At 40.7% G+C, this 116544-nt stretch overlaps 5 protein-coding genes and 2 pseudogenes across 7 annotated transcripts; 1 reads left to right on the top strand and 6 right to left on the bottom strand.

Annotated features, from left to right (window-relative positions):
- Positions 1-10118: 10118 nt before the first annotated feature.
- On the top strand, positions 10119-19221 carry LOC109029790 (uncharacterized). Its single transcript, XM_072303065.1, has 4 exons — positions 10119-10342; positions 11541-11739; positions 14474-14936; positions 16602-19221. Exons 1-4 carry the CDS (start codon positions 10151-10153, stop codon positions 17794-17796), a joined length of 2049 nt encoding a protein of 682 aa, XP_072159166.1. The 5' UTR covers positions 10119-10150; the 3' UTR covers positions 17797-19221.
- An 8204-nt stretch (positions 19222-27425) lies between these two features.
- On the bottom strand, positions 27426-70171 carry LOC109042387 (uncharacterized). Of its 3 annotated transcripts, XM_072303060.1 has the most exons (5): positions 70055-70171; positions 58374-58501; positions 35154-35281; positions 30880-31099; positions 27426-28812 (listed from the first exon to the last, which is right to left on the bottom strand). In XM_072303060.1, the coding sequence occupies exon 5, from the start codon at positions 28802-28804 to the stop codon at positions 27668-27670; it is 1137 nt and encodes a 378-aa protein (XP_072159161.1). In that variant the 5' UTR covers positions 28805-28812; positions 30880-31099; positions 35154-35281; positions 58374-58501; positions 70055-70171; the 3' UTR covers positions 27426-27667. The 3 variants fall into 3 exon arrangements, with proteins under 3 accessions (XP_072159161.1, XP_072159162.1, XP_072159163.1); XM_072303061.1 differs by lacking the exon at positions 30880-31099; XM_072303062.1 differs by lacking the exons at positions 30880-31099; positions 35154-35281.
- LOC140225286 (uncharacterized) lies at positions 33427-39949 on the bottom strand (annotated as a pseudogene).
- Positions 53732-58367, bottom strand: LOC109042770 (uncharacterized). The gene has a single exon (XM_019059697.2). The coding sequence runs from the start codon at positions 58014-58016 to the stop codon at positions 56187-56189; it is 1830 nt and encodes a 609-aa protein (XP_018915242.2). The 5' UTR covers positions 58017-58367; the 3' UTR covers positions 53732-56186.
- On the bottom strand, positions 67822-69152 carry LOC140225189 (uncharacterized). Its single transcript, XM_072303063.1, has one exon. It carries the CDS (start codon positions 69114-69116, stop codon positions 68292-68294), a length of 825 nt encoding a protein of 274 aa, XP_072159164.1. The 5' UTR covers positions 69117-69152; the 3' UTR covers positions 67822-68291.
- A 5205-nt stretch (positions 70172-75376) lies between the features above and the next one.
- Positions 75377-104833, bottom strand: LOC109038330 (uncharacterized). Its single transcript, XM_072303059.1, has 3 exons — positions 104693-104833; positions 103591-103750; positions 75377-80940 (listed from the first exon to the last, which is right to left on the bottom strand). The coding sequence occupies exon 3, from the start codon at positions 80923-80925 to the stop codon at positions 78742-78744; it is 2184 nt and encodes a 727-aa protein (XP_072159160.1). The 5' UTR covers positions 80926-80940; positions 103591-103750; positions 104693-104833; the 3' UTR covers positions 75377-78741.
- On the bottom strand, positions 93482-94741 carry LOC109038350 (uncharacterized; annotated as a pseudogene).
- Positions 104834-116544: the final 11711 nt, after the last annotated feature.

The raw sequence follows: 116544 nt of genomic DNA, 5'->3' as shown, positions 1-116544 counted from the left end.
TAGAATCAGGGACCGTGGTTTTTTTTGGGTAAAAAGAAAATAAGGAATATAGGACTGAATAAAATATCGCGACGAAATTTCCCGTGATTTTAATTAAAATCGTTCGTAAAATTACAGTTAATTTTTCAGAGAATCTGTGCGTATCTTTCAATAAATAAAGATCGAAATTGACGCATTAAATGCGGTTTGCAACGTTGCAATCGAGGTTAACAAGCTCCAATTCGCGTGGAATGAGCCATCGATATTTGAGTTCGTTTTTACATCCGGTGCCATGTGATGCCGCAGCCGCACAGTGGTCCTGGTCCCGCTGCCGCTCCTACAACATTGTCGAGTTGTCGTACATCGACCATTGAGGCTCTAACCATAGAGTACAATTAGAGTCTCTAAGTACAATGAGTAGAGTCGCAATGTATTGGAGCGACGGTGAAGTCAATCCATGGATGTGTCATTCCGAGCCCCTTGTCTGCCAGAAAGTGGGAATCATCTGGGAGCCGTTCGGCATATTTAACACGGCGGCTTATGGGGAAATCGCGGGCTCTTGGTGGTTTTCGGGATTTATTCATTTCAATCAATCATTATTTCCGCGAATTTTGGCAAATTGAGTTCGCCGAATTCATAACCCTGGTAAAAATGGCAAGTGTTAGGTCAGTGAATTTTCCACTGAGGTCAGTGCAATTTGCTCTGAGGCAGGGTGGCACGAAACGTATGAAAGAAATGAATGATTGGAAATTTCAATGAAATATTTCACGAAATTTCACGGGGCTGTGAAATATTTCATATTTTTCGGGGGCCAGAGTAGGCAACCTGCACTCAAACACACAAGAATAGAGGAAAGTCACAATTTTCACATCTTGCGAAACATGTAAAGGGACCGGTATTTTTCAATATCTTTCATAAATTTCTGAAATTTCATGAAATATTTCACGTGAAATTTCAAGATTTTATTTTTCATGAAATTTTTCCACCCTGCTCTGAGGTCAGTTCAGTTTTCTCTGACGTAAGTGTTAAAGCACTTACCCAAGAAGTCAGCACTGAGGTAAGAGGCACTGACGTCGGGAGAAAGACTTGCCTAAGTGCAGAGATGTCTCTGAGGTAAGCGGGACTGAGGTCAGGACTTGGTTCATCTGACATCAATCTTAATCGAACCGCACTCACTCCCAAAAAGTAGAGATGGCTCCCCCTTCCCCCACCCTATTTCATTTTCGTGGGGGAATATTTCCTCGGGACACGGGGACCACAAACTTTATCTTTCAGAGAGGCATATTTTGTAGAAGGTGGGATTTTCTAAGAGGGAAGGAAAACTAGTTTAAGTAGCCACACTCTTGAATAATTTGTTTTACCCTCTTCGTTTAAGATGGCACTTAAATAATAAAACACAACAAGAAATGAGATCGATAAAAATATTATCACCGCTAAAATATGTATTTAGATATATTTATTTAAGCATTATTATTTTTTTATAAAAAAAAATAGTTTTAAATTTGGTTTTAATTTTTTTCAGTTTTAACTGTTTTTAAAATGTTTCAGTCTCAATTTTTTTAAAAATTTTCCTACTTTATTTTCAATTCTTTTCTAACTTTTTTACTCCTTTACTTTCAATTTTTGTATCTGCTAATTTATATTTTTTGTATAATTTCAACTTTCATTATTTTTTTTTGCATCATTAGCTTTAATTTTGAATTTTAGTGCGATCCATTTTTTTTTTCAAAGAAACGTAACTTACAAAACTTCATTTACATGTTGATTGATTAAAAAAGAATAATAGAAAAATTAAGTATCGGATTCACATTCAAAGACAAAATCATCATTTGCTGGCAAAATTACCCCAATGGGGGCCCTGAAATGGTAAAATTACGCCCCTATCACGTACACGCGCAGGTAGTGTAGTGGTTCAATCGCTAGGACGATCACCGAAGTTAAGTTACGTCGGGCGTAGCTAGTACTTAGATTGGAGACCGCATGGGAACGAGCGATGTCCCCTGAAGATTGTGATACTTGCTTGGGATTGAAAACTCACAGCAGCCCTCCCTGATCGTCAAATAGTGACTTAACGTACCTGGCAGATCGGTAATTAAAGAAATTGTTGCCTGTACAGTATTTCTGGGAGTTTCCACTCCGCTTACGTCTGAGACACTTAGGTCAGTGCCACTTACATCAGAGGCACTTGCCTTTGGAACAGACCTAACACTGAGGTAGCAGATCAGCGCCCGGCAGCACTGACATCAGTGCTTAGGTCTGTTCCAAAGGCAAGTGCTACTGATCTGAGCACTTGCCATTTTTACCAGGGAACATCTCCATTGTGACGAAATGAACATCAAAATTTGCGGTTTTAGTAAAAAAATTTATGTCCGACTTCTCTGATGGACTCAGCCTAGTGTGCGCGACCCCATCCTCGCACCATGACGGGCGAAAAAACTCCCCGCTTGCACCCACAATCCTTGACAAATTTTCACCCCTCAGAAGTTGATGATGCCTAGGCCCGGTTTGAGGGTGAACTTTAGGGCCACGCCGCAATAAATCCCTGGCACCGAATGCTCTTGAAAGATGGTAAGATGGCACCCCCGCCCTGTTTCGTCCCTTTTCCGCGCTTATCTCTCTTCCTTTCTCGCCCCCTGTCTGCGCTAATCATCCCATGTGCCGAGTGGCCCAGGTGATCTCAACCCGCCTCACAGTTGCCCAAACGGAATAAGTACTGATGAAAACGAACGAAGATTCGAAACGAAGATTGCCTTAGTACGTTTTTAAAGTTACTTAACACTTTTATAATTGTTTCTTAATAATGGGTTTGTAAAGATCAAAATCAAACGTATCTTCAGGAGATTCGTCAAGCTCAAGTGACGTGGTCAAACTTGCGTGTGATATATCGCATTAATTAGGTAAAAAATCTCGGCCGGTTTTGATTCTTCAGTCAAACAAAAGACGATAGCCCCTGCGCATGAGCCTAACGAATCATTCTAAACCCAAAAATTGACAAAATTCAAAGAAATGAAAGCAGAATAGTGTCAGGGGAAAAACCTCGCATTCGATACAGAAATCGATAGCTGTATCGAATGCGAGGTTTCTTCCCATCACTATTCTGCTTTCATTTCTCAGAATCTTGACCCATGCGCAGGGGCTGTCGTCCTCTATTTGGTTGAAGATTCAAAATCTGCCGAGATTTTTGACCTAATCGATTCGATATATCGCATGTCAGTCCGACCATGTCACTTGAGCTTGACGAATCACGTTCAGAGACTTTTGATTTTGATCTTTACAAACCCATTTCTAAGAAATAATGATAAATGTGTTAAGTAACTTCAAAAACGTACTTGGGCAATCTTAGTTTCGAATATTCGTTTGTTTTCGTTTGGGAGCTTGACGAATCACCTTAGAACAAACTTATTTTTCGGTGTGCTATTTCTATTGGGGTATGGACCACTAGACAAGGTACGAATTTAAGCATTCTGATACATTTTTCTTAACCAGAATTTTACGTAGAACGCTATTCGCGCAACGAAAATTACTGAAACCAAATCCTAACGGAGAAATCAACATTTTTATTTCACATTAGTTACGAGGAATTTGAACTGCCCGCTCACAAGAAACTCAAAGCTCTACGTGAGTCAAATCGCGCACTACAACGGTTTCAGCAAGCTTCTCAATAGAGCAATGTTCGTTTCCCACCGTGTGTTTTTCAAACTATAAGTAATTTGCTACAGCTGAGCTAAAGCGTCAAGATTGAGGTTGCCAGATTTTTTTTATCGCAGAGACGTTCATGATAACGTTTAGCGCGCGATGTGAATCACATAGAGCATTGAGTTTTCATGAGCGGGTGGTTTGAATTCACGCATTAAGAATCATTAAATATCTTCGTTAGGAGTTAATTTCGGTAATTTTCGTTGTGTGCATCGTGTTTTACGTAAAATTTTGGTTAAGAAACATGTATCAGAATGCTGAAATTCGTACCTTGTCTAGCGGTCCATTCCGCCTCGACACAACGGCAGCACTGTGCGCTTGGTCGCTTCTTACGGATTGAATTAAGAAAAGTAAGGGAGACTTCTCCCAAAGCGAGGGGGTCGTGATTCGTAATCATGCATATCGTCGTCTCTCTAACGTAAGAGCGTATCTCCATTTCACGTGAGCCCTGAAAAGCATGGGGTTATATGGAGAACAAGGCTCACGTGGCAATTGCGATACATCCTTACGTTAGAGGGACGACGATGAAGGACACGGGACGCGGGCGTTCCGTTGAGTAATCGGTTCCCTCCTTACGCTTGTTTTCGCAATGATCAGTTCGCCCCTATCGCGATGTAATGTCCACTGCCTACGTGGCGTGGGGTTCTATTGAGTCGCTGGTCACCCTAAAATTCCCATTCTTCCCTCCCTCATGCCTGCCGTACACTGACAAGTAAACGATCCACTGCGATCCCGGAAGCAGGGTTGCCACGGTCAGGGAATTCCGGGAAATGACAGGGAATTTTAAATGGTCGGGAAAAACTTGGAAATGTTAGGGATAATGGCAAAAGAGTCAGGGGAAATGGCAAAATTTTCAGGTGAAATTGTTCTTATTAACTTTATTTCATCTCTGGAATGGGTTTGACATTTCGAACAACAAATTTTGCCTAAAAACTAATTCTAATTGTGTCTTGTGAACCGCCAGGCATATCCTCAATTGTCAGAGAATTTCACCGAAACGTGTCAGGGAAATCTGGGATTTATCAGGGAATTTATCTTTCTAGATTCGGTGGCAACCGTGAAAAGGAAAGGCTGCCAAGTTTTTGTGTCTTTTTAGTTTTCAGGCAGAGTTTACTACAAGTCGGCACAACTTTTTTGTCAACCATTTACTTTCTGTTATATTGTAAACTAATTTCTGAGAAAAAACAAGAGAACCATCCTTTTTTAGGATTGATGGTCAGTGGTTTATCGTGACGAACTCCTGTTGGTAAGATACCACTGTATAACTGCTGAAGGGAGCTCGTTTTGCCTACTTTGTCGGATTGAAGGCGAATCAGTATAATCACGATGTTCAGCGTGTTTAGCTCGGAATACGAAAAACCTTCACCGACAAGAAGTACTCCTTATAAGGAGAGGGGTGAAGTATTTCTTGCTCGCGTTGGTTTTCAGCCCAAAACATTTTTGGGAGTTCAGAGTTGACTTTTTTCACGGCACGTCGCGAATGAAAATAGTCGAAACGCCCCTCATCGAATCCTAGAGTTCCTCGCTACGTCACTTGCATTTGCCACGCTGATTCATCTCTCTAGCCCCCCCCCCCCCTCCTTTTTCCTACTCCTCCCTATTTTTGAAACAGACTTGGGCGACTGTAATGATCGTCAAGTCCTCCACAAAAATAATTGATCGTTGTTCTTGATTTTTTAATAGTCTGCAGGCATCATTATTTATCATCCCCTTCTACGGAGCCTTCTCCTCTCCGAATAAACGAGTGAAGCCTACACGATTGATCGCAGAGTTGCCAACCTAAGGATAAAATCCACAAACTCCACATTAATTTTCACCTATAAATGTGTCGCTGCATAAGCACAGCCTGGCAGTAATTATGTTGGACAAGTCCTTTTCCAAATCGTTATTGTCTCGAACCTTTGAAACAAATGGCCTAGGCAGCGCTTTTGCGTTTAATTATTTTTATTCAGCCCGGAAAGCGGAAGTGTTTTTTTTTTTTTTTTTCATCTTTGTCATCATTGCTTTTTGCAAAATTCACGTAGCTTTGTTTTTAAATCCGTTCATTAGTGCAACCACGTTCGCCTCTCTCTTTAACATTCGTTTTTTGAGCCGTCTATAGAGCTACTCACAACATTTTTTAATGTTTGTCAAAATAGCGTAGGTGAATGTACGCTGAACTGAGGGAGGGGAGAGGAAATGCACTACCTAATTGATTTAAAGTCGGACGTCCGCTCAAAAATTAAGGGGATTAACAGGATTTACAAGCAGCGCTATTGTGCGTCCGGCGAAACGGAAACCGTAAATATCTACGCTCATTTCTCTACCCAGTTCAATTTATGACAAAAAATTGCTTTCCTTCCCATCCTAACTCCTCATAATCCGGCCAAAGTATCATAAACGCCATGCGACGCTTTAAAATTTTCATTGTCATTTTATTTTTTTACACTGAAATTGTTGGTTGAATCTGTTTGAAAATTTCCCTGAATTTCATCGGCAGCACAAAAAAAAATTCAGTGAAATTTTCGGACAGCTTCGTTGAACAATTTCTCTGCAAGAAAATAAAATGGCGACGGAAATTTTGAAACGCCGCACAGCACTTGTGAATTGTGATATACTTTGGCCGGAAGATAACGAACTGTCGTGAGACCTATTTTTCTGGTTCATTGTCGATGTGGGTGATTGAAAATTGAAGAAAATTTCGGAACTTGGAAAAATATTCATTGCCAGATGTTTATATTCCTTTGAAGTTAATTACTGGTCATATTTTTTGAAGTCTTACCTAAGCTTTCTAAAAAAATTGCATTACTTTCGCTTAGTTTCTGCCGATGAATTTGACAAATGCCTTCAAATCCTAAGCTTTCTAAAAAAAATGCATTACTTTCGCCTAGTTTCTGCCAATGAATTTTATAAATGCCTTCCAATGTAATAGAAATTCATACTTAATTGGTCCCTTTAAACCGTGCAAGCTTTCTACAACTGTTTTTCTTTCACAAGGATACGGAGAACATTTAGACCAGCCGATCAGATTTTGGCTTGATCGAATGAGAATTTGCTTTATCGTATGGACAATCCCTCTCAATTTTCCAATTGGATATCCAATCTCACGATCAGTTGCCTTTGCTCCCCATCTATGGGTTTAACTCTTTCGTTTAGCGTGGGAGTTCCGCTAAAGGAGTGACAGGTGAATTGAACTCCCTTTGTTTGAGTTCCGCGAAAGCCCTGTTATATTAAGGCCGGGAGCACATGCAGCATAATAATAGTGGAACTTGGCTCGGGCCTAGAACAAAGGCAGCGTTTTGCATGGCTCTAGGGTGGATTCTTCGGGTGGGCGGCGCGGTGCGGGGGCGCTATTAATTTCTCTAATTGCCCCCGTGCGAATTTTCAACTTTCGGGATGTTTTGTAAACGCTGACCGGGTATGGCATCTAATTCGAATTCGTACTTCAATAGAACCGCTAATTCCATGTTGATCCCAGATCCGCCGTCCGCACCATTGTCAGGTTCCTGGCAAAATCAAAATCAGGTCAACCTGCGGCGAAAGGTCGGAGAGGCGTCCTCATGATCAACGCGCCTAGCCCACTTGAATGGGTGAGTTGCGCTGGTCACAGCCCTGGTAAACATTGGCAGTAGAATCTGTGTTCCAAATTACCATAGACCTACAGCCGGGTGTAAGATTTCCAATAGCTTCTATAGCCGGCACCACAATTTTTTATAGCCTTTTATAGCCGATAGCGATTAAGCAACAGCCTGGCGATAAAGTGTAAGCTAAACGTTACTAATTACGGATGCTAGGATTTAGTGAGTTTTTGGACTACCGCTCTCTTTTTTGGCCGTAGTATCTTGATTTATTTTGCGAGGAAAGCTCCGTACTTTTGAAGGATGCCTGCCATTCCTAATATGTTGGAGCGCCTTCAATTTCGATGATACTGTGCAATACCTCTGGTGTGAAATAGTTGCTTCAAGCGCCGTGGTACTGCGGCGCGGCGCGGCGGGCGGGCAGCCAGCGCGAAACCGCATTGGCGCCTACAAACCTAACAGGGATACTTCACGCATTGCGCAATGCGTGAAGTATCCCTGTTAGGTTTGTAGGCGCCAGTGCGCCGCTGCTCCGCTTTGTGTTAGGCTCTAATATTTAATCTCGTGGAGTCAGCGGTTTTCAACTCATGACTTTGAAATGTTTGCACACTCTGTATGAATTATTCTCATTTTAATTGATGAAAAAAAATATGTAGTAAAGGAAAATATAATGTGCGTTTTGTAAATATTAAGGTGATTCCGTACAAACTTAAGGATTTACAAAGCACACGAATTTCTACACAATTTCTTACAGCCTTTTATAGCCGATGCCGAAAAAGCAACAGCGTGTGTAGTACACATAAAGTGTAAAGCCCGGCGATAGGAACTATAGTCCGGCTGTATAATTTTTTATCGCTTCGCGTAGCCCGGCCGTATGATTTTCTCCACTTTCTACAGCCAGCTATATGATTTTCTATCGCCTTCTTCAGTCGGCTATAAGAACTCCTATGGTATTTTGAAACGCAGCTCCTATCGCCAATTTTTACCAGGGAGAACTGTATTTTGATGCTTGATTCTTGCAGATCAGCTAAAAAAATAAGATCCGTCCAAACAGCAAGTCTCTACGTTCAATATCCGTCGAGATATCGCTCTTTGAAAAATTCGGTTGATGACGTGATCCACCATGGTAGGTACACCACCCTTCGTTTTTTCCATCTTAGTTTCATCCAAGTTGCACAGTGAGTAACCATGCAAATGTGCGTCTCTCCTTCTGACTGATGAAACAAAGGTGGAAGAAACCAGGGGTGTCAACACTGCGGTGGATGACGTCAAAAACTCGACTTTTCGAAGGGCGATATCTCGGTTAGTATTGAACGTAGAAAGTTGCTGTTGGACAGTTTTTTTTTAGTTTCAGCTCATCTGAAAGAATCAAGCATCGAAACACGATTTTGTGTTTTTGTGAAATCGTGCGAATGAACGTGAAATCTGACCCATTGCGAGTGCATTTATGCGTTGCCATGCGCCTGACCGAGAAATTAGCAAGATTTGGCATTTTAACCTCGTGTAAACCCCCGTTTAAAGTTTAATTTTTCCCCGCTGCAACGCTCTGTCTAAGTCGTTCCAAAAATTACAGCCGCAGAGCCGAAATAAGAAATATTTTAAGACAAATTTCAACCTAAAAACTATAGATAAATTAGAAATAGCTTTATATACTTGATTAGATATGAAAATTAAATAATCTATAATTTTAATATGAGTCCAGTACTTGATTTTAGCTTACATTACTTCGAAGTGTCATGCTCTTTGAAGAGTTATGCTCATATCGACAAGAATGTTTATTCGTAAACTTCACTCCTTGATAGAGCTACATCAGAAAAAGCACTCGCGCTTCACCGTTAAGTCGGTAATTTCCAACGTAAACAAGCCTGAGGTGGACCATGAGAGCACTTTTCGATTTTCGCCTCTCCCTCCACTTGTTCTTATTTTCATTTCTCTCAAAATAAACGGTAGGGAACACACTTTTGTTATTGCATCGGATTCTTTACTCTCTTGATTGTTTTTCTTCGTCTGACCTTATCGTGACCGATTCGATTCCTTCCATTTCAGACTAGAAAGTGTCAAATATCCTCCCTTTAATCAAGTCCTTCTCTTGTTCATTCTTCGTTTGTGAGTCTAGAATGATCATGACACCCGCAACCCCTATTTTATTTTCACTCAAACGTATATGTTACTTATACCTTTCACCCTTAAGCCCCTACTCCGCGGTAAATGAAGGATTTCAGAGTTCAGAGCTATTTTCAAGAGAAAATGAAGTTATTATCTATTGCAGACTTTTAAAAAAAAGTCATAGCTGCTGTTCCAAATGAGTGCAATAAAATGTGTCCATTAAATTTCGCACAACTCATAAAAGAGAATACAAAATTCAAAACTTGATGAAGCCAAAACATATTTGATGATGGATGATAAAAACGCCATGCACGTATTCGAATGTTGCCAAATTTTCTCTCGGAAAGGATTAAATTTAGAAAAAAGTTATGAATATTTTTCATTGAAATGTCCAGACTTTTTAAATCAAATTACGAACAAAATTCTCCGAAAAATCTAAAGAGAAATATTCACAAATTTTCCTGAAAATTCGTGATTTTTCGCGGGAAATTTGGCAACACCTGATGGCTCATACGGCGTTCTTGCTCAGCACGGCAGATATCTCTGTGTATAATAACTGCGATCGAATTTTCTGAAGTTTGACGAAAATGATAGGTGAAAAATAATGTTTGAATCGTAATCTTGTATATACACCCATTTTCCAAATTCTTTGTAAAGACGTTAAAAGCCTGTGACGCTGAATGTCTTTAAATATATTAACTGACTAACTATTTTTGAAGAAATGTCGTTGGTATTCGATCAATACGATGAAAAATGGAGAAGCATTGTTTTAATCTACGTGTATTCTTTTTGTGTTCCAGTGTGAGGAGCAGATGATAAGTGGGGATATGGGGATCTTCGCGTCCCGCGCTGGGCCCAATGCGTGCTGGCACCCGGCGTGTTTTGTGTGTTGCGTCTGTAAGGAGCTCCTCGTCGACCTGATCTACTTCTGGCGAGCCAACAAGCTTTACTGCGGCCGCCACCACGCCGAAACGCTCAAGCCACGCTGTTCCGCTTGCGATGAGGTTAGACAACTGACATATTTTCCTTCATTTTTTCAATTAGAAAAAAATAGAGAAAAAAAATTAAAGAAAAAAATTTCAGTTCAACCGAATGAACGAGTGGATTGAATTTTATTGAACGCTGCTACTCGTTAAGGCTAAAGATTGTACTCATTTGATAGAATACGATTTTTAAAGACTTCCAAGTAAATTAAGTGAGAAGATTAAGAAGTAGGTTTAAAAATTGTGTAATTGCCGTATGAAGTCAGGCAAGTATTTGCCAAATATTTATTTACTCATTTCTGTTTTTAAACTTTTGATTAAACTCGCAAACCGCCCTATCTTTGTTCAACAACGACTTATGAACTCAATGAGTGATACATTTTGTCAAAACAAAATAAAAAATTGAAGACAAATTGAAGGCGCCTCGGCTTCTCAATGCCTAGGTCCGGATACAACTATTCGTGTTCTTAGGATGTCCGCGTTGCATACACGAAAAATTGTAGGCGCTCTGTTTTAAGTACGCACAACGCTTGACCGCGGTTATTAGTGCTTAAGGGTTTTCTACGTTGCCTTAACAATCGTGTTTGCGTGAAACCCTGGAATTCGAATGCGCCGTGTTGTATATCGACAGCGTTGCAAAATTGTGCAGATTAGGAAAATGTTATCAGTATAGTAAGCTGTAGGAATGAAATCTGCGGTACCTTTGTGGACATGTTTTTTGAGAAAAATTTGCACTATCTTACACGCTGCCGTGATGTAACACGGTGCATTCGAATTTCTAAGATTTCATGATGAATACAATTGTAAATGCAACATAGAAACTTCTTGAAAACTAACAACCTCCGCTTCATGTTGCGTTGTGCAAGAGAAAACTGTTAAAACGCCTGCAAATTTTTGCGTATGCAACACGGACATCCTTAGAACTTGAATAGTCGTATCCAGACCTAGGCATAGAAAAAGGCATTTTCAATTTTAATTGAAATAAAATCGGTCGATTTGTAATCATCCAAACGATTTCTAGGAGTCTTTCGGATGATCAGCAGCAATTTGACAAAGAACAGGGGCTTTTCTCAATGAAATTTTCCGGTCAGAGGATTCTGAGCCCGTTTTCTCAAAACTTTATTTTTGCACTTACTGCTCTCTTCACTATTACGGCAGAGGAGGTCCGAACAAAGAGACATGATTTTCGTGTTGTAATATTTATTGGTGGTGATTGCAGATAATCCTGGCGGACGAGTGCACGGAAGCAGAGGGACGGGCCTGGCATATGAAACACTTCGCGTGTCTGGAGTGTGATCGGCAGCTTGGCGGGCAACGCTACATCATGCGCGATGGGAGACCCTACTGCCTCCATTGTTTCGACGCCATGTTCGCCGAGTACTGCGACTCTTGCGGAGAGCCCATCGGAGTTGACCATGGTAAGAATCGAATCCGAACCTACTACTAGAGTACCTGTATAGGAAGACTACCGACGGATCGGTTCATGGAGGGCTTAGGGCCCAAAAGTGCAGCCACCCTTCTAACCAACTTCTAACGCACAAAATTTCACTGCCAGTCTGCAGATTCCAATTCTAACCAAGATGGCCAAGAATGCACAGAAATGAGCGTTCATCCGCGAGATTGAGTGAATTTATGCAAAAACGGAGTCAAACACGTGCTTAATAAAGGACGGTTCGTAACAATAGTATCGGTAAATCGCTCTGGATAATGGAAATTCATAGGTTGGCTGCCCTTTTGGGCCCTAACCTTATTCGCGGAGGCATCGGTGAAGGCCTGATGGACTTTCGGAGTTGCAGATCTGTCGGTACTCTCCCTATACAGGTACTCTACCCACTACTTATCCTTATACTGTAATTGGACTGCATTTTGCAATTTGGACCTGTAAATTCTGGCCCGGATTAAAAACAACGTGTGTGCCATTAGTTTCCCTATGCACTTAAGTGTTTTTTCAGATGAGCCAGAATTTAGAGGTCCAAATTGCAAAATGCAGTCCAATTTGGACCGCGATTAGCAGGAAACAACCGAGGTAAACCAGCTAATGCCAAATTTAATCGGCCAATTCAATTTTTGAAAAGAGAACGTTTGTGCGGATTCCTTTGAAAATTTCAAGGAATTTGCATTGTACTGCGCAGAAAGTTCACTGGAATTTGCACAAAAATCCGCACGACCGTTTTCAGGTAAAAAATTAAATTGCCATTAATTAATTATAAATTTGGCAATAAGTTGCTTGGTTCCTTTCTGCTTAACGCGGTCAATTTTTGCCGGAGACAATTAAAGACCCTGGCAGATCTCGGTTGATTCAGTAGTTTGCGCAGTACTGCCGTGCTACGTAAAAACGCCTCATGAACCATCAGGCATTGCCAACTCCCCTTCGATAAATCATAAATTTTCGGGAAAATTCGTAAACATTTGGAATTCAATTTTTCAGAGAATTTTGTTCGTAATTTGATCCGGAAATTTTGGATATTTCAAGGAAAAATATTCATATCTTTCTTCAAAAATAAATATTTTCTAAGAGAAAAGGTAAAATTTGAATGCTCATACGGCGTTTTTGCTTAGCACGGCAGAACTGACTGCTAACTCAGAGGTCCCGGGTTCAAATCATCGAATGCCGACCAGGATGACAAAATTTCATGGTCCCAGATCTTGTCACTTTGAGGGTGCACGAATGTTTGCTCTCTCTTTCTCTCTCCCCCCCCTCTCTCTCTCTTTTATCCGTCCTTCTTCTTTCCATTTCAATTTTGTCTGGGTCCTTGTCAGCAAAAGAGAACCATCGATTGAAGTTGCAGAAATAGTGGGTGCAATTTCAGGATTGGGGCGCCTTCAATTCGAGTGATACTTCCAGCATATCCGGGAAGTTTGTTTAGTTGCGTGACCTAACTTAACCCAATCTGACTCTGTTGCGATTGATTCCCGAGCTTTGAGACAGCTCAGAACTGTAACACTACCTTGTTTAGACGTTCCGGAATTACTTTTCATGCATTATTTCTTCCCAAAAAACCCATCTTTTTTTTTTGTCGAAGTTTTTAGTGAATTTTTGTCACTTAGTAGGCACCAGACTTAGCGTAGAATGTTCTATTGATCGAAGATGCAAGAATAGTGTGTACAAATTGAGGATTGGGGCGCCTTCAATTCGAGTGATACTTCCAGCATATCCGGGAAGTTTGTTTAGTTGCGTGACCTAACTAAACTCAAACCGACTCTGTTACGATCGGTTCCCAAGCTTTGTAACCAATCAGAACCACAACACTCGGACATATGTAATTACTGCAAAGACAAACATTTGCTCCAACGTTTCAGAATTACTTTCTGAGTATTATTTTTTACAAGGAAACTCATCAAATTTTTTTTCGTGAAGTTTCGGGTGAATTTTTGCCATTTTGTAGCTTTGGTAGGTCAATGCTATCTCGGCTCCTCCAATCGATTTCTGTGTAACTTGGTGTAAGATAATATTTTCGCACGGGAAACTCGAATTTTCAGTCAAGTTTTCAAAATTCCCAAATCCCAGACGACGAACGTGACCTAAATTGCTATATTAGCGGTTTCAACGTCTCTCATGTTTTCCCTTCCCTTTTGCCTCTTCTAATTTGCCATCCTCGTTTTCCATTTTCCTTCACTTCTTCTATTTCCTTCATCTACTACCTCGTCCTACCTCCTTTTCCTACTCCTAATTCATAACTTCTTCTTCACCCTCTTTTCTCTCTTTGCATTCCTGTACCTCTTCTTTTCCTACTTTTTCTTTTTGTCTTCTCCTTCTTCTTCCTCTTCTTCCTTATCTTACTCTTCTTCCTTCTTCTTCCTCTCTCCTTCTTCTTCTTCTTCTTCCTCTGTTCTTCTTCCTCTCTCCTTCTTCTTCTCCTTCTTCTCCTTCTTCTCCTTCTTCTCCTTCTTCTTCTTCTTCTTCTGCCTCTCTTCTTCTTCTTCTTCTTCTTTGGAAATCTTCTTACATTAATGATGAAATTTTCCGTGTCGCAGGTCCTCCTTCTTCTCTTTGTCCTTCTTCTTCCTCTTCTTCCTTATCTTAGTCTTCTTCCTTCTTTTTCCTCTTCTTCTTCCTTTCTTCTTCTTCTTCCTCTCTTCCTCTTCTTCTTCTTCTTCTTCTTCTTCTTGGGAAATCTTCTTACATTAATGACGAAATTTTCCGTGTCGCAGGTCAAATGAGCCACGAAGGACAACACTGGCACGCGACGGAGCAATGCTTCTGCTGTCACACGTGCCGGGCGGCGCTCCTGGGTCGACCGTTCCTCCCGCGGCGAGGCGCCATCTACTGCTCAATCGGGTGCAGCAAAGGGGAGCCACCCACGCCCTCGGACAGCTCCGGCCATCCCCCCGGTCCCCCCGGCCCGGGACTCCCCAACGGGGGCACCCCCAACCACATCCACACTCATACCAACACCCTCACCCACGATCCTCAGGCCGCACCACCCTCCCCCTCCCGCAATCACCTCCACTCCCGGCCCCGCTCCGAGGCCTCCTCCACCCCCTCCACCTCCCCTGCTCGCAATCGCCGCACCCCCACCCTCCCCTCGCCCGCCCCATCTTCAGAGTCGCTTCACTCCACACCACCTGCCCATAGCAATCACCTGCCCAATGGAATCGTTCACACCAAGAACAAGTGAGTAACCTACCGCCTTTAACTTTGAGTCTTGCACTGAAAAAAACACTCCGGCCGTGGAAGCTGTACTTACGGGCAATATAGAGATACCGTCCGTGTTCCGGGCTCAGAGGCCAAAAGTTCCGGGCTGAAAGTTCACTTCGACTGCTCCGTGTGCTACGCTCGGAACTTTCGGCCTCTGAGCCCGGAACACGGACGGTATCTCTATATAGCCCGTAAGTACGGCTTCCACGGCCGGAGTGCTTTTTTCAGTGTGAAAGAAGAAAAAATGCTCTTAATTAAATTTCCAGACATTTTGGACTTTCAAAGAATATTTCAAGAAGAACTCCCAGAGAATATTTGGACCGAGTTAAGCAGAAAGGAACCAACCCACATTTTGGAAAAAATTGAGTTATGAGTGATTTTGAACTCAACCACTGCTCTACTATCTATCGCCAAAAATTCAAAGTTTTTGTTGGAGCAAATTTTGCAGAAATCGAACTTGAAGTTTATCTTTTACATTGAGTCTTATGCAGGAGTCAAACTTTAAACCTCTTTTTCTCGGTTCGATCCCGATGTGGCTTGGTTCCTTTCTGTTTAACTCCGTCCATTTATGAAAGGATACAGATAAATCTGTAGAAATTGTGTGCTTTGATAATAACTGAGCGTTTCTCTTAATCGTGGAGTAGGAAAGACAATTTTCAAAGTCGCTGACAGCGCTGAGCGTCCGTGTAGTTCCACTATCGAGCTGTTCCAAAAACCAATCTTTTCAACAAAAATTTTATGTTCATTGTCCAGATTTTGAAAGAGGGGGGTTAAATTTTTTGTGGGTTAACTGACATTTTTTCAGAGACGGCTAGCAATCCTTGAAAGTTACAAAATCGGTTTTTGTGCTCCAAAGTTGAAAGTCTAGTAGAGTCTGTTAATCTCAAAAATAAGTAATTTTGCCATCTTGAAAAAAGTCACTTTTGGCTGTAAACGTACGGAAAATCTTTAAAGTGCAACTCTCTGTTAGAGGCAACACCCTTTGCCAGCTGCGATCCTGATTTTTAATTTATGAGCTGGAAAATTCGAACTTAATTTACAAAATATTTATAAAAAATATATTTTTTTTAGAATCTGCTCTCATTTTAAAAATGAATTAATCTGAACCTGAATAATAATAAAACTGCCGTGCTATAGATGAACGCCGCGTGAACATTTTGAGAGTTGCCAAATTTCCTTCAATAAAATGTTTATTTTGGAGGAAAGGTATGAATATTTTTCCTCGAAATTTTCTTTAGGTGAAATTGCAAACAACATTGCCTGAAAAATTGGAGGAAAAATATTTACAATTTCACCAGGTAATTCGTGTTTATATATGGAAATTTTGCGACGCCTGAAGGTTCATACACTGGAAAAAAAAGAATCTTAAATTTGCCGCCAAGAAGTATCCCTTCTTAAATCAAGAATTTTTCTGGTTGTTACAAGCTACTTTTTTGCTTAACCCAAGCATTATTTTTCTTGTATCAAGAAAAAGTCAGCTTAAAGCAAGAAAAAAAAATTTCTTGGCGGCAAATTCAAGAATCATCATGCTACTTTTTTTTTTTTCAGTGTACGGTGCTTTTCCTTAGCACGGCAGCATAGAAGTGTGAATATTTTAAATTATATACTGAGCTCTAACGGAGATTTCATTTTCCGTTTCAGACCAAATTCCCTGAAAGCAACCCAAAGCAGTAGCTCCCTTCAAATATCCCAGAATCTACCTCCAGTGCGATCACCAAAGATGGGACGGCGAGCGCTTCAGCGGACCTCATCAGGACCAAGTTCCCCCACTCCGCCATCCCCGAACGTCGTGCGAGGCCTCCCACCGCTACCCAGCACCCCTTCCAAAGGCCTGGACCGAGTCCTCCTCGAGCGGAACCTAGAGAAACTAATCACCGAAAAACCAACCCCTAGCGGCACGAGTAGCCAAGAATCCGGTTCCTGCAACCTGGACATCGACCGGATCCTTCGAGAGTGCGCCGGGAACGTGAGTCTCCAGTCGCAGGTGGAACACCTCCTAGTCAACCGCTCCGACTCCAGCCCCCTAGACAAACTATTCCTCGACAACGGCATTTCGTTACGACTGCAAGCAGAGCTGGAGAAGCTCATCGCGGAGAGCGGAGCCAACTCCGTGCGTAGCGAGCTGCAACGACTGCTGTTCCAACAGAGCACCCACAGCATGCAGTCCGAGCTCATCGCTCGACTGATAACCGGGAGCAACGCTCCACTCGGTAAAGACCTACAACTGGCCGATCTGAGTCTGAGCTTGGACTCGTGGAAACCTCAACTGACGGACTCCAAGCCGGCGAACAAACTCGCTTTCTCGATGCCGGATCTGGCCGCTCAGTCGGGGAATTCTCCGCAGAAGAAGAATAAAGGGAACTTGAGCGTGAGGTTTCAAGGTGCCAAGAGCGACGACTCCATCGATCAGATTCCGAGCAGACGATCTCGTCATCGGGACGAGCGGGATTTCGACCCTGATAGACGGTCTCGTCATCGGGAAGAACGGGATTTCGACCCTGATAGACGGTCTCGTCATCGGGAAGAGCGAGATTTCGACCCTGATAGACGGTCTCGTCATCGGGAAGAACGGGATTTCGACCCTGATAGACGGTCTCGTCATCGGGAAGAGCGGGAATACGATTCGGATAGCTACTGTTCGACTTGTTCCTCTAGTTCGAGTAGTGATGACCTGACGGTTTACCAGCTGCCCCAGCGACGTGCCTATGGAGGAGTGCGGATTTCCTACGTGCCCAACGACACTCTGGCCTGCGCCAAGAGGCAGCAGTCCATGGCGAATTCGCCCATCTCCCCGCTCAAGAAGAAGCAGGATGACAAAAGTTGCATCATTTCCTGATACTTCTTCCAGTACTTTAGTTGAGAGCTCAGGGCTTTGCTCAAGAAACCGTGCAGTAAGTAAGATTGCTGGGCTTGTCTTTCCTCGTTATTTGGGCCGCGTTAAACAGGAAGGAGCCAAGCTACATCAGCTATTGCCGAATTTAATTGGGCAATTGAATTTTTTACATGAAAACAGTTGTGCGGATTTTCGTGCACATTTCAGTGGATTTTCTCCGTAGTACGAAGCAAATTCCTCAAAATATTCAAAAGAATCCATACACACGTTCTCTCGTAAAAGCTTAAATTGCCCAATTAAATTTGGCAAAAGCTGATGTGGCTTGGCTCCTTTCTGTTAAACGCGGTCCATTTTGTCTTATCACATGTATAAGCCCATACTTGAGGAGATTATTTTCATGAGATAGATAGGTGTGTTAAAGTCAAATTACCTACACATACTCAACTTTTTTCATGAGGAAATTTTAAAGGCCGATGTATTGTTATTGAAATAGGTGCATACCGCCTAAATACTGGGCCGTAAAATTTTCTGGATATTCACTCAAACCTGCAATTGGAAATTGATTTTTTTCCTTTGCGTATGTGGTTCAGCAAGAGTGAATAATATCGTGCAATTTTTCCATAATTTTTCGTGAAAAAGTGTCCATTCTCGTTAAGGCGATTTCTAAGGGTTCCTATCAAATAATTTTCTGAAAATTCTGAATTTTACTAGAACGCGTTTTAACTGTCCCTTTTTTGATGTAAATGGTCAAAATATTTTTTTTCTTTCTTGTTACACTTTTTTTATCCTCTTATAAAAATTCAACTTATCATTTGTTGTGGTTGAGTATTTTGTTCTAAGGTTCAGTTGATGATTGGACCCTATCTTGAGACGGCGGAATCTCACAAGCTTTTGAATTTTCTCAGAGGAAATGCCAATCTCAGAGACTTTTTCTATATCTTTACACCAGTCTACCATTTTAAATTTTCCTATGTATTCATTAATCTACTCTAGGTAATTTATTTTTCATATCATCATAGTCATTTGAGTGTTTTTGTAAATAAACAGTATTGTAAAGATTACAGATACTTTTTTATGTTGTACCTTGTTCGATCACGAATTATTTTTGGTAATGTGTTTGTTCTATGCAATTTTTTACTCTGTTAAGTTTATTGTAAAAAAATACGAATTTTGAATAATAAGAAATCGTTATTCAAAAACGTTGTTGTTTCTTTGTAATTATGATGCGAAGGGCGTGGAATAGTCCGTGCACCCCCTCTCACCTTGCCAATTCCATTAGAATCGTCTAATTTTCAAAATCTAAGGATTTTTATGAACCTCAGGGTATACGTGACAAGTCTCCGCAGACAGCAGTTTCATCGAAAAAAAAGGTGCTGTGGTAACACCACAGATGTTAAAACAATTTGTTAAAACTCTTGGATGTTGCCGTAACACCGTGTTAACATCCTAGGATGTTACTTTTACATCCTAGGATGTTACTTTAACACCAGAGTGTTAATAACAACATCCGAGAGTTGTCACAGACCTATTTGTTTGACTTCTTTTTTTTTCGGTGTTGATTTACTTATACGTATTTACCTATGCCTGAATGCGGGGCTCTTGCGTCTTTTTGCACACACTAGATCTCCCGCCAAAAATTAGCAATATTTTCATACACAAAAAAAAATCGATTGAATGAGTCCAACGTTCTGTGTTCCATACCGGGATTCGGCAAACTGCCACCCGTTTCCTAGAATTACGGATAACTGCCACCCGTCATGAAAACTGCCACCCTTGCAAATATGACAACTACCACTGGACTGACGCGTCTCGCGGCCGCGCGGTTCGGGATTGCACACTTAAACGGGCTGAGGACTGTCTGTTGAAAAGCTTACTAGATAAAAATCATTTTCAGAAAATCAAATAAGAAATGAGCGATCATTTTCAAACGGGCGTTTTGGTTTGAGTAAAACCTCGTCAAAGTTTAAAATTTTAAAATCGTAAAGAAACATAATCTCCCCTTTTTTATTTAAAGTTTTTGAAATTAAAAACAAGCAATTTTTTACATGTCACTGTCAGTTTTCCTAGAATTAGTTTTACGTTTGGAAGTTTTTTTTACCTTTAGAAGTTTTTTTCTTTGTTTTATTTTTTGTTACTCTCATCAATTTTTCTATTTTTTACTGAATTTGAAAGAAATTCTTTTTATGAAATCGTAAAGATTCATAATTTGCTGCGGCCGAAATTCATGCCGGTGGCACTTGTCCGCACGGGAGGCATTTGTCAAATTTACACGGGTGGCAGTTTTCATGGCATTTTCCCTAAATTTCTGACCCGGGTGGCAGTTTGCCATCACCCTCCATACCAATCGAACTAGTCCATTTTTCGAGGTAAGATTTCAATACACAAAATCGGACGTATGATCGAACTTTTTGATCGAACCAAACTGACAGAGAAAGTTCGATTAAAGCAATCAAGTTTTCGCTCCTCTGAATTGAAATTTTCGCTTCGATGAATCAATCAGATACTTCGATCGATATGGAAAACCAAATGTTCCGTAACGTACAACCTTACTTACCCACACTCTTTATTTTTAGAAATTGAGGTCAATAAGTCAGAATTCCTTAACCCCTCTGATACGAAGATGAAACATTCACAAAAAAAATCGTAACCAAGGATAAAAATATGTATTTGTATGTTAGTCTTTGTTCCGTATTTTTTGTGCAATCCTTACTCTCCTAAATTCTGAACTTACTAATAACAAGCATCCCTGTAATTGTTCCATCTGTTTCAACCGACGATAGTTATGCCTGAATTTCAACTCGATCAGAATGATAAACATTATCTCCGTCGTATTATTTTGCCCCAATAAAAGAAGTGTGTTAAGAACAGAACATATCGGGCAGCAATCTCACAACTTGTAGCTAACTGGCTGATCAATGGGAGATTAGAGTCAGATCCTATGTAGTTGAAGGCATTCGAAATTTTTTCCTAAATCCCGATGCTCGGCGAAACTTCCTGAGCCTAGAAACAGTCAAAAACTCACCGAAGACAAGTGTTTTTGACCAATTTCTGCCAGGCGTTTACTGCGAATAGCGCCAAGCAGCGAACTCGTGAAGCTTTTTGACTGGAAAATCGCATGTAGCGGGTCATTTTCAAGCGGGTTTGCTTGGTTTCGGCCCGATTGGCGAACTTTTGATTTTGACCCTAAAGATAATCCATGTTGATTTGTCTCGATTTTGGTCGTGGAAAGAAATTTCGAGATTACAATCGGATCCTATGTAGTTGAAGTCGCTAGATCAATTGAACATGGTCTGGAGGCTCAACGAATCTTCTTGAGCCAAGGAAACTTCAAAAAATCACAGAAAACGGGTGTTTTTTTACAGTTTCTGCGCCCAATATTAACAGGTATATTGTATTTTGCAAGATGCAGTATATGATGTTATAATCCACCGCCTTGAGGCATACGATAATTGCATTTACGTCGTGGCCGTATTGCTCAGTCGGTAGTGAATGAAATGCGCACTGGTTGCTTCACGTGCGTAAGATGGATAGGACCAAAGTGGGAGGGAAAATTATATTCACAACCGAGATGGGTGACACAATAAATCGTGTCTTTCAATAGTCCTGAGCTCAGGTTCATTTATTGGTGGTATCCAATTACCTGTAATCATATCAGATTAAATGACCTCCAGGCAGATAAAATAATGGACCAGTAGATAAGGTACGAATTTCAGCATTCCGATACATGTTTCTTAACCAAAATTTTACGTAAAACACGATGCACACAACGAAAATTACCGAAATTAACTCCTTACGAAGATATTTAATGATTCTTAATGCGTGAATTCAAACCACCCGCTCATGAAAACACAATGCTCTACGTGATTCACATCGCGCGCTAAACGTTATCATGACAGTCTCTGCGATATAAAAATCTGGCAACCTTAATCTTGACGCTTTGGCTCAGTTATAGCAAATTACTAATAGTATGAACAACACATGATGGGAAATGAACATTGCTCGATTGAGAAGCTTGCTGAAACCGTTGTAGTGGGCGATTTGACTCACGTAGAGTTTTGAGTTTCTTGTGAGCGGGCAGTTCAAATTCCTCGTAACCAATGTGAAATAAAAACGTTAATATCTTCGTTAGGAGTTGGTTTCCGTAGTTTTCGTTGTGTGATCGTTTTCCACGTGAAATTCTGGTTAAGAAACATGTATCAGATCGCTTAAATTCGTACCTTGTCTAGTGGTCCATTGTATGATACGGTGTGGTGTCTCAGCGCAACATTATCGTAATGCACAAGTGAGCGAACTCAGTTATCCTTCAATTCAGAAGTTATGCAATTTGCGTCACCGAGGAGTTGATTTAGTCGTATTTAGATCTTTTTACCACACGACATGCGATCGTCATCCGAGAAATATAAATACAAAATGGACCACCAGACAAGGTGCGAATTTAAGCAATCTGATACATGTTTCTTAACCAGAATTTCACGTAGAACACGATTTTTACAACGAAAATTACTGAAACCAACTCCTAACGAAGAGATTAACGTTTATATTTCACATTGGTTACGAGTAATTTGAACTGCCCGCTCACAAGAAACTCAAAGCTCTACGCGAGTCAAATCGCGCACTACAACAGATTCAGCAAGCTTCTCAATCGAGCAATGTTCATTTCCCGCCATGTGTTGTTCAAACCATGAGCAATCGCTATAGCTGAGCTAAAGCGTCAAGATTGAGGTTGCCAGATTTTTATATCGCAGAGACTGCCATGATAACGTTTAGCGCGCGATGTGAATTACGTAGAGCATTGAGTTTTCACGAGCGGGTGGTTTCATCAAGCAATTCACGCATCAAGAATCTTTAAATATCTTCGTAAGGAGTTAATTTCAGTTATTTCTGTTGTGCTCATCGTGTTCAACGTGAAATTTTAGTTACGAGACATGTATCGGAATGCTGAAATTCGTACCTTGTCTAGTGGTCCATTGAAGGCATTTCACAAGTACTGACAAGAAGAAAAAGTGTGAGATAATAATGTTATACCTCAACAGCGGAGTCCACTAAAGTCGGTTTTTTGTCAGGTCTTCAATACTTTAAGATCTCTAACAACTTGAATGCCGGTTATGGGACATTTCGTCAACGATTTTTTGTCCGCGCACCTGTTTTTTTCCAGTAATTTACGTCCACGCGTTTTTTTCGGCACGAGAGTTTTGATCCACGTGCCAGTTGAGACCCAAGTTAATTGGCCCAGATGTAAATACAAACGACCATTGCTCACGACGTGTTTGGATAGAAATGTATAATGTCTTGGAAGAATGAGGGTATGCTTGTTTTTTGTTTTGTCTGTTCGGTCCAACGGAGAATAATATACAGGGTGTACCAAAAGTCTGTCCCACCCCTGCTAACTTTTGAACGAATTGAGCTAGGGTAATGAAACTTTGGGAATGTTCCTATCTCAAAGGGGACCATCTTTTGGGGGGGTCAAAATTTTGGTTCCCCCTCAGGGGGGCGCGGGGGGCCCCCAACTTTTTTTTTTTCAAATGGCAACCCCTATCTTGTGATACCTCATTCGAAAGAGCATTAAAAACTAAGAATTTTGGCGCAAACCGCAGATCAATATCTTAATTTTTGACCGAGTTATGATAGGTCAAAGGTCAAATTTGACCTATTTTCAAAAAATCATAGGTCCGGTTCAAATTATCGTAAAGAAAAAAAGAAAACGGAAAAATTTACCAAATTGTGTCCGCTTTTGAGTAAAAATTGCAGAAATCACTTCGATTTAATTTTGAGGGGGGGCTCGGACCCCCAAATACGTCAATTCAAAGATCATTCAATTTTCCCGCGAAATAAGCCAATTTCCCCTAGATTTGCCTCCACATTATCTCAGTAAGGTCAAAATCAGTTCAATATTACCTTGGCAAGTCCCCAAATTTCGGGAAAAGTTAAAAAAAAACGAAATTTAAGGTGATTAAATTTGACCGTTTAAATTTCGTTTTTTTTTAACTTTTCCCGAAATTTGGGGACTTGCCAACGTAATGTTGAACTAATTTTGACTTTACTGAGATAATGTGGAGGCAAATCTAGGGGAAATTGCCTTTTTTCGCGGGAAAATTGAATGACCTTTGAATTGACGTATTTGGGGGTCCGAGCCCCCCCTTAAAATTACAGCGAAGTGATTTCTGCAATTTTTACTTAAAAGCGGACACAATTTGGTAAATTTTCCCGTTTTATTTTTTTCTCTACGATAATTTGAACCGGAGTTATGATTTTTTGAAAATAGGTCGAATTTGACCTTTGACCTATCATAACTCGGTCAAAAATTAAGATATTGATCTGCGGTTTGCGCCAAAATTCTTAGTTTTTAATGCTCTTTCGAATGAGGTATCACAAGATAGGGGTTGCCATTTGAAAAAAAAAGTTGGGGGCCCCCCGCGCCCCCCTGAGGGGGAACCAAAATTTTGACCCCCCCAAAAGATGGTCCCCTTTGAGATAGGAACATTCCCAAAGTTTCATTACCCTAGCTCAATTCGTTCAAAAGTTAGCAGGGGTGGGACGGACTTTTGGTACACCCTGTATGGTTGAGAGTTTTGGTAAAAATGGGGGAGCGTCAATTCCATGAGACAAAATTCACTAAAACTCTCTACACCTCTTTGGTGTAACAGGACTTAATTATCTTTCAAGAAATTCCCACCTTGTTATACCTGAACCGGATAAACCTCTTTATTTGCCTCACCTAAAGGCTCTTAGATTTTTCCTGTGTACGATAAGTATCTTGATTTATTTTGCGAGGAAAGATCTGTACTTTTAAAGGATACCTGTCATTCTTAATACGTTCAATTTCGTATAATAATGTGCAGCACCTCTGTTGTGAAATAGTTGCTTCAGGCGCCGCCGCACGGCGGGCGGGCGGCCAGCGCGAAACGCGCATTGGCGCCTACAAACCTAAGTGGATACTTCAAGCATTGTGCAATGCGTGAAGTATCCACTTAGGTTTGTAGGCGCCAGAATTCAAAATAGCGGCGCCCTGAGCGCCAGCCAATTTTCCTGACGTTATTACGGGCAATTTCGGACTTTTACATCACCTAGGAATCGAAAAAAATTGGTTTGGTTCGCAGGACAGAACCCATGTTGAGCGGTGTAATTAACTTTCAATCGCAGAGGCAAAGGAGTAAAAGCAAGAACTGCAGGTGATGTTTTTCTCTTGATGAACGTTTGCATTCGATGGTGAAGTTGTGAAAACGCTTATCTCGGGGTTGGAGTTTATTTCAAAAGCTAGTTACCCTTTATTTCATTTTTTAAAAGGAGACCGAACCAAAATCATGGCTTAAAATTTTCTCAGAATAATCTTTACAAGGTGAAGTAAAATCTCCCAACGTTTCAAGAAATGATGTTTAGTGGTTTTCCACGTGATGAATAAAATAAGACAGGAGGGAATCAAGAACGCTGCAAACCGATAAACGCATTCCTTCAGTATTACCACCCATATGCTTTGAACAATAATTTCATTAGGAAAAGAAGCAGAGGAATGACTGCAGGTGAACGGATTTCTGCCATTATGCGTTCTTTTAAATAACCATAGACGAGGAGAGGGGCTTGGGGAAAAAGGTGCATAAATATGCGGTTTTTGCTATTTCAGGAAATACGTGTTTAAAGTTTCAAAATTATATGAAGCCTATCGTCAGAAAAGGAGTTTGAACTCACTTTTTGATGCTTTAAAGTGGGATCTTAGTGGTGCATTCTTCAAAGAATATAGTTTCAAACTAGTTTTAGTTGTGGTCATGAAAATCTCAATTTTTTTCTAAAAATGCATGATGTGACGAAATTAACATAATTTGAGGAGCTTGGAGGACAAGGAACATACAGAAAATTATGGCTTTTTCGAAAAATACAGGGTATTTCAAAAGGCATACCCCCCTCTCTATTTTTTGCATGGTTCAAAAGTCAGATTGAGTGCTGCTTAAATGAAGAGTGCTTTCCAAAAAATCGAGCCAAAGTGAAATGACGGTTAAGTCCCTCCTGGACCTGGAAATTGCAGAAGCTTCAATAGGACTTGATGATGATCCTCTCAAGTTCTGGCGCGAAAGTAAGTCTAAGTACCCCCTACTTAGACCAGTTGCAAACAAATATTTGGGATTCCTACGTCGCAAGTTGCTTGCGCACTTACGTCAACATTCTGCTGGAACTAATAATGTTGTTCCTGAAAAAAGAAGACGATTGACACCCTTACACGTGGAACAATTAGTTTTCTTGCAAGAAACTTTGTAAGATAGGAGCTTATGATGTTTTAAAATTGGTGAGTTGCACTTGTCCATGTAGAGTTTTAGTGATTGATTCTTGTCTGATTAGGAGTTACTGCGTTTGATGTTAGAGGAGATATGGCTATGGCCACTATGTGATGCCACTTAGTAACTGAAGAAATTCAAATAATTTACCTCCAGAAAGAATCTTTTTTCAAAAAACCAAAGGATGCATTTTTAAACCCACAAAATTTAATGATTATTAATCATGATTAATGAAGCTACCCCATAAATGAATTTAGTACTGTAAATAGTTAAATTAGAATGCAAATTGTAAACGTTAACTACTTAATCGAAACAATTTCCGTTGCCTATTTTGAATCCGCTGTGCTTCCAAAACAGGGTTGTGATTTTGAAAATTGATTCTCATTTGTTTTTGTTATTTTGATTTTTGAATAGTATGTAACTCCAATTTTTTCACAATTTGTTTTGTTTTCTTTCTGATTATCTTCTTCTACATGGTTTAAACTTTTCCTTTTCTTTATTTTCATTTAAAAATCTGATACCTTTTATGGTCTTTCGGGTTGTTCCTGAAATCTTCCTCCGATCAGCCACCCGTTTTGGCATCAAACTTTTTCACACTTTGTTATTTACGACTTATTCTGAGTCCTTAATGTGTTCGTATTCTTTAGAACAAAAATATGTAAATTAAGCATACGGGTACGATCAGTCAAAAAAAGTCCCTTACTGGCTAGCGGCAGATGTGAGTCATTCTGTCAATACAGTGTGTAGTGCAACTGGTGGCCAAGTTTGTTAAGCATCCAGGGACTTACCTTTACCTGGTTGTACTTCGTTACTTGTCGAAGTTATTGTTACTAACTATGCCGAATTCCGTACTTGGGTGGTTTTTTCTTACTTGATATTTCGTTTACAAGTTTGTTTTTCTTAAAGGAAATTTTTCTTCGTTCCTTCCGGAAGTTTTTTCCTGCTGTTTTTAATTTTTTAAGTTTTATTAGCACATTTGTCTTATTCGCTTTAATACATTGTAGAATTATTTTCTGTCCTCTCAGACGTTCTGCGTTCTTTTACATAAGACTGCGTTCCTACCGTATCATTTAGTTGCTCAAGCTGTATGAACATTTGTAACCAATGTTCATCAACATTTGTAACCAATGTTCATCAACATTTGTAACCAATGTTCATCAACATTTGTAACCAATGTTCATCAACATTTGTAACAAATGTTCATCTAAATGGATCTTATGAGACTTTGTTACTGTGTGTTCTTGAATAAAAATAATAACAATTTTTGGCAAGTTTAAATCCACGGTTTTCAAATTTTATTTACCACAATTTTGAAGGTATTGTTATGTTTTCAATTAAAATAGATAGAAAAAAAAATTAAAAAGAATATAAAAACTAAATACAGTCTTTATTTTCATCATTCCGTGATAATTAAATCAATTAAACCTATGACAAATTTGAAAAAAAATCTTAGATCTGCTGGCATCGATAAAAATATGTTGTAATGTGAGCAACTACATGGTTCCTCACCAGTATGTGTGCTGTTTTAAATGTCCTTTTAGAGCGAAACAGGCAGAGCAGTGACTGCATTTGAACGGTTTTTCAGCGGTATGTGATCGCATGTGTCGTATTTAATTTCCTTTTAAAGCAAAGGCAGCCAAGCAATGGCTGCATCTGAGTGGTTTCTCATCGGTATGTGTTCGCATGTGCCGTTTTAAAGTTCCTTTCTGGGCGAAACAAGCCGAGCAATGGCTGCATCTGAATGGTTTCTCACCAGTATGTGTTCGCATGTGTTGTTTTAAATCACCTTTTCCAGCGAAAGAAGCCGAGCAATGGCTGCAAGTGAATGGTTTCTCACCGGTATGTGTTCGCATGTGCCGTTTTAAAGTTCCTTTTCCAGCGAAACAAGCCGAGCAATGGCTGCAAGTGAATGGTTTTTCACCGGTATGTGTTCGCATGTGGCGTTTTAAATGTTGTTTGTGAGAAAAACGGGCCGAGCACTGGCTGCAAGCAAATGGTTTCTCACCGGTATGTGTTTGCATGTGTTGTATTAAATTTCCTTTTTTAGCGAAACAAGCCGAGCAATGGCTGCAAGCAAATGGTTTCTCACCGGTATGTGTTGGCATGTGTTGTATTAAACTTTCTTTTCGAGTGAAGCAGACCGAGCAATGGCTGCAAGTAAATGGTTTCTCACCGGTATGCGTTCGCATGTGCCGTTTTAAAGTTCCTTTTCCAGCGAAACAAGCCGAGCACTGGCTGCAAGTAAATGGTTTACTTGTCGTGGTTGGAATATGATTTTGAATCTCATTTTTAAAATCTTGTTCGCTATCTTGCTCTACGTATGTGCATTCAAAGTTGTCAGTCTGAAGAGGGTCTTCGGTTTTAATCTCAATACTGGTATGTAACTCGTCGTTCCAATTTCCATTTTCATTTTCTCCTTCCGATTTTATCCTGATGGAAAGACCGATGAGAGAATTGGAGGAACTCGAAGCTCTGTTGAGGTGTTCAACAGACTGTTTTTCTTCACTTGGTGAAGTTTCAATTTCATTTTTCACATGGCAAGGTGTATGAGAGGCAAATGCCGTGTCAAATACAGATTCTGCTTCCGGTTCAGTTAACTCACACTTTTTGAATATAGTGTTACCAACCTCTGGGATAATGTCCTGTGGATCCTTCACGTTAGTTCCGCCTGCAGAAACCTCTGAGATTCTGTCTTCAGGAGCGCTAAGTCCTCCTTCGGATGTGCATTTGAATTCGGATGTATCCATGTAGAATCCTGAACAGAAGAAGTTTCGAATGTTGTGAGCAAACTTTGGGAAATATTTAGGGGTACCACATGGTGTGGAAGAAAAATAAAAAATTCAGGCCGGCTAGGTTGGCAGCGCGGTCAGCAAGTCTGACTGTAGGTCAATAGGTCCCGGGTTCGAATCCTGGTGGGTGGCGACAAACTTTCATAGAACTAACGGGTGGATCTGCAAAAACGGATTCCACTCGACCTTAATCTCTGAAAATTTGAAGGCCGGGAGCAAGATGTCTACAAACCCCAATCCGACGCTCATTCAAAGTTGCAGAATCCTCATATAGATAAAAAACCCCAAATAACTTTGAAAAAAATAAAAATAATATTAATAAAAAAAAAGGGTAACTCTAGAAATCTGAGTATCCTGAGCGCTTGATTGCAGAATGGACCACTAAACAAGGCACGAATTCAAGCATTATGATGCAGGTTTCTTCACCAGAATTTCAAGTAGAACACGATTTGCACAACGAAAATTACTGAAACCAACTCCTAACGAAGATATTAACCTTTTCATTTCAAATTGGTTACGCGGATTTTGAACTGCCCGCTCACAAGAAACTCAAAGCTCTACGTGAGTCAAATCGCGCACTACAACGGTTTCAGCAAGCCTCTCAATCGAGCGATGTTCATTTCCTACCATGAGTTGTTCAAACTATAAGCAATTTGCTATAGCTGAACCAAAGCGTCAAGATTAAGGTTCCCAGATTTTTATATCGCAGAGACTGCCATGATAACGTTTAGCGCGCGATGTGAATCACGTAGAGAATTGAGTTTCTATGAGCGGGTGGTTTGATTTCACAGATCAAGAATCAATAACTATCTACGGAAGGAGTTGATTTCGGTAATTTGCGTTGTGCGAATCGTGTTTCACGTGAAATTTTGGTTAAGAAACATGTATCAGAATTCTGAAATTCGTACCTTGTCTAGTGGTTCATTGGGGCATGAAACTTCAAGAGTAGTTGCACACATCCCCCCCCCCCTCCCGTACAGTTTACAGTACAGTAGTGCATAGGTGCATGTTCTTTTATGTCTCCGTGACAGGGTCCCAAAATGTACCGAAGAAATCCAGGCTGGAATTCGTTCTGGAAAATATGTGTTCCGTTTTTAAAATCCTGAAAAGAATAAATTTCCAATGTCGTTGGCGAGGATAGTAACGAGTTAATGAGTTCTCAAGTATATCATACTCTGTAAGATAAAATCATTGGAGTAACGGGGAATAAACAACGTCGAGGAGCGAAGTGCTTCGAGGCGTCGAACCGCATAGCGATCAGGGGGCATAGCCCCATTGCTCTATTGGACTAGCAAGAGGAGACATACAGAATGTCACGGAATCGGATATCTAGCAATGCATCGAGTGATATAATTGAGGTAAGAAGCTTCAGAAAAAGGCTTCGTCATTATTCAGATTGAAGCAGCGGTACCGCAAGGAGAAACGCCGTTTGCGCCCTTAAAAATTGCCAAATTTCCTTCGATAAAATACAAATTTTCAAGGAAATCCGTACATACTACTCTTGGAATTTTTCAGGGAATTTTATGCGCGATTCAGATCAAAAATCGCCGTACCTCGATTTTAAATTGTATAGGTATTTTTCTCTCACGCAAACAGCGCTATTACATGAAAACCCAATTACCACAAGTCTTCATTTTTCATTTTGTGCTCCTGATAATACGCCGGAGTCGAGCCGAAAATAAAGGATGAAGATTCGTTGGTTTTCTTGTAAAGCGTTACTTTCCAGCAAAAATTGAAAAAGTTTTAAACAGAGATACGGCGTTATTACTTTCGACGTGGAAAACCTAGGGGTCTGCCTCCTCAAATGTAAACATTGACCGGTGCCCGGAGTGCCATTGTTTACAAGTTCCCAGCGACTAACGAACCAGGGCAATGGACCACTAGACAAGGTACGAATTTAAGCGATCTGATACATGTTTCTTAACCAGAATTTCATGTAGAACACGATTCACACAACAAAAATTACTGAAACCAACTCCTAACGAAGATATTAACGTTTTTATTTCACATTGGTTACGAGGAATTTGAATAACCTAGAAGTTAGGTGATGCTGCCTTAACTTCAGATGTCATCTTGTGATCTCGTAGTGGTGAGGTGACATGAACTATTACACGCCTGGTCAGTATAGTTTGCTGGTGAAAGTTAATTTCACAAGCACGCCCAATCTAATGCAATTTTCTCGAAATTCCTCAATTATCCCGCTTCTTATGTCCTGAGTTGGGAACATGTTACTTGCTAGGTGCATAGGAATGACTAGAAAAATGATCGTATAATTATTAGAGGAAATATTACAACTAAAAGAGGCGACGCTGAGTAGTAGGCAACTACTGCCTGAAGAGCCCGTCTTAAAGAGGAAGAAGTGGTTCCAAAAAGTTGCTTTGAGCGGGAACATGTCATACATTGTAACAATCAATTTCTTTAAACACTTTATTAGTAGTGTACGTGCTTGACAAATATTTTTACAGGAAATTAAAAAGCATACAGAAATGATAGCAAAGAGAAAATGTCAAAAAGAGGAACAGCTAAAGCGTTATTCGAATGTCCAGAGCTTTGCAAGAATTATCCAAACGACAGAGTCTAAAAAATTCAAGGGGAAAAATTTCGGATCAATTATAATCTTTTTCCTGAATTTAATTCGTTAAAGTAGGCTCTAAGCGATTAGGATTCGAGAGGACGCTTATTAATAACACACTAAGGCCTCGTTATTGACAAATATCAAAGAAATGATTATCAATTAACACTCTTTGAAACTAAAGGGTTGGTTGTTGAAATTCATAGACAAAAGGATAGTAGACAAAGAAGACGAAGCATCGCGCCAGTTTTTCTTTATCTATCGCTTTGTCCATTGATCTCAAGAAACAGACCGCTGTGTTTCTCCGAGGAAATTCGACGTTCAAATTATTTCGAGACGAAGACGTTGAAATTTAGCCGCAGCCACCGATCCTCTTTTCTGTGAAGCAAAGATCTTATTACGGTGGGATGAATTTCATAACTAGCATAAAGTCCAGTCTTTTAGATTCACTGTTCAAACGGTACTAGCCGAGGAGGGTATGGATTCGATCGACATGAATCGATCGAAAAATGAAAACGTGAATCGATCGACACTCATTCGATCGACAAATTATTAAAAGAACGGTGTCGATTCGATCGACATGAATAAATCGAAAAAGGAAAACGTGAATGGATCGCCGTGAATGGATCGACACCGATTCGATCAACTCACGAGTTTGTCGATCGACTTAATGGTTTGTCGATCGACTCATGGATTTGTCGATCCACATACGGGTTTGTTGATCCATTCACGGGTTTGTCGATTGATTCAAGGTTGTCGATCGAATCGGTGTCGATCGATTCATGTCGATCGATTCACGTTTTCATTTTTCGATCGATTCATGTCGATGAAATCGACACCGGTTTTTTTACAATTTGTCGATCGAATCGGTGTCGATCGACTCATGTCAATCGATTCATTTCGATCGAATTGACAACGGTTTTTTAACAAGTTGTCGATCGAATCGGTGTCGATCGACTCATGTCAATCGATTCATGTCGATCGAATTGACAACGGTTTTTTAACAAGTTGTCGATCGATTCATGTCGACCGATTCACGTTTTCATTTTTCGATCGAATCCATACCTTCCCTAGCGGAGATCAAGCAGGAAACCAACTGTGGACGCTCTTCAAGAGTCCACAGGGGAAAAACAACTTTGTCTCCACCTTGAATAGAGAATGAGGATGAACCATGATGTCCTTCCGGCAATCGAGTTCTTGCATTTGTCAAAGATTTGCGATTCAAGCACTTCTTCATACGACCAATTTCTCTGGAAACATGATGGTGCCACTAATTTTCTCTCAAGCTCGAAAAATGCTGTCAAAGATCCGACCGTGATGGAGGGGATATCCTACGCTACTTAGAGAGTCCACATACAGTCGGAGGGTAGCTACTTTGTTTGAGGACTTCGAAGTTGAAAACAGGGGCACCCAGCTAATGATTTTCTCCCGATCTGTGCATGACGAGTTTGACTATGAGATATAAAGGTGGACTCTCAAAGTATAGCGTAGGATATGTCCTCTATGACCGCCGGAACTAAGAAAGCATTTTTCGAGATCAAGCTCATTTTCCTCTCAGAAAATTAGTGGCACCATCGTGTTTCTAGCGAAATTTTGTAGTAAACTGCGTACATTAACCGCATATTCCTGACAAATGCAAGAACTCCAGTCTCATTCATTTGCAGGAGACTCAATTTTTGAAGAGTGTAACTACCAAATAAGGTAGGAGTGGATTCATTTTTACCCCCCCCCCCCCTTCCAGAGTAAGTACTAACATATTCAGCACAGCGCTGCCTTCCGATGAAGTCCTCATCGAGGGTGTCTAATTTACAATAGAAACAGGAAAAAATTACCACGAAATGTTTTCCAGCCCGTATGAGTTTACAAGTGAATCATTAAATGCCTTTTGTGAGGGCGGACGACTTGTAATGACCTTGAGTGAGGGATTTGTCCCTAAAAAGCGTTTTCACATCTTACTTCAGATGAGTTTTATACAGAAAAGGTGCATGGAATTAACAACAGCCACACGGTCGCTCGACAATAAGTGTTTTAATCATATGTTAAGTCAAAGACCAGTTACAATAAAGGGAACGAATCAAAGACTGCAGCAGAAAAGTTTCTCACCGCTATGCGTTCAGACAGGATACTTTAAACGACTCGTGTGATAAAAATAGGCAGAAAAATACGTACACCTGTTCAGTTTCAGAATCACATGTGTTCACATGTATTATATAAAATTACCTTTTTGAGCAAAGAAAGCCGAGCAACGGCTGTAACTAAAAAAAATTGTTACTCGTACTTGTTCGTATGTGTTAAATTAAATTTCCTATTTCAGCGAAACACACTGAGCAATGGCTGCAACAAAATGATTTCTAACCAGAACGTGCTCACATGCCGAATTATATATTATTTTTGAGCAAAACCGGCCGAGCAATCAATGCAAGTAAATGGTCTCTCTCCGGAGTTTGTTCACATGTGTCGTTTTAAACTACCTCACTCAGCAAAACGTGCAGGGCGATAGCTACAAGTAATTAATGGTTCCTCAACAGTATGTGTTCGCAGGTGTCGTATTAAACTTCCTTTTCGAGTGAAGCAGACCGAGCAATGGCTGCAAGTAAATGGTTTCTCACCGGTATGTGTTCGCATGTGTGGTATTAAATTTCCTTTTAGAGCGAAACAAGCCGAGCAATGGCTGCAAATAAATGGTTTGCCACCAGTATGTGTTCGCATGTGTCGTTATTAAATTTCCTTTTAGAGCGAAAGAAGCCGAGCAATGGCTGCAAGTAAATGGTTTCTCACCGGTATGTGTTCGCATGTGCCGTTTTAAAGTTCCTTTTCAGTGAAGCAGACCGAGCAATGGCTGCATCTGAATGGTTTCTCACCGGTATGTGTTCGCATGTGATTTAATAACGTTCCTTTTTGAGCGAAACAGACCGAGCATTGGCTGCATCTGAATGGTTTCTCACCGGTATGTGTTCGCATGTGCCGTATTAAATTTGCGTTTAGAGCGAAACAGCCGAGCAATGGCTGCAAGTGAATGGTTTCTCACCGTATGTGTTCGCATGTGTCGTTTTAAATCTCCTTTTCTAGCGAAACAGAGCCGAGCAATGGCTGCAAGTGAATGGTTTCTCACCGTATGTGTTCGCATGTGCGTTTTAAATGTCCTTTTTGAGCGAAACAGAGCCGGAGCAATGGCTGCAAGTGAATGGTTTCTCACCGGTATGTGTTCGCATGTGTTGTATTAAATTTCCTTTTATAGCGAAACAAGCCGAGCAATTTCTGCAAGCAAATGGTTTCTCACCGGTATGTGTTCGCATGTGTGTTTTTAAAGTACCTTTCTATCGCAAAACCGGCCGAGCAACGATTGCAACTGAGCGGTTTGCATGTCGTGGTTGGCATATGATTTTGAATCTCATTTTCAAAATCGTGTTCTCTATCTTCCTTTACGTAAGTGCATTCATAGCTGTCAGTCTTAAGAGGGTCTTCGTTTTTAATCTCAATACTGGTATGTAACTGGTCGATCCAATTTTCATTTTCATTGTCTCCTTCCGATTTTATCCTGATGGAATGACCGATGAGAGAATTGGAGGAACACGAGGCGCTATTGAAGTGTTCAACAGACTTTTTTTCTTCACTTGGAGAAGTTCCAATTTCAGTTTTCACATGCCAAGGTGTATGAGAGGCAAATTCCGTGTCAAATGCAGATTCTGCTTCCGGTTCAGTTAACTCACACTTTATGAATATAGTGTTACCAACCTCCGGGATAATGTCCTGTGGATCCTTCACACTTATTCTGCCTATAGAAATCTCTGGGATCCTGTCTTCAGGAGCGCTAAGTCCTCCTTCGGATGTGCATTTGAATTCGGATTGATCCATGTAGAATCCTGAACAGAAAAAATTTCGAATATTGTGAGCAAAATTTGCGAACGAGCGAAATATTTAGGGGTACCGTATGGTATGGAGAAAATAAGAAATTCCGACCGGCCAGGTTAGCCTCGTGGTCAGCGCGTCTGACTGTGGTTGAATAGGTCCCGGATTCGAATCCCGGCGGTGGCGACAAATGTTCTTGCAACTGACGAGTGGATCTGCAGAGACGGATTCCACTCGGCCTTAATCTCTAAAAAGCGAAATGTAAACGGTTGAATTGAATATCTTAAATTTTGATTCTCGAATTTTACCCGAAATTTAGGGACTTGAAAACGCAATGTTGAACTAATTTTGAACTTACCAAGATAAGGTTGAGGCAAAGTAAGGTGAAATTGGCTCAAATCGCGGGAAAATCGTAAGACCTTTAAACTGGCGAATTTTGGGGTCAGAAACCCCCCCTAAAATTAGTTTGAAGTCATTTCTGTGATTCTTGCACAAAAGTGCTTACAATTTGGTAAATTTTCCTGCTTTGTTTCTTTCTCTACGATCAAATATGTTTGGGTCGGGTCGCTCGCGAGGAACAATGGATACTGCCTCGGTCTCCGGACTGAGGTGTGGTGTACGAGGAAGAGAAGGGTAAAATGATTTCTGTATGTGCAAAAGGATTTCTGTATGAGCCACGGTTAGCACATGGTCTAATAAGTCTCACGGCTCATCAGAGATTGCACAAACGGGTCCCTCGCTTCTTTATCAGGGGCTCCAACGGGGCCAAAATGTAGCCAAGGGCTAGGGATCTTCGGAATTAGCTTTTTAAAAAAACGGAGGAGTGAAATTCACATTCGAGGATTGCTTAACTGTTCAGCCATCCTCCAATCAGTTCATTTACTTTTCTTATATATGCATGTTTTAAATAAGCGGGGCACGGTATTAAAAGTATTTAAAAAAGCTAAAGAAAGGAGCACGTCAGCTCTGGGATATAATAGGAAAATACAGACGATGAAGGAAATCAGTCGACCTTAGAGATTGATGCATTAGTAACCTTTTTACAAGATCGCAAGAATTCTGAGCGAGCCCGCCCGTCATGCAGATTATTAAAAAATATTGACTCAAATTCAAGAATTAAGTGTGGTTCGCAACGTTGCAATCGAGGTAAATCAGCTCTTTTTCCCGTGAAACCATCGATATTTGAGTTCGTTTTCGGCAGGCGTGACAAAAAACTATTTGACCACGGTTGTAAGAGAGTTGCAGCTTCGCTGGATTGAAGACGCGTCAAATTATAGTAAATTTCTCAGAGAACCTGAGCGTATCTTTCAAAAAATATTGATAGAAATTAAAGCATTAACTGTGGTTCGCAACGTTGTAATCGAGGTAAGTAAGCTCATTTTCGCGTGGAACCATCGATACTTGAGTTCGTTTACGGTAGGCGTGACATACATCTATTTGACCACGCTGTAAGCAAGTCACAGCTTCGCCAGATTGAAGGCACGTCACACTGCGAAGATGCCTTGACCGCCCTGCGGACCCTGGCGGGTGGGACGAACGGTAATATCGCTGCGACACTTAGACGATCATCATTATTTATGACTCCCATCTAATTTTCACCGTATGAAACAAAAATAACTATCCAAATGCTAAAATTCAGAATCAGGGACCGTGGTTTTTTTTCGGTAAAAAAAGGAAAATATGCCTAAATTTGATATTGCTACGAAATTTCCTGTTATTTCATTTAAAATCATTCGTAAAATTATTGTAAATTTTTCAGAGAATCTGAGTGTATCCTTTAAAAAAAATTCATTCAAATTGAAGCATTAAGTGTCGTTCGCAACGTTGCAATCCTCCTTTCCTCGCTCCTTTTATCGTGGAACCATCGATACTTGAGTTCGTTTACGGCAGGCGTGACATACAACTATTTGACCACGGCTGTAAGCATGTTGCAGTTTCGCCGGATTGAAGGCGCATCAAACTGCGAAGATGTCTTGACCGTCCTGCCAACTCTGGCGGGTGGGACGAAAGCTCAAATCGCTGCGACACTTAGAGAATGCGTCATTATTTATGACTCCCATCTAATTTTCACCTTTAGAAAAAAAAGTAACTGTGCCAATTGCTATGATTTAGAATCAGGAACCATGGTTTTATTTTCGGTAAAAAAAAAAAGAAAAAAAAAGGAAAAAAAGAAAAAAAAAATTAAAATAGAACTGAATATAATTTCGCGACGAAATTTCCCGTACTTTCAGTTCAAATCTTTCCTAAAATAATAGTACATTTTTCAGAGAATCTGAGCGTATCTTTTAAAAAATATTGATTCATATTGAACCATTAAATGTGGTTTGCAACGTTGCAATCGAGAGAAATAAGCTACTTGTCGCGTGGAACCACCTACGTTTGAGTTCGTTTACGGCAGGCCTGACATACAAGTATTTGACCACGGCTGTAAGCAAGTTGCAGCTTCTCCGGATTGAAGGCGCGACAAACTGCGAAGATGTCTTGACCGCCCTGCCAACTCTGGCGGGTGGGACGAACGCTACAACGTCGCAAATGGAGAAACGTCGTCTCTCATTTTGCCCCAAAATATGTATGTATAAAATTGAAGGCATTATGACTGGCCTCTCTCGACTTATATTCGTCTGTAACGATAAACAATGGGACGCGATTGCTACGGCGCCTTGATACAACTATACAACCTCGACGGATGTCCGTATTGCGTTCAAAAAATTGAAGGCGTTTTGAATTCCTACGCATAATACCTGTAGTTGATTCGATCGACAAACGCGTTGTTCGGCGGTGACGGAGACTTGACGCAACTATTTAAGCTTGTTGGATGTCCGTATCGGTCCGACTGAAGTGCGAAACCACGTATCTCCATTGCGGTGTTTCAAAATTTCCGTTCTTAATTCATCTCTTCCACGAGAAACAATCCAAATTTACGACTTTAAATTTTGAACCAAATCTTCTGATATCGAATACGAAAAATCATGGAGAATTTAAGTTTTATGTTGACCAGTTTCTCGAACGAAAAATAAAATTTCTAAGGAAGTCTGCAACGTCGCAAATGGAGAAACGTCGTCTCTCATTTTGCCCCAAAATATGTATGTATAAAATTGAGGGCATTATGACTGGCCTCTCTAACTAACTCTCTTAAATTATATTCGTCTGTAACGATAAATAATGGGACGCGATTGCTACGGCGCTTTGATACAACTATAGAACCTCGACGGATGTCCGTATTGCGTTCAAAAAATTGAAGGCGTTTTGACTTCCTAGGCATAATACCTGTAGTTGATTCGATCGACAAACGCGTTGGTCGGCGGTGACGGGGACTTGACGCAACTATTTAAGCTTGCAAAGGCGGTATACTGCGTATACTGTAGTGGTATCGGGTAAAGACCTGCGAGGTCTTTACCGATCCACTTGGAGGAAGTTGGTTTGGGGACATGGCAAGTCGTGAGATATCGCGGATTTCCATGCCAGTGACAGGGTCAGGTGTGTTAGATGCGAGTTTTTGAGACGCGATTGTTTATGTCCGCGCGCGGAGCTTGCGGCAAGAGTGACCCCGGCTTTCGGCGATTCGGAAGTCGGAGTTGGGCACGGAAGCTTCGGGCGTTGGCATAAAAGCTCGCGGAAGCCGCTCGTGCGGGGTTAGTCGGTGTGAGGTTTCAAGACCCGAGACATAACCCGGTCAGCCCCTGTAAGAGTAGCAAGTGCGTTCCCGCGCGAATCGGGTCTTTTTGTGTAGAAAATAGAGGTTATTCCACACCGAAAGTGGTCTAGTTGTTTAGTGTCCCTAGTTTTAGTTTCCCTTCCCCCGCACTTCATAGTGTAGGCGCCGGGCTTTGAGCACGTCATCAAAAAAGTCGATTCCGGTACCTCCCATCTGTTTTTTTATATTATTTTTCTCGAAAGTGTTTTGTTTTAAGTGTGTTAAACCAAGCTATTCGGTGTTAAGTCAAACGGGTCTCCGCAAGCAGAAAGGTGAGTCATAACATCATTACATTACTAGTTATATTGGTACTAAAAGGCATACTAGTCCTTTTCTTCACATGATCCCATGTATGTAAAATTCAAGTCATCCGAAGGCCGGGTGTTTTATGTACACCACACAAAATTAATAGAAACCCTAAGAGTAGCTTTCCCTAAAAAATTTCCGAAAGGGGAACCCGTTTCTGAGCAACTAGTAGCGCATTACGCAAAGCAGCTAACCTAGGAGGAAGTACGATCTACAACCGTCAGCACCCAGGTCATCGAGTTTTCAGGGCGCCTGCGCCTCATGATGTAGTTTTCACGTCGCTACGACTACGAGCACTGACGGCTTGCCCCGACCATCTGGCACCGTGCACCCTGACATAAAGTTACCTTGCGGACGGCTCATCACGGCTCGCACAACATCACGCTATGTCGCGCAACTTGTAGCAGTCTGGCGCCATCTACTGATCAACGCGTCTGCCTATGGGAATCTAACTTTTGGCACCGCTGGGGCAGGGGAGCGTAGCTCGAATGGATCGCTACTCGCTTGGCACCACCAGCGGAACTCATGGCAAAACGTCTGGCTGCAGGGTACCACGCACTTGGTTCTTGGCTCTTCGCATGGCACCACCAGCGGAACTCATGGCAAAACGTCTGGCTGCAGGGTACCACGCACTTGGGTCCTCGCATTCGCGTGGCACCACCAGGGTTCCTTTGCAGGACATCGCTACGGGATGGCTCGAGGAAGGCATCACCACTTTGGGCACTGTGGACGGAGATCGGTACAACTTCTGGAGGGACTCTCGGACGATGCAAGTAGGCGGCTACGCGAGGAGGGACGACTGGATGATTATTCCCGAGGAACAGGAATCGTTCATGGCAGCATATTAAAAGTTTTTTTTAGGATTGTTTTTGTAAATTTGATTTTTTTTTTTTTGTAATTTGTTACAAAATTGTACTATAGTGTGATTAATACGGATAGCACCGTGCGAGTGGCCTTCGAGGAAACTTTGGCTGATGTGTCTGTCCCTGTGGCTCAAGCTAGCTTCCCCGAGTTTATGGTTTCGTGTAGTTGAGAGGAGAGATTTTTTTTTTTCTTTCTTCTTCTTTTTTTTTCCGTACCGTGGAGGGATGTAGTGGTATCGGGTAAAGACCTGCGAGGTCTTTACCGATCCACTTGGAGGAAGTTGGTTTGGGGACATGGCAAGTCGTGAGATATCGCGGATTTCCATGCCAGTGACAGGGTCAGGTGTGTTAGATGCGAGTTTTTGAGACGCGATTGTTTATGTCCGCGCGCGGAGCTTGCGGCAAGAGTGACCCCGGCTTTCGGCGATTCGGAAGTCGGAGTTGGGCACGGAAGCTTCGGGCGTTGGCATAAAAGCTCGCGGAAGCCGCTCGTGCGGGGTTAGTCGGTGTGAGGTTTCAAGACCCGAGACATAACCCGGTCAGCCCCTGTAAGAGTAGCAAGTGCGTTCCCGCGCGAATCGGGTCTTTTTGTGTAGAAAATAGAGGTTATTCCACACCGAAAGTGGTCTAGTTGTTTAGTGTCCCTAGTTTTAGTTTCCCTTCCCCCGCACTTCAATACGCGCCAAAAGAGAACTTCGAGTAGTCCAGAAATCTGAGTTTTCTGAGCGTTTGATTGTTAAATTGTAATAGAATGAGGCCATATCACTTACGTTTTAGGGCCACATTCCATTATGCTTTCTAGCTCATTCGGGCCGAAAGCCATCGCATCGATTTCGCAAGTGCAGGCTCAGGCGGGCATTTGGATGTTTAGAGTATCCATCTCGGAGCGCCGATTTATCTCGCAATCACGTCTTTGACGTCATCGCTCGATCGGCTGCTGCGAGATGTATGCTCTCGAGATTCGTGGCGGATTCATTCGTATCTTCGAGGCAGCGAGTATGGGTAGCACCTAGCCCGTGCATCTAGTGTATACCGTTGTATTTTGTATCGAGATGTGGATCAGCTCTACCATTTGACTACGAGCGTTGGATTATTTCATCCCCCCCATTACAAAATTAGGGCAAGAAACTTCAAAAGTAGTTGTACCCCCCCCCCTTCCCGTGCAGTTTACAGTACAGTAGTGCACAGCTGCATGTACTTTTATGTCTCCGTGACAGGGTCCGAATATGTACCTGGAAAATCCAGGTTGGGATTCGTTCCGGAAAATATGTGTTCCGTTTTTAGAATCCTGAAAAGAATAAATTTCCAATTTCGTTGGCGAGAGTATTGACGAGTTAAAAAGTTATGAAGTACTCTATAAGCTAAAATCATTGGAGTAACGAGGAATGCACCACGCCGAAGAGCGAAGCGCTTCGAGGCGTCGAACCGCAAAGTGGTCAGTGGACGTAGCCCAGCAGCTCTATTGGATTGGCAAGAAGACATATGTCACGGAATCGGATGTCTAACACTGCATCGGGTAATATCATTCAGGTAAGAAGCTTCAGAAAAAGGTTCCGTCTTCATTCACAGTGGAACCGCGTTACCGTAAGGAGAGACGCCGTTTGCGTCCTTAAAAATTGCCAAATTTCCTTCGATGAAATACAAATTGTCAAGGAAGTCTGTAGATGCTACTCTTAGAATTTTTCAGGGAATTTTATGCGCGATTCAGATCCGAAAGCGCCGTGACTCGATTTTAAATTTTATATTTTCTTCCACACAAATAGCGCTATTACAAGAAGATCCAATGACCACACGGATTCATTTTTTCATTGTGTGGTTCCATATACAGGGTTATCCAGAAGTCCGGGACCCCCCTTATAACTTTTGAACAAAAAATGCTATAGATTTGAAATTTGGGGAATGTTCCTAGGTCAAAGGAAACTTCTTTTTGGCGTACCCAAAATTTTGAAGGGGGCCCCCCTGAGGGGGGGGCGGACCCTAACTTTTTTTTTTCAAATGGGAACCCCTATCTTGTGATACATCATTCGAAAGGGCTTAAAAAAAGAAAACTTTTGGCGCAAACCGATTGTCGATACCTCAATTTTTAACAAAATGGCGGCTCATTCAAAAGTCTGGGCCTCCGCTCATAACTCATGAACAAAAAATGCTAGGGATTCGAAATTTTGGGAATATTCCTAGGTGAAAGGGAACTACTTTTTGGCGTAACCAAAATTTTGGGGGGTGGCCCCCCTGAGGGGGGGCGGACCCTAACCCTTTTTTTTCAAATAGGAACCCCTAATTCATGGCATACAGGTTTCAACCTAACGATAGCAAATTAACGCTGTAAAGTTTTAAGTATCGTTTTAAGTCAAAACAGTATCTCAAGAAAATTTTAAACAGGAGCCCATGGCAAATTACAAAAAACTATTACCAAACTATGTAGTTAGGTTGTAGTAGTTTGTAGGTCGAGACGTCTGCTTTGATTCTCGTAAGTTGCATTTTTCTCATCGACATGTAGTTGGAAATATTATCATCATAATAATTATTTTCGCTTGTAGCTCTATTTTTTATACATCGCGATTATGTTTACAAACGGAAAAATGTAGTGCCAACAGATTTCGTGACGTTACAAGGATCAATGACGCCAAGATCCTTTCACTTTCACTTGCAATGGGATTGCATTTTGCAAAAAGGAACCACTAGCATTGCAATGTTGCTAAGATTGTGCAACTTCTTTTGTCTTGGAGGAAAAACCCGATTATCCATTAATAGTTTCTATTTTACTCGCTAAAAACTGTAAATTTAAGACAAAAATTACCATCTAAATTTCATAGTTTTCCACGATTTTCGCATTTTTATTGCAAAAGATGAAGTTGCACAATCTTAGCATCATGGCAATGCTATTGGTTCCTTTTTGCAAAATGCAATCCAATTGTTTAAATACATTCCGGTCGTACATCCGCCATTATACATGAGATGAAAAAACAAGCGGGAAAGTTCTAATACTGTCGTATTAGAAAAGCGCTCAGGTTTTAGTCTATGTATTTAGTGAAGAAAGGAAGTATAAACTCCGTCGACTTGGCTGGGAAATGGAAATAAAACATCAGCTGATAGCAAACAGAGGTTACCAAGGAAACCAAGGAATGGAACTTTCACAGAGGAAGTCACAGATGAAGAGAGACACTAACTGGCAATGAGTTGTGTCAACGTAAATTAATCTTCAGATTTGATATACCGCTGAAAACCAATGAGAGTGACACTGACGCAAGGTGCTTGTGATACTACACACCGTACACAACGAAAACCAATGAGAGTGACACTGACACAAGGTGCTTGTGATACTACACGCCGTACACACCCGAACTTGGGAACAATATTCAACATTAGTAAAGTAATGAAAGGAGCGCAATATTGTCTATGTAAACGCGTTTTTTCGTTTCACGAAAATGCAAGCCACCGTTGAGCTCATCAGGCGAGTTTTATCAGGCGTGTCTCAACTTCAACGATCAATTTCGATAAGAATTACTCTACCTCTAAGGAATTTTCTTATAGACAAACGATCGAAACTACCCGCGCAATACGTTAAAAGCAGAAAATACGGTTATCACAGCTTTATTTTTTTAAAACTGGACCCCCTCCCCCCCCAAGCCTACACATCGATGAGCTGGTGCGACATTTAAACGAATTAGCACTAGTATACTAGTCCTCTAGAGGCAAGTCGAAATCAAAAAGCGTTGCCTATCGGCTGAGCACTTAAAAGGTGGTTACAGGTGGTTGAAAAAATTTTTCCATACGTATTTTGACCTCATAAGGAGAAAGCCAATGAGAAACGTTAATCTTATCACCACAACTGTTAGATCTTTTTTGTCAATCAAAGAGGCTGTTTCGAGCTATTTTAAGCTCAGAAGCGCGTTCCTCGCTAAAAGTTACGTGCGTAGGTAACGCTTTTAATTGAGTAATTCCAGGATCATACATAAGCCTCATTCATGAGGTAGCATTCGTAGCTGACATCAAATCATCATTCGCGGGATTTGTTCGATTTGTTCGGTCAATATTGAGCTATAATCCCTGTTGAAACTGATAACCTAGAATTTAGGTGATGCTGCCTTAACTTCAGATGTCATCTTGTGTTCTCATAGTCGTGAGGGGACATGAATTATTACGCGCCTGGTCAGTATAGTTTGCTGGTGAAAGTTAATTTCACAAGCACGCCCAATTTAATGCAATTTTCTCGAAATTCCTCAATTATCCCGCTTCTTATGTCCTGAGTTGGGAACATGTTACTTGCTAGGTGCATAGGAATGACTAGAAAAATAATCGTATAATTATTAGAGGAAATATTACAACTAAAGAGGCGACGCTGAGCAGTAGGCAACTACTGCCTGAAGAGCCCGTCTTAAAGGGGAAGAAGTGGTTCCAAAAAGTTGCTTTGAGCGGGAACATGTCATACATTGTAACAATCAATTTCTTTCAACACTTTATTAGTAGTGTACGTGCTTGACAAATATTTTTACAGGAAATTAAAAAGCATACAGAAATGATAGCAAAGAGAAAATGTCAAAAAGAGGAACAGCTAAAGCGTTATTCGAATGTCCAGAGCTTTGCAAGAATTATCCAAACAACAGAGTCTAAATAATTCAAAGGGAAAAATTTCGGATCAATTATAATCTTTTTCCTGAATTTAATTCGTTAAAGTAGGCTCTAAGCGATTAGGATTCGAGAGGACGCTTATTAATAACACACTAAGGCCTTCCTATTGACAAATATCAAAGAGATGATTATCAATTTACACTCTTTGGAACTAAAGGGTTGGTTGTTGAAATTCATAGACAAAAGGATAGTAGACAAAGAAGACGAAGCATCGCGCCAGTTTTTCTTTATCTATCGCTTTGTCCATTGATCTCAAGAAACGGACCGCAGTGTTTCTCCGAGGAAATTCGACGTTCAAATTATTTCGAGAAGAAGACGCTGACATTTAGCCGCAGCCACCGATCCTCTTTTCTGTGAAGCAAAGATCTTATTACGGTGGGATGAATTTCATAACAACCATAAAGTCTAGTCTTTTAGATTCGCTGTTCAAACGGTACTAGCCGAGATCAAGCAGGAAACCAACTGAGGACGCTCTTCAAGAGTCCACAGGGGAAAAAGAACTTTGTCTCCACCTTGAATAGAGAATGAGGATGAACCATGATTTCCTTCCGGCAATCGAGTTCTTGCATTTGTCAAAGATTTGCGATTCAAGCACTTCTTCATACGGCCAATTTCTCTGGAAACACGATGGTGCCACTAATTTTCTTTCAAGCTCGAAAAATGCTGTCAAAGATCCGACCGTGATGGAGGGGATATCCTACGCTACTTAGAGAGTCCACATACAGTCGGAGGGTAGCTACTTTGTTTGAGGACTTCGAAGTTGAAAACAGGGGCACCCAGCTGATGATTTTCTCCCGATCTGTGCATGACGAGTTTGACTATGAGATATAAAGGTGGACTCTCAAAGTATAGCGTAGGATATGTCCTCTATGACCGCCGGAACTAAGAAAGCATTTTTCGAGATCAAGCTCATTTTCCTCTCAGAATATTAGTGGCACCATCGTGTTTTTGGCGAAATTTTGTAGTAAACTGCGTACATTAACCGCATATTCCTGACAAATGCAAGAACTCCAGTCTCATTCATTTGCAGGAGACTCAATTTTTGAAGAGTGTAATTACCAAATAAGGTGGGAGTGGATTCATTTTTACCCCCCCCCCCCCCCCCTAGGGTGTATCTTATTTTTGAGTTTTGCGAAAATCAAGTTGGTCAACCCCTAAAAAGTTTCTATGTAGTCTCTAAATGAACCCCCTAAAAGGAAAAAATTTTTCGTCCGTTTTGCCGTATCTTGAAGCGTAAGGTCACAAACGGCCCAATGACGACGTGAGGCTATGGGCTGGCGGGGCGCGCGCGGCAGGGTTGCGCATCGCCGCTTTACACCGGCGTAGAGGAACGAACGGTGGGGCGGGAGGGGGATATCCGGTGGAAAAGCATCCACATTTTCTATCCATAATGAAAATGCATTATACTTTTTCAATATAGATGAGGAAATATGAGGCATACAAGGAAGTGATGAAAAGAGTGACAAATACATATATAGTTTGTACGGTTAGGAGTGTAAGTGGGGAAAATTTGCCGTAACTACAGAACAGCCCTGAAAATCTCCGGGAAATAAAAGCTGCTATTGATGAGAGGTTTGCATGAGAGGTTTAATTAAGGACTAATTAAAAAGATAGGTGCGATGTTGTCGAATCGTAAGCCCTTTACGCGATCAAAAGCGATTAGTGTAAATTTAATTGGAAAAGTTTAAGAAAAATTTGATGAAAGAAAATTGCCCCAAATTCGGGAAGTGCTTAAAGTGTTTTTCTATTATGTGAAGTTTTCGCACATTAATGTCAAGGGCGGTGCGTCGAAAACCTTTTTTTTTTTTTTTTTTTTTTTTAAAAAGAAATTTTATTTAAATATATCTTAACTACTACAAGTGTTTCTTGTATCTATCTACGTGGCTTAAAACTAAAACTTAACAAACTGCATTAATTTTATATGTTAACGTTAGATAATACTATGATTATCTAAAAGAACAGGAATTGTAAATTCTCTGCCCTCTTTCTTAAATGTATTATAACATAAAGGTTTTTAGTTTAATGGTTTTGCATTCTTCCTTTCACCCTCATTCACACTCCATTCACACTCTCACTCATACCTTACAGACTACTTAAATCTTGATGGGAGTTCAAAGGTCTCCCACCTTTTTAACCTTTTCACAGGTATTGTACTATCTAAAAGGTTTAAAGCCTCTACATTGATATGCTTTTCAATACGATATTCATATCTCTTCGTTGTCTCAGCAATTACTTGTCTAACCGTGGGTACCTCTAATTCTCTCCTTATGTCTTCGTTCCTTACGAACCATGGTACTCCAATAATTTCTCGTAGAACCTTCGACTGGAATCTTTCTACCTTATTTATATTAGATTTGCTTGCACAACCCCATAGTTGTGAAGCATACTGCCATATAGGTTTTAATATTTGATTATACAGCAAAATTTTGTTTTTCTTTGACAATTTTGATATTTTGCCTAACAACCAATACATTTTTTTATACTTTTTATTTAATTCTTTCACCTTGATTCTGATGTGATCTTTAAAAGTAAGTCTAGAGTCTAAATAAACTCCTAAATATCTAGCGCTTGTAACGTAAGGAACTTGTTCATCTTCTATGAGAACTGGTAATTGTGGTATTTTCCTATTTGTAAAAACAGTATGAGCAGATTTACATGCGTTGAGCGTGGCGCCATTGTCAGAAACCCACTCAACCATTTCATCGATAGCTTTTTGTAATCTATGATTAGAGATAAATATGTCTTTGTCTCTTTCTGCTAAGGCAGTATCATCTGCAAAAGTGCCGATAAAGCCCCTCTTCGGTTTTGGGATGTCGCTAGTGAAGATATTGTATAAATATGGGCCCAGGCATGATCCTTGCGGTACTCCTGCCTTTATTCTTCTATATGTTGAATAACAATTATTAAATCTAACTCTAAATTTTCTGTTCTCCAGGTAAGATTTGATTAGCTTATAATGATTAAATGGTAAAAAAATTCGTATTTTGAAGAGAAGACCCAGATGCCAGACTTTATCAAAAGCTGCTGAAATATCTAAAAAAATCATCGAACACACTTCTTTATTTTCCAATGTTCTCTCTATAAGACTCACAACTCTGTGCACTTGTTCTATGGTAGAATGTGACGCCCTGAAACCGAATTGGTGATTTGGTATTATCTTTCTTTCTTCTAAAATTGGCAATAGTCTTTTTAAGTAAGCCCTTTCAAATAGTTTACTTACCACTGACAATAATGAAATCGGCCTGTAGGAATCTACCTTTTCCATGGGTTTATTTGGTTTCGGGATAACAATTACTTCCGCAGTCTTCCAGGATTCTGGCACATATCCTATTGTAATAATTGCATTAAATATTTCGGCTAGTTTGACAATCACTCTCATTGGGAGCTGTTTTAGAATCTCACCAGTGATCCCATCAGCGCCCGGGGCTTTTTTTAATTTAACTTTATATTTAATTAGATCAAATAATTCCGTTTTTGTAATTTTAGGAACTTCCAAATTGTCTCGCTCTTCTATTTCTAGCAATTTGTCAGCAAGATCGCATTCGTCCTTAAGACTTTTCCTAGGAGTGAATATACTTTCCAAATGATCAGCGAAAACTTTAGCTTTCCCTTCATCGTCTTTTACTTTAACATTATGTTTATCTAATATGGGCGGTGAATAAAAAATCTGATTTTTAAGGTACTTTGTCGCCTTCCAGAGGGAATAATCAGTAGGGGCCGTAGGTGTTAAGTGCGAAAACCTCTGATCTTGTAATTCCAATATGGAATGAAAAATGTAGAATCCCTGTGATACATAGTGTCCATGTTTTTAAGAATGTTTACATTTTTATGAGGAGTGGAGGCGCGTATCAAAAAATGCTAGCCGTCGATCGCTGGTTCAAGAGAATTTGGAGACTGATTTTACGGCAAAAATCGACGTGTTATTCGACATTGCTTTATGCAATACTCTAGATATCATGGGAAATGAAGAGGATAAAGCATTTTTAATTCTTCAGCAAAAAAAAAAAAACCTGAATGAGAATGCATAATATCCACAGTGAAGGATACTATCCTTGCAGCAGAGGTGAGGAGAGCAGACAAGAAGAAGGCTCGCGCCCAGGAGAGAGTTTCTCGACAGGAAAAATTCACGCTCGCTTATGAGTCCCGCCAAACGGAAGAAAATAAGTTTTTTTCATTTCATATGAAATCACTGAAGGTTTGATACATCAATAAGACTTTGTTTACCCTCCTTTTCATTGGTGTATTTGACGCGGCATCAATTAGAAAGTTTCCTCCTGGGTTCCTCCTGGGAGAAGACGCAGAGGGCGCCCAATGAAAGGTTGGAGGGAAGGGATTGAAGCGGAAATGTTAAGGTGCTCAATCCCCCAAGGTTTGTGGTTTGAAAGAGAGCAGTAGAGGTTAGGGGTCGTAGAGCGCGAGGGAGTGCTGTAAAGCGACCTATATGTATGTATGTATCAATTAGAAAGTTTTATTCAATCGGTTCAATCTAGCTTCGCCAACTTACAGCTGATGTTGATTACCTGGCCTCACCCACGGGGCTAAATGATACATCAGCCTCATTTACTCAAATCTTCCCCAGTAGCCGAGTGGTCAAGGGCATTGCCCACGGTTATAAAGAGTGGGGTTCAAACCCCAAATTAAATCGTATTATTTCGAGAAACTAATATTACATTTTTGATTATAGCAAGTAACTGTGGCGGGGGGGGGGGGGGGGGGTTCAGTACCAGAAAATGTAAGTGGATAAGCCATATTGAACCTCTCGAATTAAACTTTCTAATTGATGTCACGTTAAATGCACTAATGAAAAGGAGGGTAAACATAGACAATATGTATCACAGGGATTCTACATTTTTCATTCCATATTGGAATTACTGCCATTGACATTCATGTTCGAACACTTCACATGATAGAAAAACACTTTAAGCACTTCCCGAATTTGGGGCAATTTTCTTTCATCAAATTTTTCTTAAACTTTTCCAATTAAATTTACACTAATCGCTTTTGATCGCGTAAAGGGCTTACGATTCGACAACATCGCACCTATCTTTTTAATTAGTCCTTAATTAAACCTCTCATGCAAACCTCTCATCAATAGCAGCTTTTATTTCCCGGAGATTTTCAGGGCTGTTCTGTAGTTACGGCAAATTTTCCCCACTTACACTCCTAACCGTACAAACTATATATGTATTTGTCACTCTTTTCATCACTTCCTTGTATGCCTCATATTTCCTCATCTATATTGAAAAAGTATAATGCATTTTCATTATGGATAGAAAATGTGGATGCTTTTCCACCGGATATCCCCCTCCCGCCCCACCGTTCGTTCCTCTACGCCGGTGTAAAGCGGCGATGCGCAACCCTGCCGCGCGCGCCCCGCCAGCCCATAGCCTCACGTCGTCATTGGGCCGTTTGTGAACTTACGCTTCAAGATACGGCAAAACGGACGAAATTTCTGGCCGAAAAGGGCCGTAACTTGCCATTTTCCTTCAGAGTTGATGTGTCGCTTGCCAAAATTTTTGAATTTTGGGTTTAGGCCCTTTAGGCCCTTTGAGGCACGGGTTAAAATTTTTTTAAAATTTTTTCCTTTTAGGGGGTTCATTTAGAGACTACATAGAAACTTTTTAGGGGTTGACCAACTTGATTTTCGCAAAACTCAAAAATAAGATACACCCTACTCCCCCCCCCCCCCATACCAGAGTAAGTACTAACATATTCAGCACAGCGCTGCCTTCCGATGAAGTCCTCATCGAGGGTGTCTAATTTACAATAGAAACAGGAAAAAATTACCACGAAATGTTTTCCAGCCCGTATGAGTTTACAAGTGAATCGTTAAATGGCTTTTGTGAGGGCGGACATAGGCGGTTCTAGACCTTCATTCTTGGGGGTGCCAAGAGGTGGAAAATGTCGGAGACCGGCTCCAAAGGGGACGGTCGCTCAGGGGAGGTCTAAGTTTCGGCCCTCAAGTTTTATCCCTTCCCTATCCTCCTTTCTCTTTTTCTCTCCTTCCTCTCCACTTAAATACCTGTTTATTCCATTTAGAAAATTTTTAGCAAAACTTTCCATCAAAACTACAATCTTACCATATAAAAAAACAGTGGGATCTTTGTAAAAAACTGCTATCAATTTTAATTCTGTTTAAAACATTTTCAATTAATCGCTGGGATTTTGTCTTCGTAGTTTAGGGGCGCTAAAGCCAGGATTGTATTTCGCAAATGGATAATTTTTGCAGAATAATTATATTTAAGAAGCAGGAGAAATATAACTAAATAATAAAAGGAACTCAAATCAACAATATAATGTAATAAAAATTTGGAAAAAAAAAAAATTTGGAAAAAAAATCTCGTCATGTAACACAGAAGATTCGAAAACGCCTTCAATTGAAACGTTATACCTCATGCGTTCCGGAGAGTTCAAATAGTTGTATCCCTGCGCCTTAGCAAGGCGATGTAGGCTTATTATTGAAGTAGCGTCCCCGCTTGGTTTTTCGGTTTTCCTGTGCCGCTACTGCAGTTTCGACCGTCAAGGCTGTAGTTTAAGGGCACTAAAGCCAGGATTGCATTTCGCAAATGGATAATTTTTGCAGAATAATTAACAAGTAAGAAGCAGGAGTAATTTTTCTAAATAATAAGAGGAACTCAAAACAACAATATAATGCAAAACGATTTGGAAAATCTCGTCATTTAACACAAAAAGGTTCGGAAACGCCTTCAATTGAGGCGTGATACCTCACGCGTTCCGGAGAGTTCAAATAGTTGTATCCCTGCGCCTTAGCAAGGCGAAGGAAGCTTTGTATCGAAGTAGCGTCCCCCCTTGGTTTTTCGGTTTTCCCGAGCCGTTACTGCAGTTTCGACCGTTAGGACCGTAGTTTAAGGGTGCTAAAGTCAGGATTGTATTTCGCAAATGGATAATTATAGCAGAATAATTAAAAAGTATGAATCAGGAGTAATTTAACTAAATAATAAAAGGAACTCAAATCAACAATATAATGCAAAACAATTTGGAAAATCTCGGCATGTAACACAGAAGATTCGAAAACGCCTTCAATTGAGGCGTGAACCCTCACGCGTTCCGGAGAGTTCAAATAGTTGAATCCCTGCGCCTTAGCAAGGAGATGGAAGCTCAATATCATAGGCAGTTCTGGACCTTCATTCTTGGGGGTGCCCAGGGGTGGAAAATGTCGGAGACGCGCTCCAAAGGGGACGGTCGCTCAGGGGAGGCCCAAGTATTGGCCCTCAAGTTATATCCCTTCCCTACCTTCCTTTTTCTTTTTTTCTCCTTCCTCTCCACTTAAATACCTGTATATTCAATTTAGAAAATTTTAGGAAAATTTTTCATCAAAACTACAATCATACCATATGAAAAAACAGTGGAATCTTTGTAAAACACGGCTATCAATTTTAATTCTGTTTAAAACATTTTCAATTAATTGCTGGGATTTTTTCTCAGTGTGAGCGAATAAAGAATCTTTAAAAGCAGTAATTTTACGGTTCCGATAACCGTACTTAATTTTTGCTTAGGGGTGCCCGGCACCCACTGGCACCCCCGTAGAACCGCCTACGAGGGCGGACGACTTGTAATGACTGTAAGTGTGGGATTTGTCCCTAAAAAGCGATTTCACATCTTACTTCAGATGGGTTTTTTCGGGAAAAGGTGCATGGAATTAACAACAGCCACAAGGTCGCTCGACAATAAGTGTTTTTATTCATATGTTTAGTCAAAGACCAGTTACAATAAAGGAAACGAATCAAAGACTGCAGCAGAAAAGTTTCTCACCGCTATGCGTTCAGACAGGATACTATCAACGACTCGTGTGATAAAAATAGGCAGAGCAATACGTACACCTGTTCAGTTTCAGAATCACATGTGTTCACATGTATTATATAAAATTACCTTTTTGAGCAAAGAAAGCCGAGCAACGGCTGTAACTAAAACAAGTTGGATTTTGCAATCGCTAGCGATAGCAATATTCGTCATGGGAACGTTAGCTTCTGGGATATGAAAATGTTAAGGTACAGTTCGTTTGTAGTATCTTCTGAATTGAAGGGGCTATGTAATTTTGTGTTGACATCTCTTTTTTAACATTTTTAATTATTTTCTTTGCATACAAGAAAGCTGTTATGTACCAATTATTTATTTTCGTTGGATTATATATGGTTTTCGGAAGTTAACGCATTTAAGTTTCAGGTTCGCTTTTTCGGCGTAAAGTATACATAAGGTGTCCCAAAAGCACCGGGACTTGTTCTGTAACTTCGAAAGTAAGATAGATACAGACATGATCTTGATCTCATTTTAAAGATCAACTCAATACCTATCGATTAAAACCAAGATCAACTCAATCGGATAAAAATTGACCGAGTAATGGCAATTTGAAATCAGTGAGGAAAGTTTACCCCTACGGTTTTTAAGGAAGATTCTTCATCGCCGTGAATCGAAAAATCGGCCTGTAAAGTGATGCTTATTGTGTTTTTTGATTTTCGAGGTGTCATTTATCAACATTTTTTCAGTCTGGGAGGGGGGGGGAATTGGGAGTTTATGCCGATGATACGCTCGTGCTAGCAGCGTCGAAAAGTTACAGGGAGGCTCGTTTTAATGCTCAATCCCACCTAAATAGGATTAATAAATGGACTAACAAAGATAAAACAAAACTAAATGCGTCTAAGTCGGTAGAAAATGTGTTCACCAACAGACCTTTTGTTCACATTCCTCTTCATTTAGGAAATTCTGAAATTCCTCGCGACACAGTCGCCCGTTATTTAGGCCTCCATCTGGATTCCAGGCTCAAATGGGGTGCACACATAAAGAAAAAAGTCGAACAATTAAGACTTAAATTTCATGATATGCAGTGGCTGATAGGCCGCAAATCCAAGTTACCCTTAGAAACCAAAGTGCTCCTCTACAAGTCAATGTTGAGACCGGTTTGGAGTTATGGATGCCAGTTGTGGGGCTGCGCATCCAAATCTAACATTAAAAAGATAGAAATCATCCAAATGAAAATTTTACGAAGCATTTCAAAAGCCAGATGGTATGAGAGAAACGTGGATATTCGCGCTGATCTCAACATTGACTCTGTAGAGGACTACATAACAAAAATGTATAACTCTTATGAAAATAGATTGCATTGGCACCCCAATCCTGAAGCGCTCGCACTTCTCGAAAAAGACCGATGCATCCGAAGATTAAAACGTCGTAAACCTCACGAGCTTGGAATCCAGGGGTTCTCAAAATTTTCCATCTTTTAAATCAATGAGCCTCCTTGCGCTTTTCGAACGCAATCAGGGGTTCTTGGGTCTTTGACCGATCTCGGTCTCCCACCGTCCAAGTTAAATCAAAAAGACATTTTTACTCTGAAGCAACATTGTTTTTATTTTTCTCCTCACTACAAAGAGGGTGTATATCATATATTAATTTGTTTTAATATATTCCTAGTCACTTAGCTAAAACAAATATTCGTAACATAGTATAAGTTTATCTTATAAGTTAAATTTAAGTTTTTTACAGATGTATCAACATCTAAAAACCATCCGGTACATATTATATTTTGTGCAAATAAAAAAAAAAAAAAATCAACATTTTGTACCATCAAACACAACAGTTGACAGTGCGTATTATTGCAAAGTACTAAAGGAGTTGAGAATGCACATTTCCTGGAAACGGTCGGACTTGAAAGCTTCGTGGATACTCCATCAAGACAATGCGCGGCCTCACACATCGAGCTTAACACGTGAATTTATAAGTAAAAATGGAGTTGAAACAATCCCTCATCCCCCTTATAGCCCTGACTTGGCTCCATGTGATTTTTGGATGTTTCCTACGCTTAAAAAGAAACTTCGCGGACGAAGATTCGTATCGAAGACCGAAATCCAGAATGCAATTCAAAACTTCTTCAAGTCCATCCCAGAGGAAGAATTCAGGAAAACAATGTTGGATAAGTGGCAAGAGCGCATGAAAAAGTGCATCCGGTTTGATGAACGGTACTTTGAAAAGCAAAAGGAAGTTATGGAAGATTCGGAGGAAAGTGGATACGAATATTAACTTTTTGAATTCTGGTACGGGAAAAATCTTCCTAAAAACCGTAGGGGTAAACTTTCCTCACTGATTTCAAATTGCCATAACTCGGTAAATTTTTATCCGATTGAGCTGATCTTGGTTTCAATCGATAGGCATTGAGTTGATCTTTAAAATGAAACCAAAATCATGTCTGTATCTATCATACTTTTGAAGTTACAGAACCAGTCCCGGTACTTTTGGGACACCCTACGTATGATATGTTTACTCTACACATATGCCCGAATACGCATCATAAGGGACCTATGTGCTTCCTAAGTTGCCAAGTATTAATTATTGTTAGATGATTGGTCTAAAACATTCAATACAACCAGTAAAAATTAAGTGTCCCCTACGAGATTCGAACCCCCGCTCGCACAAAAGAAAACTATACTACCCGCTTGAGGATGGTGCCGTAGTCATCTGAGCCATCTCGTCGCACGGAGAAACGGGGAAAAAAGAAAACAGTTAAGTGATCTCAGACGCTGAGCGGGGCTTCACAAAAGAAGTCCTTGAGACTTTGTCCACTGATGTTATATGTCAGGACGGAGTAAGCGCCTTTCTCTGTGAGACATTGTTTGCCTCTGCCCCCATGTGTCTCAAGGTTCATCTCAACATGCATTTGCTATCGCGGCAGTAAACTGAGGCAATATTTCTGTATTCATGGATTAAATCCATCAATCGAGTTCTGATTTTGGCTCATATATCCGTAACGGGTCCTCCAGAGCAATTTTCCACCTTGTACGATGGTTATTATTTCTTTATATCTATGTTTAAAATTTGAGGTGGGATAATGGCGGCTTCTCAAGAGCAACGAGGTAGGCGATCTTTTGAACCAACGAACAGAAAACTGATGGCGAAAAATAACCAATCGGAACCTCCCAAAAAAAAGAATTTGCCTAAAAACGAAACTTCGTGGTTCTGCGCAGATTTACCAGTCAGACACGACATCTCAAGGTGGAAAAAAACTCGCTGAAAGCGAATTTTAGAAATCAACACAACTTGACGTAGAGACATGATTGGCTAAAAAATACAACGGTTTTTGATACATCGGAAAATCAACCAAAAATCGGAGACTGGGCGAAACGCTCAAGGTCGCAGAGGTATGGGGAATCCCATAGCGAAAGCAACGGAACGATTGTAATATCATGGGGAACTCCGTTCCCATGACAAAAATTGTTACTCGTACTTGTTTGTATGTGTTAAATTAAATTTCCTATTTCAGCGAAACACACTGAGCAATGGCTGCAACAAAATGATTTCTAACCAGAACGTGCTCACATGCCGAATTATATATTATTTTTGAGAAAAACCGGCCGAGCAATCAATACAAGTAAATGGTCTCTCACCGGAGTTTGTTCACATGAGTCGTTTCAAACTACCTCACTCAGCAAAACGTGCAGGGCGATAGCTACAAGTAATTGATGGTTCCTCAACAGTATGTGTTCGCATGTGTCGTATAAAACTTCCTTTTCGAGTGAAGCAGACCGAGCAATGGCTGCAAGTAAATGGTTTCTGTCCGGTATGTGTCTGCATGTGTTCTATTAAATTTCCTTTTAGAGCGAAACAAGCCGAGCAATGGCTGCAAATAAATGGTTTGCCACCAGTATGTGTTCGCATGTGTTGTATTAAAGCTCCTTTTTTGGTGAAGCAGTCCGAGCAATGGCTGCAAGTAAATGGTTTCTCACCGGTATGTGTTCGCATGTGCCGTTTTAAAGTTCCTTTTTCAGTGAAGCAGACCGAGCAATGGCTGCATCTGAATGGTTTCTCACCGGTATGTCTTCGCATGTGATTTAATAACGTTCCTTTTTGAGCGAAACAGACCGAGCATTGGCTGCATCTGAATGGTTTCTCACTGGTATGTGTTCGCATGTGCCGTATTAAAGTTGCGTTTAGAGCGAAGCAGTCCGAGCAATGGCTGCAAGTAAATGGTTTTTCCCCGGTATGTGTTCGCAAGTGTTGTTTTAAATCTCCTTTTCTAGCGAAACAAGCCGAGCAATAGCTGCAAGTGAATGGTTTCTCACCGGTATGTGTTCGCATGTGGAATTTTAAATGTTGTGTCTGAGCAAAACGGGCCGAGCAATGACTGCAAGTAAATGGTTTCTCACCGGTATGTGTTCGCATGTGCCGTTTTAAATCTCCTTTTCCAGCGAAACAAGCCGAGCACTGGCTGCAAGTGAATGGTTTCTCACCGGTATGTGTTCGCATGTGCCGTTTTAAAGTTCCTTTTTCAGAGAAGCAGACCGAGCAATGGCTGCATCTGAATGGTTTCTCACCGGTATGTGTTCGCATGTGATTTAATAACGTTCCTTTTTGAGCAAAACAGACCGAGCATTGGCTGCAAGTGAATGGTTTTTCACAGGTATGTCTTCGCATGTGCCGTTTTAAATCTCCTTTTCCAGCGAAACAAGCCGAGCACTGGCTGCAAGTGAATGGTTTTTCACCGGTATGTGTTCGCATGTGCCGTATTAAACTTCCTTTTTCTATGAAGCAGACCGAGCAATGGCTGCATCTGAATGGTTTCTCACCGGTATGTGTTCGCATGTGATTTAATAACGGTCCTTTTTGAGCGAAAGAGACCGAGCATTGGCTGCAAGTGAATGGTTTTTCACTGGTATGTGTTCGCATGTGTTGTTTTAAATCTCCTTTTCCAGCGAAACAAGCCGAGCACTGGCTGCAAGTGAATGGTTTTTCACCGGTATGTTTTCGCATGTGTTTTTTTAAATTTCTTTTTCTAGCGAAAGAAGCCGAGCAATGGCTGCAAGTGAATGGTTTTTCACCGGTATGTTTTCGCATGTGTTGTTTTAAATTTCCTTTTGTAGCGAAACAAGCCGAGCAATGGCTGCAAGTGAATGGTTTTTCACCGGTATGTGTTCGCATGTGGCGTTGTAAATGTTGTTTCTGAGCAAAACGGGCCGAGCACTGGCTGCAAGTAAATGGTTTCTCACCGGTATGTGTTCGCATGTGGCGTTTTAAATGTTGTTTCTGAGCAAAAGGGGCCGAGCACTGGCTGCAAGTAAATGGTTTCTCACCGGTATGTGTTCGCACGTGTTGTATTAAATTTCCTTTTCTAGCGAAACAAGCCGGGCAATGGCTGCAAGCAAATGGTTTCTCACCGGTATGTGTTCGCATGTTCGTTTTTAAAGTACCTTTTATCGCAAAACCGGCCGAGCAACGATTGCAACTGAGCGGTTTGCATGTCGTGGTTGGCATATGATTTTGAATCTCATTTTCAAAATCGTGTTCTCTATCTTCCGTTACGTAAGTGCATTCATAGCTGTCAGTCTTAAGAGGGTCTTCGTTTTTAATCTCAATACTGGTATGTAACTGGTCGCTCCAATTTTCATTTTCATTGTCTCCTTCCGATTTTATCGTGATGGAATGACCAATGAGAGAATTGGAGGAACACGAGGCGCTATTGAAGTGTTCAACTGACTTTTTTTCTTCACTTGGAGAAGTTCCAATTTCAGTTTTCACATGGCAAGGTGTATGAGAGGCAAATTCCGTGTCATATGCAGATTCTGCTTCCGGTTCAGTTAACTCACACTTTATGAATATAGTGTTACCAACCTCCGGGATAATGTCCTGTGAATCCTTCACACTTATTCTGCCTGTAGAAATCTCTGGGATCCTGTCTTCAGGAGCGCTAAGTCCTCCTTCGGATGTGCATTTGAATTCGGATTGATCCATGTAGAATCCTGAACAGAAAAAATTTCGAATATTGTGAGCAAAATTTGCGAACGAGCGAAATATTCAGGGGTACCGTATGGTATGGAGAGAATAAGAAATTCCGGCCGGCCAGGTTAGCCTCGTGGTCAGCGCGTCTGACTGTGGTTGAATAGGTCCCGGATTCGAATCCCGGCGGTGGCGACAAATGTTCTTGCAACTGACGAGTGGATCTGCCTGCAGAGACGGATTCCACTCGGCCTTAATCTCTAAAAAGCGAAATGTAAACGGTTGAATTGAATATCTTAAATTTTGATTCTCGAATTTTACCCGAAATTTAGGGATTTGAAAACGCAATGTTGAACTAATTTTGAACTTACCAAGATAAGGTTGAGGCAAAGTAAGGTGAAATTGGCTCAAATCGCGGGAATATCGTATGACCTTTAAACTGTCCAATTGGGGGGTCCGAAACCCCCCCCCCCCCTTAAAATTAGTTTGAAGTCATTTCTGTGATTCTTGCACAAAAGTGCTTACAATTTGGTAAATTTTCCTGCTTTGTTTCTTTCTCTACGATCAAATATGTTTGGGTTCGGGTCGCTCGCGAGGAACAATGGATACTGCCTCGGTCTCCGGACAGAGGTGTGGTGTACGGGGGAGAGAAGGGTAAAATGGTTTCTGTATGTGCAAAAGGATTTCTGTATGAGCCACGGTTAGCACATGGTCTAATAAGTCTCACGGCTCATCAGAGATTGCACATACGGGTCCCTCGCTTTTTTATCAGGGGCTCCAACGGGGCCAAAATGTAGCCAAGGGCTAGGGATCTTTGGGATTAGCTTTTTAAAAAAACGGAGGAGTGAAAGTCACATTCGAGGATTGCTTAACTGTTCAGCCATCCTCCAATCAGTTCATTTACTTTTCTTATAAATGCATGTTTTAAATAAGCGGGGCACGGTATTAAAAGTATTTAAAAAAGCTAAAGAAAGGAGCACGTCAGCTCTGGGATATAATAGGAAAATACAGACGATGAAGGAAATCAATCGACCTTAGAGATTGATGCATTAGTAACCTTTTTACAAGATCGCAAGAATTCTGAGCGAGCCCGCCCGTCATGCAGATTATTAAAAAATATTGACTCAAATTCAAGAATTAAGTGTGGTTCGCAACGTTGCAATCGAGGTAAATCAGCTCTTTTTCCCGTGAAACCATCGATATTTGAGTTCGTTTTCGGCAGGCATGACAAACAACTATTTGACCACGGCTGTAAGAGAGTTGCAGCTTCGCCGGATTGAAGACGCGTCAAATTATAGTAAATTTCTCGGAGAACCTGAGCGTATCTTTCAAAAAATATTGATAGAAATTAAAGCATTAACTGTGGTTCGCAACGTTGTAATCGAGGTAAGTAAGCTCATTTTCGCGTGGAACCATCGATACTTGAGTTCGTTTACGGTAGGCGTGACATACATCTATTTGACCACGCTGTAAGCAAGTCACAGCTTCGCCAGATTGAAGGCGCGTCACACTGCGAAGATGTCTTGACCGCCCTGCGGATCCTGGCGGGTGGGACGAACGCTAATATCGCTGCGACACTTAGACGATCATCATTTTATGACTCCCATCTAATTTTCACCGTATGAAACAAAAATAACTATCCAAATGCTAAAATTCAGAATCAGGGACCGTGGTTTTTTTTCGGTAAAAAAAGGAAAATAGGACTAAATTTGATATCGCTACGAAATTTCCAGTTATTTCATTTAAAATCGTTCGTAAAATTATTGTAAATTTTTCAGAGAATCTGAGCGTATCCTTTAAAAAAAATTCATTCAAATTGAAGCAGTAAGTGTCGTTCGCAACGTTGCAATCCTCCTTTCCTCGCTCCTTTTATCGTGGAACCATCGATACTTGAGTTCGTTTACGGCAGGCGTGACATACAACTATTTGACCACGGCTATAAGCATGTTGCAGTTTCGCCGTATTGAAGGCGCGTCAAACTGCGAAGATGTCTTGACCGCCCTGCGGACCCTGGCGGGTGGGACGAACGCTAATATCGCTGTGACACTTAGAGGATGCGTCATTATTTATGACTCCCATCTAATTTTCACCGTAGGAAAAAAAAAATAATTATCCTAATGCTAAGATTCAGAATCAGGGACCATGGCTTTTAATCGGTAAAAAAAAAGGAGTATAGGACTAAATATAATTTCGCAACGAATTTTCCCGTGATTTCAATTGAAATCGTTCGTAAAATTATTGTAAATAATTCAGAGAATCCGTGCGCCCATTTTAAAAAAAATATTGAATCAAATTGAAGCATTAAGTGTCGTTCGCAACGTTGCAATCGAGGCAAATAAGCTCCTTTTCTCGTGGAACCATCGATACTTGAGTTCGTTTACTGCAGGCGTGACATACAACTATTTGACCACGGCTGTAAGCATGTTGCAGTTTCGCCGGATTGAAGGCGCGTCAAACTGCGAAGATGTCTTGACCGTCCTGCCAACTCTGGCGGGTGGGACGAAAGCTCAAATCGCTGCGACACTTAGAGGATGCGTCATTATTTATGACTCCCATCTAATTTTCACGCGTAGAAAAAAAAAGTAACTGTGCGAATAGCTATGATTTAGAATCAGGGACCATGGTTTTATTTTCGGTAAAAAAAAAAGGAAAATAGGACTGAATATAATTTCGCGACGAACTTTCCCGTACTTTCAGTTCAAATCTTTCATAAAATAATAGTACATTTTTCAGAGAATCTGAGCGTATCTTTTAAAAAATATTGATTCAAATTGAACCATTAACTGTGGTTTGCAACGTTGCAATCGAGGGAAATAAGCTACTTGTCGCGTGGAACCATCTATATTTGAGTTCGTTCACGGCAGGCCTGACTTACAACTATTTGACCACGGCTGTAGGCAAGTTGCAGCTTCTGCGGATTGAAGGCGCGACAAACTGCGAAGATGTCTTGACCGCCCTGCCAACTCTGGCGGGTGGGACGAACGCTACAACGTCGCAAATGGAGAAACGTCGTCTCTCATTTTGCCCCAAAATATGTATGTATAAAATTGAAGGCATTATGACTGGCCTCTCTCGACTTATATTCGTCTGTAACGATATACAATGGGACGCGATTGCTACGGCGCCTTGATACAACTATACAACCTCGACGGATGTCCGAATTGCGTTCAAAAAATTGAAGGCGTTTTGACTTCCTACGCATAATACCTGTAGTTGATTCGATCGACAAACGCGTTGTTCGGCGGTGACGGGGACTTGACGCAACTATTTAAGCTTGTTGGATGTCCGTATCGGTCCGACTGAAGTGCGAAACCACGTATCTCCTTTGCGGTCTTTCAAAAATTCCGTTCTTAATTCATCTCTTCCACGAGAAACAATCCAAATTTACGACTTTAAATTTTGAACCAAATCTTCTGATATCGAATACGAAAAATCATTGAGAATTTAAGTTTTAATGTTGACCAGTTTCTCGAACGAAAAATAAAATTCCTAAGGAAGTCTGCAACGTCGCAAATGGAGAAACGTCGTCTCTCATTTTGCCCAAAAATATGTATGTATAAAATTGAGTGCATTATGACTGGCCTCTCTAACTAACTCTCTTGACTTATATTCGTCTGTAACGATAAATAATGGGACGCGATTGCTACGGCGCTTTGATACAACTATACAACCTCGACGGATGTCCGTATTGCGTTCAAAAAATTGAAGGCGTTTTGACTTCCTACGCATAATACCTGTAGTTGATTGGATCGAAAAACGCGTTGGTCGGCGGTGACGGGGACTTGACGCAACTATTTAAGCTTGCAATGGCGGTATACTGCGTATACGCGCCAAAAGAGAACTTCGAGTAGTCCAGAAATCTGAGTTTTCTGAGCGTTTGATTGTTAAATTGTAATAGAATGAGGCCATATCACTTACGTTTAAGGGCCACATTCCATTATGCTTTCTAGCTCATTCGGGCCGAAAGCCATCGCATCGATTTCGCAAGTGCAGGCTCAGGCGGGCATTTGGATGTTTAGAGTATCCATCTCGGAGCGCCGATTTATCTCGCAATCACGTCTTTGACGTCATCGCTCGATCGGCTGCTGCGAGATGTATGCTCTCGAGATTCGCGGCGGATTCATTCGTATCTTCGAGGCAGCGAGTATGGGTAGCACCTAGCCCCTGCATCTAGTACCGTTGTATTTTGTATCGAGATATGGATCAGCTCTACCATTTGACTACGAGCGTTGGATTATTTCATCCCCCCCCCCCCCATTACAAAATTAGGGCAAGAAACTTCAAAAGTAGTTGTACCCCCCCCCCCTTCCCGTGCAGTTTACAGTAGAGTAGTGCACAGCTGCATGTACTTTTATGTCTCCGTGACAGGGTCTGCATATGTACCTGGAAAATCCAGGTTGGGATTCGTTCCGGAAAATATGTGTTCCGTTTTTAGAATCCTGAAAAGAATAAATTTCCAATGTCGTTGGCTACGGAAGAAACCAATGAAAATTAATTAGATCTCAAGTTCCCCCCCCCCCCTACATTATAAATGACAGTAATCCATTAAAAGCTTGCACAATTTAATGTTAGGAACATGCTGAAAAACACTGACTTACAATTAGCGAGTTCAACTAATAGCGCCAAACCGTGCGGTCGGAGCGAAACGCACATTAGCGCCTACAAGACTGTAGATATATACTTCAAGCACAGGTCCATTGGCGGATCCAGCAAATTGGCAACATTGCCTTTTCTCAATTTAAACCTATGGAAATGTATCGATACTTGGAGGGGTCATGTGCTCCAACAAGAATCGATTAATTAGCATAGGTTTAAATGGAGGAAATCCCGTGTTGCCAAATTGCTGGATCCGCCTCTGCACACGTCGTCACTGCGGTGCGCGCTTTAGTCATTGAAAATGCGTAATTTCTTCGTGCCGGACCTACTGAGGTGTATGAACACCTTTTCCGACGTGTGCACACCGAGAGCCTGGAATCGTAGGATCGAGGGATATTAGAGATTTTGCAGCCTTGAACGATACGTTCGCCTATTGAGTCATCGTATTGATATCACAGTTGGACTGCATTTTGCAATTTGGAACTATAAAGTCTGTCTCTTCTGGAAAAACATTTATGTGCATAGGGAAATTAATGGCACAGACGTTGTTTTTGAACCGGGCTGGAATCTATAGAATTCCAAATTGCAAAATGCAGTCCAGTTCGTCCGTTTGCTTTTAATCGTCTATCAGAATGATGAGCACCTTTCAAAGGCGAGGGAATCGGCCGGTCCTGCACTGAAAAAATTATTTCATTGACTGAAAGTGCCTCGTCTGGTTCGCAAAGATTTTTTATCATTTTAATTTTATTTATTTTTTTTTTTGTCAAATCCGTGCGGATTGAATTTAATGTCAGTTTTTTAAGTTAAAGAAACGTTGTTGTGTGATTGTTTTTTTTTCAATTTAACCCTCTATGATATAGCGTTACGAATTCGTAGCAACATTTTTTGGGGGTTTTTCGAAGTTGAATCTCATCTCTGTGGCATGATTTTTCAAATTTTCATTAGCTTTATTTTTGGAATAAGTAATTCCCAGAAATGTAAAACCTTGAAAAATATTCGGTACTCATAGATTTTTTTGGAAGCTACAATATAGATTAGTATCCCCCAGAATCTGAGATTCAAAATTAATTCATGGCATACAGGTTTCAACCTAACGATAGCAAATTAACGCTGTAAAGTTTTAAGTATCGTTTTAAGTCAAAACAGTATCTCAAGAAAATTTTAAACAGGAGCCCATGGCAAATTACAAAAAACTATTACCAAACTATGTAGTTAGGTTGTAGTAGTTTGTAGGTCGAGACGTCTGCTTTGATTCTCGTAAGTTGCATTTTTCTCATCGACATGTAGTTGGAAATATTATCATCATAATAATTATTTTCGCTTGTAGCTCTATTTTTTATACATCGCGATTATGTTTACAAACGGAAAAATGTAGTGCCAACAGATTTCGTGACGTTACAAGGATCAATGACGCCAAGATCCTTTCACTTTCACTTGCAATGGGATTGCATTTTGCAAAAAGGAACCACTAGCATTGCAATGTTGCTAAGATTGTGCAACTTCTTTTGTCTTGGAGGAAAAACCCGATTATCCATTAATAGTTTCTATTTTACTCGCTAAAAACTGTAAATTTAAGACAAAAATTACCATCTAAATTTCATAGTTTTCCACGATTTTCGCATTTTTATTGCAAAAGATGAAGTTGCACAATCTTAGCATCATGGCAATGCTATTGGTTCCTTTTTGCAAAATGCAATCCAATTGTTCAAATACATTCCGGTCGTACATCCGCCATTATACATTAGATGAAAAAACAAGCGGGAAAGTTCTAATACTGTCGTATTAGAAAAGCGCTCAGGTTTTGGTCAATGTATTTAGTGAAGAAAGGAAGTATAAAATCCGTCGACTTGGCCGGGAAATGGAAATAAAACATCGGCTGATAGCAAACAGAGGTTACCAAGGAAACCAAGGAATGGAACTTTCACAGAGGAACTCACAGATGAAGAGAGACACTAACTGGCAATGCGTTGTGTCAACGTAAATTAATCTTCAGATTTGATATACCGCTGAAAACCAATGAGAGTGACACTGACACAAGGTGCTTGTGATACTACACGCCGTACACACCCGAACTTGGGAACAATATTCAACATTAGTACAGTAATGAAAGGAGCGCAATATTGTCTATGTAAACGCGTTTTTTCGTTTCACGAAAATGCAAGCCACCGTTGAGCTCATCAGGCGAGTTTTATCAGGCGTGTCTCAACTTCAACGATCAATTTCGATAAGAATTACTCTACCTCTAAGGAATTTTCTTATAGACAAACGATCGAAACTACCCGCGCAATACGTGAAAAGCAGAAAATACGGTTATCACAGCTTTATTTTTTTAAAACTGGACCCCCTCCCCCCCCCCAAAAAAAAAGCCTACACATCGATGAGCTGGTGCGCCATTTAAACGAATTAGCACTAGTATACTAGTCCTCTAGAGGCAAGTCGAAATCAAAAAGCGTTGCCTATCGGCTGAGCGCTTAAAAGGTGGTTACAGGTGGTTGAAAAAATTTTTCCATACGTATTTTGACCTCATAAGGAGAAAGCCAATGAGAAACGTTAATCTTATCACCACAACTGTTAGATCTTTTTTTTCAATCAAAGAGGCTGTTTCGAGCTATTTTAAGCTCAGAAGCGCGTTCCTCCCTAAAGGATACGTGCGTAGGTAACGCTTTTAATTGAGCAATTCCAGGATCATACATAAGCCCCATTCATGAGGTAGCATTCGTAGCTGACATCAAATCATCATTCGCGGGAATTGTTCGATTTGTTCGGTCAATATTGAGCTATAATCCCTGTTGAAACTGATAACCTAGAATTTAGGTGATGCTGCCTTAACTTCAGATGTCATCTTGTGTTCTCATAGTCGTGAGGGGACATGAATTATTACGCGCCTGGTCAGTATAGTTTGCTGGTGAAAGTTAATTTCACAAGCACGCCCAATTTAATGCAATTTTCTCGAAATTCCTCAATTTTCCCGCTTCTTATGTCTTGGGTTGAGAGCATGTTACTTGCTAGGTGCATAGGAATGTCTGGAAAAATGATCGTATAATTATTAGAGGAAATATTACAACTAAAAGAGGCGATGCTGAGCAGTAGGCAACTACTGCCTGAAGAGCCCGTCTTAAAGAGGAAGAAGTGGTTCCAAAAAGTTGCTTTGAGCGGGAACATATCATACATTGTAACAATCAATTTCTTTCAACACTTTATTAGTAGTGTACGTGCTTGACAAATATTTTTACAGGAAATTAAAAAGCATACAGAAATGATAGCAAAGAGAAAATGTCAAAAAGAGGAACAGCTAAAGCGTTATTCGAATGTCCAGAGCTTTGCAAGAATTATCCAAACGACAGAGTCTAAATAATTCAAGGGGAAAAATTTCGGATCAATTATAATCTTTTTCCTGAATTTAATTCGTTAAAGTAGGCTCTAAGCGATTAGGATTCGAGAGGACGCTTATTAATAACACACTAAGGCCTTCTTATTGACAAATATCAAAGAAATGATTATCAATTTACACTCTTTGGAAATAAAGGGTTGGTTGTTGAAATTCATAGACAACAGGATAGTAAACAAAGAAGACGAAGCATCGCGCCAGTTTTTCTTTATCTATCGCTTTGTCCATTGATCTCAAGAAACGGACCGCAGTGTTTCTCCGAGGAAATTCGACGTTCAAATTATTTCGAGAAGAAGACGCTGACATTTAGCCGCAGCTACCGATCCTCTTTTCTGTGAAGCAAAGATCTTATTACGGTGGGATGAATTTCATAACAAGCATAAAGTCTAGTCTTTTAGATTCGCTGTTCAAACGGTACTAGCCGAGATCAAGCAGGAAACCAACTGTGGACGCTCTTCAAGAGTCCATAGGGGAAAAACAACTTTGTCTCCACCTTGAATAGAGAATGAGGATGAACCATGATGTCCTTCCGGCAATCGAGGTCTTGCATTTGTCAAAGATTTGCGATTCAAGCACTTCTTCATACGGCCAATTTCTCTGGAAACACGATGGTGCCACTAATTTTCTTTCAAGCTCGAAAAATGCTGTCAAAGATCCGACCGTGATGGAGGGGATATCCTACGCTACTTAGAGAGTCCACATACAGTCGGAGGGTAGCTACTTTGTTTGAGGACTTCGAAGTTGAAAACAGGGGCACCCAGCTAATGATTTTCTCCCGATCTGTGCATGACGAGTTTGACTATGAGATATAAAGGTGGACTCTCAAAGTATAGCGTAGGATATGTCCTCTATGACCGCCGGAACTAAGTAAGCATTTTTCGAGATCAAGCTCATTTTCCTCTCAGAATATTAGTGGCACCATCGTGTTTTTGGCGAAATTTTGTAGTAAACTGCGTACATTAACCGCATATTCCTGACAAATGCAAGAACTCCAGTCTCATTCATTTGCAGGAGACTCAATTTTTGAAGAGTGTAACTACCAAATAAGGTAGGAGTGGATTCATTTTTACCCCCCCCCCCCCCCCTTCCAGAGTAAGTACTAACATATTCAGCACAGCGCTGCCTTCCGATGAAGTCCTCATCGAGGGTGTCTAATTTACAATAGAAACAGGAAAAAATTACCACGAAATGTTTTCCAGCCCGTATGAGTTTACAAGTGAATCATTAAATGACTTTTGTGAGGGCGGACGACTTGTAATGACCTTGAGTGAGGGATTTGTCCCTAAAAAGCGTTTTCACATCTTACTTCAGATGAGTTTTATAAAGAAAAGGTGCATGGAATTAACAACAGCCACAAGGTCGCTCGACAATAAGTGTTCTTATTCATATGTTTAGTCAAAGACCAGTTACAATAAAGGGAACGAATCAAAGACTGCAGCAGAAAAGTTTCTCACCGCTATGCGTTCAGACAGGAAACTTTAAACGACTCCTGTGATAAAAATAGGCAGAAAAATACGTACACCTGTTCAGTTTCAGAATCACATGTGTTCATATGTATTATATAAAATTACCTTTTTGAGCAAAGAAAGCCGAGCAACGGCTGTAACTAAAAAATAAAAAAATTGTTACTCGTACTTGTTTGTATGTGTTAAATTAAATTTCCTATTTCAGCGAAACACACTGAGCAATGGCTGCAACAAAATGATTTCTAACCAGAACGTGCTCACATGCTGAATTATATATTATTTTTGAGCAAAACCGGCCGAGCAATCAATGCAAGTAAATGGGCTCTCTCCAGAGTTTGTTCACATGTGTCGTTTTAAACTACCTCACTCAGCAAAACGTGCAGGGCGATAGCTACAAGTAATTAATGGTTCCTCAACAGTATGTGTTCGCAGGTGTCGTATTAAATTTCCTTTTCGAGTGAAGCAGACCGAGCAATGGCTGCAAGTAAATGGTTTCTCACCGGTATGTGTTCGCATGTGTGGTATTAAATTTTCTTTTAGAGCGAAACAAGCCGAGCAATGGCTGCAAATAAATGGTTTGCCACCAGTATGTGTTCGCATGTGTTTTATTAAATTTCCTTTTAGAGCGAAAGAAGCCGAGCAATGGCTGCAAGTAAATGGCTTCTCACCGGTATGTGTTCGCATGTGCCGTTTTAAAGTTCCTTTTTCAGTGAAGCAGACCGAGCAATGGCTGCATCTGAATGGTTTCTCACCGGTATGTGTTCGCATGTGATTTAATAACGTTACTTTTCGAGGGAAACAGACCGAGCATTGGCTGCATCTGAATGGTTTCTCACTGGTATGTGTTCGCATGTGCCGTATTAAATTTGCGTTTAGAGCGAAGCAGTCCGAGCAATGGCTGCAAGTGAATGGTTTCTCACCAGTATGTGTTCGCAAGTGTTGTTTTAAATCTCCTTTTCTAGCGAAACAAGCCGAGCAATGGCTGCAAGTGAATGGTTTCTCACCAGTATGTGTTCGCATGTGTTGTTTTAAATCTCCTTTTCTAGCGAAACAAGCCGAGCACTGGCTGCAAGAGAATGGCTTCTCACCGGTATGGGTTCGCACGTGCCGTTGTAAAGTTCTTTTTAGAGGGAAACAAGCAGAGCAATGGCTGCAAGTGAATGGTTTTTCACCGGTATGTGTTCGCATGTGTTGTTTTAAATCTCCTTTTCTAGCGAAACAAGCCGAGCATGGCTGCAAGAGAATGGTTCTCACCGGTATGGGTTCGCAGTGCGTTGTAAAGTTCTTTTTAGAGGGAAACAAGCAGAGCAATGGCTGCAAGTGAATGGTTTTTCACCGGTATGTGTTCGCAAGTGTTGTTTTAAATCTCCTTTTCTAGCGAAACAAGCCGAGCAATGGCTGCAAGTGAATGGTTTCTCACCAGTATGTGTTCGCATGTGTTGTTTTAAATCTCCTTTTCTAGCGAAACAAGCCGAGCACTGGCTGCAAGAGAATGGCTTCTCACCGGTATGGGTTCGCACGTGCCGTTGTAAAGTTCTTTTTAGAGGGAAACAAGCAGAGCAATGGCTGCAAGTAAATGGTTTTTCACCGGTATGTGTTCGCATGTGGTGTATTAAATTTTCTTTTAGAGCGAAACAAGCCGAGCACTGGCTGCAAGTAAATGGTTTCTCACCGGTATGTGTTCGCATGTGTGTTTTTAAAGTACCTTTTATAGCAAAACGGGCCGAGCAACGACTGCAACCGAACGGTTTGCATGTTGTGGTTGGCATATGATTTTGAATCTCATTTTCAAAATCTTGTTCTCTATCTTCCTTTACGTAAGTGCATTCATAGCTGTCAGTCTTAAGAGGGTCTTCGTTTTTAATCTCAATACTGGTATATAACTGGTCGATCCAATTTTCATTTTCATTGTCTCCTTCCGATTTTATCCTGATGGAATGACCGATGAGAGAATTGGAGGAACACGAGGCGCTATTGAAGTATTCAACGGACTTTTTTTCTTCACTTGGAGAAGTTCCAATTTCAGTTTTCACATGGCAAGGTGTATGAGAGGCAAATTCCGTGTCAAATGCAGATTCTGCTTCCGGTTCAGTTAACTCACACTTTATGAATATAGTGTTACCAACCTCCGGGATAATGTCCTGTGGATCCTTCACACTTATTCTGCCTATAGAAATCTCTGGGATCCTGTCTTCAGGAGCGCTAAGTCCTCCTTCGGATGTGCATTTGAATTCGGATTGATCCATGTAGAATCCTGAACAGAAAAAATTTCGAATATTGTGAGCAAAATTTGCGAACGAGCGAAATATTTAGGGGTACCATATAGGGTGGAGAAAATATGAAATTCCGGCCGGCAAGGTTGGCCTCGTGGTCAGCGCGTCTGACTGTGGTTGAATAGGTCCCGGATTCGAATCCCGGCGGTGGCGACAAATGTTCATGCAACTGACGAGTGGATCTGCAGAGACAGATTTCACTCGGCCTTAATCTCTAAAAAGCGAAATGTAAACTGTTGAACTGAATGATCTTAAATTTTGTTTCTCGAATTTTACCCGAAATTTGGGGACTTAAAAACGCAATTTTGAACTAATTTTGCACATACCCAGATAATGTTGAGGCAAAGTAAGGTGAAATTGGCTCAAATCGCGGGAAAATCGTATGACCTTTAAACTGGCAAATTTGGGGGTCCGAAACCCCCCTTAAAATTAGTTTGAAGTCATTTCTGTGATTCTTGCACAAAAGTGCTTACAATTTGGTAAATTTTCCTGCTTTGTTTCTTTCTCTACGATAAAATACGTTTGGGGTCGGGTCGCTCGCGAGGAACAATGGATACTGCCTCGGTCTCCGGACTGAGGTGTGGTGTACGAGGGAGAGAAGGGTAAAATGATTTCTGTATGTGCAAAAGGATTTCCGTATGAGCCACGGTTAGCACATGGTCTAATAAGTCTCACGGCTCATCAGAGATTGCACATAAGGGTCCCTCGCTTCTTTATCAGGGGCTCCAACGGGGCCAAAATGTAGCCAAGGGCTAGGGATCTTCGGAATTAGCTTTTTAAAAAAACGGAAGAGTGAAATTCACATTTGAGGATTGCTTAACTGTTCAGCCATCCTCCAATCAGTTCATTTACTTTTCTTATATATGCATGTTTTAAATAAGCGGGGCACTGTATTAAAAGTATTTAAAAAAGCTAAAGAAAGGAGCACGTCAGCTCTGGGATATAATAGGAAAATACAGACGATGAAGGAAATCAATCGACCTTAGAGATTGATGCATTAGTAACCTTTTTACAAGATCGCAAGAATTCTGAGCGAGCCCGCCCGTCATGCCGTTTATTAAAAAATATTGACTCAAATTCAAGCATTAACTGTAGTTCGCAGCGTTGCAATCGAGGTAAAAAAGCTCCTTTTCACGTGGAACCATCGATATTTGAGTTCGTTTACGGCAGGCGTGACCAACAACTATTTGACCACGGCTGTAGGAGAGTTGCAGCTTCGCGCGTGAAGGCGCGTCAAACTGCGAAGATGTCTTGACCGCCCTGCCGACCCTGGCGGGTGGGACGAACGCTAAAATCGCTGCGACAAATAGAGGATGCGTCATTATTTAAGACTCTCGTCTAATTTTTACCATTAGAAACCAAAATACCTATCCTACAGCTAAGATATAGCATCAGGGACCATGGTTGTTTTTTGGTAAAAAAAAAAAAAGGAAAATAGGACTAAATATAATTTCGCGACGAATTTTCCCGTGATTTCTTTTAAAATCGATCATAAAATTATAGTAAATTTTTCAGAAAATCTGAGCGTATCTTTTAAAAAAAAATTGATTCAAATTGAACCATTAACTGTGGTTAGCAACGTTGCAATCGAGGGAAATAAGTCCCTTGTCGCGTGGAACCGTGTCGTATATTTGAGTTCGTTTACGGCAGGCGTGACATACAACTATTTGACCACGGCTGTAAGCATGTTGCATCTTCGCCGGATTGAAGGCGCGTCAAACTGCGAAGATGTCTTGACTCTGGCGGGTGGGAAGAACGCTATAATCGCTGCGACACTTAGACGATGCGTCATTATTTATGACTCCCATCGAATTTTCACCACAGGAAACAAAAAAAAACTATGCGAATAGCTAAGATGTAGAATAAGGGACCATGGCTTTTTTTCGGTGAAAAGAAAAAAGGAAAATAGGACTAAATTTGATATCGCGACGAAATTTTCCGTGATTTCATTTAAAATCGTTCGTAAATGTATTGTAAATTTTTCAGAGAATCTGAGCGCCGCACGGTTAACGAAACATAGGATTGCCCGGTCATGGACTTCCTCCGCAACTTCTTTCCGCTACATGCTTCGATCTTTATGGAATTTCAGGTCAAAACTTAATGTTCTCAAAGCATTTTCATAGCAGAATCTGATTTTGACCCTAATTTGGCCGATGTTCACACGGAAACGCATGTTTTAGGGTGTTGTTATAAGTTTCAGGCATCAAAATTTACATGTAATAACGTCACAACAAAATACAAGGGTCGAAAAGATTTTGACAAAGTGCAACAATTTTAGGAACAGCGGAATCTGCCACGTTTGAGGAGCTCTGGGAAAAAATTGGAGGAAAAAAATTGAAAATACATGCTAGATTCGTATAGTATGAACCCTTAGGAACACTTCATGCCCACTTCGGATCCAAAATTAGCGACACCTCCATGTCCGACCTTTTGCCCATTTCGTTACAGTGTGCGTCACTTTCCGGTGAGTAACTCAGGCACTCGATACGTTGTATCGAGTACGGGGTCGAAACGATCGCAAAGGCGGTATACTGCGTTTACGCGCCAAAAGAGATCTTCGAGTACTCCAGAAATCTGAGTTTCCTGAGCGTTTGATTGTAAAATTAGGGCAAGAAACTTCAAAAGTAGTTGCACACCCCGCCCCCCCCCCTTCCCGTGCAGTATACAGTAGAGTAGTGCATAGGTGCATGTGCTTTTATGTCTCCGTGACAGGGTCCGAATATGTACCTGGAAAATCCAGGTTGGGATTCGGTCCGGAAAATATGTGTTCCGTTTTTAGAATCCTGAAAAGAATAAATTTCCAATGTCGTTGGCTACAGTATTGACGAGTTAAAGAGTTAAGAAGTACTCTATAAGCTAAAATCATTGGAATAACGAGGAATGCACCACGCCGAAGAGCGAAGCGCTTCGAGGCGTCGAACCGCAAAGTGGTCAGTGGACGTAGCCCAGCAGCTCTATTGGATTGGCAAGAAGACATATGTCACGGAATCGGATGTCTAACAATGCATCGGGTAATATCATTCAGGTAAGAAGCTTCAGAAAAAGGTTCCGCCTTCATTCACAGTGAAACAGCGTTACCGTAAGGAGAGACGCCGTTTGCGTCCTTAAAAATTGCCAACTTTCCTTCGATAAAATACAAATTGTCAAGGAAATCTGTAGATGCTACTCTTAGAATTTTTCAGGAAATTTTATGCGCGATTCAGATCCGAAAGCGCCGTGACTCGATTTTAAATTTTATATTTTCTTCCACACAAATAGCGCTATTACAAGAAGATCCAATGACCACACGGCTTCATTTTTTCATTATGTGCTTCTGATGGTACGCCGGAATTGAGTATAAAAATAAAGGATGAAGATTTGTTGGTTTTCTTGTAAAACGTTACTTTCCAGTAAAAATTGAAAACGTTTTAAACAGAGATACGGCGTTATTACTTTCGACGTGCAAAACCTGGAGGTCTGCCTCCTCAAATGTAAACAATGACCAGTGCCGTTGTTTCCAAGTTTCCAGCGACTAACAAACCATGGCAATTTGGAAAGAGACGGAGGCACTGTGTTCGGTGTTAACCGCTTGTGAAGAAACCAATGAAAATTAATTAGATCTCATGTTTTTTTTGTCCCCCCCCCCCCCATTTTAAATGACAGTAATCCATTAAAAGCTTGCACAACTTAATGGTATTAACATGCTGAAAAACACTGACTTAGAGTTCAACGAATAGCGCCAAACAGTGCGGTCGGTGCGAAACGCACATAAGCGCCTACTAGACGGTAGGAATACTTCAAGCACTTGTCGTTCTCTATGGTGCGCGCTTTAGTTGTTGAAAATGCGTAATTTCTTCGTGCCGGACCTAGTAAGGTTTATGAACACCACTTCCGAGGTGTGTACATTGAGAGCCTGGAATCCTAGGATCGAGGGATATCAGAGATTTTGCAGACTTGAGTGGTACCTTTGCATATTGCATCACTGTATTGACGTCAGAGTTCGTCCGTCTGCTTCTAAGCTGAATCCAGAATCTGAGATCCAAAATTAATTAATGGCATAGAGGGTTTAACTAAACAATAGCAAATCGACGCAGTTTAAGTCGGAAAAACTGATGTTGCGTCAATCCGCGCGGATTTACCAGAAGAAACCATATTTTGTCGACATAACACTGACAAAATATTCAAACACCACTTTAAAAGAAAATGGTATAATTAAGATGGTTGGTGATGTTCAGCAATTATTGGTTGAAGGATACGTCTTGCGGGGGATGAATATTCGTTCCAAAAATTTGCACCGGGTACTGACTCGGCCCTCTTAACTGAGAACCAGTAAAAAATTAAGTCGCTGTAAGCGTGGGTGGACGCATGTCATGTATAACAACAACAAACAATTTTCCCCAAAATTTTATTAGAAGTATGTAATTGCGAAATATTTGAACAGAAGATGTAAAAAATATAGGAGTGACAGCGAAGTCTTGCAGCCGGACGCATTACAACAAACATTTTCCCCCTTACTTTTTCTAAACTATACAAATATTACAAGTGCGTGGCTGAGAAATGTTTATACAGAAGCTGTGAAAAGTTCAGACATAACAGTAACGTGAAGGCTTCTGACCGTGAATTCAGTGCGAAATTGTAATCAGAAATAGGGCTCCCGCAAAGACTGACAGTTTTATACAGAAAATTATATCGAAATAGGTTAACGATATCGCCATCGGGTATGGTGGCGTGGCGTGCTTAGCGATACATCGATTGGTCTGCCATTTAAACCCAAGGAAAAATGGACTGCATTTTGCAATTTGGAACTATAAATTCTGGCTCTTCGGGAAAAACGCTTACGGACATAGGAAAACTAATGGCACATACGTCGTTTTTTAACCGGGCTAGAATTTATAGTTCCAAATTGCAAAATGTGGTCCAAATATCGATGAAGAGGATGATCGCAACGAAAACTTCATTAATCGATTCTTTACCATAGCTTCAAATGGGGAAAAATCGAAACTCGATCGTTCGCTCCTCGCCGCTTATTGGGCTATCAGGATACGGGACCATAGAGGCTCCCGCTCCTTCTCGACTCGGCTCTGGTGCTTGCACTAGAGCTGCTATTCCGGACGGTCCCAGCTGGGGAGTATCAATGCAGCATGTTACATTGTAGAGACCGCGCGTTGGTTGATGGGAATCGGCGCCATTTTCGGCTAGTTCCTTGTCATGACTTTATTTTATTGCATACTGTTTTATTGTTAGTCAATGCTATGTTGTGTATTGTATTTTTGGAATCATGGTGATACAGTCAACAATTCAAAACTTGTTTGTGCTTTTATCTCGTGATGGAAAAAATGTACTTTACGTTCAAAATTTGAAAATTTGAATTTTAAAGTTTTCGCGGTTAAGGAAGCTTTAACCACTGGGTTGGAGCTTCCTAGTCATTTACTCGATATCAGCTGATAGCAAACAAAGGTTACCAGGGAAACCGTAAACGTCTAACAACTATCGTGGCCATTGGGGCGATTATTGAAATGATATCGACTGTATGTCGCCGCTTACGACAGGACATAGCCCTATCTTAACTGTGTAATATATCGCAATTCGATATTGTTTTGATTTTGACTACAACTACTGCCCCCAGAGCCGCTCTCCGACGCCAATGCGTTGGAGCTTCCTGCTTGTTTTTGTTTTAAAACCACTCAATACATGTTCAGTATTAAAATTTACAGAATAAATCTCCTTCAATATTAATAATCTTTTGGCGAGAAGCCAACACTATTTGGTTTTCTGGGAGATTTCTTAGATAAATACGAAGCAGCAACATTTTTACGACACTGTAATCGCGCTGATTCCTTTTCGCTAAATGCGAGCCAATTTACCTCCTTTAGCTGGGCAGTAAATAGGATTGGACGCTTCTGGCTATTTCTAACAGAGTACTCTCAAAATGAGTCAGTTGCGCTGGTCAAAGAATCGTGTTTTCGCGCTTGATTTTTCTAGATTAGCTGAAAATAATAATATCGGCCCGAACAGCAACTTTCTACGTTTAACACGAACCGAGATATCGCCCATTGAAACGTCGGGTTTCTGGCGCCATCCACCCCGATAGTGACGCTCTTGGTTTCTTCCACCTTGCTTTGCAGATTTGGACGTATTTCTACCAAACAGACCTATGTGGAGGTGAGAAATATGGGGTGTGCTCGTCGAAGCTGCATAAGAAGCAATGTAAAAGTGGGCGTGATTCCTTTTGAAGAATTGGAAAAGCGGGATTTTACATTCTATCAAACAGACCTATGTGCCAACTGAATGCGGAACTCATGAGCCGCGGGCATGGCAAGAGAGCGTTGTGGACAGGGCTCATGAGTTACAGCGCCCCGACGACGATCTCCCCCTCTCGCGGGAGCTCGATCATTGCCGCTGACGTCACTGGCGCTTTATTATTCTCATTCACTCTTACGGCCAAAGAACTAACGAGCACACCCCATATTTCTCACCTCCACATAGGTCTGTTTGGTAGAAATACATCAATTTGTGTCTCTTTGACTGATGAAAGCAGGACGGGGGAAACCAAGGGTGTCACTACCGCGGTGGATGACGTCCAAGCCCCGAATTTTCAAAAGACGATATCTCGGTTCATATTGAACGTAGAAAGTTGCTGTTTTGACAAATCGTAATACTTTTAGCTAATCTGCAAGAATCAAGCATCAAAACACAATGATGTGACCAGTGAAACAAACTATGACCCATTGGGTTATTTAAATCAAAAGGAATTTTATATCAATTCTCAAATAAGCCCTGAGATCCACAAGAATACATGCATGATAGGGCTCATTTCATGAACGATGCATTCACTGGTGAGGCGTGAATGATCGATTATCGATATTTTCCCATTTGAAGCTGTGGTAAAGAATCGGTTATTAAGATTTTCGTTGCGAACACCCTGTTTATCGATCCTTTAACATAGCTTTAGTATCAATCGATACATCGCTAGGCACGCCACGCCACTGGATGTATTTTCTTTTGATTTAGACGCACCGGTAAATGTCAAGAAAAACAAAAATTGTTGTGTGCATATGCCTTTGGGTCCTGTGTTCCTGTAACATTACCTAGCCTTACAATAATTTCGAACCGAGAAAATACTGATATTTAGCAATAGTCACCGCTACTTTTTCCTTAAAGTACAATCCCTTATGCCAGTGGGAAAAAATTTCACAAAAGGCGTTACAGAGAATCGCTCTTTTAGTGAAACTACATAGCCCTTCGAATGTTAGAATTCAATGTTAAAGTGCCTTACGCCTCCCTCAGCTACAATCGAAACTAAATGAGGTTCACATTAGCAACAGAGATGATGTAGAGCGACTAAAAATGACAGCACATCATTGTGATAAATAATCACAACGAACCGAACAATAATTATAATGTTTTGAGTAATAATAATAAAAGATTTTTTTAAAAACATGTAACACTCATATTTTTCTCTTTATTAATAACTACAGTCCAGTTAAATGAGCCACCGTCATGCAATTATGTTGAACTATATTTCAGGATCTATGAGGCATTTTTCGCACTCTGCATTCCGAAACTATCTTGAATGGACTAAATTTCGCTTTTCAGAACTACAATTTTTTGCTCCTCAGTAGAAACACTTGTGTGCGAAGGACAAAATTCGAGAAAAAATATTCATACATTTTCTTGAAAATTCATTTGTCATCACAGGCGATTTGGCAACTTCTAGAGGCTCATACGCCATTCTTTCTTAGGACATTTGGACTACATTTTGCTATTAAGAACTAAAATTTCTGGCTCAGTTTAGAAACAAATGGACCGCGTCAAACAGAAAGGAACCAAGCCACATCACCTATTGCCTTTAATTGGGCAATTTAATTTTTTACATGAAAACGGTTGTGCGGATTTCCGTGCAAATTTCAGTGAAAATTCTCCATAGTGCGAAGCAAAGTCCTTAAAATTTTCAAAGAAATCCGAACAACCGTTCTCTCGTAAAAAATTTAATTGCCCAGTTAAACTCGGCAATAGCTGGTGTGGCTTGGTTCCTTTCTGTTAAACTCGGTCCAATTTATGTGCCATTGGTTTCCCTATGCACGTCAGTGTTAACACGGATGAGCCAAACGTTGTAATTTCTGATTGCAAAATGCATTACAAATATAAGACATTGCCTTACCAATTACGATAGGGAAATCTCATGCTCATTACCAAACTATTTTAACAAAAATAATACGAATTTCGGATTTTCTTCAATATTCCGGAGTTTCAGAGCGAAGATTAATTATAAAGTTGATCAAATAACGGGAGATTTAACAGCGCTCATATGGAAATATTCGAACATTCAAATGGAAATATCTGCAATAGGTATATTCACTTACAAATTATGATGAAGAGAAAATAACGTCGGAAATTGCTCCATTATCATTATCCATGTACCTTATAGAATTGTTGAATCCCCGAAGGTAACAGCTTCCACCTGTCGCCAAGAGGTCAGAGGAGGGTCTCTTGTCTCTGATCGCAGTATGCTCCGTTAAATGCCTTTGTAGCCGAAAAAGAGATGAGCGGTGACTAAAACTCTAGGGTTTTTCGCCAGAATGCATTCGCAAATGTCTCTTGAAAGTTATTTTTTTAGAGAAGTAAGCCGAACAATGACTGCAACTGAATGGTTTCTCGCCAGTGTGCGTTCGCATGTGTACCATGCAATTATCGTTCCTGCTGAAAGAGGAGGAACAATGACTGCAACTGAATGGTTTCTCACCAGTGTGCGTTCGCATGTGCATCTTTAAATACTCTTTTCTGCTGAAAGAAGAGGAGCAATGATTGCAACTGAATGGTTTCTCACCAGTATGCGTGCGAACATGTTCCGTTAAAGTTTGTTTTTGAGCAAAGCATGCCGTGCAGTGACTGCAACTGAATGGTTTCTCACCAGTATGCGTCCGGATGTGCTTTGATAAATTACTTGTATTAGAAAAGCATGCTGTGCAATGACTGCAACTGAATGGTTTCTCACCAGTGTGCGTTCGCATGTGCATCTTTAAATAATCTTTTCTGCTGAAAGAAGAGGAGCAATGATTGCAACTGAATGGTTTCTCACCAGTATGTGTGCGAACATGTGCCGTTAAAGTATGTTTTTGAGCAAAGCATGCCGTGCAATGACTGCAACTGAATGGTTTCTCACCAGTATGCGTTCGCATGTGCCTCTTTAAATGAATTTTCGAACGGAAAGAGGAGGAGCAATGATTGCAACTGAATGGTTTCTCACCAGTATGCGTGCGAACATGTTCCGTTAAAGTTTGTTTTTGAGCAAAGCATGCCGTGCAGTGATTGCAACTGAATGGTTTCTCACCAGTATGCGTTCGCATGTGCATCTTTAAATGAATTTTCATAAGGAAAGAGGAGGAGCAATAACTGCAACTGAATGGTTTCTCACCAGTGTGCGTTCGCATGTGCATCTTTAAATAGTCTTTTCTGCTGAAAGAAGAGGAGCAATGATTGCAACTGAATGGTTTCTCACCAGTATGTGTGCGAACATGTGCCGTTAAAGTATGTTTTTGAGCAAAGCATGCCGTGCAATGACTGCAACTGAATGGTTTCTCACCAGTATGTGTGCGAACATGTGCCGTTAATGACTTTTTGTGAGAAAAGCATGCCGTGCAATGACTGCAACTGAATGGTTCCTCACCAGTGTGCGTGCGAACATGTTCCGTTAAAGTATGTTTTTGAGCAAAGCATGCCGTGCAATGACTGCAACTGAATGGTTTCTCACCAGTATGTGTGCGAACATGTGCCGTTAAAGACTTTTTGTGAGAAAAGCATGCCGTGCAATGACTGCAACTGAATGGCTTCTCACCAGTGTGCGTTCGCATGTGCATCTTTAAATCGTCTTTACTACTGAAAGAGGAGGAGCAATGATTGCAACTAAGTAGCTTCTCATTACCAGTTTGCGTTCGCATGTGTTTCTTTAAATTATCTTCAATACTGGATGAGGAGGAGCAATGACTGTAATTGAATGGTATCTCGCCATCGTGCGTTTGCATGTGTGTTGTTAAAGCGCTTTCAGAAGAAAAAAGGCTCGAACACTCGCCGCAAGTGAATGGGTTCTCACTAGCGTGCGTTCGAATATGTTCGACGAACTCGGATTCCGACGCGTTTGTTTGGGTAGGGGGTTCACTCTTGATTTCGATATTCGTATCTGACAGGTCAATCCAACTTTCATGAGAATGGTCGGGAAGTGGAGAGCTCATGTCCTCTCTTTTCACTCGCGCTGTCATCGGGACAAAATCACGACCATCATTCTCCAAATCGTGTTCTTCTCCTCCTCGTCCCAACCTGAGTTCTGACTCATCCGTCTGGGGAGTGGGTTCACTCTTAATTTCAATGCTTGTGTGCAGCTGGTTAGTCCAACTTTCATAATCTTTTTCATCCTCGCATTCAATTTTGGGGGGAAGAGCGGAGGGCGAATCCAAGATGGACGAGGGCGAGGTGTCTTGGGTCTCTTCTACTGATGCAAGTCGGGTATTGTTGGAATCTTGAGGGTGACTTCCTCCGGACGGGTAAGATGGGTTGCCAGGCATAACGCTCGACTCCGGGCTGGTGCACGCTTCAGGTGGGGCCTGCATTGAAGGGCTCGTGCAATCAATCCTCGAGACGTCTCCCAGGGGGTCCTTCGCACTTTTATCGTTCGGTGGAATCACTGGATTGTAGTCCTCAGGTGTGCTGAGTGCAGAGTGCTCTTCCACTTGGATTTTTAGCTTCGGCATTCTCCATTGAAAATCCTGAACAGAATAAATTTCAAGACTTGTAAGCAATGCTTTGGACGACCGGTTACGATTGGAGGCAAACCATAGAGGGATTGAAAGACGGAGAGATACCATTTGCGATACGTCGATTGATCTGCCACTTATGGAAAAGGATCCGTGTACAGGGTGTTCGCAACAAACACCTTCATAGTAGATTTTTCACCGTAGCTTCGGATAGGAAAATACTGATAATCGATCATTCACGCCACGCCATTGGATACGGGTACTCGCGGGGTCGAAGTTTGCAATGTATCGGATAACGATATTCGTTAGCAACATTAATGATGTTCATTCTTTCTTTCTGGATAAATTGAGGCTTAGATTGCCACGAGCAAAAAGGAGCATAAAATATGCGACGTAGATTGAGATAAAGCAGTTAACCGGTTGACACGCCTTAGTTGGTGGCGCAATTCACTCGAGTTCGGTTCCAACTCAAGAATACAAATACTTCGACTTTGGCGTGTTGCACAGTATCGCACGCAATTGAAGGCGTTTTATGTTGGTCCGACCGCTACCTGCGGAGAGTGGAGTCTTGATGTGTTGACTTTGAGTGCTGTTTAGCTGCGCATACGTTGAATGCAAAATCATGGCCAATTCTCACATATTAGTGTTATGAGTAGCTGATGACTTCCCGGATTGAAATCGAGTATTCAGCTTTATTTTGGACGAATGATAAAAGTCTCAATTTTTTATACCCAGAAGTTCCTTTACCGTGCTAAATATAGTTCGCGTCAAAAAGAGCTCTCTGATACAGAGTTTCGTAAAAATCGATCGCTCAACGGAGCTCAGCGCCAGTACCTGCTGTGCGAACCCGTCCTGCCGCACAGTGGATCGAGTCAATAGGAGAGGTCGGGCAAAATTTGGATACTTTATACGCTTATAATTCCGTTTACACAAAACTTAAAAGTTCTAAAAGTGGTTCTATTGGTTTTCTCGTGAAATATTCTACAAGAGACACCTCTTAAAGTTTGAAATGTGGCAAAATGAACATAAAAATTTGCAGTTTTAGTCAAAAATTTCAGGTCCGACCTCTCGAATTGACTCGATCCACTGTGCGCCGTGACAACTCTCAAATTTTCGAAATCGAGTTTCTTTCAAAATTTGTCTAATTTAATTAGGACGAAAAGACCGATGCTGCTAAGACAGCACAGTCCGTTCTTTCCGTGTAAAAACGAGACGTAAGACAAAACCCTAAGCAAAAATTGACATTCTTTCGGTTGAAAAGGCCGTAAAGGGCATAATTCCGCCAGAGAGCCAATGGCAGCAGTACTTTTAAGTACAATGACGCCTTTTCCTGCCAGTTTCTGACCTTAATAGATAGTTTTTGCGAGTCCAAAACGCATTTTAGTTTGTGTTAATTCCTTCTTTCTGGATCAGCTGAGGCTTAAATTGATAGCTTTGCCTATCAATTTCAATAATCAGCCTGCACGGGGGAAAAAAAACACATTGGATCTAGAGGCCAGACTCTTCAAAACATTGACAAGAAAAAGGACTCTTGATCCAATCAGATTTAGGCTTAAATCAAAAGGAAATCCGCTCAAATTAAGAGGCTTGGTTCTTGATTTCAGCTTAAATCTTCTTGAATCAAGAGTATTTTTTCTTGTCGATGTTTTATAGAGTCTGGACTCTTTATGAGATTTAATGTATTTTTTTCCCAGTGTGGTGACTTTCCCGGTCGCTAGATACCGGATACCCTGAGGACGTTGTTGTAGTACCTACATCGAATTAGCGAAACGAAAACAAACTACGAGAACCATAAACCTCACCGGTGCAATCACCTCCAGCAGTGATTCATGCAAATTGGCAACATTCTCTTCTCTTTAAAATGATGACTGGTCATATTAATCCGGATCAATCGGTTCTTAGAAAGGCAGTGGACTCATCATTGAAATTGATAGACAAAGAGGACAACCTATTCCGAAGTTATGTTAACCGAGACACAGTTTCAATGCAGAGCATTTCAAAATTCACTCGGAGCCCGTATTATTTTTGACAGCAGTGTAAAATCTACGTTTCGTGGCGAATCTGAGCGTATCTCAGTTTCGGCAGCCCACACTGAAAAAAAATTCTCGGCGTTTTTACCAAGGTCCGTTGGTACCTTTACCATCTCGCTTTTTTTACCATTATTGGTAATTTTACCATGACAGACTAGTAAACTTACCTAAAAACCGGAATTTTTACTGTTTTTTTCAGGTAAGAATACTACTTTTATTGGTAATCAATTCCCGGTAACTTTGCCATTTTATCTCGGTAATTATACCATAGTCGATAAAAAATATTGGCGTTCTTACCAAGGTCCAGTAAAATTACCGAGAAAGTTCAATAATTTTACCGAGATTTCTCGGTAAAATTACCAATTCCATAAATGGTAATTTTACCAAGAAAAAACTGGGATCAAATAGAACCCTGAATTCTTGGTAATTTTACCCTTTTCTTAGTGAATACACCATGGTTTTTTTTCCAGTGCAAGGAACGTACACAATGTTGGTTATTTTTACTATCACTTTATACCTCGAGCATTAAAATTAAATTTTAAAAAAAGGGGAAAAAACAACTTAATCAAGATACCTACTAAGGTATCTGTCATACTTTCTCGGTAGGGTTGTAAGCATGTTGAAGATAAATACCACAAAACTTCTCGAATATTATGACGAGCCAAAGCCTCATAGAGAAACTTCATTTACACGTTCACGTTGAATTCACCGATCACATTTAAGAGTTACATTCTTTTTCAGTGCATTCCCAACTTTGATAAAATGAATCTGACATTGACCATGACCATTATGAACGGACATGATTAAATGTTCATCATCCACCGATCTCAAAAATTGAAACGTATGCCCAGGTGGGTTGTGGTATCGCTTTCGCCACACTCTAAGCAATTTTATTGTCACAGTATAATAAGACGCGCCTTCAAATTCAGATAGCGGCAATGTGGGCATCATCTGTGGTCGAATAGTTATCTCAGAAACGCCTTCCGTAAATGAAGTCAAATATGAATGGCTACACGAAAAAAATTGCTTATAAATCTAAGACTGCCACGTTGGACACTTTCACTCATTTGGGATTATAAATATGCACATCTTTTAAAAACAGGAGCAATGATTTTTCTTAAGATTTGCTGCGAATTTCCCTGAAGCATACTTACAAAGTTAGAAACTTTTAAGGTGACATTCCTATTGTTTCTTTATTTATTTTATTTTATTTTTTTTTTCACCTGAAATGAAACTTAACTTTTTCCAAAAACTCACATATTCTCACCCCAAAAACTCACCAAAAACTCACAACTCGGGTGTACTAGTTTGTTGAACCATGATGATCCAGAATTCCTCGATATTACCATCTTGAAAATGGAAATTGGCAACGCTGTACAGCCTAAACGAGGTTTCACTTCAAGTTGAAACTTTGCATGGAAGTTTGCCTTACCATCAGCTTTCGTTTGAGCCTTGTCCTATTGACCAACTCGGGTGTACTAGCCTGTTGAACCATGGTGATCCAGAATTCCTCAATTTTTTCACATAAAAATGGAAAATTGGCAACGCTGTACAGTCTAAATGAGGTTTCACTTCAAGTTGAAACTTTTCCCGGAAGTTTACCTTACCAAAAGCTTTCATTTGAGCCTTGTCTCGTTTTCCCACTCGCGTGTACAAGTCTGTTGAACTATGGTGATCCGGAATTCCTCCATTTTTGCACATAAAAATGGGAAATTGGCAACGCTCTACAGCCTAAACGAGGTTTCACTTCAAGTTGAAACTTTTCCTGGAAATTTTCCTTACCATAAGTTTTCGTTTGAGCCTGTTGACCAACTCGGGTGTACTAGCGTGTTGAACCATGATGATCCAGTATTCCTTGAGTATAGCGCATAAAAATAGATAATTGGCAACGCTGTACAGCCTAAACGAGGGGTCACTTCAAGTTGATACTTTACATGGAAGTTTGCCTTACCATACGCTTTCATTTGAGCCTTGTCCCGTTGACCAACTCGGGTATACAAAGAAAGGGGCTAAACTTGGCGAGGCTCTTTCCGCCGACTGAAGAAAATCCGCGGAAATTGTTTAGAAAAACTGTATTTGCGTTTCGTAACAAGAATGATTAAATATAAGACATTATTTGAGGTCTGCAACGTTGCAGTCGGAGCTAAATACGCTTCCTTACGCGTGTAGGAAAGGATATTTGAACTCATTCACGGCAGGCGCAGTGATACAACTATTCGACCACGGGTGTAAGCATGTTGCTGCCAGCCGGATTGAAGGCGCGCCACCCTCCAGCAATTACTCGGATCCCGTCCCGTGCGATCTTCCTGGCTGGCGCGCCGCTAAAATCACCGCAAAGGGAGGACTGCACGCCATTATCCTTGACCTGGAAAATGCTTAAAAGTGGCGCCACCTCACCCACTTACATTACGACTCTATGTACTCTATGTGTGTTACCACCTATCAGGAAAGTCATAGGAAACCAAATTTAGACGCAAAATGGGCTAGTTATCACCAAAATCCGGTTTCTTAACTAACAGACCTCGTACATTTTCAGGGGGAAAACTCTGCTATGTTAGGAAGAATTTTGTTGAGGAGAGTTCGATTGAGCGCATCTGCTGCATGACAGGCCTGATTTCTTTGCATCCTCACTTCGTCGCTCCCTTGCAGGCCGATTATTGGAATTGATAGACTAAGCCATAGACACAGAAGACAAAAAGGATTTGGAGGGATCCTATTGGTAGAAGCGGGTGGCTGCAATGGACAAAGGAGGTAGGTAATAGACTAACTAACGGCAACCCACGAGAGACCCGACAGTTAGTCTATCATTTTCCCCCTTAGTCTATGAGAACCACTCATTTCAACCAATAGGATTGCTTTATACCTCCTATGTCTTCTTTGTCCATAGCTTTGTCTATCAATTTCAATAATCAGTCCGCTGACGTGAGGGCGTATCTCAATTTCTACGTGAGCCGTGCTGCCCGTAAAACTCTATGCTATTCGCGGCTCAAATGGAAGTAGAGATACGCCCTTACGTCAGAGGAACGACGACTTGCGCGGACTCTCCTCAACGGCAATTGGACGTATTTCTGTCAAATGGAACTATGCGCCTTAAGACATGAGCCTTCAGACCCATAAGAATACATGCATGACAGGGCTCACGTCATGATGCACATAGTTCCGTTTGACAGAAATACGTCCAATTCTCGTTAGCAAAGCAATATTTCGCTCCCAAAAATATAGAATGGGACGGAAAAAGTGAAAGTAATGGTCCAACGTTAAAAATTGCATATTTTTGAGTTTTACGCTTCAAAAAGCATACTGCCACAAGGACATACGAAGTTTCGCGAATGAGTCACCTCGGTTTCGCAACTTCGCACAAAATAAAAAAAACTGCCATCAGGAGTCGCAGTTGTTTCTGAATTAAAAACAAACAACAAAACCAACCCCGTTCATCTGCCATCTTTTTTGGCCTACTTCTCCAGTATCGGATGAATGAGTATAGAAGTACGTGAGTTGGTTGTTTTATTCAAAGCACTGAGCCAGATAACGGCGGCCATTTAGGTTTTTTTGTAAAGTTGTAAAACTGGGTTGGCTCCTGACTCAACTGATTCAAACCACGCATTTACAAAAGTATTACTTGAAATATTGATTTAAAATTTTTTGAGATATTAAGCACGGAGGTTCATAACAGATCATATACATTTACAATTCATTCAAGACTGTCATGGACATATCTCTCAATTTGTGAAAGTAAATATTAATTTTATAATGGCATGCTTCAAATATTCAAGAAAATATTTATCGAAAAAGGTAATCTCTAAAAAACTTTAAAAAAATCACACAGAACTTAGCAGAGTAAAACTGACTTTAGAAAGGATAACCATATTGTCATATCATCGGGTACTGACTCGACCCTCTTAACTGAGAACCAGTAAAAAATTAAGTCGCTGTAAGCGTGGGTTGACGCATGTCATGTATAACAACAACAAACAATTTTCCCCAAAATTTTATTAGAAGTATGTAATTGCGAAATATTTGAACAGAAGATGTAAAAAATATAGGAGTGACAGCGAAGTCTTGTAGCCGGACGCATTGCAACAAACATTTTCCCCCTTACTTTTTCTAAATTGTACAAATATTACAAGTGCGTGGCTGAGAATAATTATACAGAAGATGTGAAAAGTTCAGACATTACAGCAACGTAAAGGTTTCTGACCGTGAATTCAGTGCGAAATTGTAATCAGAAATAGGGCTCCCGAAAAGACTGACAGTTTCATACAGAAAATCATATCGAAATAGGTTAACGACATCGCCATCGGGTATAGTGGCGTGGCGTGCTTAGCGATACGTCGATTGATCTGCCATTTAAACCCAAGGAAAAATATCGATGAAGAGGATGATCGCAACGAAAACTTTAACGATTAATCGATTCTTTACCATAGCTTCAAATGGGGAAAAATCGAAAATCGATCGTTCGCTCCTCGCCGCTTATTGGGCTATCAGGATACGGGACCATAGAGGCTCCCGCTCCTTCTCGACTAGGATGAATGAGTGTAAAATCTAAACAAGCAGTTCCAACGCCCAAGCGTTGAAGGGCGCTTCTTTGACAAATCATATTATTACCGATTTATGTACCCGAAGACTGACGAAGATGGAATGTAAGGTGGGATTCCTTAACCGCGAAACCCTTCAAAACTACAGATCGACCGCGAAGATCTGAAACTATCCACAAGCACTTTGTGACGAATGAAAGTTGGTGATGAATGGAAACATAAAGGATGCACTGTAAATCAGACGACGGGAAAGAGCGGCGGAACCTCTAAAGCTGGTGCGTCAACGCGATCTAGCGGACAGCGGCGTCGCGACGCCGCGAGGTAGGGCGCGCAGGTCGCGGGGGAGCGGGGCCGCGTGAAGAGGAGTTCAGCAGTGGGGAGGGGAAGCGCGGGTCGCGGGGAAGAGAGGGACCGGCCGGCCGGCGATGACATCGGCGCTGGCTGGACCCATATTCACGGCGTGAACATAGGCAGCGCTGATGTCTCCGCTAACTGGAGTTGGGGGGTTGGTTGGGGTCCTCATTCATTCTCTTGGTCCATGACATAACCTTAAACCTTCCGCTCAATGCCGCAAACCAGCCGCAAACAGCTGACGTGTCGATGCTGCGCCAAGAAAATGAACCAATCACAAAGTAGCACAGTAATACGTCACTAAAATGAAGAGATCACGTGACTGTTCGTAATATTTTCAAATCGATCTGAAAGTACTGCCTCGGATATAAGTATTTAAAGCATAAGGAGGCCCTAAAATACTTTAACCAGGTAATACGTCCGTGCGAGATTGTTATGCTTAAAAGCAAAACATTTCACGAAAACTTTTACGAATACCAATGCAGAAAAAAATCCAATTTTCCCGGGTGTACCAGAATGGCGTCATTACCCATAAGGCAAAAGGGCATGTAGTATAGTACATGTTACATCGGGGGATCGAACGGTTGGAAAGGGCGCATCTGGTACCCAGAAGCGCCCAATTGCTGTATTGCCGGAGACCAGTGGCGTGGCGTGAATTGCGATAAATCGATTGTTATGCCATTTAAACCTATGGTAAAGAATCGATTATTGGTGTTCGCTGTGAACACCCTGTTTATCGATCCTTTTCCATAGGTTTAAATGGCATAACGATCGATATATCGCAATTCACGCCACGCCGCTGCCGGAGACATGTCATAAATTGTAACGAACTTTTTTATCCACAACTTTATTAGAGGTACATAATTAACACGCGTTCGTACAGAAAGATGTGAAAATACAGGAACGAAAGGAAAGCAATGGGTTTTCACCAGAGTTCTGGCAAATAATGGGTACATTTATATTATTCTTCTCGCATTAGAGACAAAAGATCTGTTACGAAGCTACTTCTTAAACGACCCAGAAAATTGCGTGATTTATTCAAAAGACGGAGTCTAAAAATTTGCAGGGAGAAGAGCCAAACAATTTTGACAAAACTTACCCTGACTTCATACATGAGATTTAGGCCCTTTCGTGAAATGGATCGCATTTGGCAAAAAGGAACCAGCGCGATTAAAACCGTGCAACTTTTATTTTTGTTTTAAAACCACTCAATACATGTTCAGTATTAAAATTTACACAATAAATCTCCTTCAATATTAATAATCTCTTGGTGAGAAGCCAACACTATGTGGTTTTCTGGGAGATTTCTTAGATAAATACGAAGCAGCAACATTTTTACGACACTGTAATCGCGCTGATTCCTTTTCGCTAAATGCGAGCCAATTTACCTCCTTTAGCTGGGCAGTAAATAGGATTGGACGCTTCTGGCTATTTCTAAGGGAGCAGTCTCAAATGAGTCAGTTGCGCTGGTCAAAGAATCGTGTTTTCGCGCTTGATTTTTCTAGATTAGCTGAAAATAATAATATCGGCCCGAACAGCAACTTTCTACGTTTAACACGAACCGAGATATCGCCTATTGAAACGTCGAGTTTCTGGCGCCATCCACCCTGATAGTGACGTCCTTGGTTTCTTCCACCTTGCTTTGCAAATTTGGACTGCATTTTGCAATTTGGACCTATAAATTCTGCCTCATCTGAAAAAACACTTATGTGCATAGGGAAACTAATGGCACATACGTTGTTTTTAAACCGGGCCGGAATTTATAGGTCCAAATTGCAAAATGCAGTCCATTTATGTCTCTTTAACTGATGAAAGCAGGACGGGGGAAACCAAGGGTGTCACTACCGCGGTGGATGACGTCCAAAACCCGAATTTTCAAAAGGCGATATCTCGGTTCATATTGAACGTAGAAAGTTGCTGTTTTGACAAATCGTAATACTTTTAGCTAATCTGCAAGAATCAAGCATCAAAACACAATGCTGTGACCAGTGAAACAAACTATAACCCATTGGGTTATTTAAATCAAAAGGAATTTTATATCAATTCTCAAATAAGCCCTGAGATCCACAAGAATACATGCATGATAGGGCTCATTTCATGAACGATGCATTCACTGGTGAGGCGTAAATGATCGATTGTCGATATTTTCCCATTTGAAGCTGTGGTAAAGAATCGATTATTAAGATTTTCGTTGCGAACACCCTGCTCATCGATCCTTTTACATAGGTTTAAGTGGCAGATCAATCGATACATCGCTAGGCACGCCACGCCACTGGATGTATTTTCTATTGATTTAGACGCACCGGTAAATGTCAAGAAAAATAAAAATTGTTGTGTACATATGCCTTTGGGTCCTGTGTTCCTGTATCATTACCTAGCCTTACAATAATTTCGAACCGAGAAAATACTGATATTTAGCAATAGTCACCGCTACTTTTTCCTTATAGTACAATCTCTTATCCCAGTGGGAAGATATTCCACAAAAGGCATAACAGAGAATCGCTCTTTTAATGAAACTACATAGCCCCTCGAATGTTAGAATTCAATGTTAAAGTGCCTTACGCCTCCCTCAGCTACAATCGAAACTAAATGAGGTTCACATTGGGAACACAGATGATGTAGAGCGACTAAAAATAACAGCACATAATTGTGATAAATAATCACAACGAACCGAACAATAATTATAATGTTTTGAGTAATAATAATAAAAGATCTTTTTAAAAACATGTAACACTCATATTTTCCTCTTTATTAATAACTATAGTCCGGTTAAATGAGCCACCATCATGCAATTATGTTGAACTATATTTCAGGATCTTTGAGGCATTTTTCGCACTCTGCATTCCGAAACTATCTTAAATGGACTAAATTTCGCTTTTCAAAACTACGATTTTTTGCTCCTCAGTAGAAACACTTGTGTGCGAAGGACAAAATTCGAGAAAAAACATTCATAAATTTTCTTGAAAATTCATTTGTCATCAAAGGCGATTTGGCAACTTCTAGAGGCTCATACGTCATTCTTTCCTAGGACATTTGGACTACATTTTGCAATTAAGAACTAAAATGTCTGGCTCAGTTTAGAAACAAATGGACCGCGTCAAACAGAAAGGAACCAAGCCACATCACCTATTGCCTTTAATTGGGCAATTTAATTTTTTACATGAAAACGGTTGTGCGGATTTCCGTGCAAATTTCAGTGAAAATTCTCCATGGTGCGAAGCAAAGTCCTTAAAATTTTCAAAGAAATCCGAACAACCGTTCTCTCGTAAAAAATTTAATTGCCCAGTTAAACTCGGCAATAGCTGGTGTGGCTTGGTTCCATTCTGTTAAACTCGGTCCAATTTATGTGCCATTGGTTTCCCTATGCACGTCAGTGTTATCACGGATGAGCCAAACGTTGTAATTCCTGATTGCAAAATGCATTACAAATATAAGACATTGCCTTTCCAATAATTACGATAGGGAAATCTCATGCTCATTACCAAACTATTTTAACAAAAATAATACGAATTTCGGATTTTCTTCAATATTCCGGAGTTTCAGAGCGAAGATTAATTATAAAGTTGATGAAATATAACGGGAGATTTTACAGCGCTCATATAGAAATATTTGAACATTCAAATGGAAATACCTGCAATAGGTATATTCTCTTACAAATTATGATGAAGAGAAAATAACGTCGGAAAAAAGCAAAAGTAGAAACAAGCTCTCATAATCAATAAGTCTTGGGCCTCTAGCTGAGACAGGAATCAGAGCACAGCGCTACAAGTTTTCTCTATATTTGACGAGAAAGTCGGAATCACACGACGATTGGTAACGGTGGAAATGAACTCCATGACAAATAAAGGTGCTTACGATTAACATTGCTTGAAAGGAAAAAATAAAAATAACGTCATCTGTATAGTCTCAACTTCTAGTTTGATAATCAAAATTACGGGGTTTCTCCAGAGTGCGATCGAATATGTACCCATGGAGAACTTTTTTCAGAAAACGAAGCCAAGCGATGCCTGCAACTGAAAGGTCCTCGATCGATGTGTGTCGTATGCGTTCATTTAAACGACTTTTTCTGGACAAAAATGCAGAGCACTGGGAATGTATGGTTTACCGCAATCAGAGACGAGAGACCCTCCACTAGTATCTTGGTCATGGTGTAGACTTTTACTTTCGAGACTTCCGTATATTCTAATGTTGGCTATTACCTACATGGTTAATGTTGAACAACGTGTTGGCATTTCCGTTTTGCAAACAAGCCTAAAATGGCCGAAGTTTGGGAAACGTCTTTGCCTCATGACGTCACCAGAGGCTTATCATGCATGTACTCAGTATACTGATGAACTCTGATTTGTTTATTTTCACCGATAAAGCACAAAAACATAGCCCGATTATACGAAAAAAGAAGGAGAATTAATTAAAATACGGGTAAACAAGGCTAAGAATTATTGAAACACTTAAAGGCAGGACGTTTCGAGCTGCTACCAGCTCATTTTCAGCTGCAAAAACAAATAAAAACAAGTAAAAAATTGAGTGGCGACCTGACCCCAGCCGTTATTATGAGTGGTTACGTGATAACGGCTGAGGTCAGATCGCCACTCAATTTTTTACTTGTTTTTTTGTGTTTTTGCAGCTGAAAATGAGCTGGAAGCAGCTCGAAACGTCTTACCTTTTAGTGTTTCAATAATTTTTAGCTTTGTTTACTCGTATTTTAATTAATTCTCCTTCTTTATTTATTTCCACCTTAATTATTTAATCTGGAAATATTGAACCACATAAATTCTACTGAGAAACTAATTCTTGAATTCTTCGGAACGTTTCATCCCACAAAAATCTGAAAAAGAAGTATTCTCCCGCCGAAAATCTGCTGAAAATAGCCAAAATTTCAGTTTTGGTTCCTAGTTTTAAATGCCCATGGATTTTCCCGCCAATGGCGCTCACAAAGCTACTCACGCTCTTCCGCCGATGTTAGCGATCTGGACTGATCTGTGCTTTCGAAACTTCCGTATTCTAATGTTGGCTATTACCTACATGGTTAATGTTGAACAACGTGTTGGCATTTCCGTTTTGCAAACAAGCCTAAAATGGCCGAAGTTTGGGAAACGTCTTTGCCTCATGACGTCACCAGAGGCTTATCATCCATGTCGGCAAATTAACAGCCGATATTAGGGTGATGACTGTTGCTCCATTATCATTATCCATGTACCTTATAGAATTGTTGAATCCCCGAAGGTAACAGCTTCCACCTGTCGCCAAGAGGTCAGAGGAGGGTCTCTTGTCTCTGATCGCAGTATGCTCCGTTAAATGCCTTTGTAGCCGAAAAGGAGATGAGCAGTGACTAAAACTCTAGGGTTTTTCGCCTGAATGCATTCGCAAATGTCTCTTGAAAGTGATTTTTTTAGAGAAGTAAGCCGAACAATGACTGCAACTGAATGGTTTCTCGCCAGTGTGCGTTCGCATGTGTACCATGCAATTATCGTTCCTACTGAAAGAGGAGGAGCAATGACTGCAACTGAATGGTTTCTCATCAGTATGCGTGCGAACATGTGCCGTTAAAGAATTTTTGTGAGCAAAGCATGCCGCGCAATGACTGCAACTAAATGGTTTCTCACCAGTGTGCGTTCGCATGTGCATCTTTAAATTGTCCTAACTACTGAAAGAGGAGGAGCAATGATTGTAAATTAATGATTTCTCACCAGTATGCGTCCGGATGTGCTTTGATAAATTACTTGTATTAGAAAAGCATGCCTTGCAATGACTGCAACTGAATGGTTTCTCACCGGTGTGCGTTCGCATGTGCACCTTTAAAGTGCCTTTCCTACTAAAAGAAGCGGAGCAATGACTGCAACTGAATGGTTTCTCACCAGTATGCGTGCGAACATGTTCCGTTAAAGACTTTTTGTGAGAAAAGCATGCCGTGCAATAACTGCAACTGAATGGTTTCTCACCAGTGTGCGTTCGCATGTGCATCTTTAAATAGTCTTTACTACTGAAAGAAGTGGAGCAATGATTGCAACTGAATGGTTTCTCACCAGTGTGCGTTCGCATGTGCATCTTTAAATTGTCTTAACTACTGAAAGAGGAGGAGCAATGATTGTAAATGAATGGTTTCTCACCAGTATGCGTCCGGATGTGCTTTGATAAATTACTTGTAGTAGAAAAGCATGCCTTGCAATGACTGCAACTGAATGGTTTCTCGCCAGTGTGCGTTCGCATGTGTACCATGCAATTATCATTCCTACTGAAAGAGGAGGAGCAATGACTGCAACTGAATGGTTTCTCATCAGTATGCGTGCGAACATGTGCTGTTAAAGAATTTTTGTGAGCAAAGCATGCCGCGCAATGACTGCAACTGAATGGTTTCTCACCAGTGTGCGTTCGCATGTGCATCTTTAAATTGTCCTAACTACTGAAAGAGGAGGAGCAATGATTGTAAATGAATGGTTTCTCACCAGTATGCGTCCGGATGTGCTTTGATAAATTACTTGTATTAGAAAAGCATGCCTTGCAATGACTGCAACTGAATGGTTTCTCACCAGTGTGCGTTCGCATGTGCATCTTTAAATTGTCTTAACTACTGAAAGAGGAGGAACAATGATTGTAAATGAATGGTTTCTCACCAGTATGCGTCGCGATGTGCTTTGATAAATTACTTGTATTAGAAAAGCATGCCTTGCAATGACTGCAACTGAATGGTTTCTCACCAGTGTGCGTTCGCATGTGCATCTTTAAATTGTCTTAACTACTGAAAGAGGAGGAACAATGATTGTAAATGAATGGTTTCTCACCAGTATGCGTCCGGATGTGCTTTGATAAATTACTTTATTAGAAAAGCATGCCTTGCAATGACTGCAACTGAATGGTTTCTCACCAGTGTGCGTTCGCATGTGCACCTTTAAAGTGCCTTTCCTACTAAAAGAAGCGGAGCAATGACTGCAACTGAATGGTTTCTCACCAGTATGCGTGCGAACATGTCCGTTAAAGTATTTCTTGAGCAAAGCATGCCGTGCAATGACTGCAACTGAATGGTTTCTCACCAGTATGCGTGCGAACATGTGCCGTTAAAGACTTTTTGTGAGAAAAGCATGCCGTGCAATGATTGCAACTGAATGGTTTCTCACCAGTATGCGTGCGAACATGTGCCGTTAAAGACTTTTTGTGAGAAAAGTATGCCGTGCAATGATTGCAACTAAAATGGTTTCTCACCAGTATGTGTGCGGACATGTGCCGTTAAAGACTTTTTGTGAGAAAAGCATGCCGTGCAATGACTGCAACTGAATGGTTTCTCACCAGTATGCGTGCGAACATGTGCCGTTAAAGACTTTTTGTGAGAAAAGCATGCCATGCAATGACTGCAACTGAATGGTTTCTCACCAGTATGCGTGCGAACATGTGCCGTTAAAGACTTTTTGTGAGAAAAGCATGCCGTGCAATGACTGCAACTGAATGGTTTCTCACCAGTATGCGTGCGAACATGTGTCCGTTAAAGACTATGTTTTGTGAGAAAAGCATGCGATGCAATGACTGCAACTGAATGGTTTCTCACCAGTGTGCGTTCGCATGTGCATCTTTAAATAGTCTTTACTACTGAAAGAAGAGGAGCAATGATTGCAACTGAATGGTTTCTCACCAGTATGCGTGCGAACATGTTCCGTTAAAGACTTTTTGTGAGAAAAGCATGCCGTGCAATGACTGCAACTGAATGGCTTTCTCACCAGTAGTGCGTTCGCATATGTGCTCGTTAAAATATGTTTTTGACTGAAAAGGAGGCCATGCAATGACTGCAACTGAATGGTTTCTCACCAGTGTGCGTTCGCATGTGCATCTCTAAATAGTCTTTTCTACTGAAAGAAGAGGAGCAATGACTGCAACTGAATGGTTTCTCACCAGTATGCGTGCGAACATGTGCCGTTAAAGACTTTTTGTGAGAAAAGCATGCCGTGCAATGACTGCAACTGAATGGCTTCTCACCAGTGTGCGTTCGCATGTGCATCTTTAAATCGTCTTTACTACTGAAAGAGGAGGAGCAATGATTGCAACTAAGTAGCTTCTCATTACCAGTATGCGTTCGCATGTGTTTCTTTAAATTATCTTCAATACTGGATGAGGAGGAGCAATGACTGTAATTGAATGGTATCTCGCCATCGTGCGTTTGCATGTGTGTTGTTAAAGCGCTTTCAGAAGAAAAAAAGCTCGAACACTCGCCGCAAGTGAATGGGTTCTCACTAGCGTGCGTTCGAATATGTTCGACTAACTTGGATATCGACGCGTTTGTTTGGGTAGGGGGTTCGCTCTTGATTTCGATATTCGTTTCTGACAGGTCAATCCAACTTTCACAACATTGGTCGGGAAGTGGAGAGCTCATGTCCTCTCTTTTCACTCGCGCTGTTATCGGGACAAAATTACGAATATCATTCTCCAAATCGTGTTCTCCTCCTTTTCCCAACCTGAGTTCTGACTCATTCGTCTGGGGAGTGGGTTCACTCTTAATTTCAATGCTTGTGTGCAGCTGGTTGGTCCAACTTGCATAATCTTTTTCATCCTCGCATTCAATTTTGGGGGGAAGAGCGGAGGGCGAATCCAAGATGGACGAGGGCGAGGTGTCTTGGGTCTCTTCTACTGATGCAAGTCGGGTATTGTTGGAATCTTGAGGGTGACTTCCTCCGGACGGGGAAGACGGGTTGCCAGGCATAACGCTCGACTCCGGGCTGGTGCACGCTTCAGGTGGGGCCTGCATTGAAGGGCTCGTGCAATCAATCCTCGAGACGTCTCCCAGGGGTCCTTCGCACTTTTATCGTTCGGTGGAATCACTGGATTGTAGTCCTCGGGTGTGCTGAGTGCAGAGTGCTCTTCCAGTTGGATTTTTAGCTTCGGCATTCTCCATTCAAAATCCTGAACAGAATAAATTTCAAGACTTGTAAGCAATGCTTTGGACGACCGGTTACGATTGGAGGTAAACCATAGAGGCATTGAAAGACGGAGAGATACTATTTGCGATACGTCGATTGATCTGCCACTTATGGAAAAGGATCTATGTACAGGGTGTTCGCGAAGAACACCTTCATAGTAGATTTTTCACCATAGCTTCGTATAGGAAAACATTGATACTCGATCATTCACGCCAAGCCATTGGATACGGGTACCCGCGGGGTGGAAGTTTGCAATGTATCGGATAACGATATTCGTTAGCAACATTAATGATGTTCATTCTTTCTTTCTGGATAAATTGAGGCTTAGATTGCCACGAGCAAAAAGGAGCATAAAGCATGTGACGTAGATTGAGATAAAGCAGTTAACCGGTTGACACGCCTTAGTTGGTGGCGCAATTCACTCGAGTTCGGTTCCAACTCAAGAATACAAATACTTCGACTTTGGCGTGTTGCACAGTGTCGCACGCAATTGAAGGCGTTTTATGTTGGTCCGACCGCTACCTGCGGAGAGTGGAGTCTTGATGTGTTGACTTTGAGTGCTGTTTAGCTGCGCATACGTTGAATGCAAGATCATGGCCAATTCTCACATATTAGTGTTATGAGTAGCTGTTGACTTTCCGGATTGAAATCAAGTATTCAGCTTTATTTTAGACGAATGATAAAAGTCTCAATTTTTTATACAGAGAAGTTCCTTTACCGTGCTAAATATAGTTCGCGTCAAAAAGTTCCCTCCGATACCGAGTTTCGTAAAAATCGATCGCTCAACGGAGCTCAGCGCCAATACCTGCTGTGCGAACCCGTCCTGCCGCACAGTGGATCGAGTCGATAGGAGAGGTCGGACAAAATTTGGATACTTTATACGCTTATAATTCCGTTCACACAAAACTTAAAAGTTCTAAAAAGGGTTCTATTGGTTTTCTCGTGAAATATTCTACAAGAAACACCTCTTAAAGTTTGAAATGTGGCGAAATGAACATAAAAATTTGCAGTTTTAGTCAAAAATTTCAGGTCCGACCTCTCGAATTGACTCGATCCACTGTGCGCCGTGACAACTCTCAAATTTTCGAAATCGAGTTTCTTTCAAAATTTGTCTAATTTAATTAGGACGAAAAGACCGATGCTGCTAAGACAGCACAGTCCGTTCTTTCCGTGTAAAAACGAGACGTAAGACAAAACCCTAAGCAAAAATTGACATTCTTTCGGTTGAAAAGGCCGTAAAGGGCATAATTCCGCCAGAGAACCAATGGCAGCAGTACTTTTAAGTACAATGACGCCTTTTCCTGCCAGTTTCTGACCTTAATAGTTAGTTTTTGCGAGTCCAAAACGCATTTTAGTTTGTGTTAATTCCTTCTTTCTGGATCAGCTGAGGCTTAAATTGATAGCTTTGCCTATCAATTTCAATAATCAGCCTGCACGGGGGAAAAAAAAAACACATTGGATCTAGAGGCCAGACTCTTCAAAACATTGACAAGAAAAAGGACTCTTGATCCAATCAGATTTAGGCTTAAATCAAAAGGAAATCCGCTCAAATTAAGAGGCTTGGTTCTTGATTTAAGCTTAAATCTTCTTGAATCAAGAGTATTTTTTCTTGTCGATGTTTTATAGAGTCTGGACTCTTTATGAGATTTAATGTATTTTTTTCCCAGTGTGGTGACTTTCCCGGTCGCTAGATACCGGATACCCTGAGGACGTTGTTCTAGTACCTATATCGAATTAGCGAAACGAAAACAAACTACGAAAACCATAAACCTCACCGGTGCAATCACTTCCAGCAGTGATTCATGCAAATTGGCAACATTCTATTCCCATTTAAATGATGACTGGTCATATTAATCCGGATCAATCGGTTCTTAGAAAGGCAGTGGATTGATCATTGAAATTGATAGACAAAGAGGACAACCTATTCCGAAGTTATGTTAACCGAGACACAGTTTCAATACAGAGCATTTCAAAATTCACTCGGAGCTCATATTATTTTTGACAGCAGTCTAAAATCTACGTTCCATGGCGAATCTGAGCGTATCTCAGTTTCGGCAGCCCAAGGAACGTAAACAATGTTGGTTATTTTTACTATCACTTTATACCTCGAGCATTAAAATTAAATTTTAAAAAAAGGGGAAAAAACAACTTAATCAAGATACCTACTGAGGTATCTGTCATACTTTCTCGGTAGGGTTGTAAGCATGTTGAAGATAAATACCACAAAACTTCTCGAATATTATGACGAGCCAAAGCCTCATACAGAAACTTCATTTACACGTTCACGTTGAATTCACCGATCACATTTAAGAGTTACATTCTTTTTCAGTGCACTAAAAAAAAATCTCGGTGTATTTACTCAGAAAAGGGTAAAATTACCAAGAATTCAGGGTTCTATTTGATCCCAGTTTTTTCTCGGTAAAATTACCATTTATGGATTTGGTAATTTTACCGAGAAATCTCGGTAAAATTATTGACTTACTCGGTAACTTTACTGGACCCCGGTAAAAACGCCAATATTTTTTATCGACTTTGGTAGAATTACCGGGATAAAATGGCAAAGTTACCGGGAATTGATTACCAATATGCGCGGTATTCTTACCTGAAAAAAGCAGTAAAAATACCGGTTTTTAGGTAAGCTTACCAGTCTGTCTTTGTAAAATTACGAATAATTGGTAAACAAATTGAGATGGTAAAGGTACCAACGGACCTTGGTATAAACGCCGAGAATTTTTTTTCAGTGTGCATTCCCAACTTAGGTAAAATGATTCTGACATAGACCGTGACCATTATGAATGGACATGATTAAATGTTCATCATCCACCGATCTCAAAAATTGAAACACGTATGCCCAGGTGGGTTGTGGTTTCGCTTTCGCCACACTCTAAGCAATTTTATTGTCACAGTATAATAAGACGCGCCTTCAAATTCAGCTGGCGGCAATGTGGGCATCATCTGTGGTCGAATAGTTATCTCAGAAACACCTCCCGTAAATGAAGTCGAATATGAATGGCTACACGCAAAAATTGCTTATAAATCCAAGACTGCCACGTTGGACACTTTCGCACTCATTTGGGATTATAAATATGCACATCTTTTAAAAACAGGAGCAATGATTTCTCTTAAGATTTGCTGAGAATTTCCCTAAAGCATACTTACAAAGTTAGAAACTTTTAAGGTGACATTCCTATTGTTTCTTTACTTCTTTTATTTTATTTATTTTTTTTTAACTGAAATGAAACTTAACTTTTTCCAAAAACTCACATATTCTCACCCCAAAAACTCACAACTCGGGTGTACTAGTTTGTTGAACCATGGTGATCCAGAATTCCGCGATATTACCATCTTGAAAATGGAAATTGGCAACGATGTACAGCCTAAACGAGGTTTCACTTCAAGTTGAAACTTTGCATGGAAGTTTGCCTTACCATCACCTTTCGTTTGAGCCTTGTCCTCTTGACCAACTCGGGTGTACTAGCCTGTTGAACCATGGTGATCCTGAATTCCTCAATTTTTGCACATAAAAATGGAAAATTGGCAACACTGTACAGCCTAAACGAGGTTTCACTTCAAGTTGATACTTTACATGGAAGTTTGCCTTACAATAAGCTTTCATTTGAGCCTTGTCCCGTTGACCAACTCGGGTATACAAAGAAAGGGCCTAAACTTGGCGAGGCTCTTTCCGCCGACTGGAAAAATTCCGCGGAAATTGTTTAGAAAAACTGTATTTGCCTTTCGTAACAAGAATGATTAAAAATAAGACATTATTTGAGGTCTGCAACGTTGCAGTCGGAGCTAAATACGCTTCCTTACGCGTGTAGGAAAGGATATTTGAACTCATTCACGGCAGGTGCAGTGATACAACTATTCGACCACGGGTGTAAGCATGTTGCTGCCAGCCGGATTGAAGGCGCGCCACACTCCAGCAATTACTCGGGTCCCGTCCCGTGCGATCTCCCTGGCTGGCGCGCCGCTAAAATCGCCGCAAAGGAATGACTGCACGTCATTATCCTTGACTCTCTGTCCCGTTTTTACCAAAGTTAGAGTGAAAGTGTATCCCTGAATTGTAACGATTCAGAATCTCGGATTGGGTTTATTAAGTTCATTTTTTTAAAATGAGGTATGAAACGAGCGAAAATATTGCGTCAAAATTTCCGGCGACTGAATAAAATCCACGGAAATTATTTAGAAAAACTATATTTGCCTTTCGTAACAAGAATGATTGACTCTCTGTCCCGTTTTTACCACAATTTGATTGAAAGTGTATCCCTGAATTATAACGATTCAGAATCTCGGATTGGGTTTATTAAATTCATTTTTTTTAAAATGAGGTATGAAACGAGCGAAAATATTGCGTCAAAATTTCCGGAGACTGATGAAAATCCGCGGAAATTGCTTAGAAAAACTGTATTTGCCTTTCGTAACATGAAAGATTAAAAATAAGACATCAGTTGAGGTCTGCAACGTTGCAGTCGGAGCTAAATACGCTTCCTTACGCGTGTAGGAAAGGATATTTGAACTCATTCACGGCAGGCGCAGTGATACAACTATTCGACCACGGGTGTAAGCATGTTGCTGCCAGCCGGATTGAAGGCGCGCCACACTCCAGCAATTACTCGGGTCCCGTCCCGTGCGATCTCCCTGGCTGGCGCGCCGCTAAAATCACCGCAAAGGGAGGACTGCACGTCATTATCCTTGACTCTCTGTCCCGTTTTTACCACAATTAGAGTGAAAGTGTATCCCTGAATTGTAACGATTCAGAATCTCGGATTGGGTTTATTAAATTCATTTTTTTAAAATGAGGTATGAAACGAGCGAAAATATTGCGTCAAAAGAGCCTCGCCAAGTTTAGCCCCTTTTTTTGTAAACCCGAGTTGGTCAACGGGAGAGGGCTTAAATGAAAGCTTATGGTAAGGCAAACTACCATGTAAAGTATCAACTTGAAGTGACCCCTTGTTTAGGCTGTACAGCGTTGCCAATTTTCCATTTTTATGCGCTATACTCAATGAATACTGAATCATCATGGTTCAACAGGCTAGTTGACCCGAGTTGGTCAAGAGGACAAGGCTTAAACGAAAGCTTATGGTGAGGCAATCTTCCATGCAAAGTTTCAACTTGAAGTGAAACCTCGTTTAGGCTGTACAGCGTTGCCAATTTCCATTTTCAAGATGGTAATATCGAGGAATTCTGGATTATCATGGTTCAACAAACTAGTACACCCGAATTGGTCAACGGGACAAGGCTCAAATGAAAGCGTATGATAGGGCAAACTTCCAGGAAAAGTTTCAACTTGAAATGAAACCTCGTTTAGGCTGTACAGCGTTGCCAATTTTCTATTTTTATGTGCTATACTCAAGGAATACTGAATCATCATCGTTCAACAGGCTAGTACACCCGAGTTGGTCAACAGGACAAGGCTTAAACGAAAGCTTATGGTGAGGCAATCTTCCATGCAAAGTTTCAACTTGAAGTGAAACCTCGTTTAGGCTGTACAGCGTTGCCAATTTTCCATTTTTATTTGCAAAAATTGAGGAATTCTGGATCACCATAGTTCAATAGACTAGTACACCCGAGTTGGTTAACGAGACAAGGCTCAAATGAAAGCTAATGATAAGGCAAACTTCCAGGAAAAGTTTCAACTTGAAGTGAAACCTCGTTTAGGCTGTACAGCGTTGCCAATTTTCCATTTTTATGTGCTAAAATCAAGGAATTCGGGACTAGTAGTCCAGTGCATCATTATTAAACAGACTAGAGTCCATACTCATCAAAGCTATAGCCCATGAAGGTACGTTTTCCGCGAAAAATCTCGAAAATACCCTAATTTTATGTTTAAAAAATTTAATAATAAATTAGCAACACTGCTCCGAAACGTTCAGGATGGCCTTTGGTTGCGCTTCTATTCGATCTCAGGGTCGTATTTAGCTCGTGGACCGATGCACTAGTCTGTTTAATTATGATGCCATGGACTATTAGTCCCGAATTCCTTGATTTTAGCACATAAAAATGGAAAATTGGCAATGTTGTACAGCCTAAACGAGGTTTCACTTCAAGTTGAAACTTTTCCCGGAAGTTTGCCTTATCATAAGCTTTCATTTGAGCCTTGTCTCGTTGACCAACTCGGGTGTACTAGTCTGTTGAAGTATGGTGATCCAGAATTCCTCAATTTTTGCACATAAAAATGGAAAATTGGCAACGCTCTACAGCCTAAACGAGGTTTCACTTCAAGTTGAAACTTTTCCTGGAAGTTTTCCTTACCATAAGCTTTCGTTTGAGCCTTGTCCTGTTGACCAACTCGGGTGTACTAGCCTGTTGAACCATGATGATCCAGTATTCCTTGAGTATAGCGCATAAAAATAGATAATTGGCAACGCTGTACAGCCTAAACGAGGGGTCACTTCAAGTTGATACTTCACATGGAAGTTTGCATTACCATAAGCTTTCATTTGAGCCTTGTCCCGATGACCCACGCGGGTATACAAAAAGGGGCTAAAAAACACCACTTTTGGGCGAGGCTCTTTCTCCGCGGACTCCAAGGGGAAGAAATTCAGCAGAAAAGAACAAGATACAAGGTAGTGCCCAAAGAAAAGAATCAACCTAATAGTTATTTGTAAATGGAAAAATGCAGAACTAATGTTTCTGAAATAAGCTGACAAGAATTGGTCCCTCTTTTCCAAACTCGATCCGAAGGTTGTGTTTGGAAAGGTACATATTTGTATAGGAAAATAAATGGCAGATATTTGTTTCTGAAATAAAGCAATAAAGTTGGTTTCTTTTTTGCCGAACTTGCTCCTAATGAAATCTAAGAGGAAGACATGGAGATCTAGACACTGAAATTAAGTAACTTACCAATTTGGTGATTTGAGATCTTGGAAGCTGCTACAATCCTGATACAGAAATAGGGGTTTTCAGTATTCAACAGATTATGACTTCATAAAATGCATTTTCCGAAGTAAAATTTTTTCTTCTTACAAAAAGGTTCTTATGAATTCTGCAACCACATCAACCCCTGAAAAGATACCGACACAAATGGATTACACATCATGCGTACTCCCATAAGAACACATGTTAAATCACAGCCGAGTTTCATCCACTATTGTAATGTCACAGAAACGTAGTTTCACCCTCTTCATTCTCATAAGCAACACTTTGGGTTCTCGGAGCTTTCGCTCCTTGTGGCAAACTCCAGTGTATGAAACTCACAGTTGGCGGAGCATGGGATCAGCCCAACTGTAGTTTTTACAATGCTTCCCTCCATAGGACATTAGGCTAGTTCAGGTTGAGATGCTTGGTAAGCAGCAGCCTGATTGTAGAAATTTTGTGTTTGTCGGGTAGACATAGATAATGTGGGTTAAAAGACAGAGTGTGATTGGTCAGCTATGACAAAGCGGCGGCTATGTCGTGCCTAGGTAAGATAGAATGGACGACATACTGTCGGAAACTTAAGAGGTGCTTTTGGCTTCTTGTGAGTTCCACCGGACATAGGCACAACATAGCAACGATAAGACATAGACAAACAATCTTGCTCCGCCTTTTAACCTATGTCATATGCTCAAAAAAAGGTTGGAATCGATCAAAAAAACAAACACAGCCCTCATTCACTTCTACATCTACCCCACACGTATTTAAGCATGACACACTTCGACTGTGTAAGTCGGCAATCACATAACTCGGTTTGCGAAGTCGCAGACTTCTTATCATACCTTATTTTTGTAACGGAAAACTACTCAACGGCAATTCTTTAACACTGCCGTGATTTTTCTTCCCTGTGCGAAGAAAATTCTGCAAAAACTTCAAGGAATGATGTCAATTTGTTCTCTCCTAAAAATATAACTTAGAAGCGGAGATTTTCAGACACCGCGAACGAGTTATGTGATTGCCGACTTACATTGTCGACTTGAAATTTAACACTTGCATGCTGTGAAAATGGATATTTCTTCATAGTACTTACAGGAATGAGAATGTGCGTGGATGGCTGCAATCGAACTGATCAACGAGCACTGATTATCTCATATGAATTAGCCGACACTTTTTCAAGGAACAGAGGCACAACGCTTGAAAAACACGAACTTGTAACAGAACGGACTGGCTTAGAACGACTTAAACTTTGAATTTCGAACTCGTTATTCAACTAACAAACGACCAGAAGCAAAACTTGTGACTGTGACGGAACCGAATACATTCTGATTTCTGATTCCGAAGCCTTTTCTTTGTTTACCGACCGCTTGTCTAAACACTTGAACAGTAATTATTGAGGTTATGTTAGGCTTAGGCTTGGTCGATGTTTACTTTTTGCAGGCAAAGACCCCCTACGATGTGCAGGCAAGATGGCTGCGTCGCGCGACGGGAACTCAGGGCAGTTCGAGCTTCGAGCACTCTCTTCCCAATACCTACTCTAACCCATCCTATCGTCCGCCGCCTCCCTACCCCACCCAGCTCTCCCATCCATTTCCGTTTCCTGCGCATCTACCACTTTTTGGATTGTTATGTACTTTTGAAGGTTTAAGTTATCAAAAGTAGAAATGTGCACAGATATTGTTTTAGCAAATTTTTCAAGAAATGTGCTAAGTGCCTCGTATTTACCTATTAACAGGAAGTTTCCAGAAGTTGTACCATTGTGCCACAAAAAGAAATTGATAAATTTGTGCGAATGTTTAGTTAAAGTTTTAGCTTGATGGTTCATCTTTACATGGAAATATTTTTGGTACAATTATAATTTCCACAATGAAAGTCTGGCAACACAGCTAACTTAGCAAAATCCCTCATATTTCTTAGGAATTAAGTCAGATGTGAGGGTAAGATTTATCCCCCCCCCCCTCCTCCTCTCAACTAGTTCCCCCAATGCGCACAGAATGTACTAATAAGCAGCATAAAGCAGAGGGAAAGATACAGGTATAATTAATAGATAGGTATTCACAACATGGATGATTTCAAAATTTGACATCTGAAGCATGTTTGAGATAATATTAAGCACCGATAGTATTCTCCGGAGTAGAGTCCCTTTATACCCAGAGTTAAGACAACTCACTTTTGGTTCGGCTGAAAGTGGCCTAAAAAAAAATCCAATTCTGATTGGTTCTCGCTCATGGAGGCCGAAACGAGTGCACCAAGATGGCAGTACCTCGAATGGGAACAAGAATAATGAAAATATCACCTAATTGTGGTTTATCAAGAGTAAATTGTCATTTCCATCGGTCCAAAATGAAAAGAGAATAAGAAATTATTCACAAACCAATCTCATTTTCTTTTTAATTGATCAATTTGTTGATGTTGTTGTTTTTGTATGACAGACATCGCAGGATTCCTGATCCTTATCCCTCAATATCGTTCGTTTGGGTGCACTCGTTTCGGCCTCCATGGCCAGCTATGGAACGCCGTTAGTGTCAAAACCCTTTTCTTGCGCGCGCGGAATTTTTTCTGGCGCGCGGAATTTTTTTTCGGCGCGCGGAAAGAAAAAACCCGTTTTCGATGAAAATCTCTGAATTTCCGGATTCCGCGCCGGTATTCGATATATTTGCGCCGTTTGTGTCAAAACTATTTTTTCCGGCGCGGCGCTCCAAATCTGTTCCGCGCGCGGACTTTTCGATATATCGATTCCTGCTCGCCGCCGGCGCGGCGCTCCGAAATCTGTTCCGCGCGCAGAATTTTCGATATATCGATTCCTGCTCGCCGACTGTTTTTTCCGGCGCTGCACCAGAAAATAATTCCGCGCGCCACTTTTTCGATATATCGATTTTTCTGCGCGCGGAGAATATTATCTCTCTTTTGAACGATTTCCATTATCGATCCTCTGCGTGCCCCTGCCGTATGTGGGTCGTGTAAACAAACGCAGATTGATAACACAAATGATCCAAACAACTCGAAATCTCTTAATTTTAATTAATTTAAATCCATTTTCGACTTCAACCAAGCATTTGGCAATAATATTCATCGTATTTTACAACCTGGAGCCACGGCCTATCGGCTCATTTTAAGGTGCATTCTGAAAATCAGTTTTACAAGTCCAATGTCCAAACCCAGACTTTCTTCTTTCCCTTTTTTTTAACCATTCTCTTTTCACTTTCGCCTCAAATCAAATGTTTTGCAGTTTTTTTGTCTTAAGTAAGTGGTCCTGAATTCATTCAAGAGTTAGAAGTTAACGATTTATTTAGTATGATAGCCTTTTGACCTCTTAAGCTTTATCGATATGATCTCATGTAGTTCGAGGTTTCTTTGGCCCAAACCAAGTGATTACTTACACATCTGATGTGAGTCTTATGGCTCTTCAAATTCGCAGTGTAGAATTAAATCAGAGACTACAGTTACTTAATCCAGTTCTGCTCTCTTGTTCAATGTTTGTCATACGTGTTTGTTCGGTGACCACTGTAGTGCATATACACAGTTATGCTATCGGTACAGGTATTATTTCTTGTTTTCTACAGTCAGGACTTTCTCTTAAGCGCAATAATTTACCAAAGAAATTCACCTAGTTGCGTAAATAATTTGGTGTATAGATATTCTGTTAATGTCTCCTTGCGGTGATGCAAAGTTTCTGAGATCTGTCATAAGTGGATTTTGCATTTGGACGGTCACTCTTGCCTGATAAAATTACTGCTCTAGCAACTTCAAATTTATACTTTGATCTCTGATTCATCACTAAATGACACTCGTGCGGGGTCATTTATCTTTAATCAGTTCAAAGCTATTTCGACAATGAATCATCAAAGGTCCGATTGAAGAAGGAATTTTCTGGTGAGTGCTGCGGCTGAACCGACATCACAACTCTACTATCGAAAGCATCAACCAAGACATGATCATTCGTCTAGAAGTGGAAATATTTTGCAACTCATCAGCAGGCCGATTATTGAAGGCTTAGAGCAACCCGACAAGACAACAAATTCCGATATATTACATGGAGAAGATAGGGCTATGTCTTTTCATATCGGGCTGACATAGTTTCAATAATCAGGTAGCTGGTAGTTTAACAGGTAAGATTGGTAAAGTCACTTAGGTATCACAAGTTACATTCGTATCTCTTGTGGAACAGTGTTTGTAGGTATGCTTACCTTTATGGAGATTAATTGATAACAAAACGAGCATATCGATGTCATAGCCTAACTAGAAAACCATGTACGTAGATTTACAAATTTTCAGACTTTCTGTTTCTCTTCGATTATAAAATCATGCAACGAAATGTTACAAATGTCATCCCCAGATAACCTTAACCATGTTCCTGACTTATTCTTATGGGAGGATGTAATTCTATGTCTTTTCAAAATCCTTCCATCCGTCTGTACCTGAGAAATTCAGTAAATCAGCCGACTTTCGGACTTTTAACCAGAATCGTCGGCATCTTTACAATTGAAATGATTCTTATGTGTTTTTGAACAAAGGCATTTTATTAAAATTTTTGTTGGACAGGTTTGATTCACCCTGAATTCTTAAATAGAGAGAAAAAAAAATATTTTCTTCACTCTAGAAAGACATGAAACTGACCAAGCTGTAGGTAAGTAAGTAGTTTTTGATTACTTCATTCCATGAAATGTGATGAGCCTTGTTGCTGCAGGAAACACAACATACTAGCAGGAATCCTCAAATAAATTTTCTATCTTCTACAATATCTGTTGATACTTAAGTATTTGATGATACCTGCGAAGTACAAAATTTCTGAAAAGACACTGGGAATACCAGCAGAGTCATCTCAAAATTTTCTCTCAGGAACAAAACTAAAAATTGTGGAAGTTTCCTAAGAATGCTCGGAAGACATATTTACGTATTATTAATAGATGAAGTGTAGCCTGCTACATATCATGTCGTATTCCTCTTCAAATATACATGCAGGTGAGTAGATTTTGAAATTTTGAGCGCACAATTTGCTTAAGAAAGAAGCGAGCACTACCATGATTTCCACTTACCATTACCACTTCCTCATAAATTTTTATAAGTTGATGCTTTTGAAAGTTGAGTTGTGATGTCGGTTCAGCCGCAGCACTCACCAGAAAATTCCTTCTTCAATCGGACCTTTGATGATTCATTGTCGAAATAGCTTTGAACTGATTAAAGATAAATGACCCCGCACGAGTGTCATTTAGTGATGAATCAGAGATCAAAGTATAAATTTGAAGTTGCTAGAGCAGTAATTTTATCAGGCAAGAGTGACCGTCCAAATGCAAAATCCACTTATGACAGATCTCAGAAACTTTGCATCACCGCAAGGAGACATTAACAGAATATCTATACACCAAATTATTTACGCAACTAGGTGAATTTCTTTGGTAAATTATTGCGCTTAAGAGAAAGTCCTGACTGTAGAAAACAAGAAATAATACCTGTACCGATAGCATAACTGTGTATATGCACTACAGTGGTCACCGAACAAACACGTATGACAAACATTGAACAAGAGAGCAGAACTGGATTAAGTAACTGTAGTCTCTGATTTAATTCTACACTGCGAATTTGAAGAGCCATAAGACTCACATCAGATGTGTAAGTAATCACTTGGTTTGGGCCAAAGAAACCTCGAACTACATGAGATCATATCGATAAAGCTTAAGAGGTCAAAAGGCTATCATACTAAATAAATCGTTAACTTCTAACTCTTGAATGAATTCAGGACCACTTACTTAAGACAAAAAAACTGCAAAACATTTGATTTGAGGCGAAAGTGAAAAGAGAATGGTTAAAAAAAAGGGAAAGAAGAAAGTCTGGGTTTGGACATTGGACTTGTAAAACTGATTTTCAGAATGCACCTTAAAATGAGCCGATAGGCCGTGGCTCCAGGTTGTAAAATACGATGAATATTATTGCCAAATGCTTGGTTGAAGTCGAAAATGGATTTAAATTAATTAAAATTAAGAGATTTCGAGTTGTTTGGATCATTTGTGTTATCAATCTGCGTTTGTTTACACGACCCACATACGGCAGGGGCACGCAGAGGATCGATAATGGAAATCGTTCAAAAGAGAGATAATATTCTCCGCGCGCAGAAAAATCGATATATCGAAAAAGTGGCGCGCGGAATTATTTTCTGGTGCAGCGCCGGAAAAAACAGTCGGCGAGCAGGAATCGATATATCGAAAATTCTGCGCGCGGAACAGATTTCGGAGCGCCGCGCCGGCGGCGAGCAGGAATCGATATATCGAAAAGTCCGCGCGCGGAACAGATTTGGAGCGCCGCGCCGGAAAAAATAGTTTTGACACAAACGGCGCAAATATATCGAATACCGGCGCGGAATCCGGAAATTCAGAGATTTTCATCGAAAACGGGTTTTTTCTTTCCGCGCGCCGAAAAAAAATTCCGCGCGCCAGAAAAAATTCCGCGCGCGCAAGAAAAGGGTTTTGACACTAACGGCGTTCCATAGTTTTGACACTAACGGCGTTCCATAGGCCAGCTAAGGCCGGCTGCCAGTCAGCTGATAATCGAGTTGTCTTAACTCTGGGTATAAAGGGACTCTACTCCGGAGGAGGCTGCAGTGGGTGCTGCATGCATGTACACAGCCTGGCAAATACGTAAGTACAACTCTGCGTCTTTACCGACCAACTACACATCTTTTTTACCTAAAATTTAACTCTAAGTAACTTGTGTGTTTCTCCCACACGTAGATAGCCTCCTTTTATTTTTTAAATTTTTCCTGAGATCTACGCCTGATTCCAATAAGGAAGGAAGGATGCTATCTTAGTTTTTAGCTGCCATAGCTTTATCCTGAAAACATTTATACCTTGTGCGCATACAATCCTCAAACTCATCCCTTATCATCTGGCATCCTCTGCCTATTTAGCAATAAGTAAATCCTCTAATCAAACATACATGGCTTAGATATAAATTAAAGCCCCCCTCCCCCCCGTATTTTCCACCAAAATTCAAAATGTAAATAGGTACGTTTAAGATTAATTTCAATGCCTCAGAACGCTGGGGCCCCCACACAAGCTTGTGATTTCTCCATAAATTCTAAAGATTCTCCATCCTCAATCCTTAAATAAATTATATCATAATAATTATGTCAATAATTCTATTATATCCTTAAATTATATCAGAAAAATATCTTGCCAAAGTATTTTGAGAATTACCCTGGTTGACTTGGGTTGGACTCGTTTAGAAATTTAATCTCAATCAAAAATGCCAATTCCCTGAGCAGTTTAATTTTTCTCCGCGAGTGAAATTTGTGCTTGGCGCCATTAGGAGCAAAGAGTAGGGGAGAGGAGAGAGCAACAGAGCAGAATCATGGAGTCCGAGCTAGTCCGAGCGAGCTGCACGCACGCTCCACCAGCTACTCCCGCTCTGTGATCGCCTGCACATCGTAGGGGGTCTTTGCCTGCAAAAACGCTCAATCAGGCTTGGTCGGGGCTTGGTGATGCCGTGCCAATCAAAATCAAAGACATAAAGACGGAGCGCTCGTATCTAAAAGCACGGGGAAAAAGTGAAGCTAGGTTCGGCGCTGCGCGCTTGTGTGAGTGTGTAAATAAGCGCGGGAATCCATGGCAGCAAACGGAAATTTGATTTGAACTTGTCCTCTTGATTTTTGCACATTTCTTCTTTGAAACGTATTTTAAATTCCTAAAACGAATATACTAAGAAAGTTAGGTCTGCGTCCTAATATAATACACCTACTTTTGCTCGGTAACAGGCAGCAAGACAATTTGAATCCATTTCTGATTGGTTCCCGTATTTTAGGCCTTCAGTTCATAGTGTCACAAACGGGAATAAAGATTACATTTTCACCGATTGCAAAGATTATAATCTGGAATGGACCAGGAAATTACGGGTTCGGCAAGGAACAAACGGAATGAGAGGAGGAACGGAGAAAGGCATTTGAGAATGGGCCGATCAAAGATTACAAAAAACGTTCAATTTCTGTAATCTTTATTCCCGTTTGTGACATCCATGAGCCGAATTGTCTTGACTCTCAGTATAAAGGGACTCTAACAGGCAGTAATCTCACATAAAGTTAGTTTTTCTTCTGCTCATGGTGGTTCTGCAGGTTCAAACAGGCCGTTACAATTCTAGATCAACGTTACTCCCAAATGAAATTAATCGGTCAACGACGGACTGAAACTAACCTAAAGTTAAAAAAATATGAGTCTGTACCTGAATTTGGGCAAAAATCAACCTAAAATACTTTGTTTCCGCAATTTTATTTATTAGTTCCCGCCCTACATTTGAATTCAAAGTTGTCACGATTCCGCCGCCAATCCTCTAGCCAATAGTAGAGGTGATTGAAAAGAAGCTCTAGAAGCTTCATTTTTTGCATTTAGTGCTCCGTCTTTATGTCTTTGGTGCCAATAGAGACTTTGCACGAAAATGTTTTATTGCTTCATCTGAAAGTGCTTAAAGAGCTGATTTCCCAGTATTTTTTATAATTTTTTTCTGATATGGGAAACAGTATAAAAATATATTTAAAAGTGAGAAAATGCACCGCCCAGTGACGTCATCTGGCGGCATTTCCCATTTAAACGCATGTATTTTATTAGGTCATTTAGTCATATATTCTCCAATAATTGTTCAATTCATGAACCAAGGGTATCCTCGTGTTCAGTTCACTCAGTAGTTTCCACTCAAACACGAAATTCATCAAATTTCAGACACCTGCAACTTCTCTATTACAGCAGGCGTAACATACAACTATTTGACCACGGGTGTACGCATGTTGCAGCTCCGCCGGATTGAAGGCGTTTCAAACTGCGAAGATGTCTTGACTCTTCCACGCCCTGCCGAACCTCGCGAGCGGGACGAACGCTAAAATCGCTGCGACACTTAGACAACGCGTCATTATTTATGACTCCCTTCTAATTCTCTCCATGCAAAACAAAAGTAACTATCCTAATACCTACGATTTAGAATCAGGGACCGTGGTTTTTTTTCGGTAAAAAGAAAATAAGGAATATAGGACTGAATAAAATATCGCGACGAAATGTCCCGTGATTTTAATTAAAATCGTTCGTTAAATTACAGTTAATTTTTCAGAGAATCTGTGCGTATCTTTCAATAAATAAAGATCGAAATTGACGCATTAAATGCGGTTTGCAACGTTGCAATCGAGGTTAACAAGCTCCAATTCGCGTGGAATGAGCCATCGATATTTGAGTTCGTTTACAGCCGGTGCCATGTGATGCCGCAGCCGCACAGTGGTCCTGGTCCCGCTGCCGCTCCTACAACATTGTCGAGTTGTCGTACATCGACCATTGAGGCTCTAACCATAGAGTACAATTAGAGTCTCTAAGTACAATGAGTAGAGTCGCAATGTATTGGAGCGACGGTGAAGTCAATCCATGGATGTGTCATTCCGAGCCCCTTGTCTGCCAGAAAGTGGGAACCATCTGGGAGCCGTTCGGCATATTTAACACGGCGGCTTATGGGGAAATCGCGGGCTCTTGGTGGTTTTCGGGATTTATTCATTTCAATCAATCATTATTTCCGCGAATTTTGGCAAATTGAGTTCGCCGAATTCATAACCCTGGTAAAAATGGCAAGTGTTAGGTCAGTGAATTTTCCACTGAGGTCAGTGCAATTTGCTCTGAGCCGAGGTCAGTTCAGTTTTCTCTGACGTAAGTGTTAAGGCACTTACCCAAGAAGTCAGCACTGAGGTAAGAGGCACTGACGTCGGGAGAAAGACTTGCCTAAGTGCAGAGATGTCTCTGAGGTAAGCGGGACTGAGGTCAGGACTTGGTTCATCTGACATCAATCTTAATCGAACCGCACTCACTCCCAAAAAGTAGAGATGGCTCCTCCTTCCCCCACCCTATTTCATTTTCGTGGGGGAATATTTCCTCGGGACACGGGGACCACAAACTTTATCTTTCAGAGAGGCATATTTTGTAGAAGGTGGGATTTTCTAAGAGGGAAGGAAAACTAGTTTAAGTAGCCACACTCTTGAATAATTTGTTTTACCCTATTCGTTTAAGATGGCACTTAAATAATAAAACACAACAAAAAATGAGATCGATAAAAATATTATCACCGCTAAAATATGTATTTAGATATATTTATTTAAGCATTATTATTTTTTTATAAAAAAAAATAGTTTTAAATTTGTTTTAATTTTTTTCAGTTTTAACTGTTTTTAAAATGTTTCAGTCTCAATTTTTTTTAAAAATTTCCTACTTTATTTTCAATTCTTTTCTAACTTTTTTACTCCTTTACTTTCAATTTTTGTATCTGCTAATTTATATTTTTTGTATAATTTCAACTTTCATTATTTTTTTTGCATCATTAGCTTTAATTTTGAATTTTAGTGCGATCCATTTTTTTTTTCAAAGAAACGTAACTTACAAAACTTCATTTACATGTTGATTGATTAAAAAAGAATAATAGAAAAATTAAGTATCGGATTCACATTCAAAGACAAAATCATCATTTGCTGGCAAAATTACCCCAATGGGGGCCCTGAAATGGTAAAATTACGCCCCTAAAACGTACACGCGCAGGTAGTGTAGTGGTTCAATCGCTAGAACGATCACCGAAGTTAAGTTACGTCGGGCGTAGTTAGTACTTAGATTGGAGACCGCATGGGAACGAGCGATGTCCCCTGAAGATTGTGATACTTGCTTGGGATTGAAAACTAACAGCAGCCCTCCCTGATCGTCAAATGGTGACTTAACGTACCTGGCAAATCGGTAATTAACGAAATTTTTGCCTGTACAGTATTTCTGGGAGTTTCCACTCCGCTTACGTCTGAGACACTTAGGTCAGTGCCACTTACATCAGAGGCACTTGCCTTTGGAACAGACCTAACACTGAGGTAGCAGATCAGCGCCCGGCAGCACTGACATCAGTGCTTAGGTCTGTTCCAAAGGCAAGTGCTACTGATCTGAGCACTTGCCATTTTTACCAGGGAAATAATTCAAAAATGTGCAACACTGCAGGTTTTCATGAAATAAATTTTATACCTGTATTTTCTAAGCTAAGACCGCGGAGCACACTACAGGGTGAGCGAAAAGTCCCCGACCCCCCTCTAACTTTTGAACGAATTGAGCTAGGGAAATGAAACTTTGAGAATGTTCCTATCTCAAAGGGGACCATCTTTTGAGGGGGTCAAAATTTTCCAATTTTTTGGAACCCAACTTTTTTTTTCAAATAGCAACCCCTATCTTGTGATACTTCATTCGAAAGAGCATAAAAAACTAAGAATTTTGGCGCAAACCGCAGATCAATAACTCAATTTTTGACCGAGTTATGATAGGTCAAAGGTCAAATTTGACCTATTTTCAAAAAAGCATAACTCCGGTTCAAATTATCCGGTTATTGATCTGCGGTTTGCGCCAAAATTCTTAGTTTTTTATGCTCTTTCGAATGAGGTATCACAAGTTAGGGGTTGCTATTTGAAAAAAAAAGTTGGGGGCCCCTGTCCCCCCCTGAGGGGGGGACCAAAATTTTGACCCCCTCAAAAGATGGTCCCCTTTGAGATAGGAACATTCCCAAAGTTTCATTTCCCTAGCTCAATTCGTTCAAAAGTTAGAGGGGGGGCCGGGGACTTTTCGCTCACCCTGTATGTAACGAAATTGGCAGCAGAGATCGGACATGGGACATGGGCACTAATTTTGTATCCGGCCGGAATGGGCATGAAATGTTCCTAAGGGTTCATACTTTACGAATCTAGCATGTATTTTCAATTTTTTTCCTCCAATTTTTATCCTAGATCTCCTCGAATGTGGCAGATTCCGCTGTTCCTGAAATTGTCACACTTGCTTCGTCAAAATCTTTTCGACCCATGTATTCAGGCTCGGACTGGCCATAAGGCTAATCTGGCATTGGCAGATACGCCCCCTTGGCGCCCCTCTGACAGATAGCAAAATAAGAAGAGAAAAAAAAAATTACGACCGAGAATATATGCGGAAAATTTCTTAAAATGAACGGAAGAAGAGAGAGTTAGGAGTTAAGAGAGGTGCTTTTACGCATAGAGGTGAACAGAGGTCCAAGAACTACTTTCTGAAGCGTACAAACTTTTCTGTGAAATTGTCACCTTTTTGTTGACACACAGGCGCTTTATCATCCCCCTCCTTCACTCTCTATGTGTAACTACCGTAGAAGCGATAGCCGGTTCGATTTTTAGACGTACGCACACTTTATAGACCTCTTGAGAGACCTTTAAACATATTTCTTCCTTTTCAAAATGACTATTGATTTGGACATACCATAGCATATCTCGGACAAACTTAACCTTAATTTACTTCGAAATTCAAAATTAAGTAGAGACATATAAAGTGTAAACGCGATACAACTATTCTCGCAAGATGGGTGTCGACATTGCATATGAATAATGCAAGATGCGATGGCGTGAGTCGTGAACTCGCAATGCACTGCTCTAGTTTAAAGCAACATTACAAATAAGACAAACGGAAACAAACACAACATGGAAATAAAGCGAGGGAAAGGATGCGCGTTAATGACGGCGCAGAGATACAACTATTCGTACTTGATGGACATCCGTGCTGCATCTGAAAAATTGAAGGCGCGATGACGAGAAGCGTGAGTTCTCAATGCTCTGCAATATGCTGCCAATGAGGTGTCGCTCAGATTTGGGAGGAAAGTTAAAAAAGAGGCCCGAATACATCTCTCCTACTTTCGGCTGTGTTATTCACGTAGTGCTTGAAGCACCATTACGAATAAGACAAACGGAAACAAACACAATATGGAAATAAAGCGAGGGAAAGGATGCGCGTTAACGACTGCGCAGAGATACAACTATTCGTACTTGATGGACGTCCTTGCTGCATCTGAAAAATTGAAGGCGCGATGACAAGCGTGAGTTCTCAATGCCCTGCAATATGCTGCCAATGAAGTGTCGTTCAGATTCGGGAGAAAAGTTTAAACCGCAGCACTGACACG

The sequence above is a fragment of the Bemisia tabaci genome, chromosome 8 (assembly GCF_918797505.1).
Source record: "Bemisia tabaci chromosome 8, PGI_BMITA_v3".
Taxonomy (NCBI): domain Eukaryota; kingdom Metazoa; phylum Arthropoda; class Insecta; order Hemiptera; family Aleyrodidae; genus Bemisia; species Bemisia tabaci.
Note: the sequence above shows the minus strand (reverse complement) of the source record. Positions and strands in the feature narration are given on the sequence as shown.

Coding starts and splice junctions, on each gene's coding strand:
- LOC109029790 (XM_072303065.1), top strand. CDS start 10,151: ATGATAAGTGGGGATATGGGGATCTTCGCGTCCCGCGCTGGGCCCAAT. Junction 10,343..11,540: donor GCTGTTCCGCTTGCGATGAG/GTTAGACAACTG, acceptor TGGTGATTGCAG/ATAATCCTGGCGGACGAGTG. Junction 14,937..16,601: donor ATCGTTCACACCAAGAACAA/GTGAGTAACCTA, acceptor TTTCCGTTTCAG/ACCAAATTCCCTGAAAGCAA.
- LOC109042387 (XM_072303060.1), bottom strand. CDS start 28,804: ATGGATACATCCGAATTCAAATGCACATCCGAAGGAGGACTTAGCGCT.
- LOC109042770 (XM_019059697.2), bottom strand. CDS start 58,016: ATGCCAACCACGACATGCAAACCGCTCAGTTGCAATCGTTGCTCGGCC.
- LOC140225189 (XM_072303063.1), bottom strand. CDS start 69,116: ATGCGAACACATACCGGTGAAAAACCATTCACTTGCAGCCATTGCTCT.
- LOC109038330 (XM_072303059.1), bottom strand. CDS start 80,925: ATGCCGAAGCTAAAAATCCAAGTGGAAGAGCACTCTGCACTCAGCACA.